This window comes from Hirundo rustica, chromosome 7, assembly GCF_015227805.2.
Source record: "Hirundo rustica isolate bHirRus1 chromosome 7, bHirRus1.pri.v3, whole genome shotgun sequence".
Lineage (NCBI taxonomy): Eukaryota > Metazoa > Chordata > Aves > Passeriformes > Hirundinidae > Hirundo > Hirundo rustica.
The window spans coordinates 17,885,411-17,999,650 of NC_053456.1; the positions used below are offsets into that span (position 1 = coordinate 17,885,411).

Below are 114,240 nucleotides of genomic sequence, written 5' to 3' on the forward strand. Positions count from 1 at the left end.
TAATTTCACTTGCATGTTGAAAGGAACAAGTTGACTTAATTCTCTTTTTCTATATCTCATAGTCTGTCCTAATGGTGCCTGCTGTCAGTGCTTTCACTGGGAATAGCATTGCATGAGGGAAAGTCAGTGGAATACTGAGGCACAGAAGGATCTATGTGATTGTTCCAGTGTAGCATTGGAAATGCTGCATGCATGAGAATGTGAAACTAAAGGTTCTCCTGCCTTAATGTCTCTCTTTGCAAACAACTGTAAGAATAAAAATTGTTTCCTGAGCCTGGCTAAAGAGAGCATTTGGCCTAGAATCTGCTCAGGTGTACCCTTTTTTAACTCCTTCTTTGAACAAGTACAAACACAGTAATCTCTGAACAGTTATTGAGGAAGCTTAAGCTGCCTAGTGTGGTTTTTGATAATTGCCATGCTTGCACAGTACAGTTGTTCTTGTTCTAAGATCTACCATTTTCCTAAAACTAAATTTCTGTGTATTCTTCAATACTCAACTCAGTCGGTTTTTTCATCTTCTTTTAATTTTGCCTTTCTTAATCATAATCAGGTCCAGGTGTTTCACAAGTAAAATTAAAATATATATTGAGAAAAATTGCAATGGATTCAAGCTATTCAGTATGCACCCCACTTCCAGAAAATCAAGCTCTCCAGTTCTCAAAAGCCTGTATGCTATTTAGAATCACAACACTTGATTAAAGTGACAAAATTATACCTGTAATTAGAGTAAACTCACAATTATTACTGACAAAGTGGAGGTTTAAAAAATCCAAAATATTTCTGATTATCTTTGAAAACTATAGAGGATTTTTGTTGGATTTTGTCACCCTTCCACCCATATCCCCTTGTTTTTATCAAAATACTAACAATGTATGTATAGTGGTTTTACCACGACAAGCTTCACTGCCCTAAGAGAACTAATACCTTTACACCATCTTTTGTCCTAGCTGCAATAGTAGAGAAAGGAATTATTTCTATTCAAGTGCTAGATTGAAGCCAGAGAGATAGCTACTTTTTCCAGTGCAAGGCTACAACCAGGCATGTCATCTTCCCATATGTTTTCTCCCAAAGTCCCCCAAAATAAATTGCATCAGCAGCAATGCTGAGAATCACCCTATGAAAAAAGTAATTTGTTCAGTAAAAAAGGCATGCCCCAATTTATGTGTATTTATCATCTCAATGGACTTAAAATGTGTTGAACAAATGGTACTCTACGATGAGTTGTGCATTCGTGCTCCTTCTGGAGCATTTCAAAAGCCCATTTATAACTTTCAAACTGGGCTCAAGTGCTTCACAAGAGCCAAATTTATCCAGTGACCACAAGCGGGGATACCACGAGCTAACTTCCTGGCAGTGGTAAGTCTTTGAAAAGTATCTGTGGTTGAATGTTTTGTGAAGAGTGTTTCCCTATTATTACAGCTTGCATTGACTATTAAGTTTACATTTATTGTTAAAATGTGTATCTTTTATTGCAGGTAAGGAAGACTTCCAAGGGATTAAGTCAGTACTACCAGTTTCAGTCATTTCCCAAGCTGCTTTTCAGCCTAATCTGAAATTCGGTGTACAGATTCACAAACCACAGCACAGTAACACTCCAGTCTTTCCCCTGACTACATTCTCTTTTTCTGCACTTACTATCAAGAAGCACATTTGCACTTGTTTTCTGATGTTGTTTGGTTTAGGACTTTTTTTTTTTTTTTTTTTTTTTTTTTTTTTTTCCCAGTTAAAAAGCATGAATACTTTAGCATACTTCTGTAAGAAACTTGAGTAGAGAGATGGATTTTATTGCCAGATTTGACAACAGTGTTTGCTATTTCAATAGCAAGTTCTGTGATTCCCTGTCAGAACATCCCCCTGATGGAATTATGCCTTGAACTGTAACACAAGATTGGAATGAAATCCTGTGCAGGTTTTTTAAGAATAAGAATGATACCCTTCAAATCAATCAAATTAAATCAAATCAAGATCTTGTGATTTCTGAAATGTTATTGTAGCCATGAGGAGATAATGAGGTTCAGCATAGGGTTGACTGAGTGGCATGTAGGGTTTGTGAGCTGCAGGTCAGATGTGTGTTGTGCTGGCTTCTGCTCCCTCGCACTAGGGCTGCATGAAATCAGTCACAGAACGTCTGTAATAAACGATGCATTAGGTGATGCAATCTGCGCTGGCCAACCTTGAACTGAGGCCTAAAGTTCCTTCCTAGAGAGAACTGTAATAGCCCAGGGTGAGTGTTACATACGTGGGGTTACAGTGGCTACATCTGCACCTAATGGCAGTTGGAGGCTGTGCGCTCGCTTCCAGAAATAACTGCAGCAGTATATTATGTGGTTCATTTGTCCATAACTACCCCTAGTGCCACAACAGCTACTGCACTAGATGTAATCTTCTGGAAGGGAATTGACAAGTGGATGACTTTAAACATCACATAAATTATTAACCATTTAGATAAATTAAACAGGTTATGTTTCACAACAGCAGAGTACTGCTGATACTTTTTACAGTGCTGTTTCTGGAACTCCACCTTACACAAAAAACCAGAATTTCTGACCTCATGTGTTTCAGAATACTGCACAAAACCGTGTAATTCTTATGGAAGGAAGGTTGCAGGTGACTGTGCTCTCTGGTACTCCATGTGTTTATCCGGCACCATAGAAGTTTAGTTTCCGTAACGTGAGTTGCTGGGAAATCAGATTCAAGATCCATTAGCACTAGTCATTTTGTGGAGTGGGAAACAAAATACAAGCATAAAAAGAAAAAAAACCAAAAAACCTAACCAAAAAAAACCCACAAAAAACCAAACTCAACCCCACAAACCAACCCAAACCAACCACAAAAAAAAAAAAAAACAAAACAAAAAAACCAAAACAAAAAAACCAAAACAAAACAAACCAAAACAAAACAAAAAAAAAAAAAAAAAAAAAAAAAAAAAAAAAAAACCACCCCAAAAAAACCAAAAAAAAACCCCACAAGAAATGTAGAGCTAAAATGACTTTTCACAAACAGCCACACCACTCCGAAGTCTCAGGCATTTCTGAGCTGCTGCCAGGGATACTGAAACAGTAGAACCAGACAAAGCACAGTAAGAGTCTCCAGATACACGCAAAAAGGAAGACAAATGAAAACTTTTGGACTTAAAGGAACAACATATCTGGTCAACCTCAAGACATGCAGCACTCCACTTTTGTTATCAGAGTAGAAGGCTGATGGATGCAACTGAAAGACAAAATGATTTCTGGTTTTGGAAGAATTGCTGTAAAAGAGATTTCTCTGCCTAAATGCAGACATACCATACCAATGTAAATCCCTATTCTACCATGCCCTAAAATGGCATACATTTCCTGTTCAGCCTGTGTCACACAGGTCTGTCCCGTGGGGTGTTTCAGATATCATTGAGTATTAAATATGTCACCAGTCACTTGTATTTAGGTGCCTAAGCTTCACTCATATTATTTCTTTTCTGCTTCTGTAATATGCAGCTTGCAAAAAACTAGCCACGACTTTAATAAACAAAGTTTAGGAACATCAGGCATACTGCAGTGTGAAACTGGATTTTGAAAGCTTTCATCAGATCTAAGGAGATTTTCTGTGATTCTGGGAAGAGTAAGAAATTGGAAATGTGTTCATATGCAAATCTGCATACATATGAGGGAAGGAGAAATTTTTCTCTTCCAAAATCACTGGAATAATCTAGCCCAGATTTGCACCCCCAAATTTGCACCAGCCCTGGTTGAGCAAAACAATTTCCAAATCAATCTACCTGTGCATGTGCAATTTAGAATGCCTTAAAATGGGCTCTGAAACAGAAAGCTCTGCTGAGCCCTGATGATGGAGTCATTACGTTTCTGCCAAATGACACAAACCAAACAAATGCTCATCAGTTGAGGTGGAATTCCGGAGGTAGTGCCACTGTATGATAACATACCTGCCACCATTTTAGCACATCACCTGGTAGGACATTTAGCACTCTTTGGAATGAATTAATCACACAGAGAAAGTCATTTGCTCTGTCTCAAGAGTTATTCCAAGAAATCTATATTCAGGAAATGAGATATTCAACAAACCTTTGAAAAACCAACATACCAATTCATATTTTAAAAGCAATGTGCTGACTACTTGGAAGTTATTATATTAAAAGGTTGTTAAAGCAAGTCTCTGTAATTCAGGAAACCTATCTAACAATACCAATCTCAGCACTTATTACAGACCTAATTATCATAACATCAGTGCACCTAACATTTTAATGTATTTCTTCCCTTCATACGGATGAGTAAATGTTTGCATCTTTATGTGCATAAACATGTTTAAAAAGTAACCCTAAGAGGATGTTCAGAGTACCTGACTTTAGACAGCTATACCATCTTAGCTTGGCCATCACAAAGGAGAGAAACAGAAGACTCCAGATGTCAGCTAAAAAACACAGGGGGCTGAGTGCTTAACAACCATCCCAGAACAACTTTTTGTTCCCTCTGAATACATAGAAAACCTTTGAAGAAAGGTTCAGACTTAAACATCTCTGTTTGATGTTGAAAATTAGACAATGCAATTAATTTGCTAAGTGATTTTCTCTAAATCTAATGGAACTGGTGGCTCAGTAAGAAATGCAGACTCTGAGTCCAAAATTAGTACTCTAACAATCAGGCTGTCCTTCTTTGTATAATGAAGGTTTCTTGTTTCTAAAAATAAAAAAGAGGTAAAATGCATTCATACTTTGCCACTTCAAACAATATATCAGCTTCAAATCTGGTGCAAAAGACATTTTTCCTTTGAGCTGGAGAAAAAAAGTACCTTTTCCTTTGATTTCATGTTTATTGAAGCTCTGCTTTGGAGTTGTTTAGTACCTACTAGAATTAAAAAACGGGGTTTTTTCTAATAGTCATAATTTTACCATGACAAATAGAACAATTTCATAATCCTAAATGTGAGAAACCATCTAGTATGCTTTTGTATATTTATGAAGGAGATACTCCACAATATATGAATAATAACATAGAAGATAATTCCAGACAATTATATTATACATAGTGACCTTATAAATTCTGCTTAACAGTCAAAAAGTCTTCAAAAATTTCCCTTGGGGTGGAGGGACAGGGGGAGAATGAGAAAAATGCTGGCTACTGAACAAGTTCATAAATAATTTGCACCCAACTTCAAAGAAATTTAACATTTGGTGTATCTGAAGTACTTGGGAAGGAGGAGTACAAACTGAGATCATATCTCAAATTAGGAATATTACTATAGCCACTCAGCCCCTTCAAATTAAACCTTTAGTGTTCTCCACTTCCATAAATTTATCCCAACTCATTATACTTGTTTCAGAATTATGAGAAAGCAGATTTTTTTTTCATTTTCTTCCTTTTTTACACAATTTGAACTCACTTTATAAGACAGTGACAGTGAAGTTTTCAGACTTTAAATCCACTTGAGCTTTCATCCTGTGCACCAAGAAGAACTGCTGGACTAATACATCCCCTTACTATAACGTCCAGGTCCTTATACATCCACACTAGACAGAAACTTGGTGTGCTTTCTTATGACTGGATTTCTGAGCTACTGGATCACTCAGGATGACATATCCATCCCACAGATGGACTAAGCACACAGGCACAGTTCTGTCAAATTTGCCACAGCACACAACAAAGAATTTGTAGTAGCTTTGTGGGTTTTGTGTTCTCGTTATGGTCTGTGGGAGGACAGACAGTAACTAATCTGGCAAAAAGCCTGCTGGTAAAAGTTCAAACCGTTGAACGGATCTTAAAGAATTGGAGCTAACAAAGTGCGTTTGAGGATTTTTCTTCCTGTGGCAGCTCTTCAAGGCTTCAAGCCTGTTTTAGCATTTTGTCAAGCCCGGGCCACAGAGCCAATACCACCTATTAATCATATTAAAGCCAGGACGTATTGCTGACACATGAAACTAACTAACTGATATACTGGACTTTGTGCAAGTCCCTTAACCAAATTCCAGTTAACATTCCCAGCCTGCGTGGTTTTATTTGAAGAAGGTATTTTGGAGTGTAGCTGGAGGAAGCCCATTGAATATTGCTTCGATCCAAATGTAATTGCAGTTCAGCAATGGATGAAGGGAGTTAATTTTTGCATGGGCTTAATTTTGCTTCATTGCAACTTGGATTCAGGCAAAAGCTGTTTGTATTTCCATGGGGAGTAAGAAAGGTATGTTTTAATATCTTTTATTACCACAGTTCCTTCAGAACATTTTTCCTTTTGTTTATTCGGAGAGAAAAATCTACCATTAAGTGATTTGTTAAAATATTAAAACCCCAGTTTGGCTGGCTCTCAAGCAAGAATGTAGGCTTCTATTATAACATATTGGGAGCTTTTAAACCAAAGCAATTCATAATAAATTTATTCAAATTGACACATTTCTGGTTATAATGTCTTCATTATTTCTTCAGAGTTATGAAACATGAATTATATCACTGTAACCACAACACTATTCAAGGAAATCTAATTTTCTGTGAAGTCTGTTTGAACAGTCATCATGTAGCTCAAGGCATACATTCAATTATTTTCTTCTACTGTTCCTTATATTGGTGTTATTCCAAAGGCTATAGTAATATTATAACCTCATTACATCTAGTTCTAAAAAATATTCTTACTTGGCAGGTTCTAAAAATATATAGCAACATAAAAAATTAAAAATAATTACATCATTAAAATCTATTAGGCATACATTGAAGAGAAGTGCATTTCAGATTATTTTGTATATTTCAAATACTTTCTCTTTAAGCAGTACATGCATTTTATCATCATAGCCAGCAAGCTAGCATATATTTTATTCAATTCAGAATAAAACTGAATTAAATTAACATGGCATAGAATTCCTGAATCATGAGAACAATCATTGAAATTATCAACGTAAACCAAAAAAGAATTTTTAAAAGCAAAATAAAAAGGTTGCCCATAAGTATCTTTTCTCTCTTATACTTCATTTATTAAATTCTTTTAACAAGAATGAAGTGAATTATAATTAAAAGAAAAAAATCCACAAAAAAACCAAACAAAACCTCTGATAGCCTCTTTTACAGTTTTTTGGATGGAAATAGTTTTTTTCTCTCACTTTGCTGTCAGAAATGAAAGCCCGAGCTGCAATTATTAAAGGTCTGAATTTGCATTTTTCAGCAATCCAGGGAAATGAGAGCAGGTATTGTTATCATCATTATCATTATAAAGTTCTTTATCTGTGGATATTCTAACAAAGTTGCTGGTCAGCTGTTTGTTAGATGCCTTGCCATTCATCAGATAATATTATAGCAGATTAAAAAGAACAGCAAATTAAAATGACAGCTTTGTGAACTCATAGCTGTTAAATCCTATATAAACTAAAGTAACTGGATGCAGTGCCTAGTGCTAGAACCTAACACAGAAAAACTTCTGAAGCTAAAAATAAATTAATGGATTTGCTTGTAGGATCTTGTCTCCTAATACAGTCCTCTTTCCCCCTAGTCTTTTTTCTTAAGACAGCTGGATTGGACAACCTCAGAGAACTAACACTCCTCTCAGCCAAGACATCTCAAGTTTACTGTATTTGGAACAGGGATTTGAGGATGAATATTAAAGTCAAAATGACCCTTGCTGGCCTGAACTACCAGTGAGAAGGATTGAAAGAACTGTCTTCAAGATCCCTTCTGGAATAGTGGAAGGCAGTGTCTTCTCTGCCACAAGTCAGTTTGGACGGCTCTTTGAGCTACTGAGCTGACAGAGTAAAAGAGGCAAACTCAGCTTTATTCTATGAATGAATCTTTACAGACCTGCTATGGAACCTGTCCAAAACCAGCTCAAGCAGATACCCCCGGAAACTGTGTCAATGTGTTATCTGCTGAAAGGTATCAGGAAAAGTGGAAGCCAAGAAGTGTACGGTTCCTAGGGAGGTTTGAAGTGTGGAGATTTTATTTCCATTTTCTCTTACAAAGCACTTTTATCTGCATTAGTTTTTGCTACGATCAGATATATGTGTCTCTAGTTTCCATGTGGAGTCAGTCTGGAAAGGCAGAGTCCAGCACAGCATCCTTTGCTAAGTCCCAGCCCTGTTTAAATACTGTTCCTGTAGTGGGTACTGTGGAAGGCTTCAGTGAAGGGCTGCCACCGGCAGCTTTTTCCAGCCTTCACCCCAGGGCCAACCAGCAGCCCCTGTTCAGTGTGCTACGATGTGGAACGGGGGAGATGAAGTGAAGCAGTAGATCCTCAGACCTGTGAGATGCTTTGGAAGTGAGGCAAAACTATATTCCTCTGCACAGACAATCAACACCACGTTTGCCTCCTGGTCCCGCACAAGGTGGGAGAAGAGCTGAAAGAGAGAGTCTGCTTTTGGTGTAGGTTCCCTCACCATCTCTTTGTCTACCTCTGGCAGATGATGGCATGGTCACTCTTCAAAAGCTCTTGCTACACCTTGCTGCATGGGAGTCATGGATGTGCCAGAAGGGCCTCCCAAACATGAGAGGCAGTGAAGTGCTAGTCAGGAATTGTGGAGAACATTCCTGAATCTGCTGTGTAGATTTGGGAAAGATACCCTGACCTGAAAAGGTCTTTTGAACGGCTTGGCAGCAGTCAAATAGGGCAGGTGAGGTATTGCCACTGTTTCCAGAGTTCAGGGGATTAATGCATTTCCATTGTCTGGTGGCTGCATAACTAAGGGAACAGAAACAATTTAACAGCTACTGCAATTTGTTTTCATACTAGGATTCCATTTTTCAGGGAGTAATAGTGAGAATATATCAAATTGTTGACCCTTTGTAAGTGGGCTTCAACATAAATTAATTGTGTTTAAAAATGAATTTTATGTTTACACTGCAATTTGTCCCTGAAATGGAGGCTCAATTAGAGTTTCAATGATTTACTAAAGACATTCTAAACATAATGTCCAAACAATGCTACATAAATTAAACATGATGTAATTGAGTGTAACACTAAGTGGCTCATCACTGTTGATTCATGTGGAAATCACTGAAATTCTACTGATCATTATGCATTCATTCAGTATTAATGCAGATACCATATGTGCTTCCATAGGGATTCTAGTGTTACTCAGCATTCATTAAGTTTTAATGTAATATTAAAAAGGCATCAAACAACCCATCTAAAAAACACTGCCACAAAGGTAGTTCATTTAAAGACAATTAAAGCACCATGTTTCACTTAAACATTGCAATACCAAGTAAGGTAACAATGAATCAGCAGAAACAGTTCAGGAAAAAATAGTGTTTGATTGCAAGCCAGACTAGAATGTTTGAATGTTGATAAAGGCAATACATTTGCCCTGCTCCAGATTTGTGAACTGCTACTTGTATTTGTAGACAAAAGTACTTACCATTATTTAAGTTGAAATTAATGAACAAGTATATATAATATTCTTAAGGTTTTAAATTCTTTTCTTCACTGGCCAGAGAACTGAAAATATCATCTGTGAATTGGGTGATCACATCTGTGAATAAATAGGGTTTCACAAGATTCTATTCAGCTCGATATTTAGTGCTTTAGAAGCACGACAGACAAACTTTTCTCAAACTTTGGTCTTGTACAGAACAGGTATATCCTGTAGGTGACTCACTATAGGGGAGAGCAAAAGTAGACAGATTAAAAAAAATAAATGTGTTTAAGAAAAAAAAATCATCCTCTTCCCAAGATATTGACAGAAATAAAGCACAGGCATACTCAGACCTACATATTTGTTTTGGCAAACCTTGATGATATATAATCGATAAAACGGCAAAAGTGTACAAGCCTCAAATGCCTATGGCACAACTCCTGATGTTATGTAAGGATGTAAGTGTCACAGAGTATGAAGGAGGATCGATGAGTTAATGTCTCTTTCAGGAAAAGCATTGGGAAGGATTAAATTTGGCTAGCAAGTAGTTCACAACAAACAAAAAGTCATTTTCAGACAGTGTATCATTAAGCCACAGAATTCCATGTCACACAGGAATGTATCACTATTCAAAATTTATGGGAGTGGAAAAAGTAAGTTGCCAAGCTCTTGAACAAGACTATTAAATACATAGAAATCATCTTCACTTTGGCATTCTCAGAGCTAAAAACAGCTGAAGGTTTAGCATACTTGGGGGTAAGTATTACTTTGTGTATTTTATAATCTTACGTTTTTCCCTAGACATATACTTTTGATCATTGTCAAAAGCCAGATATCCGGCTGAATAAACCTTCAGTTTGATCCAGCATTCTTCCTTTATGCTCTAAAGCTAGAGCAACCTATTGCTTGAAGATACAATGATTAATCACTTGCATTCATGTAGCAACTTCTGTGTTGAAACATGGTTATGTCATCCTAATCAGTTTTTTTTTTTTTTTTTTTTTTTTTTTTTTTTTTTTTTTTTACTAAAGCAACCCCATTCCTTTAATCTCTCTTGACATGGTTTCTAAAGGTTTTGTTTTATTCTCTCACCCAAATTGCCTTTCACTGTTAGATAAGCAATCTAAAGAGTCAGATTTCAATCTAAAATTCTGCTGCTTTTAACGTCTTTATTTTTCACTTGGAGATTTGTTTGATTCCTGCTTGTTGGTTTTCCCACTGATGATCAGGAAACTCACATTTCACATCATCTTCAAATTATGTTTTAAAAGTAATATAATAGTTAAACAAGACACACCTATTTTCTCCTCCTGACAATATGGTCTAGCAGACCCTTCCTTATACCTTCTCAGCCTTTTATCTTTAGTTGGCAGCAAAGACTATGTCTTTTATTTTTATTGAACTTCCAAGCACACCCAACAGTCTGTTTATTTGTTTGTTTTTTTTTAATTTCAGCAATTTTCTTTAAAAGAACACAACAGCAGACAAAGTTTGAATAAAATGGAAAAAAAATTAAAGGCACCGTTTACAGGTAGAACCTTGCAGCCCATGTCCCCCAGACCTCCCTCTCTCAGGGTTCCTCTTCCTGAGGGGCCAAGCCCTAGGTGAACTTGATACTGAGAGCTTGTGCCTGTGTCTCATGGTAGCTCCTGTTAAAGCTCTTAACAAACCTCAGAGTAGAGCTCAGGCAGAGGTTACACAGACGTGTAAGAGATGGTCAAAACATGCCTAAAGAGCTGGGGCCACCAGCAGCTCAGCTGTCTCCTGAGCATTCAAGAACCACCCTGGCACTAGCGCTGCTTTTGAGAAGGGTTAACGGTATGCTAATCCTTAACAGTGGGGCACCTACCTGTGCCTGGGTGCCCAGCTTGCTCCCAATTTAAGTCCTCTGCAATTCAAAAAGGAAGTTTTCTGCAATCCACTTCTTCAACCTTTGCTTCACCTCGTTTCACTTAGGTGCTGAAGTTTAGAATTGCAGCAGCTTGGCGTTCATAGCACAGGGATTTTCTTTTTGGTACATGCACTTTGAAACTGCAGGTGGCCAAATACGCTTCAGTTAGCAGAGTGCAAGTGTTTAATTAGCTTTTAGCAATTGAAGCAATGGAATAGTGTCGGCTGATCAGACCAATCATGCTGTTTAACCAAAGGTGACCAATTGCAGCTCCTTCTGCATTCCATCTCCCCATTTAATTCAAGTATTTAATTTAGAAAACTGCAGTCAGCTTAACTATTTAAAATATTATTTTTATTGCATTTGTTGATAAATCAAAGCTATATAAAGCCTTAAGCAAATGTGAAATAAATTAATTTTTTCTTGCTTTGCCACTTCAGATTAAGTGTGACTTTAGCCTGTTAGATTGTAGTCTTGCTCAGGATCACACAGGGGGGGAAAAAAAGAAAAAAGAGACAATAACAAACAGGCAGACAGACACACATAGCTATGGGGAAATTACGAAATTCTGAGTCCAGCTATCGTTTATTAAATATTTTTTAACTAGAAATATTGTAACCATTAGTAAGTGGTTAATGTACACCAGCACTAGCACACTGAGTACGCTAGCACTTGCAAATAGCCACTGTTGGATTTTTTTTTAACAGCTGTTACAGAAACTTAACTCTCCCTCAGCCCTGAACTGATTGTCTGCCTCAATTCCTTTATACTCCTTTGGATGTTCACCACCACATACACAAGCCTAGTTTTTAATATTCACTTCCCTTAAACTATTCTGTCACTTGTCATGATTTCCTCGCACGTCCGGTATTTTAGTGCGTTGCTCTGGCTGGGCTGACATCAAACGTAACAGGCAAAGCAAAGTCTGCCCTGCTTAGTCCTGAGAACAACTGGTAAAATAAATGAAGAGGCTAAAGAAAATTTATTCCATCAGTCTGGAAGACTAGAAATTTCTAAAGAATACATTCTAGTATTGTCTTAACAATGACAGCTTACATATCATGCTTGTTATTTGTATTAACAGTGACCCAACTCTCAGTAAAAAGTGTACCAGTTGTTCTAAGAGTATTGAAATTACTAAGGGTAAACTTAAGAATAAGCTTTCCACCCTACCCCTAAAACTCCTGTTACAAGCATTGTTTGGGAATGCCCAGACACTCATGGAAATTAATGCTTTAGAAACCAACAAGCAGGTATGTTGAAACAGCAGACAGTTGTTCTTCACCCAGAACAGCTGCTATAAACAAAACAGCTACTAAAAATACGCTCATTGTAGAGTCACAAACTGAAGCAAACATCACTGGCATTTGTGTATAATGAAACTGCCATGTCATGGGCACAAGACTGTTCTCGAAGTTTGGGACAAAGTTCACAGAGGAATTAACAACTTACATTCCAATTAAACTCTTTGGGATTCTTTTTGGCACTACAGTTCTATTTCAGTTGGGAATGATACAGCCCTTGTTATTTCCAGGTCCATACATGCACAATCATTCTGAAATAATACTACTACTAAGTTGAAATTTCCTAAAATTATTAGTGTCCTTTTTGGATACATTTCTTATTTCTTTTCCCAATGTTAAGATATTTTCTTTCATCACTATATGTGGAGCAAATGTGGAACACATTATTCAAGAAAAGTATCCAGATCAAAACCAGCAAATTTCCTTTTATCTCTACCTCATCCCCTTTTTTTTTTTTTTTTTTTTTTTTTTTTTTCCTTAACTATCTTTAATAATTTAGGAATAATTTAGTCCATTAACAGTTTTGGTGGTCTTTTCATGATGATGAGAAGACAAGTGTTCATCTCCTCTTTCACTTAAACAGTAGCTGTTGTACTACTAGTGAATGTGAGGTTTAATACAGCTAAAAATGAGAAAACTATACATCTCTTCCAAATATACTCCTTGAAGACATAAACCCACCAAAAAAAGTAAATTGCTTGTGTTAAAAAGTAGGAACAGATGACAAAACATAATGCAACTTTATGTAAACTATACTGCAATAGACTCTTGAAAAAGTTTCTTTGTTAGTTTCCATACCACATAGCTCTTTCAAGGCAGACAAAATTAAATTAAGTATTTAAGCTTTTAACAACCATAGTTTCCCGTACTTGCAAATTTCATGTTATTTTAATAAGGACACCTTCCGTCTCACAAAGCTACCTAATCAGAAATTTTAAAGAAAAAAATCTCCATCTTAGCTGCGATTTTCAATAGGGTTGTATAAAGAAATCCCCCATAGAAGGCATGATTTTCAATTAGAAGCTGTGAAACATTTCTATTGATATTGATACAGCTTTGCTTTATCACCATAATAGACTTCATAAGCAAATCTGTCTACAACAAGTGATATTTCAGCTGTGCCACCAGCAGCCAAGCACTAACAGAGCACCACAGCTCCAGAACCTCAGACCATTCACAGCATCAACAGTTTTGGGCCTGTCATTGCAACACACCATTTTGACTTCAGCCTCACAGTCAGTTAACTCAGACAGAAAAATTAAGACATGTTCCCTTCTGCAAAGAGCTCTATTTGTTTGGCTACCAACCCACCTGCTTAGTCGTTTACATTTTGTCTTTTATCTTGCTGTAGTTGTCCAACACCTCAAAGGATGCGGTCTGGCCAAGCATTCAAGGATGTACACCCTACTACTCTACAGCAGTTTTTCCTTGTTTCTATTCAACAGAAGTATCGCAAACATTTTGGCAACTTAAAATAGGATTCTAAGCAGCTCCAACTGAAAATGTTTACTTTGTCTGGTAACAGCTACCTGTAATAAAAAACAAAATTAAAAGTATTAGGTGCTGTTATGTGTGATACCATGCTTCTTGGTCCCTATCCACATAATTTTCATGTCTTCCTTGGAGATCATCATATTGTATCTTAAAATTACAAGTAGCTAGGAAAACTAGGGCACTGATTACTGAATGTACGTCCCAAAAATGGAGACACTGAGTAGTCTAACATCTTGAAGCTGCAAAGTATGAGAGCTTTACAACCTTTAGTCACAAGAATATTTCCAAAAATTAGCTGGTGACGCTGTCCCAGCAAAACTGCTCCCATCTCCAGGTGCATCTGTAGTCTTAATTTTATTCTTCTGTAGAATAAATTTTAAAATATATCTTTTATAATTGCTAACAAGATGATTTTTACTACCTAACTCTCTTTGCTTTGCTAGCCCTCCTTACCTTGAAAGCCCTGGAGTTTGAACTGTGCACTGTGCTATGTGGATACCTGCTATTACTTCAAAGAACTCCTACCCAGTAGGTCATAATGCACCTTCACTGGGGCTTGCTGTTTTGTCTGGACAATTACACTGACATTTCATTTACTTCAGTATCCTGACTTTCATTCTCAAACATTTTGACTGTCATGCAAAAGCAAGGGGATTATAAGAGATATGCCATAACTAGTTGCCTCCTATTGGAAGACATTCTGTGATACATGTTGTCCAAATTTTAAGTATTCTTGGGCTCAAAAAATAGTCTGTTTACCCTGCATATAAGGTATCTACAACAAAAATTAAATGCAGACTTGCTTGGGCTTGCAGTTACTAGAAACACTTACTTGTTACTTGAGCAGAAATGTTTTTATGGTTGAATAAGGAATAAACACGTCAAGTGCATCAACAAGAGTTTCTCTAGTAGACTTTAATAGAAGAGTTAAGAAAAAAGCATCTGTAGAAATACAATAGCAAGATTTAAAAATGTCTTACATACACATGTTGGAAGAAGAGGGAACAAAAGTTCTGCTAAACAAAATTGCCGGCTAGTAACAAAAAGTCTCATTGAAGAGTTTCACAGTACTACAGCATGTGTAGTACTAACATTTCAGTTAGTTATCAAGCAAATTCAGCAACACAAAGAAGAAACCCTAAAATTCAAGCAAGGTGGTTTTAATCTCTGTTACATAAGATATTGGCCTTCAGGAGTTTGCAGGAAAAGACAGTTTATTTTTAATATATGGGACTAAGAAACATACAGTAGTTACAGTTTTGCAGTCAAAACTAAAGAAAAGAACAAAGTATGGTTATTTGAACTTTCCCCAAAATAAGAAATTGGACTTTGTTGGTTTGTTTACAAAAGTGAAATATCATATATATTTGTATTAGCACAGATGGAGATTAAAATAATTTTATGAAATAACTTTGGTCACCTTGGCAGAGAACACCAACATTTGAAAAAAAAAAAAACTGTAACCCCCACACACCCAAAGTATAAGAGACTCTTTTCACAATGCAACCCCTTCTCTGGCAGTTACAGATCAGCATGGTGAATAGGAATGCCTAAAACACAGTCTTTACAATGAGCACAGACTAGAATCCAGGGAGCAAGTTACAATTTTCAAGTCTGTCCCTCAAGACACAGTGAAATCTAGAATGTCAGCCCCAGGTAGAAACTAGAAAAGCCCCTGTATCTTCTATTTCACAATTTTCAAGTGAAGGTTGAAACTTTCTTTTGCAGTCAGACACTGCAACAGATCTTTTGAACTACCATGTGAGTTTCCCTCACGCTCGGAATGAACTCATGATTGGAGGCAAGAACAAGGACGGGATGGAAGTGGTAACACACGCTGACAAGAGACTAAGATACAGGAGAGAAAACAGGAGAGAACAGCAATGAAAAAATGATCATCACATCTCTTGATGAATTTTTATTTCCTAAAACATTCCTTGAAGGGCTTCAGCATTAAGTTAACACCATAACTTGTAATCGATAATTGACTTGGTAACAGGAAAGGAATTAGACCTCTTTGAGATTATTGCACAAAAACCTGGCAGCAGACAATTTGAAAATGCACATCTAGATCGGTTTCTGAAACTGAGTTACATAATGTTTCTAAAGTACAAAATACATATATATAGTTAAAGAATAGAAACTAAATACATTTGCTTAATTTTAAATCAAGTTCAGCACAAAAATATTTTAATATGGCGAACACCCCAGGATGCTGCATGCATCCATAATGTAGCTATCTCATCAGGAATGTGATCATATTTCCACCCCCTCCCCAAAATGTATAATCTTGCCAAGAAACTCAAAATAGATAAAATATAATGTGAAACATTTTCTTTTAATATATATTCCTATTTTGGCATTTAATGCTTAATCTATAAATAGATGCTCTCTGACACAAGCATGACTTATGTGGTTTTGTGCTGTTTTAAGATTAAAATATTTTATATGAATAAGTCCAAAGCAATTTATTTTTAGTTATACTCCTAATGAAAAAATATTCTATTTCATTAAGTATCAAAACTGGAATTTGCTTTTTAGTAGTGTCTAGCAGTTGTTGACTACTTAAAGATATAATTAGTTCACAAAAAGTATTGCTTATCTGAGTGCTAGGTAAATACTATATAGAAATATTTAAAGAGTAGTTGAGAAACATCATGTAGTGCTACTGTTAAGAAAAGGTTTTGAGTAGTACAAAAGTTTCCAATAATTTATGTCCTGATTTTTTGTGTGTGTGTGCTACCAGGAAAAAAAAAAATTACAGAAGAGTTAAAAAAAAAAAAAAAATATCAAAATATATATCCCAATTACTGTCTGCTAAGGAATAAAAACATCTGTTTTTTTAGACAGAAACAAAGATTTCTACTAATTACAATTTTAATTTAATAATGTAATATGGAGGCAGCATGTGGTAGATTTAAGTTCATACAATCTGTTAAAGTAATACACAATCAAAAATTATTTGATCTAAAACTTTTAGGTTGCTTCCAATGTGTAATTTCAGCATAGTGCTACATATTGTTCAGTCTTGAAGGCTAAAAATCAAGAAACTTCATTTCTCATTCTGTCATAAGCAAAGCTCACCTACATCTCCTCTTAAAACTTTTTAGCAGCATAGTCAGCTTTATAAAGAGAAAAAGGCAAAATATAACTATAATTTACATATTCTAATAATCTTTTCAAGGCATCAAAAGACCCAGCTTGAAATTGGTATAACCGTTGACAAAAATATATTAACATATACTTGCATTTACACTTTCAAAAATTTGTAGTTAGTATTATGTTGGCCTATGAAGCAGTAGTAAAGTGCAAAATATTTGGTATAATATCTAGGGATTATCCTTAGCTTCTGTGGAATACAAAGGATTAAGCCTGGCTCTTCCATTGACAGCTATGGTGTTTGATGGAGGACCAACCTGGAGGCAGGGTGGGGAAAAAAAAAAAAAAAAAAAAAAGAAAGAGAAAGAAATATTAACAAAATGTTAAACTAAACATCCAGATTTTTATGTCTCTAATATGTTACTTAGTGTTACTTCATTTTGTGTTTTTCTCATTGCAATGGAAGACCTCCTATATGATTTCTTAACTAAGCATATATTCTACAGAAGTGGAAACAGGAGACATTATTTAAAAACGTATTTTATCCTGATTAAAAATTTCATGTATAACTATTCAAAAGATGCATATTTTTTAGCCCTTCTCGACACCTGGTTGCAAAGAAGTACTTGAAAAACATCACTAAGCCAAACATTTTTATTAAATATTCAATAGACCTGATTTCTTACTAAATCTTCTAACGCACCTTATGCCATGGTAATGTTTGTAAATTTATCAGAAGAAACCATAACTTTTTAGCACAGATAGCCAGAGCCTGATTTTCAGTGGTACTGCATAACCCAACAGCTCCAATTGGAGTTAATGGGAGCTGTAGATGCTCCACAGCCATGAGAACCACATAGCACGGCACACAATTTACTAGACACAATGAAAACATTCTCAAGAGAAAAATCATTTAAAAGAAACCTCACTTGACCCATTTTAGGTCAGTAATTACTGAGGGCCCTATTGAACAGGAAAGACCAGCAACACAAAAGGCCACAGATCTCAGCACCGCATATTCACAACATATTAAGTAAAACAGAGGGTGAAAAAAATTAAAGAACTTGGCAAGTGGTGCCAGGATTTTATTTTTTTAATGACTCTCAGAGCTGCAAGAAGAGAGAGTATGGTAAGAGGTAAAAAGAGAAGCCAGCACCTGATGGACGTCTCTCATTTTTCAAATGGATCAGATTATTACTCCTTTTCCTGACTGCAGCACGATACTGGAAGCATGAGGTGTATGAATTCTACAAGTCCTCTCAATTCTCAAAAGTACTTTTGGGTGGAAATAACTTACTTACAAATAACTGATACCAAATGCTTCATTTCCCTGTCCTACTACTGCCCGTTCTCCATGTTAAACATAAAATGAGACCATGTTTTTATTAAATTTGCTATAGGCCAAAAATATCTTTCTGCTGTCAGACTTACATACCTGTACCACAGCATATGCACTCAGAGTGAAAAGAACAGCATGTACAATTTTATACTTGGCAAAACTTCAGTGAGTTCTTCACTGCATTTTGTTTGTGTTCCAGGGGTTTTTTTAAGCTTGGTTCAGATTTCTGTGCTGCAGACTGCTCTTCTTTATGGTTACAGCATCTTCACTATTATAATTTCTTCTTAAAAAGTACAGCCCTTTCATCACCCCAGTCTCAACATGTAATTTACTGACAAAGAACATCTCCCACCCACAGAAGAGAAAGGGAGGGGAAAACCAATTTCAGTCATAATCTCTCTCCCCTTCCCCATGCCATTCTTGTACCTAGACTGATAAAGACTATATGGGTCAACTCTACACTAAGACCACTTCTATTAAAATGAATTTATAAATAAATGAAGTGTCATGTTATTCAGAATGTAATTATGCACTAGAAGAAAAAAAATCATAAAAATATATGCAAATAAAATCCAAACAGTATTTCTAGTAGAACAGATTTTACCTCTAATGGATTCTCAACAATACAGTGTTTTCTTAAAATTATCCTGTTTCTAATATGATTACTGACACGTAGTTAGAAGCAAGTGTACAGTGTGTTATATGCCATTTTTACTGACTAGAGATCAAACCATACTTGAGTATGCTTGCAACTTTTCCAGGAATCTCAATCTTCCTATTCCCTCTAGAAAGTATGGGAGGTTTACAAGCCTCAGAGAGGCAGCTGCAGTACTGCACTGAAACAAAAACCTACGAAATGGAATGTTCCACTATCTGACCATTCACTGCAAGATTTTGACCCGAGGGAATCAAAGACTTCCATATAACAAACAAACAACAACGTCCCTTGTATCCACCTACCACACATCATTAGTTTCTTTCAAGTGGAAAAGGGAAGAAAAACAAAAAACTACTGAATTTCTTTGACCTTCTGCAATGAAAAATTATCCCTCAAAACAGAATGAAAAATACTAATGTGAGGTCAAGAAAACTTTGTGAGGCTATGATTGTCTGGTTGCAAACTTAAAACAGCACAGATTTTAGAAATGTAGACTGTTTTACCCAATGACAGATATGTAGGTTAAATTTCGGAGAGAAAGTTTTTAACCAGAGGGGGTAGGGGAAGATGGTCCTTTCAGGACTGTTTACAAAACATTGAGAAATAGCTTAGTTATGATGCCTAACAGATTAAGGACCTGATAAAGTCTAATAAATAGAAAAACAGTCTTCACAACTGTGTGTTAACTGCCTGAAAAAGGTTGCAGCCCCTTCAGGTCTAGAACAAAGCTGCTCAGCAGGTTTCTAAAGTCATACCATTTCAAACCATGTAAACACAAACAAGTCAGATTTTATGGATGAGATATTTAAGTGACAACCTAGAGACTTCTATTTCATTTCAGGAAGATTTTGATTACATTTGTACTGTATGAAAATACAGACATTTGAAACTCTGTGGCTGCGTTCACCAGTTTATCACGAAAAACTGACCCTCTTCCCCACCTCCCGTCCCATTGTTAAGAGACCTCCTGGCAGCAGTTTGTGCCAAAACTAACTGCTTTTGGAATCAGGCATCAGTATGGTAATTTTGAAGGAAGTACCATGAGTTCCTTGTTTTGGATGCAATGATGAAAACTCACCCTTTTCAATTTGGCAGCAGCTTCTCCAGAGCGGATTGCAGCCAGCAAGCTCTGGTGGATCTGTTCGGGGTCAGCGCGCGGGAGCGTCAGCGCGGTTTGTCTCTTGGTGACAGGCCGTGGGTGGTCAGGGGAAGCACCTGACTGCGCCTGACTCTTCTGCTCGCTATGCACATGGCTGCCTTTCTATAAAGGGAGGAAGGGGAAGGAAAAGAAGCCAAAACTTTTAATCTGAATTAGTTATAAATGGAAATCCGAATCAACCTGGCACAAGGTTGCATAGCAAACTGCTGCCATTCTAGTGTTTGCTTGGTTCAAGATTTCTGAGATCAGCTGCATTTCCAGCATAGCACAGAGTTTCTCTCTCGAGTAATTGTGCCAGCAAAACTTTTTCTCTCCATTCAAGTGTGCTTGTGGCATGACCACTTGAAGCCAAATGGATAACACCGCTCAGAATTAAATTTAAGAAACCAACAGAGAGAACTATAAAGAACAAATCTTAAGCCCTCCAAACATAAAAATAAGTATTACACAGGATAAATGATTATTTAATTTACAGTTCTTTAAAGCAGGGAATGCTAATTATGGCAGGAAATAATTACTTCCAATCATCTGAATGATGTTGCTCTCATTTTTAACATTCCCTATATTCATGCACTTCATTATAATGCTGTGCTATTTGTGGACACCACAGGGTGTTTTCCCTGCACAAATACAGCGCTTTCTGACCAGGGAGTGATTCAGAGACAAGCCTTTACACCGGCTGCACTTGGTGGCACTGGATCCACAGTCAATTAGTACTAGAAATAAAGTTTACCTTATCCATTAGACTATTTTGTGACTCCACTGTTACGGTCTGTAAGGAAGGACTTTTCACTTCAGGCATAGAGGTAGCTGAGGAGAATCCAGCTGCCAAAGGGACAGAGGAGAGTTCCACTGGAAAGTCTTCTCTCGGTGCCTGGCTGGTGATTGTACGGGTCTTATTGAATGATTGTGACCTTTTGACTGCAGATGAGACAGCAAGAGCAAAAGGGGATGGTCTTGAACTAGAGTATGGCTTTGGAACTGCAAAAGTTCTGAGAGTTCTTAGATTCAATGGTGCTGGAGGACAGGAGGGAAAACTTAAAGGCTTATTGCTTTTAACAGGAGAAGTGGAAGATTCAGTGATTTTTCCATCATCAACTTTTTCTTGATCTGCAGGAGGAGAGGGAATACTTGTTTTCTGTAAAGCCAAAGAAGTCAAATCAGGTGATGAGCTTTTTTTATCCATCTCTGTGTTCTTAACTTCATTCTGAATTGAATTAGGAGCACAAACTGTGCTTCTGGCAACTGCAGATGTCACATAGTGACCTGAAGCTCTTCGTTGCATCTGCAGATAAAAAGAACTAGGCTTCATTGTAGGACTTAATGGACTTAATGCATTTGACTTGTCCTGAGTCTCAGAAGAAGCATTTGTATTTTCCAAGTTTAGCATCAGTGGGACACGCTGCTTGAAAGACTCTCTTTCGATCTGGTTGCTCTCGGTAGTAATCTCAGCTCCAGAGGTCAAAGCATGTTCGGAAATGCTGTTGGCTCTCTGCAGGAGACCATTTGCTGCTGCAGCTTCATTTTGTGAGCCAGCCTGTGAAGGACCCACACTTTTTGACAGATGGGGAGTCTCAGTTTGCACTATGAATTCTTTGGGGTCTTCCAAAGTAGATACCACTTGATCCTTATGATCTGATAGAACTTCTGATTCCCAGCTCTTCATCATTTCTAAGAATTTTGGAGGCACTATCTTATAAGTAGTCATCCCAATTTTTGGTATGTAATCCCTTGTAATTTCATTAGCAGGTTTGGGTTTAGGTTTAGTCTCCTGTCTATAGAAAGGGTGACCTTTTGCAGAAGAGTCGTCAGGAGTTTCAGCAGCTGTTTCCGGTGAAGCAAAATCACTGCCGTTTATACACATGTGACTCTGGTCTTTTATTGGAATTACTTTTTTATGAGTAACTTCTTGTGTCGCAAGATTTTGTTCTATTGAAGTCTCTTCACTCTCCTGATGCATTCCATGCATCACTTGAACAAGGGAGTTGTTCTTATCTCTATTGTGTAGAGGGACCAGTTCTCTAAATGTGGATGATTCAACACCCTGAGGAACAATAATTTCCTTCTGCACAGTCCTTCCCAAATTGCCATCCAAAGTCTGGATTCCAACATCCTGAGTTTTTACTGTGTCCAAGCCAGTTTGATTTGTTTTGTCATCTTCCTTTTCTGAAATCATTTGAGGATAATTCCTATGAGTTACAGAGATGTCATTTTTACATGCCTGGCAGTTTGATAGTCTGTCAACTTCAAGCTTGTCATTTTCTCTAAAATCTACTGTTTTAATTTCAGCTGTCTGAAGTTCTTTCCCTTCTTCTGTTGTTGGAATGAGTTTTGTCTCACTGTGATCTTTAAGTTAAAGAAAGATTCCAAAATTAATGCAAGTGCCAAAAAGATTCAGTTTTACTCATTACATCACGAAGCTCTGCATCCAGTGTATTTGATAACAATTATTAACTTCTCACTGATGCTAATATTTTCCCTAAGCCTTTTAAAGGCTATTTAAAGATATATTTCTATTTGACTAATATTGCCAAATAATTATATTCTAGCTCAGGTATTCTTCATTAATAAACAGATTACAGATGCCATGCATTGACTTAATAGAAAAAAACTGTTCTAGAACAATTTAAAAAGTGTCAATGAATTTCAGTTCATTATATAAGCATTAGTGACTCAAGAGCTCAAGGACTATTCAATATCGAGTTAGATGCAGTTCTTATTTAGTTCCATACATTTGTGACTTTTGTTCTTTAGTTTTAATGTTACAAATCTTGTCAACAACACCTTATGTATTTGAACAAGGAAACAATTGAAAAACATATGGACAAGAGTAATTTGCCAAACCTTTTTTTCCTACCCTTTAGTGGGTCTGATAATTCAGTTTTCTACCCCTGGACTAAACATGTGATCATCCCCCAAATACATAAATATTTTGGTCTAATTGCTTTAAACACAATACTGGGAAAAATTAAATTCTTCAGTAATAGTTATATGGAGTGGTAGATTTTGTGGGGAGGAAAAATACTTGTTCCATGTATGCTATAAAATGGCAGTTAAAATTTATATCACATATACACAGAACTTGTGTTGTTATGATTTATTGACAGAGGTGTATTGAGTATAAAAGACAATAGAAGGCCTAATATATAAATCTGAAAATCAGTGTCACAAAAGAGTAAAATAAATCAGTCAGGTCACTAAATCCACAAAGAAATTTATGACCTGTTAGATGCACAGGATGTCGTCAGTTTGCTTCAGATCAGTGTGTCACTTTAATTTGTGCTTAAAAATATTTGCGTTTTCATGCAGAAAACTCACCCCAATTTCATAAGCAAAGAACAACTGATGGCTTCTTCTTCCCCAGTGGGATGTGGCAGCCATGTCATCCCACATGGCAGGATTATCTTTGTGTCCAGCCTTCCCCCTCCTCAGCACTGTCCCACCCACACCATCCTATAACAGCACGATGCAGCTTTGACTACTGCTAAAACAAAAATATATTAAAAACAAACCCAAAGACCCCAAAACTGCAGCCAATTCTTGCCGCCTCATCTCAGAGAAAATACACTAGAGCTAGAGCAAGTGTAAAGAGAATAGTCTGATGATAACAATTCAAGACTTGACTATATAGCCATTTCTTCAAAGGAATAAAAAAGTTCAAACTTCAAATATTAACAAGTGGGACCTACTCACCATCAGTTTTATTTTGATCTAAAATTTTAAGCTTCCTGTCTGTTTGAAATCCAGCATCTCCACTGCTTATTTTAGTCTGTGGTCCTCTGCAAAGCACAACAGTACATTAAATATGCTGGTATCATTCATTTCAGTAAACACAAGGAATGATGCAAGAGAACTGGCAATATTCTCCAAACACAGATGGACAAAACAGAACTGCTCTGCCAAACGCTGGAATACTCAACTGAATTGATTAAAAAAACCACAAAAAAAACAAAAAAAAAAAAAACCAAAAAACACATGAAGGAAATGCTGCCATGATATTTTACCAAAATGACATGCAGCTCCACTTGCTTCTGTGTAAGCAGATGATCAGTCTTTCCTTCTCTTCTCCCCCTCCTTTCACACGTGCAGTTTGAACAAGCCACTTTCCAATCGCAACTCCATTCCAGTGAAGCCACAATGGTTTTCCACTCACATAAAATGTTCTGACACCCCCCAATGTAAAATGTGTCCCTGACTTTGGTCCCCACCACACTGCATGAGACACTGTGTATGAACACATGAACTGAGCAGCGCAGACTTCTCAAAGTAGTCCCTTTCAAGAAATACCTTGAGAACAGCAAAGAAACACACACAACATGTTACAGGCATACTAACCATCTTGGAAATGCATACAATATCTGTTCCCCTCATTTCATGGGGGACAAGAGAACTGCAAAAATTCTGAATAAACAACTCATCTTCATGGGGGTGAGGAGGACATATTACATCTTTGGCTTCAAAAGGTAAATGAAAAAGGTAAAAATACTTCAAATTTCTTAAAAAAAAGTTATTAAAACTTCAAACTTTGTTCATGATATTTTTATAATATGTAGTTAGAAATACTGGCATTATGAAGATTCCAAATTATTTGCCACATCAAATACATTAGTTGTCAGAAGCAGTGCCTTGAGCTGACACATCTGCTTTGAATCATTTAAAATGATATATTTCTCAAAAACCATCCATGCTCATGTTGCCTGTATAGTCGCAAACATACTGTAAGTGTCCCATAAAACTCTTAACAGGAGCTTATCCTCTCCAAATTATTGTTGGAAGAAAGTTAAAGCTCAGTCCTGCACTCTGTACCCTTGCTTAAGGTGAAGAGTTAAAACAATCAACAACAGGCTGAATTAGATTTTTAATAGGAATTAAAAAAAAAAAAAATCAAATTAAAACCCACCAAACCCAAAAGCCACAAAACACCACGGAGTATCATTATAGAAATTAGTGATTTTGACTGGAATATTTTGCATATATACCTGATTTGATTAAAAAAAAACAAACAAAAAACACAACACTTCTCAAAGTAACTAGATCTTAATATATAAGATCAAAATTATCTAAAAGAAATATTGTGCCAGAGAAACCCTACTCCTCATTTTGGAGTCCTCAAGATATTTCAGAAAGCAACTGCCAAACTCTAAAGCCAGAGTGCAGTACCTTCTACCTGATTGTCACCAGGAGTGTCAGACATGAAAGGTTACTACCAATTTATACGGAGGAAGGGAAAAAACATCCCCTGGACAATTAGACAAACTGGCCCAATAACACCGGCCTGATAAACTGCAAATTCAAGACAATTTATTAGATCCCCAAAGAGGAGAAACACCCAAGCAACTGGGACAATATTCACCAGGACCGAGTATCAAAGATTTTTGCAAAGCCACATTTGGCCTTGGACTGACAAAAAATGTCCCTTCAAATACAATTTAAACCTCTCTTTACTACCTTGAAAGTTCTTGGCTACTAGGGCAGTCACACGTTTTGGCTTCAGTACAATAATCGAAATAGTTCTTTCAATTTAATTTGGGAACAGTCGCCAGCCTAGCTGCCCCAGGGAACAGAGAAATAGTGAATTACATTAACACAATGGGACTTCTCTGGACAATCAACATTTATTTCAAGCAGGCACTAACTCATGTTGGAAACCTGCTGAGTCAGGTAGTTTAACAAACATGCTGAAGGGCAAAGGTACAGCATCACCAGAAGGGAAAAAGAGCGGTTAAGGAAACTAATGTGTTTATTCTTTAAAAAAGCTGAATTAACTTGTTTTCCTGAGAGCAAATGGATTGAGACAGGTCAAGACCACATATAAGGATAAGAAAAAATAAAAATTAAAGCAAAAACAAATATGCAAGCAGTAAGAATCATGCCCAAGAGAACAGAAATGGCTGATCTATCCATTTTCCCCCATCTGCAAGAATGAATTTGATATTTTTATTTAACTAATCAAATTTTTTTGCAGCATGCTGCTCTAGTAAGTGTACTGGGCATTTTAGAGCTGGGTTCAGCTTTTCTGGGCTCCAGCTGTTTGAGTAGTGAGGAAAGGGAAGATTAAACAGAATAGACTGCAGAACACTTCATTGTCATTTTTGTTGAAAAGCTTCATGAATTACTGTGCACAGAAGAGTGCTACAATGAAAGCTAAGCATATTAAAGCTCATTCCTCTCTCACAATTCTCTATTCTATGCTTCACAATGAAACAGCACTCTGCATTTTATTTGCCTCCCCCATTGTCCCCCCAATGCTCCTTTCTTTGTCACAAAACGTACTTACTTGCCATCTGTGCTCATATTTTCTTGTTTTTCTTCCTTGAAGCTTTGCGAGTTCTCTATGGGAACACTGCCAGGAACAGGAGCCGATGAAGCCGGATCGTTTTTGTCATTTTCCAGTGGTACCTCAGCAGAGCTGAAGGCTGCAGTAACCTCTCCCATCTCAGCAGAGGTATTGGTACTTCCACTGTCCTCTCCCTGTTGCACACGTATCTCTTCCCTTTCATCAATTTCTTCCAGATTGTATTCTGAGCTCCTTATATCTACACTCACAAAAGAAAGGAAAAGAAAGTAAAATTCTCCCAAGCCAAGAAAACCCAAACCAACCCACAGCTTTCAATGCAGGTTGTAGATTAAAAGGGACTATTATAGGTGGCCTAAATAGTTTGAAGAAGGAAAACTGATTTTTTTTCATAATTCAGGTAAATTAAAAAAAAAAAATTAAAAAAGAGATCCATTCAGACTTCACAGAATTCTCTGGTTCTTTTCAATTCTCTCTTGACACAAGAATATGCTGATCACCATGCTACTGTCCATCTGGTTCTGTATCTGCACCTACTGTAAAGCATTTTCCATATTTAACCCAAACACTGAATTAAGATTACTAAATATATTTTTACCTTATAACCCCAAATTTCATGGAGGTGGACAGTTGCTTTTACCCAGACTTCTTGTACTTCCATTAGCTCTCCAATGAGGTTTAAAATACACAGTTCCTCTAAATCAGAGTAGGAATGTCCGAGAACTAAAGAGTAATCCAAATATCAATTTTGCCCATGGTTTGAACAAGTTTCATCACCACTACCAAAAATTTCCCATAACCATCCTAAGTGTATTGAAGTGTCTTGTGCAGTGCTTAATGTTACAGTAGAAAAATAAAGTTCATAGTAAAGTGCTATTCCATAAAAATACTGACATTTGCAGCCAGAGCACAGTTAAACTAAAAGGCTGAATTTCTGGATTAGGACACAGATAAATCAGTGTACTCGAACTAATAAATACACCTGACCAGGGTACTCCCATCAGCTTTGGCTGCACTGATGCCTTTTAGAAACAAGCCTTGCACTTGGACAATTAGGTTTCAGTCTAAGTAGTATCAGTAAATTTCCAAGTGTAAACTGAAGTCAACAAAGAAAACAAAAAGGAATACTGGAAAGTCACAGATCCCAGAGAAAAAAAGAAGAAGAAAAAAAAAAAAAAAAAAAAAAAAGCAGCTGGTACCTCTAGAGAAGTACAGTGTTTTAGAAAAGTAATAAGAGGATGTAGGTACAGAACAGAAACTTGTTTACAACAGGGTCATTAGTTAAGGGTTCGATACTACCAAAGACACTCATTCAGAGTTACAGAAAAACTACAAAAGCCAAACATCTTACTATTTAATTCTTAGTTTTATATTGCAATCTTATTATAGTGTTTTGTAGTTACACATTAAGCAATGTAATCAACACATGCCATAGTGCTGAATTCAAAGGCAATTTAGATCTCCAAGGCAAAAAAGGCAAGACTGCAAAGTGCTGCAGGTGAGCTCCTTCCACGTGGTTTCACTACAGGTACATACAAATGCATCACATTGGTATTACAGAGAATCTACAGGTTTACTAGTCATAAGAGCCTTCTCTTCCTCTCATCATCCACCAACCCCTTTTCCGCCCAGGGAAAACTCATACCCAGCAGCCTGATACTTTGGGGGATCATCTTAGTGATGGCAGTATCATTTCATGTGTGACAGGTTAAATGTATGTGTCAAAATGAACAAACAAAACATAACAGAATGTGAGCAAACATTAAACCTGCTAAGATTATCCCACAGCCCATAACTGGCTCTCTAGAACATTGCCTCCTTCACTGGTGAGACCTATTATGCTATGGGCCTAAGCCATCACCAGCTACAGGAACAAAGACTGAGATTTTCAGTCTAAATACTCTATGGAAACCTGAATTATACAACAAAGAACAAAGGACTTCTGACAAGAGAAATGGAAGCGCTCTGGAGCTGCTCTGGCTTTGTGCCCAGGTACCGCTGTCATTTCTCTGCTGCTTTTCCTCTGGAGAGGAGTGCAACAAAGGCTGAGAGTCGTATTTATCCTCCTGGGATGGAAACTTAGCTTGGGTTGGTAGAAGACATTCCCGATGTTCCTACTATGTGAAAATCTGTTCTTTGCTGTGCTAGAAACACTTCCAAGTCTTGGGGTGGACTACCCTGACCTACAAATAGATAATACCAAACAAAAACAGTCCTCACACTTCTTCAAAAATGCTCTACCTCATTTGTCAGCATAAGATCAGTTTTGCTTGCTAGTGGATTTTCATCTGTTACTGGGTCTCATTCCAGACCTGGGCCATCAGTGCTGCAGCAGAATAAAATCTGAATACATTTGAACACAATATTTAACAACCATCCTTCACTAATGTCAAGCAGGTAACTCCCATGGGGAGCAGTTCACATTCTGATTTGTTTCCGAACCCCCAGTCTATAGCTTTTACATGCAACATATTGCTAGGAAGAACTGACAGCAATAACGGCTATGTACTGTTGCCTCATTGCTTATACACCCTATCTATAGTTCCACATGTAAGATAAATTACATTTCTACCTGCATATAGTTAGTCTTTTAGAACATTAGTCACTGAGTTTTAAGCAGCCCTAAACCAATCTAGTTAGAGTTCCACTGTGTCACTGTGAAGGCAGATATATAGATAAGTACACACACATACATATATATATATGTATATTTACACACACACATCTGATGACTGATATACCAACTGCAAGTCTCTTTGAGCAGTAAGAACACCCTTTGCCCAGCAGACAGAACAGGCTGGTGCTACTCTGTAAGCTCTCATGCTCATAAGCACCAGAGCTGGAAAGCCTGACTACATCATGCAAATCTGCTCTTGACTCCACAGTCCCCAACAAGGTGCTTAAGAAATACTGTAACCAATAGGATTATATCAAGGGATTTGTTTAATGGAAAGTTTTCTAAAAATCTCTGGTTTCAAATTTGTTTTGAATACTGTTTTACCATCTTCCCTAGAAAAAGAAAGACTAAGCATTAATTAAGCTTCAAGAAGGTGAACAAAACCCATAATTGATAAAGACAATAGTTATTTATAATCCCAAATGTTCATATTACTTCTCTGTCGATTATTCTAGTAGATGTGTGTCTTCAAACTACTTTTGTCAAGGTACATACTGTTTTTACACCATGGAAAAACTGTCATTTCACAAGAGCAATGTTGCCTATTCCATATTGCATAGCTTCACTTAATGTGGAGTATGTGTCTAAGTGGTGCATAGTTAAAAGACACCAAATTGAACATTTGCAGTGGTTCATTTTAGGGCAAAAGGTAACACTGTATTTGCAGCTTAGGGGTTTTTTTACTTATTTGCTGAAGTAGCACTGCATAACAGAACCACTCTGGAATGCCAGTCACAGCCGAAAAAAATCCCACCATGCTTCCCAGATGCCTGAAAATCAAAGCAGTATTAATCCAAAGGAAGGAACTCCTGTGTTTTTGTAAAGTTAATTAAGTCCAGCTTCGCAATTTAAGTGATACTGAACTCTTTTATCCATTTAAAACAATACCCAAACATGGATAATTTTCAGACTAGGAATAGGACAGGTGTACTGCATCTGATTTTGCTGCAGGTTAATAGCGGCTCTCACAGCATGAGGGTTTTTGCTAAAAAGGCCCTTTATACAGAGGCCTCACAACAGTTTCAGAGATGCCACCAGAGAGCAGCAGTATCCCATGAGAAAAAAAAGAGGCAATGAAGCTGTGCTATGTGACTTATATGTACATTTTAAAAAACTGCACTACATTAAGTCTTCAGCAAAGGACACTGCATGAAGACACGAGGAAAACTAGAGACTGAAGACTGTCCCTAACTGCAGAGGTAAATCCAAGGGCTCAACACAGACTGCCCTAAGCCCAGTAAAGGTGATTACCTTTTTCTATTTCTTCCCATTACAGCTTAAATTAAAACACATAATTACAGAACTCAAACGCCTCAAGCAGAAGTTTCTAAATCTATGGAAAAATAAACAAGCCATTTCTTTGAAGTTCAGGGTTGTTTATCTACACAGCACTTGGACATTACAGTGATGGGAAAGGCAAAATTTCTAGCACAGATCAACAATCTTAATAAAGAAACAAGTACAAGAAAACAAAACACCCTCAATTTAATATCATAGTATAATAAACTTGCTCATCTTAGACCCACTACATGTAGACAGACAGTTTCCAACACACAAAATTCAGTACTAATAAACAAACCAGTCACTCAGAATTATTCTCTTCCATCTTCTACAACAGCTACGACAAGGAAAGGTTACAACTTCATTAGATATTCAACCCCAGACTCCACAGTATAGGTTCATACTCCCATTTATTACGCTACATGTTGTTTCTATTAATGTCTTTTCCAATAATTTACATAATTTTCCCTAAACACAAACCAAACCCCAGTTTACTGATTAAGGATTTTTATTTTTCCCCCTTTGCCGGAGATCTAGCATCCTAGCAGATGACTTTTTCAGCTCTTGTGGTACATTTTTGTTTTACCACTCCAAACAATTTGACTGGCATCCAGAATAAAACAGCTGGAAAACGACTTAAAAATTCCTGTCTAACACAGGAATTCCTAACTAACGCAGTAACTGAGTAACTTAGCCTCATATAATGACAGTAGCACTCCACAGGCTTAGCATTTATATTCTTCATTCTTATTAAATGCATTGAAGAGTTATTCTTTCAAATTGCACTGGCACTGATTAGTCTAAAAGCTTTTGCAAATTTTGTAAGACTTCTAAATGTTGTATCTTGTAGCTGAACCCTACAGTCTGGTGCTTACAAACAGCAGTAATTCACAGTACAAACTGCATAAATTTAAAAGAAGCATTACATTCAGCAGCTAAATAGTTGTATTTTAAGAGGCTATACTTTCATATATCACATTTTTTCCCATAACACCCAACAAATTGTTTAATGTATAAACAACTATTTATGCATTCAGTTTAGATTTACAACTTATGTTTTCAAAGGCTGTTCAGATGCCAACCAAAAGCCAGGCACAGATTTGCTCCTGCCCCTGCGTTATGCAGGTCAAGGGCAGCACAAGGCAGGGTTCTAAAAACAACACTGGGCTTTAGCTTTTGAAAAGCTTGTTATGAGGTACCAAAAAAAAAAAAAAAAATCACAGAAATTCTGGATAGTTCTCTGTAACTAGAAAAGAGAAAGGAGAGAAAACAGGGATAATATCTAGTTTATTAAATGTAAAGCATAGATACCAATACAAAATATATTGTATTTGTTTCTGTAGACAACAAAGGTAAAATATCCTTATTTCATAAAGCCATATTTTTACTTCAAAGGAAAAGTAATTGATCTGAAGCATTAAAATTAGTTCTACACTTAGGACACATCTATAGTATAGTAATTTATTGCAATGAATTATCATAACTTGCTATGAAGTAAATTTTATCAGTACTTTTGTAGAAAGAACCAACCTGTTTCAGGCTGCATTTCAGTGGCTCTTCCTTCCACTTTAGTGGTGGCTGATTCTGTTGACTCTGTTACTGCAAAAAGTGAAGCAACAACCTTTACCACCTCAGACTCGGCACCAACAAAAGTTCTAGATGAAATGTTTGATTGTGATCATACAGACTAGTGATTTCTTCAAGAAACTCCTCTGAACAACTAGTGCTTACTGTCACACTTTCCAGATATATTAATTTCAACTCTTAGGTATTTTTGAACCAAAAAACTGAATTTTTGATCAGATGGAAGAATTACAAAAAAAACAAGTGGACTTTCTCTAACATTCTTCTAGCCAGTCCATTTGCTATTACACACTCTGACATCTAGAGAAGCTAATCTTTCCTCCCCACCCCAAGCAGTCCTCCTGAGTAACATAAACGCAATTCTATACTTAACCTAACTATAATTAATTTGGTATTGTCTGGGGTTTTTTTCTGATCTGCATGCTCTAAATACTTCTCTTTCTCACACTTGTGGGAAAACAACAAGATTGGTGAGGACGGTTGTAAACACACTCAAGTGACTCGCAGCAGAGGTGCAAAACCCCACATATATGATATTAATTGCTGTTTGATCTTGTGTGTTTGACAAGTGGAACACCTGTGTTCAGATAATATAGGCCTGTGATAGACTTACAAGGCAGCTTACGGGACATGCTGGAGATTCCTGCCCTGCTGTGGGAAAGATCAAAGCACCGCGGTAAACACACCTGTGTGAATCCCTGACACAGAGGGAAGGGAGCAGGTTTGGCAGTTGTCTGGCATGCACCAAGCTCCTGCCGTGCCCGTGCTCCCACTGGGGTGTCTCTGCTGCTTCGAGGCTTCCCCGGTCGGTGAGGCAACAAAAATAAATGCAGTCTTTGCATCGGCAGTTTTGTGGTTGCTCGCTTGAGGTTCTATCTCATAAGGTGGTGCTACTCTAATGTTTGGCCAGCTGTACTTTCTGTTGCCTTCCAATTAAACAGCATAAAAAGCTTACCAGGCTCATTACTGCCTTGGCTTTGATCTTCTGGCGCTCTGGAGGGCGGTGAGGGCGCCTTGCGCTTCATCCTGCGCAGGGAGGAGTTCACGGAAGCAGTGTCACTGAGCGGCAGGGAACCTTTCCGCACCAGTCCCAGAGGGGCCTGGGGAGGGAGACGGGGCAGGAGGATTATGAGCAATCAGTGAAAAACAGCAAAAGAGCTCTAGTGAGTATTCTCCGAAAGTATTTATAATATACATTTGGGAAAGAGAGAATATATTACCGAACGTATTGTGTTTTTCATCTCAATTCCTCCAAGGAGTTGTTTTTTTAAAAAAGGATTTTCTCGAGTAATTGAATATATTCACAGAGGTGCAACGTAGAGCAATAAAAGAAAATCCGTTGTTACATAGTGTATAAGATAATTTGAATTCTTTCATGCCCAAAGGCTATTCTACAAACCCAGAATAAATCTCTTCTAAAAGTAGCTAAAATCCTTGTGGAAAGAAGTTTCAACCACACCCCACCACAATAACCCAGTGTTTTCTTCTCCATTCTTTCAACAGCAGTCCTAATTGGCCCATATACATAATTATTACAAATTTCTTCTTTCCCTCGTTGAAATACCTGAACTTTCATAAAAAATTTTGGAATGCCTGATTTCAGAACTTATCACATACAACCATCTCATAATACTTAACAAAGTTAAATTTAGGAAGTTGCAAAAAAAAAAAACAAGTTTAGTACCTACTGATGTTACAGCATAGTAATGTCCTCATTATTGTAGCAAAAGTAAAAAAATCTTAATTCAAAAATAATCAAAACAATTAAGAAATAGACAAAGGATACCTGCTGAAGACCTAATATTTTTATGATCTAGCAGTCCAATTGCACTTTAAGCTGTTTTAGAAACACATTCTCCGTCTCAGAAAGACAATGGTTGTGAATTTGCCTGCCATTCTTAACTACAGTTTGCCTTATGCTGAAGAAAATTATATACAAATCTACTAAATGGACAGTGTTCAGGATCCCAGCAATAAAGGAATGCATTTTTGAACTGGACACAGCTGCCTGTTTCTGTAGTAGTTCTGATTCCTATCAGTTGTCTACTCAACAGCATAATAAAATCCTGCAGTGACATTCATTTCTGTCTAGAAGGATCTACACAGCAGTTGGGTGTGGGGTCATCTCCGGAGAACTCCTCTGTGCTTCAGTTAACCAGCCCACTTCACAAAGCACAATATCAAGGAACAGAAAAGGCATAAAGACAGCAACATATTCTTGTTTCACTGACAATCCTTTCAAAAACACCAGACAATAGAATTTTTGACCATGCCAATTTCCATGGAAAAAGATGCTTATCATTTAGAAAGCTACCACTGAACAAATATGCAAAGATTCCACAGTAAGTGGGATATTAAAGACCAAAAGCTAGATTATTTGGTTGTATACAATCAAATCTATAAAGAAAATTACAAGAGAAAAGATACTGGCACAAGGTGTCTGTCAGGCAGTGTTTGGCAGCTCCCGTGAGACTGCAGCACAATGCCTGAATGAATGAGCAGGGCTTTGAATGAAAAACTATCCTCTGAGCCACCCTGGGCACCCTCAGTCATCTGCTTTGTCCCACCCTGATACCAGGTACAACAGATCAACAGACACTGCCCAAAAATGCACACACAGTTCTACCCATCACTCTAATGCTAAAGCAAGCAACTCAAACCTTTTATAGCAAAGCAAGAGTCACAGTTTAAGAGAGAAAACACAAAGCACAAGGTGAAATGTTCTTTTAAGAACACCAGAGGATAGGAACACAGCACTCCTAATTAAAAATACTTGTATGCTTGAGTACGCTTTAAACAAGTCAGTTTCTAGATTAAAATGTCACCCAACGAAACACACTTTACTTTTATAATTTCTTATTCACAGTTCCAAAATAGTTCTTAAAAGTAAAAATAATTAGTAGTATTATTCAGCCTTTGCACTTATTCAGGAGGGGATATCCAATGCAATATTATTTCCCCAAATGAGGCTTTTTTTGCTGCTGCAGTCTTTCCTCCTCACAGTTGGGCAGCTGTGTTTGTCTCCTCTCTGGCAGCTGCAGCCCCTCTGCCCTGCACAAAGCCGCATTTCGCCGTTCCAAGGGCTGCACCTCTTGTGCTTCGCACAGGCTCCCTGCGAGACTCGGCTGGCACGCAGCTCCGCGCACGCTCGCTCGGCTGAACAGATGTCACCAGAGTTCCCTTCTGCACACAACAAGTGCGTGTGTAGGGGGGGAATAATGTTCTCAGCACAAGAGCACAAATGTGACAAGAAGATTTTTATAAGCCTTTCTACTGCCCTTTGCATCCAAAGAAACAAACAATTTGCAAAGAGAGATTTCAAGAAAGTACTAAATGTTCCAGTAAAGGTTCAAGTGTTGAACAGATTTTCTCAGGAATTATTCAACATATGAATATTAAGAGCTTTCAAATCCTAACAAAGGCTGTAATGTTAAAATAGTACTTTAAGCAGATGGAAAAAAAATTAATGTTATTAAGACATATCTGACAAAGCTTTGGAATATACATCTGAGTGTTCATGTGTCATACCAACTGCCTATGATAACCGGTGCTATATCAGTTATATTTAAATTAAAATTCTTGTTAGGATCACTAAAGTAATTAACTGTGTTTATGCAGAAACACCAGTGAACTCTGTCATAACTTCTACAACACATGCAAGAGTTCTCCTTTTAACACCACACACCCTTCCTAATCCTGCAACAAGCAAGGGTGGATATGAAAACTTTTTAGTCTCAAATTTGGCACCAAATCCCACCCAAAGCAAACACTAGTAGATGCCAGTGCAGACTTATAATTTCAAAAAAGCAAATAAAGGTAATTAAGGCACAGTAATTTTGAAGCTGCAATGGAAGCAAAAAACCAAAAAGCATTTGGGAAAGAATATCACGGTAGTGGAGCACTTCAGTATGCTGGAAAGTCTACCTCACACCAAGGATCTCAAGACAAATTTTCATATCACCACATCCTACTTCTTTTGCTCCATATACATCTATGTTTAACGGAGATATATAGTGACTGTATAATGTAGGGATAGCAAAGCACATTGTTACTAATATTGCCAATATTTCTTTCTTCCCTTTGTGTATGCAGGCAAACGTATGTCCAACAGCAAAACATATGTATTTGCACCTACAATAACTCATGCATTCAATTCCTATTACATGGCTTAAGCTTCCCAAAATACTTAAATTTACCCAAAGTACTACAAAGGAAGTAATATACCTTTGATCCATTGGAAAGAAAAGACATACAGAATATATTTGGAGAAACTCAGCTGGTGTTATTCTGTCCAACCAACCAATATGACTATTTTCTCCTAGGATTTATTTTGCTGGTACAGAAGCAAATACAATAAAGGAGTAACGTTATGCACTTGATATACTGAAAAGTGGACGCAAGCAACATTCACCACTAGTTCTGAAATATCTCAGAATAATACCAGATTATCTTCATGCAAACTTCAGGCAGGTCCTGAGCACTCTCTTCTCCCTGGTAACCCTGACTCCACCCAAAACTTCCCTGCTGTCCACAGTGCTCAATGCATCATTGCCCAACTTCTCCTTTAAAGAGCTGACCATCAAGTCACAGGCAAGCAAGCCTCTGGTGTAATTTCTTCATCATGGAACTCACCCATCACAGAAATCCTAACTAAGCTGACCTGTGACAATGGCTAAAAAAAAAATCTTTTCGGAATTACTTTATGGTTTAGTTGCTTAAACCCTTCCCCCATTCTCCCATCTTCTTTTTCCCTTTCTTTTTTAAGAAAAGCCTGGAGATTTGGATTTATTTAGGAGCTATGGTTGTGTAAGTAACAGCAATTTGTATTTCTACAGTTGAGAAGTTCTATCCACTATTATAAAATCTAAGTGTTTTAAGTAAAAATCTTCACTTAATTGTTCCTACCCAAGCATAGTTTACGCGTGCTCCTTTCAATAGCTGTAAACAGGGTAAGGAGGGAAACATTAATGGGATAAGATGCAGATGTATCAGTCTAGCTTTTATAAACAAAGCAGTAGGAAGAAAATCAGCCATGGTCTTTTGGGCATAATCAAATGCTTTTCTTTTAAAGAAGTGTTATTACGAGAAAATTGGAACCACTTTTATGAAAACTGAAGATACACACATGAAATTATACAGCACTTTACAAAAACCCTTAAGAGTCCTCTCTATTTGCAAGTGTATTCAAACTTGCTAGTTCTAAACATACTTCTGACAAGACTCATCTTGCCCAGAACTAGAACTGACAAATAAGTGAGGGATTTCAATATTAGAGACTCGCATGCTCATTTTCCACCTGATTGAACATAGAAATTTGCTGGACAAACATTAACCATTTAAGCTTACTAGGCATCTTCAAGGTCTCATGTAGAAAAATAAGAAAATCATGCTATGTAATAACTTGTAAAAGGTACCCTGACATCCACTGTACTATTTTCCTCCTCTAAAAATAGGACCACGTCCCTAAAAACTAATTCTATGATCAGCTTGAAAGGAAGGCAGAAAAAACCCCAACCCTCATATCAGAATGTAACTACTCACATAAAGAGAAAGCAGTATCTCTAATGGAAAAGTAGTGGAGAAGCTGTAGAAGGTAAACATTAAAACCCTTTTTCATACTGTGAGAAACTGGACTACAATATGTTGAGGATTTGAAGAAAGACAACAGTGGGAACTCTGTTCCCTTAAAGTTGGCTCATTTCACTCTTGTGAAATGTGATGTCACTACTTTGACACATTTCTGTCAAAACTAGGCAGACAGTTCATCCAGGCAAAACTGACATTTCACTTTGTGTCTTCCTCGTGGATGTTACAAAGAATATTTGTCCGTAACAAGGCCCATGCAGAAGGTCATCCTGGTCCATAGAAGAAATAAAGCATGTACCCAGTTTGCCAAGTAAACTGAAGGACAAGCTACGGAACTTAGGTGTTGTTAAAAATAGTATGATTTGCATTGAAATGCTTCTTGTAAGGCAAAAGGAGATAAAAAGTAAACCTTAAGGGAAAAAAGGTATATCTTCACTTCTGTAAATTAACTTCATTGGACACTGAAGTTGCAGTGAAATTCCCAGACATCCTAAATAGCCCAGTGAACACACCAATCAGCCTGGTGAGCAACCTGAGAGAGACTAAGTCCTACCAGCAGGACATACATTTTCAACAGCAGAGAATATGGTAGACCTAAATCTTATACTGTTTATAACTAAATACTTGTGATTTAGTGTGACCATTGTACTGGCCTCATTTACTGAGAGCTGACCTGGATTAAGCAAGACATTTTGAGATAATTTGGCCCAACCTTCTGTTGAAAACAAGTTCTTACAGTTTATTATTGCTTATTGCTAGAGCCTGTCAAGGAGCATCTCAAACATTTCCAGCAAAGAAGCTTCTGCCATTTCTTATGAATGACCGATTCCAATGGTCAGCTCTCACATATTGTTCTTCACTCTGAGTGGAATTTCCTCTGAAGACACTAATGCCCATTGGTTCTCATCCTGTCACATGCACCCTTGTGAAGAATATACCTAGGATTTCCCTGTAACACCATCCAGATATCAGAAGAATATGATTAGATGCTATCTGAGCCTTCTTTCCACTAAAACGTTTACTTTCTCCAAACCTTTAAATATCATGGTGGTCTGTTTGCAGTCTCTGTCTTGAACTACAGGAAAAAAATCTGGACACCGTAGTGCAGGTGTAGCATAAAATTACTGAGTACACTGGATTCAAGGTGGATGGCAGGACCAGACCCCAGCCTGTCCTGGTGCCTGGATTACTTCACTCCACACAGAGAATTTCATATGCATCCTTTTTAAGTCTCATTCAGCCTGTCACTGCCTTCCTGAGTGGTGGATGGAGTCCCTGCCTCTCTGCTCACTTTGGTGCCAAATTCAAGTTTGTTGAAGGTGAATTCATTTCTATGATGTAGATTGCTTATAAAGATATTTAACAGTACTGGCCATACTTCTAACTTCTTGGGAACTCCACATTACAACCAGTCTGACTTGGAGCCATTACCCCTGACTGTTTTACCTGCAGCCACTTTTTTGTCCTATCTTATGTTTCGTCTGTCCGATTTGTATCTCACTTTTTCAACAAAAAGTTTGAGGTAGACTGTGAAAAACACCTTGCTAAAATAAAAGGTAGATGACCTAATCTTTTATCTTTGGATTTCTGCTTGCCAGTAATTTACAAATTTCTTGCTCTTCACATCTTCTGCCACTTGGACCACCAGGCTTACTTCTGCATTCCTAGGAGAACCTCTGCATGTCCAAGAAGTACCTATGTATTTCTTTCCGGGAATTGTTCTGCCCCCTTTTATTTTTCGCACTTGACTTCTTTCAGTAGCACATTTAAATAAGACTGTTTAAAAACATTAAAGTGTTTGTTTTTATGTCTATTCCTATTCCCACTTAGGAGAACAGACTACTCTTGTACTGCATTGTCTCTGAAAATGTCTCCGTAGTCTTCCAAGCAGCAAATTTATTCTCCCAAGGAAGTCTCCCACAGGATCCTTATCAGGAGTTCCCTGATCAAGTTAAACAATATGTACTATGCCAAATTCATTCTTTAGATGATAGGAAGGTAGATACCAAAACACAAAATATTTTACTTGGGTTAATAAAATTCAAAGGAAAGAGTAAATATTTGTCTTCATTTAAGACCCAAACGCTACATTTTCTGATAAATCACTGTGCAATCAAATCCCAATGAGAGAGAAGTCACCTTAAAAAAAGCATGCCAAAAGCCTCTAAGTTTTAAGTGAGTTGTTCAAAGTAGTACAAAATAGAAAATATACGCAAAAATATAACTTGATCTGGATGTCCTCTCTTCGTAAACTATTCAACTTCAGTCAGATCACTTTAGAACAGTAAGAAATGTCAGTACAAAATAATAAATCTAAGCAATTGCTTGAGTGACAGCCAAGCAGTCACACATTACTTTTAGACATAATAGGATATTAATCATTGAAAGCATGTTAATATTAATAAGCCATTTTTAAGAAATTTAATCAATTAAAAGAGAAACACGGTGAAGTAAAAAAAAAAAAAAAAATCATGATTTTCTAACTCTCCCCAAAGGTTCCTTTTACTAAAATTCAGAAAGAAACCTTTGTCTTCTTCAAATGACAAAGCTTTTCAGCAGGACACAATACACAAAGGCAGAACTTCTGTTAAACAGTGCTCTCTTGTGGTTCTGTGCATCAGTGAAAGACTAAATCATTGTATATTGATAAAGGTAGCCACAGTATGAAATTTCTTGTTGCCAAGCCTAACTCAAAATTAATCCCTCAGACTTGGATTTCATTTAGTTTTGCATTTAATTTTTCCAGCATGTCAATAACCTCATATCTAAAGACCACTTTTAGATACTGTATTCAAAGCAAAGTATGAAAAAAATTTAAAAATGTATATATAACAAAATTTTTAACCTTGATCTTTAATTGGAATGCACAATTGACAATATGTGCAATACCAGGATAGCAGTTAACGCACCAATTCTCACAAATTCTATTGGCAGAATTTCTGCATGTCATGGGATATGATAAATACTTAACCCAGATCTCATAGCTTCAATAAAATACAGCCCAATTTTTGAAATAAAAATCTTACTTTAACTTGCTGGGGACAATGTTTAGACTGCTCCCCATGTCCACTTTTTTCCTACAGTATAATGTAAAGAACAAACTACTCATTACCCCATGTAACTAAAACATTCAAAATTCACAGGAATAATTAACCAAATTACTAGTTATAATAAAGTGAGACCACATTCTCATATTTAAATATATAAAGTATTCATCCAAAAGAATAAAAAGGTGCTTACAAGACCAATTTATATAAGAAGTTGGTTTTACCTTTTCAAAATACAGCAGCTGTTTTGGTTATAAAGTTTAAAAGGAATGCATAATTCAATTCCTATAGTTGTTTTCTAGCTAAATTTTTTTTAATGCAATTACTTCACTTTTATTTTCCATTTATTTCAAGCCTCATCATATACTAACAACGGGGTTATCAGGGTTATGATGTCTGTACTTTCTAAGGGAAGGGAAACAAACGTAACTGACCTGTTCATTCCTATCAAAGCTGTTGGACTTCACGATATCAGACGTAGGTCTGACTTGGGCTCGTGCGAGCTCCTGGGGAGCGCTCTGAGAGCTCGGCATGGGCGGCAGAGGAGCTCTCCGCTTCTTCGGCATTTCAGCTGGCAGGGTGTTAGAGTCGTACTGCTTGCTGACAGTGTTAGATCTCGTCATAAATGTTGGCCTTGGCTTGCTCATCAATGGAGTTGCTGGGGCACTGGCAGCCTTGAGGTGTGGGAAATAAAAAGAAACCCAAGTTGCATATATTTTCTGGAAAATAATCAACAGTGTTGATTGCTCAATCTGAATATGTTTCTAGAAGTTTTCTTCATAGAAAGTTAACACCTTACTTGTTCTCTTTTCTTCTTGTTTCGTTGAAAAAAGCTGAAAAATCCTTTGTTTTCTTTCTCCTTCAGAACATCTATGTTTTCAGATTGGTAGGAGCCTAAAATAGAAAACAATAGTTCTAGATGTTATTTTGTGCAGAGATTATTTCTCCTGCATTCTTACTATTTCACCATGTCATAAACCTCCTGCAATGATACACAAAACACACCATAAATCACCTATGTTAATGATTTTTCTAGGTGCTGCAAAATGAACAGTTTGCCTATCATCCCTGTTCCTCCTCTCCATCTCAGAACTCACGGCAGATGAGTTTCAGCTGCTCTAAATACCAGCACTTAATCCAGCCCACCCCACTTGTCATATGCTATGGTTCATATCACAAAGGTAAAAAGGGAGAAAGAGCATCGGACTTTTTAGATCTCCATTCATACTGGCTTAAATTTATGGCAGAGTGTGAAGTGGGACAAGCCAGGCCCCAGCCTGCACATGGTGTAACATGGAGAAAGATCACCCAAACACTCAATCAGTGCACACATAACTGCGTGGCACTCATAGTAACGGCACTCAAATCTATTCTCGTTATCTTGCAGGATTTATCTCCCTTAAATTGCTTTATTTATGCAGAGGATTTGTAAATCTCATTACTGACTTTTTTTTTTTTAATTTTACTAGAATGAACTCTCTCAAAGAAATCCTCCCGTTGAATGCACGTGTAATGAGCAACAGAAATCAGCAAGTCTGGTAAAAGTATCAATATAAACATGACCCTAAATTGAATAAATTGATCTAGGATAAAACCACATTAAAATGCTTTCTATATAGCTGTGTATATCCAATTCTGCATTATCATTTTCAATCTGCATTTAAGATAGGACAGAGATATTACTCATGCCACAGTTAAGCCAGGTGCTAGTGTCCCGTAAGTGCTAAGTCTCACGGCCTATTTCAGTAAATCATACCTTGAAAAGATGGTAAATTTAAATCAACAGGTGATGCGGCTACAGAAAGACAAAAAGAAAGGCAGACAATGTGAATATGAATCAAGGACATAGTGACAACAGACAAACACAGAAAGCCAAGCTGGATCTTCAACATTAGGGAAAAGTTAACTGGGTATTTTGCAGAAGTAAAAGGATGTGCATCTTTACAGCCTAATACTTAAATCATTAAAGAAGCTGAGCTGGAACACATGCAACACAGACTGCAACTGTGTACATAAGTAGGGAGGCTCCATTTATATTTCTGAAACAAAGAGAAATATCAGTATCTAGAACAGTTTGCTCTGGTTTGGTTGGTTAGGCAGTCCAAACTTGGAAAACAAAGAAGAATGTAAAAATAAAATATAATATTAATAAAATAAAAATTGGATTTAAATTTAAATTCTATTAGGTAAAAGATAGACCTCACCATTTACTTTCAAAAAGATAATGGAAAATTCAGAGCTTTTAACCTGCCTGCAAAATTGAAGTGCTGAACTACTTCATAATAAGAGAACTGAAGAACATCTAAATTTCCTAGCAGGGCACTGCTGTACAGAAAGCATATACACCCTGGTATGCCCTCCTAAGGAGTTCTGGCTGCTGCTTCAAGTGAAACACAAAACATATTGTGCAAAAAGCAGCTTTTCCAGTCTGTAGACAAAAGCAGGAAATAACCAGACAAAAAAACCCAAATAACGCACATTTGAGCACACGTAGTCAAAGTAACACATTTAGGCAAGTTAAAATATGTTGGTTTCCAGTGTGAAAGAGAAAGATATTTCATTTTTGATTTCTCTGTGGAAAATGAAACACTGTCCAAATGTGTCATTCTGACCTTTACCAAGTAAACTGAGAGAACTCTTAAAACTGCAGCCACCAAACAGTAAGGTTCCCATATTTAGGTAGAAAGAAGGGCAAAGACAAACAAAGCTCCAATAAGTTTTAAGCAGAATTAAAATCAAGCAAATAAAACACTGGTCAGTAACAGGAGAGAATCAATCAATATTAATGCTTTCTACCTTGAAGTAAAATTTCCTGTGAGAAATGCCTGAAGTGGAACAAACCACACTGTACAAAATTTTTAATTATAGTATAGAAAACCTGTCACCAGTCCAGATGAAGTTAAAATCTGGCCTAGGAATATCAGTACAAATATTAGAAAGTTAGTACATTGTGTCCCTGTTGGACCAGAATTAAGAAGACTATTATTATTCCTTCACAATCTATAGAGTTAGCAAGCAGCACTCAGAAATATTCTTAAAGAGCATCAGAGTACTCAAATGCTTTTAAAATTTTAAATTATTTTAAAGAAAACTAATTTTCTCTAACATTTCTGTTCTTTTCAGGTCATCATGATGTTGTGTAGGAGCTAAGGGAAAAAAGGGTGTTGTTGGAGTTTGTGGAAAAGGTGTGAGGGAAGGAAAAGAAGGCTTTACGTTTAACTGAGGATTTGGACTCAGCTACCTCTGCTGGTAGTGAACACTTGGTTAGAAAATAAAACTCTTATACAGCACTTCTGAAAACAGAAGTCCACATACACACGAGTCAGTTTTAATTTTGTGGAAGACCAATTAAAAATATATATTAAATTTCTAGAAAATACTTTCATAAGTAAAAATCCCATCAACATGTATACAATTATTAAGCAATTGTCTTTTATATAACAGCAATCTATGAAAGTTATCTTACCTTGACTGACATCCATGGCATATAGCTCTCTTAGTCCGAGGTCATTAAGGGATTTTGTCATATCAAGGGGTTCTTGAGACTGGTAACTCTTCAGCAGTAGAGTGTGCGAAGGATCAAACTCACATTTGCTACAGATAATTGGTATGAGTTCTTGAAGGGGTGAATGTGGACTAACTCTTACTACTGTTTTCTGTGTCTTCTTGTAGTTTATCACTACTCTTACTGTTTGCTAAAGAGAAGAAAATTCCAATAAATACCGGCACAAATTCTGAAAGAAATGGTATTTTTACAACAGCCTCACAGTAACCACCGGAATTCCACTTATGGCCAATTTGACCAGTGCTGCAGGTTCAGAAACATTACATAAGAAACTAAGAACTATTTTTCTATTCCCTTCCACGCAAGAAAAGGACACGTGAAGCAGACTGCTTTCTCCTTCAGCAGTGCCATTTGCCTGGAGGGCTGTACTGGGCAGCGGTGGAAGTCAGGTGATGGGCCATAAGGAGTGCCTGTGAACACGTGTAGGAGGGAAGCAGAAGGGCAGCAGGAGAGCTCTCCTGGCCCTCGGTATGTGCTTTGGATAAATTAAAAGTCAGTATTCTTCCACATAGCAGAACGACAAAGGTGGAAGGAAAGATTTAGGCAACAACCAGAAATTGGTTTAGCGCTTCTTAAAGCTCCTGCTCTCTTGAGGGTATATAAAAAAAGCCAAGAGAGAACAGTATGTATTGAAGGAAAATGAACATACAGTCAGGAGGGTACATATATCACAGCATGACAGATGGTACAAGATGTTGATTTTCAGTTTGTTCAAGGCTGTACTCAGCCACACTTCATCTGCAGAATTTTTCAAAAGGCCAATGAAGCATGGGATTTCAAATAATATTGTAATATTTCCTTCTTTCAGCAGCAAAGATATTTGCTGCAACAAATTGAGATGTATTTTACCTAAGAGGAGCTTATCAAAAATGGACTAGAGCATTTCACAGAGCTTCAAGGTGAGAGGATGAAAGACAACAAGAAACACTGAAACAAGAAGATCAGCTACCAGCTCAATTTGTTGAATAGAGCAGCAATACTATTTTCTCAATATGCTTAATTTTACTTCTCACCTCTGGTATAACTGGAGCAGGTTTCTTCTTATCCATTTGTTTCGCCTTTACAATCACCTTTTCCACTTCAAGCATTCCCACTGGTGTGTTGGGTTTGAATTTAATCTGGCTATTTTCTGCTGATACCAACTCTATGGTATAACTTGATGGATTTAAATGATACTGTGCACAGAGAAAGATCAGCAAGTCCATCATGGGCTTCCTGTAAAAGACAAATGGAACTGTCACAACAGCTGACAATTAAGCAGTTTATAACAAGACGTGCTGCTAAACATTTAATTCAAGTCATCCTTTCCCTTCCAGGACTAAATAATTACTGCTAGACACCAACTTTAAATATATTTGAGCTTTAAAAAACATAATTTAAAAAAAAAAAAAGTCAACCCTCCAAAAATGAAAAAGAAAATGAAACCAGTTTGCACAAAAGTGTGACAAGTACTTGAAAAGAGTGGGAACTTCTTGTTGTGTGAAGCTTTTCCTGAGATCAGCAGGGACATGTGGATTAGTTACCTCATTTCACATTTAGTGGGAGCTTTGACAGTGGTGATAAATACTCTGTTCTTCATTAAGAACAGTTCTTTTGCAAAGCTTGGTGTTTTTATACCCATTTTGAGTGACATGGGAGTTGCATTATTTTCAGAAAGTCTGTGCACAAGACACTTGGAAGATGCAGGAGAAATGAAGTTTGAGAAAGTCACATTTCAAGCAGGTCTTGCATTAGGGATTCCAGAATTAACTAAGTGCTTAATACCAACAGCAAGAAATAAGCTAAATGACAATATAGTAGGCAAATGCCATTTCTGGAGGAGCTCTGTGTGATGTAAGATGTCCTTCCCACAGCGAAGAATGGCCAACAGTATTTGTCAGTACCTGTCCTTGTACCCTCAGTGCTTAATGAAGAACAGAGCATTAAAGCAGGCTGAGTATTTCCAGTTGCCACTGAAATACATTTAATAAAGTTGTACTATAAACAGAAATGTCATAGATGTTTAAATACACCAAAAGTAAGGAGAATGTCTTAACTCTGCATGTTATGGAACTGAATTAGGTTACAGCACTATCAGATCGTTCAGCAATAATTTTTTTTGAGTTGGGTAACAACAATTTCATTGTGGCACCCTCTGCATCTTTCAGCTACAACTATGAACAAGGAAATCCCTCACCTCCTCTGTCTCACAGGGATATTATGAAAATGAAAGCCTGTGAAGCAATCAAATGGTATGTTGAAAAAAATGCTGAAGTGTCTCTGAGAAAATTAATACAGGGTTTGGCCGGTATGGCTTTATCACAAATCTTAAATTCTAGATGTAATCTCAGAGGCAAGTATTCTGGTAGCACAGCCAAATGTGGAAATAGCTTCTACAAAGAACCATCAGATTAAGCAGAATTCTAGATAACAAAGATCATGAATATATTTATTAAGCAGATAGTTAAAGCAGACTTTTCATATGATACGGTTCTGTAAAAATAATTAAAAATGACTCAGTGTTAGAAGTTATTATGAACACTGAATTTTCCCCTTTAATTTGCTGTCCATTCATAGACTATCATTCCCATTTCCCTTCATCTTAAAAGGACAAATGTTCCATAAGCAATCTGTCTTCTGATTTCTAGCAGCAGGGCTGGACTCTCTGGTGCACGTGCTGCAGTTCCAGAAGACGATAACTGTTTGAAAGCTGACAGATATTTCTTTTCCAGAGGAAAGCGTCTGCCTGCTTGAGTGGCAGAACACTTGCCTCAGGAGACAAAGGCAGAAGGAACAATAAAACAAAAAAACATACAGAAATGGTACTCCAGTGTGTGAAAAAGCAGTTATCAGATGGTCTGTAGAGGTACAGGAGAATATAATATACTCCCATGCTCTCATCTAGATGATATAAAACAGCCTGAGGAATACCATGCCAAATGCAGGATTCTGCTCTTCCCTCTTCCCATTGCTAAAGCATAAAGTTTATTTCAATGTATCTCCTGTATATAGCACAACCTGCTTCAGTTACAAGACAGAAAGAGGGAACACTTCATTTCTGGTACTTCTAACCCCTAATGAAACAAGTACATCCATCCCACCGTAAGAAGAAAAGGGCTGCAAACGCCAATCTCGTCATTCCCCCATCTGACTGGGGGCAGAGCAGGGCAGGGCCAGGGAGGAGGGAGCCAGAGGAGGCTGCAGACAGCTTCTGGAGTGACCTTTCTAGTTCCCCATGTATCCAGTAAGTTACTGGTTACCTTTTTCCTGGCGAATTTTTATACAGTGACTGTCCATAAAAGCTGTCCTTCAGTCATTGGAGAGGAGTAATAATACCAATGACGACCAGGGCAAGAATTGACAAGCAAGGACCCCAGAAAGCCATCCTACAGAAATGCACCACAGTGACAGGGGCACACCCTCACATTAGCCAGACTCACAGTGACTGATAAGTGAGAAACAGCTGCTCACAAGCAACAGGTACGTGCAAATTAGTACATGAGAACAGTGATTCAGTGCAAATTTGCTTTCCAGTGGTACTTCCTCCTCCACTGGAGGCAAGAAATCTTCAACAACTGCTTTAGAAAGATATTTCTGGAGTAATAAAACAAAACAAAACAAAACAAAACAAAACAAAACAAGCTTTTCTTGTAACCATGTCCTCCAAAACTTGTAAAACTCTTTTTTTCCTGAAGCCTTCAAGGATTATAGGTAGAAGAATACATATATCACAGTACACTTAACAGCTTCCATAATTAGTATTTAGCAAAGCACCAAGAAGAGGCCATCAGCTACCTCATCATCTGCTTGTCTTCCTTTATTTAACTTCAGTAAAATATTTATTTGCAACTTAACTTCATCAGATTACTCTAGGTTTTCTGGAAAGTGTAGATGTATTTACATACTCCAACTTCTACATACTTAGGATTTTTATCTCACTAACACCTCGCTTTGTGCTATATAGCTCTTGCTACCCACTATGGCAAAGCAGGGAGCAAACCAACCCAACTTAATCTGAAAAAGAGAAGTTTCTTCTAGTGGACTATGGAATTTGAGCACACAGCTGTTAAAACTCACCATGCTGCTTTTTTAACTGAGATTTAAAAGATTTTCTCTCCTTGGGACCTTCAGAGCTGCTCACCCCCAATTATAAATGAGGAAAGAAGCAAAGTAACAACTTCTCTGTTTATGTCATTTCTAGAGGGATTATGCCCATTCATTCACAATATATGTCTATAAAAACAGAGCAAAGCTAGAACAAATGACAGCTTGAAATATATTTCACAATGGACTGCAGGTCCTGCACATCTCCCCTCATTCTGAGATGAGCCTAGCAGTGCTAATACTGGTTCTTATTTGCAAGACAGTCACTTATTAAATCAATCACATACAATATCTCGATCGAAAAATCCTGTAACTGTGGGATAATAAAACTGATTGGGAAACGAGTGCAATTCCTGATAAGCCTGTAAGGCCTGTCCTGAACACTGAGTAATTATACACAATGTAATCTGACCAAGTGAAAATAGATACAACATTCCTTTCTGGCATTTTGTTTCTGAGCAGAGCACGAGAGAGGGCCCATGGTACTCATCAGTGTGGACAAAGGGAGCAAAAAGAACAAGAAGCTCCTGACGGTGTACACGTGGAGCCTCATGTCAACCTCCTTTCAGGGAGCTGCAGGGAGCAGTAAGGTCCCTCCTGAGCCTTTTCTCCAGGCTACACAGCCCCAGCTCCCTCGGTAACCCCAGCCTTCCTAAGGCTTGGGATCTTGGCACTTCACTGCTCCTCTTTGGACACATTTTATGTTCCGGCTTACACAACTCATGCATTTTACCAAAAGATCATAATCTGGATGAAGATTGAAGTAAACTTGAGCAAAAAAGTAAAATTAAACAAAAATATCATTCTGTGTAACATACCTCCCATTAACTGTAGTGTACTTGATCACATCTCCTGGCAGGACCACTGATAATTCAATATCTTTATCGATTACATTCTCTTTCTGTTCCATGATGAGATTGGTTAGGTCTGTGTTATCAAATGGAGAAGTAGCAATGGATTTTGTTTCAGATGGAGGAGGTGGTGCTTTAGATTTTCTTCTGAAATAAATCGATAAAAATTAAAAATCAAATATGCCTTTATACATATGATTCCACACTGGCATACTAACAAGTCTCAAAACAGAAATGAATGACACTTTATACTTTTCTGAAGTAATACGTGCAACAAAGGGATAAGAGAATACCTTAAACACACAATCAGTGGTGACAGAAGACAAAACAGGCTAAGGTATCCATCACAAAAAAAACCCAAAAAGAACACCCAAATAAACATCAAGCCAAAAAGAGTTCTTTAATGTACCCTAAAAGAGTAAATTAGTTAGTTGTTCTTTTCTCCCTTGGGTTATGCAAAGATCCTATTTGTGCACTCTCCAAAGAGATTTACTGGATTAGTATAAACAGAAATATTGTACTATGAAGTATGAAGCCAATTGTACTACCAGTGTGACAGATACTGGAGCAAATAGTAACACTTTTTCTCTCCAAATTTTTGTTTTGGTAATTAAAATTATTCAAAGAAATCCTAGCAGCTCTACATTACATAACTTCTCTACAATAATAAAATAACAGTATAACCAATTCTACTGTGCTGTAATATTTCCTGACATTTCACTCACAAAATGCTTTCATATATTCCCCGCACCTATGCTGATCTATTTCAATTTTCTTGATACCCTGTCCCATGCCAGTGACCAGTTTACTCTTGAATATAAGGACTGATCACTAAATAAGTTGCACTTATTTTGCGAAAAAAAATTCTAAACCAGCATAAACCCCTCTATATCTCTTAATATATGTATGCTACAGTAAATTCTGAATGTAGGACTCTAATGACCTACAACATATCTAGTCCAATATCTCTATTTAAATAACTCTCCATAATCAACCAATATATTCAGAAGAAAAAGATATTATTAAGAATTTTATCATTAGAAACAAAACCAAAACACAGTCAAGATGCATGACCTCCTGAGAGCTTTTGAATTTCTTATAAACATTCTTGAATGGAGCCACATTACCAGAAAGTTAAAAAACATTTCAACATAATGCACAAAGGTTCCAAAAATATGCTCGTCATTTAGATGGAGCTGTATCAAAGTTTGTTTACTTTAAACCTAAGGAAAGAAATTAACCCCTATAGTCGTTCTACAGAATTAAAACAAACAAAAAAGCCTAGCATACAACTAGAAACACACACCTTTCTTGAGAAAACAAAGTTTAAATCACTCACAATGAAGAACAAGCAAGTTCCAGAGCAGCATTGCAAAAAACAACTGTAACGAGGCTTCACATGACTGATCTGTTGCTGAAAGTGCTTAGAGTTTTGAACTTCAGAACTCTGTGCTGAATAATTAACTATTCACAGCCCCTCCAAGCTAATTAGGAGTACTCACAGGCCCCCAAAAACACTGAATGAGGATCCACATTTAAAATTTGTACCTCCTCTTTCAATGTTTTAAATTAGTTTGGTGTGCTCTATATGCAATTCATGATGTGCAACATGAGCTGAAAATCTGACTTTGGTCTCTACTGCAGCTTGCCTGGGTTGCTTCAGGGTTACATGAACATTGCAAAATGTATAAACCAAACTTCTTTGTATTCCTCCCCAGTTTCTTTGGGGTTTTCTTGCAAGATTTTTAGCATTCATATAACTGCCAAATATAAATTATTAGCTAGTACAGAGCATCAATACAACTATTAGAAATAAATAAAATCCCCAAACCATAAAAACTTATCCTATGACATTAACACCAAAAACCCCGAAGTGAATTACTACTGCTTGTCCTCCCTTCTTTACTCTTTCTTACGTCTTTAACTTCAAATGACTGTTAAAAGCCATTTATCACAGAATTTTATATTTGAAGAAGGGTCACAGAAAGATTTCTTTTCAAACGCAAGTGGACTATTTTCCATTAAGCAGACAAATGCAATTTTATCACTAGAACTCTACTATCACCAGAGTGCTTAATGACACACAGCAATAAATGTCGTTTATTCATACAGTGTCTAACTGAAACTGTAGAGAGCCTCATCAAAACATGTGTGCAAGTTGAAGTTCCACGTATTTCTAAAGAACACACCCCTGGAGTCAGGCGGTCTTACAAGGTCACTGAAGCCTCGCGTTCGCCGGTGCAGAGCCATGTAGCCCACCCCTCTCTAGAAAATCAGAATGTGCTTTATATGTTTAGCTAGGCTTACCTGTCCCACCCCACACAAAAGAGCAAAAATCCCAAGTGTACTTTCTCAGAAGTCATGCCAAGTCTTTGGCAACCTCTTACTAAACAGCAGGAATCTCCATGCTTTCATTTTCTGTTTCCAGATGCCATGGCTTTTTTCTTCAGCTCTCACTGGTTCTCTCATCTCTCCTTCTCAGCCCATAGTATTTGCACTTGGTCTCCTGGCTTTTCATTATTTCAGCTTCTGTGTCTACCATTTTAGGGGAGCAGCTGCCTGACGGACAGGCTGGGCTGCACTCCCAGCCCAGAACTGGTAGTGCACAGTAAGAACAACTCAGGTGACCATGATTACATAAAGAGGTGATGGTGGGAATCCATTGCAGAGGAAGTTTTTACCTACAAACCCTCCTCTCCCTACTCTGCAATTCATTAAGCCGATGAAAGTTATTTTCTCACCAAGGCATCCTCCAGACATCATTTTATCCTAATAACAAAAGTAACTCCAAGTCTACACCATCAATTCAAATACCTCTCCATCACAAAGAACAAGCAACAGCCTGGTTCTCTCTTGCCTCTTAACCTCTACCAGGTACTTAGCAAACCAGGAGAGCTGTTGATTTGTAATGATTTTGCTAAAAAGACAGAGAAAGATGTTAAAAATAAGACTAAGTAAATGTTTCTTCTCTGATTCTTCCTAGCCCTGGACAAGGCTGTCAGAGGGACACCCCCAAGGCTCTCACAGGGACCCACAAACACAAGGTGGTGCAGCCTGGGCAGAGTTTCTATTTCCCTTGTTACCAGAGCACCTGGAACCCACTGCTTATGCCAAGGCATCCAGCTGGTTCTTATCTAGTAGAGATTATACTGTTCCCCAGAGAAACGATTTCTATCTCTTGGAAATTTAAATTTCTGAAGTCCCACCTGCAATTCCTGCCAGTCTGTGTGACAATACAATTGCTGTATTAAAGAATACTTTCAGCCAAATGCAAATAAAAGGCTAACATTTTATTTAAGAAAAACAGGGCATCTTTAAATCAAATTCAAGACCATAAGATCAACATTTTATGTGCTTCAGATCCCACTTCAATAGAATAAAATGTCATTGCTGTATCTCAACAACTTTCCTGTTTGCAAAGAAAAAAAAAAACAGTGTCAGTGATCTGGATGCATAGGAGCCTTTTCAAAATAAAGGTCCGACACAGTAAATAAATAACACATCTATTTATTTGATTTTCAAAAAATCCTGTTAGGAAGTTACAAGTAGTATATTTTTAACTATCAAGTTAAAATACAAGCAGTATATTTTTAACTAGAGAAAGGCACTATAAAAGAATAAGAAATACTCAAATGTACAGTAACCTGGGTATTCCAGTTTTCACCAACACTCCCTTCCAAGAATCACTTCCCCCCATCCCCAAAAAAAAAAAAAGTGAAATCTACCTGCTAGATTAATTTACAATCAAAGGCTACAGCATTAAGGAATACTACTGTTTACAGCACTTCCTATTTGGAACACAATTACATGAGAGTATACAAAGACAGCTTGATAGCACCCTCACTAAAATTATTTTCAATCTAACCTCCAACAACAGAACCTTTTCTCAAATTTTCTATAGCATTCACCTAGGACAGGAAAGGTCATAAGGATCTCGCAATTCAGTCATCTCTCAGGTACTGGAACAGTTCATTAAACATAGCACATTAAAAGCTTCCTAAGCACAACAGATACACTTCAGTTAGTTAATTTGACTTAGGGCACTATGAAGAGCACTGGCTTATTGAAAAAGCAACCAGTTTGTTGGCTTTTTTTGAATCAAACTTTACAGAATTATATTTGCCAAAATTACAAGCAGCACTGCTTTCAGAGTCAGAAAAGGATTTAACTCTACCAAAATCACATCATGAGAGGAAAACATCCATGGTAACAAAGCTTCTTCTAGAGCTTTTCTTGTTTTCACCCTCTCATCCCAAGCAATTATTATAATACTCTCCTGACTATTACAATAATGCTGTTTCGCTGCCATGTCGTAGAAGCAGACCTCACACTTAATACTCTCAAACAAGGAACAGCTGAACAAGACTTCAGGCCCATATTAAAAACACTGATTTGGGTTTTTTAACAATGATACATCAATTTTGGCCAACAGGTATACAAAATATTTAGGCTCCTAGTTTCACCTATAAGCATCCCCAGCCCAATACTCATCTTAAACACTCACAGAACAAATTTGTCTTCTAGATTGAGTATATTCTGTTCCCTCTTTGTGGATAATGGTTTCACAGCATCACCACTGCAAGTCTTAAAGATCAAACATTACTTGCTAGGAAAAAGCTTGGAGACAACTGCAGCACTACTATCTAATCTGCACCCCATAGTCCAGCACATGACTGAAGTTGTCAAGGCAGGTCACTCAAAAAAATCACTCATACATTTCAGGCAGAAGTGTAGATGAAAAAATACTTTAAAAATAAATTCTATTCATCTTCACTAAATTATTGGCAGGCACATAGGTTGCTATACAAAATTTGGGGTGCCACTAAGTGGTACAAAAAAGGTTACTTTTAAGTTAGACATACGGTAGCATTCTAATATTTTTCCTTAACATTAAGCAGCCCAAATATTTGCTGTGCCAGCCCCAGAGTCTCTATGTAAGATGACTATCAGCCTTGATACTGGGCTTTCATCTCAACATCAATATCACTGTTTGATATACAATCTCTCGCTTTATTTCTGCTATAAAAGCACCAGTTAGATGTTAAGATCAAGGTGTGGATCAATGAGAGTCAAACAATGTCCATTCTTAGGTTATCCCTTCAAGCTAGGCTTATGATACATGTAGGATGATATAAAGGAAAAATATTTGCTGTATCTGCTCCAGAGAGAAATATGATCTTTCAGATTCTACACTCATCCGTTTAGTTATCTGGGGAAGGATGTCAGGTCATATTGTACAGACATTGAATCTAGCAGTGGCTCAATGGGTACCAAAAAGAAAAAAGAAAAACAAACCAAGTTCAGAAACACACTTTAATTTCAATTTCCAGGTAGAGGAACAAACATGAACAATTTGTAAACCTTTTGTGATAATAGGTTATTTTACACAGCACGTCTCTATACAGATTCTCAAGACTGAAAGGATACAAATATTGTAAATAATACTGGTATTTTAAAAATAATAGAGAAAAATAATATGGCATAAAATAAGGCACTGGGTATATAGCTCTGCCAACATGATAATTCATAGTACAACTGATATATCAACTGACATGGCAGTAGTAATGCTGTGGGTGATAATATTACAAATTAAGTGATCTTTGAAGATTATCTCTATGGATTTACTCAGTGAAGTTCCAGCAAACAACAAATCATCTGCAGACATTGTCTCTCTCATGCCTTTATTCTGCTATAAGGAAAGCAACAAAAAAACATAAAATGCAATTCCACTCTTTTTCAATAAATAAAGTAGATCAAGAAAAGGAGGCATCCCTGGAATCATGACATGTTTTTAAAGATATTGTGAGAGAAAAAGTTTCCCCAGTCAATGGGATGTGTGGATTTACCCCCTAGCTAGCCTCATTGCTCTGAAGATTTTTTTTTTTTTTTTTTTTTTTTTTTTTTTTTTTTTTAAGTCTTATCCTAGAGAGAAATAAATCACAGAACTGGAGAACTGGGACAGTAACCATGACAGTAAGGTGAAAGCTTAATGGAATCTCTGGATGTCTGGTTCACACTAAAAGCAAGAAAACAGCAAATGAATCCTTCAGTTCCCTCCAGACCATTTGGAACAGACACTTGCCCCCTCTGATTATCTATCCCCATGGCAGTGACAGTCTTGAAAACAGAAGCTACTGTATTTGGCCATAATTCATTAAATGTTTTCTATCATTACAAGGAAAAAGAGGCAATTCTGAGACAACATAAACACTATTCTGTATTATGGACATGTTTTTAACTGTGCCCCTCTTAGCATTAAAGGGACACTAACTCTGGTATTAACACATAATTTAATTAATTAAAGTACAAATATAAAACTTTTCCAGAAAAAAATATTATTTCATTTCCCTTCAAAGGTGAATCATAACTAATATCTCAATGATCTATTCAAGCTCACTTAAAACATATAAAAGACCTAAATCCTGAGAACAGAAAGCTGCTGACTTAGTGCTGTCTTGTACCATCCAACAAAACACAGTTAGCTTCCCTCTAGGCATAAGAAACACTTTGCTCTTAGGAAGAGAGCCAAAAGCTCAGAATCCCAGCAGACAAGAGAGGATTAAAAAAAAAGAAAAAATACTTTCTCTTCTAAATTAGTATAAAGTTTATTATTATTATTGAGGTATTATAGAAATGTGTTCTGATACAAAAGTTTTGTTACATACAACACATTCCATTGTGCCAAGAGAAGTACTTATTTTATTCCAAGAAAAACAACACCACCACACAAATAAAAAAAAAAAAACCCAACAAAATAAACAACAACAAAAAAACAACAACAAAAAAAAAACCAACAAAAAAAACCAAAAAAAAAAAACAAAAAACAAAAACAAAAAAAACAAACCCCACCCCCCAAAAAAAACTAACAAATAAAATGAAGTGAAAAATTAGTTCCAATGACATTATTTTTAAATATGTTGAGAACTTAGACTTCTGAAGTAAATAGGGCTACAGGGCTAACACAAAATACAAACACAAACTTGGCACATCCATGTGTGACACACCTCTGCAGAAAGCGTATACTTATATCTATTTTTGCAACCATTTCTCAAAGTAAAAAATGCAAAAAAGTGACCTAGATTTGCCACCAGAAGAAAGAACAAAAAATCTGAATGGCGTTCAAAACTATTAAAACCTTGTATGGCTCAGTTAGCCTTTATTATATTACAGTTCCGAAAACAACCTTACAGAAAAGAAGGAGAGCAGGGAAGAGAAAGCAGTAAATCTGTAACAGTAATTGAGTAATATATAACTGGCTGAATAAACAGGAAAAGAAAACAAAGAGCAGCTTGATCTGAAAGGGGGAGCTTAACCTTTGATACACTAATAAATCTAACAAATACTTAAAACTCAAGCAAACTATGTTACCTCCACTAAAAATAAACCCTCAAATCTTTATCAAGAACTGCTAAAAAGGTTGCTCGTACAGATGTTTTTCTTCCATGACTAGTAAGAAAGTTCAATTAAGGGCTCTTAAACAGAACAAAACCTGAATCTGTCCTTCTGGTTATTACCCCCAGTCATGAAAGCAGGTAAGGCACTGTCTTTTCAAAGCCTGCAGATGAAGCGCCTAGCTCTGCTCGTGCCTTTTCCAGCTGCTCTTCTGAACATCAGTAGAAGTAAGAATTGTAAATTATTCGAGCTTTGCTGCTGTTGCTTTTTTCTCCTGTTCAAAATCGTGTTTTAGAAGTAACACTGGAGGCAGAGACTGGGCAGTTTTAGAGGCTGGGAAAGGTAAGGAAAAGCAGAGCAGAGCCACTCAGCATCACAGCAGCCCAGAAAGAGGCCAATACACACCCTTCCCTCCTCCCTCACATACACAGGGGTGCAGATGTAGGTGGGTAACAGATAAAGTGCTGCAGGACAGCAGCTAAGAAGCTCTATACCAACAGGGAAGACAAAATCCAACCCCTCTCTTTTTACCTGCTGTAGAAGGCTGGGTCCAACTACAACAGTAGCACTTCCTGGCTGAAAATTCAGATACAGGAAGAATAACTGAGAAAGCATAGCAATGCAACTTTAGAGAGCACTGTGATTTATTTTCATTTTTCCTGCAGGTGTTTTTAATAGAACAAGCTTTCTCCCTTTTAGAAGGTTCTTCATTCACCAGAAACTTTCTCTTAGTAGTTATATCCTTCATCTGCCTAGGGTTTGGTAACACTTAAAATCTTTTGTACATTCACATAACCCAGAAATAGGAGAATTGATTAAAATGAAGAACAGAGATGACATTAAGTATTGGAAGGGAATGGGATGCAGAAAAAGTTTCCTACTCCGAACAAGGTAAAATATAAATATCCTTGTGTATATCTATATGCATTTATACACAGAAACCATGAGACACCTGATTAATCTATAGAGAGTTCCTACACAAAAAACCAGGTCAGCAAATAAGGCATCCTTGCTCATTACAGGAAAGAAAGAGAAGAAAAAAGAGTTGTGAGCATTTTCTTTACTAGATTTCAAGAAGAGCATGTCGGCAGTTAGTATCTGGAAAAGTCTGATGCAATAAAGAGGTTTAAATAATAAGGTAATAAAAAGGTTTCTCCCAATATATGAGGACTGTAGCTACAGTTCCCCAAACAGAAACACCGAGCATCTTGGGCTAACACTGCTTGCAAAGCTAAGAAATGCTTTGAGTACTCACCTGCCACCAGATTCTCCTGCTCATCCTTTACAGCTGCCTCCCCAACACTCACTCTCCTGCCTGCATCTTCCTCAGAAAGCAAAGGGGAAAAACCTTTTACCTTCAGGAACAGGGTCACAGTTACTACCTCCTCAAATGCCAGTGCTGCTGCTGGAGCCCCAGCCTCATCTCAGGCACTCTGTGAGGGGCAAGGGGCGGTATGAAGCAGAGCCACAGGTCCCATCCCAGCTCTCTGCACAGCATAAACCTGACCAGCAGTTTGCAAGGCCACCTCTGCAGCCACTGACAGCAGGAGCTCCCTCCCCTTTGTCCTACTTTAACTTTACCTCGCTCATTGGTTGGCAGCTCAGGGCCCCAAATGAATGCTCTTATTTTGCCTCCAAACTCATCCCCATCTGCACACAAGAGCTGTCATTATGCCCTTTCTCTGCTTATATCTGCACACTCAAAATCCCCTGGATCCACTCCTCACTGGATTCTTGCAATGGGCAAGAGGCAAGGAAGAAAGATTTCTCTGAAGAAAAAAAGGTATTTCTTTGAAGAAAGCTGGCTCCCTGCATGAAGGTAAGTCCAAAGCTATTTTGGATGACCAACTACTTCCATTAGAAAGCCTCTGCACTTTCTGTAAAAAAGTACAGGACTTCAACATTAAGTATCAAGTAGGAAAAATTCTTATTTATATAATAATGATTATAATCATCAGCAGACTGCTCTGGGGAATGTAAAGAAACTTTCCTAATGAAAGCTCTGCTCTAACTACTATACTTCACTTCTATGTTCACCGCTGCATCCTTTCCATCTTTCTCTACCACGGCCAGTTTACAGCCAATATACTTCACTGCTGAGTTTTTAACATGCTAACAGATGATACAGCACCAGAAGAATACTGACTTCTACAAGAACTTCAACTGAACACTTTCTTAAATTCTTTCTTTGCTGCTGGAAGCGAAGTCCACCTTGGCATTGCGCAGTTATTTGGGAATTTAGTCTATTTAAGTACTACAAAATATTTTATTGCTTCCCATGATAAATGAAACCAGTATACAACATACAAGGAACACCCAGCAGGGACTCTACCATATTAAACACTAAAAGAATCAACTTTTACAAGGTATTACAAGAAACTAGTGGGGCTTCTTTCCCCAACAAAAATTTAGATCAAAATCTGATGAATGCAAATCAAAGAAATCAGAAAAGCCTTACAGTCTGCATGAAATAACAGCATTCCTTATTTAAAATAATCTCAAAAACCTGATTTGAGCTTCTAAGCATTAAATATCAACTTAAAATAAAATAGGCAACAGCTTCTATACCCAGGAATATACCACTGGAAATTCAGCAGTCTATCAACATGGATAAATGTCTTTAGACACCCTCATCTCTTAGGCTTTTAAAATCCCATCTCTGACTTTTGAAGAATTATTACATATGTTGTCTGAGGAAAAAAAAAAAACCACCACCAAAAAACATTAGTTCTTCTTTCTTCATAAGGGCCTATATTTAAGTTCTGGCAATTTTTGTACTGCTCTACACCTGAATTCTTTGTTCCCCACAAGAGCAAGGACTTATATGCTACTGCAGGTATATAATTATTAGTAAATATTTTTGTCCTCAGGTGTTAGGCCAACACAAGTATTACTTTGAAGCCATTCGACTCAGCCTCTAAACAGGGAGAAGGAAGAATAATAGCTAAAATTGATTACACTACTTTTCTGCTTACCTCCAAGATAGCACAGGTGGTTGTTCTCCATGAATATCAGGTGAGTTTCCTTCAGCAGCATATGGAGATAGGAGGGAGGCTGTGTGTGTGTGCATGGCAAGCTCACTGTTGCTCCCTCCCGCTACTGCTGACATCAGTAAGCCTACCTATTTATAATCCCACCACCTGACCAAACAGCCTACAGAGTACATCTAGAGATTTGTACAGCCTGTAATCCTGACATATCTACTTCAGCCAATTCAAAAGAGAGTATTAAGTAGCTTTGTTATGTCTTCTGTGGCTTTATACCATAAAAAGAATCCAATCCTGTTTTCCGCACCCCTTTCATTTGCACAGAACAAGTTTAATGGGAATTTTTAGAATTAGGACTAGTCCTTCCATCCATGCTTTTCAGTCTTTCCCCATTTCTCTGCCTGTGAGATATCCAACTAAACACCTCAGGTGAGCATTTTCTAGAGATTAATGGAATAGACAACAGAGGCAAACACCCATTTACATCCAGTTAATTTGATCATCAGTGCTGCCTACAAAATTATTGAAATTTAGGATTCTCATAAATCAATTTCTCAAGCCAAGTAGAATATTTATGATATCACAAAACCAAAAGCAACTCAGAAGTGTTTAAAGTAGGATAATTTACAGAAGCTTGACCTCATTGTCAATTAAAATCAGAAGCTGCTTAAAAGCAGCTTAAAAGCAATTCTTGATTCAGTTACCCATTCCCAAAGTCAGCCCTAATGCATTCCGCCATGGGAGGGCTGCTTGCGCTGAGTCTGCCCATGGACTCGGAAGGAATGCTGTCAACAAACTCTTGGGGCAAGTGCTGTCATCAGTGGCAACATCCTGCAGGTTTCTATCATTGGTAAATGTTGCTTCTAGATCTCTATCAGGCCACAGTGTGTTTCAAAGCAGCTTGAGTACTGCTTCAGTGAGAGGAAAACATCTGTGTGAGTGCCTGTGTGCTGAGTAACCAACATTACTGACAGTTCCTTATCGAACCTTTCCTACCTGAGAAGTCCTGTCACCAGCATCCATCCCTCACTAATGCCAGACAAAACAGAAATCTAAGTCAGGTTTGCCTAAACGTGTGTAAAGTTGAATGAAACCGTTAGATGAATCAGTTGTGTTCCAAGTCAAATGCATTCTGGAACCAAACTTCAACAGTTAACAATAAAAGAATAAAAATCCTTTCATTTAATTGATAAGCTGGAGAGGGCAATAGTGCAGATGCAGCCAGGCTTGCAGGACAAGACTGCCCCTAGGAAAAGTTTGGTGCATACAGCTATCAATGTTGGCTAAAACACCAACATATTGCCTGCAGCTGGCATGTCCCACACGGGACACCATATCTGAGAAGTTCACTTGGAGGCAGTAATTATTATCTGGGTTTAAGGGCTACAGCTAGAAATATACAATTAATACTCACAGTAACGAAACATCTGATTTTTTTTAGTCCTGCTGTTATCTTGTGGTTGTTTTACATATAGTTTATCTAGTTACCAATATCCTCATTATGGTTTTCATAGATTAAGCAGTAAATTTATCACTGTTGAAAAATCACAGGGCTTTCATTCAGGGAGTGACCAACGGAATTTAATACTACTGACAACAAGCAAGTGTCCAACATTTCAGATAATCTGAAAGGACAAAGGTTTTCCATTTCTACAAGTATGTAGCTGGCCATTTTTCCTCATCTGACAAAGGTTACTTTTACTTTTTTCCCCAGTATCACTCAGCATAGATTACTTGCTTTTTGGGGGTTTGGCTTTTTGTGATTTTGTCTTCTAAGTTCCCAGAATACTTGTGGAAGGTAAAATTATAAGAGTTTTAAAAGATGAGATATACACAGGGTATTGGGGGAAAAAAAAAAAAAAAAAAAAAAAAAAAAAAAAAAAAAAAAAAAAAAAAAAAAAAAGAGGCATATAAAGGAATGGAATTTTAAAATTTTATTAGCATTTGGTTCAGAATTTTAAAGTGTTTCTCATTCTTTCATAAAGACTCTACTTAAGTTACAAATCCTGGCATTATTGTGTAGCAACACTTCCTAAAACTGAAACATCACCTGAGGAGTATCAGCAATGAAAGGCAACGTATGTGAATGCACCATAAACTGCAATTTATTTTATAATTTCTAGTGTGTATATTTAAAAGAAGCAAAAGAATTATATTTTTCTAAATACAAAGACATTATAGGAATAAATACAAAACACTTCCCAAAGAGGTGCCTGTACAGGTCACATCTGAGTACAGATCTTTCATGCACTTTAATCCATAGAATTGCTTCAAAGACCAAAAAGTTAAGACCGGTATGTACTAATGAGGAAAATAAACCAAAACTTTCCCAGTATTCATTTTTAGATCTGTAATACTTTCATATTAATTTTTCTGTAATTACTCAGTGCATTTAGTACCTTTGCAATGGGGAGGGATAAAAAACCCCAAACCCAAATCACAACTCCAAAAGCCCAATGCATTGCTAGAACTCAATGGATGTGTATCAATAATGTGCATATGGAAAAGCTTCTCAGAATTATCTGGTTTTAAAAATCCCCAATAGGGACATATCTTTGAAGCTGGGAACTCTTTGAACCTATTGTCTCTATTTGTATAAACAAAAGACCATTTTTTAAAAAACTATCTGATATTTCATCTAACCCTGAAATAGTAATGATTATTTGTTTAAAATATCCATGAGAAACTAAAGTCTGAAAGCAGCAAGAATAGCATGAAATACAGATTACCAGGGTAAGGATGGCATTCTTCCAGATTAAATTCTTGCTTTATTAAACACTCTGTTTCTTCAGTTGCTTTGTACCCACTGAGCTGACATCTCATCTGTCATGGACCAACACAGTCGAGTCTCCAAGGAAAGCCAAACAGTTTTGTTAAATCAAAAAGAATTGGAGAAGAGAGCATAGACAAGAGGCTTTCAAATAGCTTGGAAGGAGACCAAGAATGTCTTTTTCTTATGCAAGTCACACATCAATGAGGAAAGTTGATTTTAGATTGTATCACCACTCAACAGTAAGTGGGACTTAATTATTTTACCATTAGTTAACATTTGGTTTAAGGATTTCATGTATCATCATCAGACAATTCTATTGAATGTTCTTTTCACTTACTTGGAACAGTTAGAACATGACAAATTGGCACATGATTAAAAGGTAAATGTAAAAACACAGTGTCATGGCCTCAGCTCTCATGTCCCTTAAGCCATATCTCACCTTTGACCACCTGTCTTGATCCTCTCTGAACCTTCTTCTGTTTACTACATCCCAGAATGCAGTGCATCATGCACTGAATTGTCATTAGAGAGTCATACATTGGTGAAATCCTGGTTTCCCTTTTGTTCTCTATTCCTTTGCTACTGCACATGACAAACTGATTTGTAGTAAGTCTGTCTCAAGAATTTAATCTCATTTTATTATCCCCTTTGGAAAAATCTTTCTGCAAGTCTTCAGAGTCATATCTCCTCTTATTGCAATGAATAATTTTTACTGTCAGCAGTGTTACCTTACTACTTAGGTGCTTTCCTAGATTGTTACATGTTGAACTAGGAGTTCCAGCAGAAATCCCCATGGAACTCTGAGGTGGCATGCCCTCACCTTCACAGCAGAACCTTTCCCAAATCACTGTTCTTATTATAGGGCAAATTATATAAGCATGCAAGGGTTGCTGTCTTATGCCATGTTTGTTTAGTTTCCTAAAAAGCTTTGGGTTAGAGATCAGGAGAAGCCTTTTGTAGGACAAGCACGACTGTGCCAGCGGGCTTTTCCTCATACATTTGGTCACCACAGACCTTAGACTGTTTTCTCTTTCTGCAGCCTGAAGACACTTACATTGTAGATACACTGCTACATCAAAGAGTTCCTCATTTTATTCTAACTGCACTTGTTGCATGAGTCTGGAGAGAAGCAGATTTTTATTGTGAAATTCAGCCACCAAATTTGACCTGAATAAGGTAGTACTTAAGAGGCCTCAACAAAGCCGTCCTTGCTGCTCCGCAAATTTGGAACAAAGAAGAGAGTGCCAACTCAGAAAAACACCTGTGGACCAAAGGACAAGCCTGTATTTTGGGCTGCTTGTTGACAGCACGAGTTTGATAAATTGATGCCTAACCCTTTCACTTCTCTACCTCAATTACAACCTTTTATCCTCATTTTAACATGATAGATCCAACTACGCAAAAGGTAATACGCAAACACTAGCACATTTTTTAACCTTACTGAGTCATTATTTCGTCACAGCTGCAAAAGATCTGCCTCACTATTCCAAAACTGTTTCAGTATTTTCTTCTGTGCCAATTCTCTGTCCCACCCCTCCAAGAGCAAGTTCTGTAACTTTTTCCATGGGACCACCACCTTCTTCTAACTATGGCTCCACTGGCATTACACCTACAAACATCTGACAATCAAGAATCCATAACATTTCTTGGTAAGTGCAAGATAATACATGACAAATTCCTTCACTGTTAAGGTCAAAGAGAATCAGAAATCAAGGGACTTGGGATAGTTTGTGACTAATAAGCTCTAAAGAGGAACACAAGGGTTAAGCTAAAGTGGCAAAACCCCCAGTGTCTGATGAGCAAAATCCTTCAATTCATGCTCACTAGGTCAGAGAATAAGTTTTGTTCACTTAAAACTAAAAAGAACTGCAAATTGCAAGACAATCTCCAACTTCTGAGTTTTGGTGATTCAGACATACTTTAGAGAACATGACACTAAAATTAAGGGGACATTAATAACCTAGAAATTATCATTTTGGGAATTCAGCATCTCCTCTCTCCCAGGTGCACAAGTTACAGAAATGTCTAAGTGAACCAAATACATCATGTAAGGAGTAAATGACATGTTGCTACACATTGGTAGGTATTACTGACATAGGATTAATGGTTGACAGGAATAAAAGATAAGAAATAAGAGACAACCAGGATTGTAAACTGGGAGATTTTTTTTTCCAATATTTTTCATGTCAATTTGATATAGCTAGGTAACAGATGGTATATTATGTTTTTCCTGCCTTGACACAATTTAAAAACAAGTTACAGATGGCTATAATGAAATCCTCATTAACACACTTATATTTTCACAGTTCAGTATAGCAATAATGAAACTTTCAGGTCTGGAATTTCCTGTTGGTTAATTAGTGGTTAGGTTAATAGCCTGAGGAAGTGCACAACCCAAAAAGTTTCCTTATTTTTTAATCATATAATTACTATATTCATATTTCTGGGAAAGTTCTCAAGACAAATTTAAAGTCACAGTAAAGCTACCTTTATAGCTCTCTCTCCCTTGTTTTGTGAAACAACTGTATTATTTTATTTAGCAGAGCACATGAACAGGCCTAATTCAGCTGCCTCTGGGAAGTTTCAGCTTGCTTTTATTTTGAGGATACCAACTTAGAGAATCCTGCCAATACACATTACACTGAACACCCTCTACAGAAAAGCCAGGATCAACAACTGTGAGTCTATTGCTACAATGTTATCATGAGATCATTGATTTAATTCTTAAATAGTTACTTTTTTAAAATCCCAGTTTGTAATCATCTACGCAAGCTCGACATATGACCAATAGTTAACAGCATACTGCAATATCCCAAAATCTCTGATCCAGAAAGAGGAAAAGAAAAATAAAACCGCCACAAACCTTGCACTCAGGTTATTTCCACAAGTTAAACAGCTGCTAGCTGTAAGTTGTGTTACTAAACAGCATGGTTAAAATAGTAGTGAAAGATGTGGAATTCAGCACAAGAACCCCTCTGGATTTTAGTAACCACATACCAGTTACTGACTGAGAACACTGTGCCCTCATCCTGTGCTCCTTACACGGTAAGGCTAAGGCTGCAGCCGAGCCATGCCCTGGCCCCGGCGCGCCTTCGCCAGGTGGTTCAGCCACACCTCTGGGAACCCACACACCGGGCTAGAGAAGGAGGAAGATGGTGGCTAAGTCACAAAATGTTACTGAGTGCTGTTGCTGGGTTTTTTTTTCCTTTTTTAACACTGAGAAATTGTGACACCCAAGCACAAATGGAAACAACCATACAGCTCTTTGAAGTGTTGGAGCTTCAAAAGAGGATAGCCACTGCCAAACCATCATGAAAACAACGTAATGTGGAAGCCCTGACTTGTAACTGAAGTTATATAGCTAAAAAGAGACAATATCTGAATATTTAAGAGTTGTAATGCTAAAAATATCTTTTAAGCCAAGCAAGTTCACTTATGACAAAAAAATGGCAAGGGAAGAGAATTTGGATTTTCTAGCAAACACATTATTATTATTATTACTACTACTACTACAATTCTGTAAGATTTTGCAGCCCTCCCACTTCTTCACAATCTGTTGTGACATTCGAGGAGAATTGCAGCAGTATTATCTTCCTTAGCCAGCAGAAGTGAGAGCCAGGTGCTGCAGAAGCTTTCTGGAACACCTAATGTCACCACTGGGTTCCAAAGTCAAGTACACCCAGAAAACTGAAAAAGCCCACAGTGCTTTTACAGACCTGAGGACTACAGCTCCAAACAGTTACGTTGCTTACTTAAATCATTCTCAGAGGCCAAAAAGCCAATTAAAACAAATCAAAACAAACAAACAAACAAACAAAAACACAGACAAAATAAACCTCCTGCAATGATTTTCTTCTGGAAGAATCCTGTACTTTAATTCACACACAAGTTTCCATAATCATATCCATTCCTTGACAGAACAGTCTGTACAGATCATTCTGTGGCAGTGTTGCAGCAAGAAATTTAGATGTGGCTTGAGTAAAAAGTTAAACAAGTAACTTGTTCTGAATATTTACACACAGTATAATGCAGTTTTTATAAACTTGTACCTCTGGTCAAGTTCAGTAACACTCGCTTGTCTCCTTCCAAAACAAAAAGTTAAAAATAATTGCAGTGTTTCAATGCTAAACAGCAGTTCGTGAAGCAAGGACACTTTGTGTTTGCTTCACCCAGCACTCCCTCACTTCATTCTTCAGAACAGTGCATCTGGTGCAACAGTTCTCTTAATGCTATGAGTTTCTGTGCTTATCAGATGACAAAAAGAAAAAAAAAAAATTATTATATTACAGTTATAAACATTGTCATGCAAGTTTCAGGTACTTCTTCAAAGTGAACTAAACACAAGACAATGGAAAAATTAATATAGTTAATTGTACTACAGGGATAAATACTAAAATCTGTATAGAAATTCCTCCCCTTTTTAACAATTATGTCAAACAATTCAGGTAAGAGTTTTGTTTTACAGAAACTGAAACTGATTTAAGAGAGAGTCTACATTCCAGAGGGGTAAGAAGTTGTCTAGGGAGCAAAAATCCACGGCTATAAAGATGGCATGTGGGAAGGAACATGCCCCAGGTTCCCTGCTACCCACAAGACAGGAATGAGGAAGAACAATACAGTGTTCTTTCTTAATACACACACATGACCTCCTTAATTCAGATAAGCCTCTATCTTTGGAATCAGTATCACAGACAACTAAACTGGGAGTGTATCACACCAGCTTCTGGAAGGAGCAGCTAGTCATGTTTGGGGATTCTCTCTATCACTCTGTAGAAGAAAGCTCAAATCAACAAAGCCAAAAGAATAAAAGCTAAGGAAATATGCCTTCCAATATACAGAATTCATTCTAGATAAAGCAGAGATTATATGGTACCATTACAAAACAGCTTAAAATATCTCAAAGAAGGTCAATCATAACAGGTCAGCGTGATTAAAATGTTATTTGTACCAAAAAAATGTTTAAAAGGCTCATTTAGTTTTCCCTGCTTCAAACCCTAATTCTAGATTAATATTCAGATGTGCAAGGGCATTCAGTCTCTCTTACATGTGGTTTTGACCCAGCACAGAGTGCTCCCATCCAAGCCACGAGCAGCCACAGATTCTCCAGTGGAATGCTGTGGGAAATGGTATCAGAAGCTTTCCTAAGGCCCAGGTAAGCAACATCCACTAGACCTCATCATAGGAGTACAATATGTTGGTCAAGCAGAAGCTACCTTTACCAAAACCATGCTGGCTGGGTCAGATCTCCCGGCTGTCCTGCACACAGAATCACTCCAGATAATCTGCTCCGTAACCTTCCCTCATTGCATGGGGCGTTCAGCTCACCCCACAGTGCCATACTGCCTGCTCTGTGTAATGGCACAGAAATGCTGAACAAAATCTTCTATGCTAAAAAATTCCAAGTTCTTAAAAAGCTCTTCACATAATTGGACAATGTTCTTGATTTTCTACCTACTCAGAAAAGACTAAAAGAGGAGGTGATACAAATATTCAAACACTGAAATTCTACCAAATGCCAAATAATTAAAAAAAAAAAAAAAAAAAAAAAAAGAAAGAAAGAAAGAGAGAGAGAGAGAAAGAGAGAGAGGAAGAAAGAGGAATATATTTACTCATGAAGTAATAGGTCTCTTATACCATAACAAGCTCACAAATGTTTCTAGGAGCCTTGACTTGATGTGCTGTTAGAAAAACATTACATTATTATGGTTATAGTCACAGAACATTTGGTCTGCTTTATCTGCATTATCTAGTTTCAAACTTAAGAATACAACATACCAAGTTTTTATGACTCGGTGTTTTACTGTAACCCTGTAAACATTGCAAGCCTTCAACAGAAAGGCAAACAGTTACACTGACTATTTCTGGCAATCTTTTTTCCTATAAAACATCAAACAGTCCAAGTTAGAGACAGCATATCCCAGAAATCAAGGAACAGAATGTATCAGAAATGGTTTTTTCCTTGGGATTTTTGCTGTTTTCCTCCCCCCTTGTTGGCTGTTTGTACAATCCAAAACCGTGTCTTTTCATAAAGGTTCCTAGAGACAGAAAGTTTCAGAGGTGAGTGGCAAATTTCTAAATTTTACTTTAAAGAAAGACGCAAACAAAAGTACCTATCAAAAGTACCTATGGCAGGGCTTACAGCACAGTTGTGAATTTCACTTTCTCAACAATGAGCAGTGATTTTCTTTCCCAGTGAAAAGCCAAGGCTTGAATTAAACAAGCTGAAGACTAATGAGAATTCGATACACAGTATACAAGTTTTGAAACACATTTTGTTAAGATACTACTGCAGTCCTTTTGTCATCTATGGTATTGAAGGAAACACTGTGCCAGGCAAAAGTCTAATACAGGAAGGACTCAAGTCAGGACGTGTGGTACAAAAGAACGTACATTTATGTGTACATTTCCATATTCTGTCTTCTGTTTTAAGATGGAGTAATCAGAATTGTCCGTGACTTATACTTGAGTCATTTTAAAAACAAACCCCAAAATCTATACTACAATTAACTTGTTCATTCCATTGCAATTTATAGCAGCCTGAAGGACTTCTGCAATAACCAGTTTAAATCACAGTCACTTAAGTTTACACACCCTCCCTACCTCAGAAGCCTGATGTGCAGTAGAAAGACCAAACAAGCTTCCTAAATAAAACAAATAATCAGAAGTTTCTCTACCCTTGTTCCTCACATCCACTTCTACCTTTGGCTGTTCCTATGTGGAAATCCAGACTCACCAAAATGTGTATTTAACTGCAAGTATTATAGAACTCAAAACTGTTTGACAAAAACAAAGTACGGTTTTGACTGGTTTTTTGTAAGCTTTTTGTTCATCATTTTGCTTAGATACACACTGCATTTATAAGAAAAATAATAAATAAAATAGCACAAGCCTGGTTGACAAAGCATGGAATCATCCTGACAACACTAGAAGAAGAAAACCGCATCTCTCTCCAATTTTTACTACAAAACTTTCCAACAAACAATACAACTGCAAGTATGGACTGGAGCATCAGATATTTCCACAGCCGGTTTTAAGATTCTGCAAGAACTCAGATACCACATTCATACAGCTCTACTTACGATTTACACACAAAATATGTTAATTTGGAAAAAGAAGCATCCACTTTCCAAAAAAGACCAAGTATAACTTTTGTAATTAGGAGACAAATGTAAATGTAAGCACTCGCTTATCAGAAAAGCCTAGACGCATTAAGTATACAGCTTGATACTCACCGTGCTCTCACATTTTTTGGTTCTGTTACTGAAAAATACAAAGCCCTCAGTGAGGAGGCTGAAGCCCAGAGGTGTCTCAGTAAGGCATGCTGAGGCTTTGCTAGCCCAGGCTTGATCTGTCCCCTTAGTCACTGGCCCTGCCTCCGCACAGCGTGAGCGGCTCTGGGGCCGGCGCTGAAACCCAGGCCGCGCCGTCGGCCCAACGGCAGAGCACGCGTGGGAAGGGCCTTTCATTAAAATAAATACTTCTGCGGCGAGAAAATACTGAGAGCACGTTCAAAGCACTGCAACGAAAACTCTTAGGGCACGCAGAGCGCTGGCTCAAGTACGCTAGCACCTGGGGAGCGGCAGGCCAGCCTTTGGGGCAGGGGGAGAGGTGGTGCCGTGGGCCCAGGGAATGCTGCTGAGGCACCGTGAGCAGGGATGGCACTGCTCCCACCTGGGCTGTTCTGCTGCTCCCTGCCAGAACCATAGTAAGAAAATACAGACAGGTAAAACCTTGGCTGCTTTCAGAGATGTTACTAAACCTAAGCTGGTTTTGAGGAAGGAAAGCTTTTTCTCTCCAAGATGTGCCGAGCAAGGGTAGTGCTGAAAAGTTGCTTCCTCTGTGGTTGCTTGGTGTGAAATACCTTCCACATTATATTACTTCCTATATATGAAAACCAGTCTTAAACATTCAGGTACTTATCCCACCAAGATTTGAGCAACTCTGTAATGGTGCAAGGCAAAGCACTACCACTTCAAAGCATAATGCTGCTTTTAAAAACAAAGTCTCTCTGATATCCTTCAGTTTAAGTCAACAAAAATGCAGACATCCTGAATACAAAACAAAATCAACTACCTGCACTGTGTCTACCTAGACAATCTAATTTTAAAGTTAAACCATCTGCCTAGAAAACTGACTACCTGGAAATAAAATATTTGCATATGTAACATTGCTGGAACTGATGAGACCAATTATCATAGTCCTTCAGGTTACTGCTGGGAAGTGACACATTTTGCTTTCCAGCTCCAGGGTGATCTTTCCTTTTCAATGACCAAACCAGGCACCGCTTAGTGATTTGACACAGCAGGTGAATGAACTGGTATTGCTCAGAAATTCTCTTTCTGGTTCTTCATCTAAACAGGTTTCAGCAAGGAGAAATAATGCTAAAGACAGGCAAAAAAAAATGTGTTGTACTATCCCGGTTAGACCAGGTCTGCAGCTAGGAGCACAGACATTTTTTAAGTTCACAAGTAACTTTCCCGCTGGGGACGAGGCAACAGAAACTGGTTGCTTTAACAGAAGCCATGCAAAAAGAAAGCCACACGGTGGCACTGCAAGTAGGCTGCATTTTGAAACGACTTGGCTGTTTCTTTTTTTCCAGACAAATCAGAGCATATCTAATCCCATCTGTACAAAACAGAAGAGTGGTTCAGTAGTTTTTCTTCAAATGTATTTTCCAGCAACAAATACCCCATGAATATAAATCACATCATAAAAGGGGCACATACTTTAGAACTGTCAGGGTATTTTATAAATTCGTAAAATGTTATTTAAGAGCATTAACACAAGAACGCTATTGTAAAGACTGGCTAGGAATTACTACCTATTTTGTGTTTGTCAGTTCCTTCTGAAACAATTCAAGAAAAAAAACCTTCCCAAAGCATGTGCATTTTCATACAAAAGCTAAAAAATTTTCTTCATACCATGACTTTTTATCAATGTTGACATGACAAAAATCTCAAACAAATCTCTCTTTCTCTGAAAGGAAGGACAGTATTAACTGGAAAAGAAGTATATGAAGAAGTCTTAACACAGCACTCATTACTATCATGCTTTAAAAACGCTTTCCTTCTCAAAGAATCATACTTAATTTCATCCCAACTAGATTACTTAGGACAGCAGTATTTAATAGCTAAACTTAGAAGTCTATTTAATCTGCTTCCTTGGCTTCTTCTCTCCCAAATTTCAAATCCCTGCCATTTGAGTTAAAGCAGAAACATTTGCAAAAAGTGCTATTCCTATTCATTTTGTGAACTAACCAATTTTCAAAGGAGAGTTGGAGGTCATCCAGGATTGCAAGTTACTTTCTACTTTAAAAAACAAAAAGTCCCTTCAAGGTATAAATTTGATATTTCAGTATCAGTAGATTCTGAACTAACAGACACTATATGATTATGCACAACTATTTTAGTTGCTGAAGTCCTAGATCAATTTAAGTTTTCAGTTTGAAAGTATGATCAGTAACAAATGGAAATAAACAGAAAGTTGTATTTTAGTTTGGTTGCACCATAATATAAATTAGAACAACAATTCATCTCCTATAATTTTTATTACTCCAAAGGGCAAGAAACCTAAAAAATAGGAAGCTTTAATTTTTCCATTCAGACAGAAGTTCAACAGTGGACCGGCAATTATTCCAACAGCCAAGTTGGAATAATAATAATATAAGCCATTCTTTCTGCTAGAAGATTGCTCCCTGTATTTTTAAGACTGTTTGTATAGGGAGATTATTTTGCTATTAGATAGCACAACATTAATATATGGGCAAAGAAACAGCCAATATAGCTGTCACTTTAACATTAGATAAGGCAGATGATTATGTAATAGTATTGATTGCCAAAGCCATATAAATGTGATTTGAGCACATATTTACCTACTTTGCAGACTCATACTAAAGCACTCTGTTTGGTAATAAAGGGTTTCTGTATTACAAAGACTAAATTTAAAAGTTAGTGACCTGGTTAATTTTGCTACCAAAAAACCAGTGCCGGGTGTGGAATACTGCTTAAAAATCATGTGTTTAATAGAAATGTAATTAAGGCACCTCCCTCTCAAAAACAAAACAAACCACCAGGCAACCAACCACAAAACTCAAAGGAAAATTCTTACTACTATCAAGATTTCTCTGTTATTATTTTCTCTACTGGAATGGGAGAGCAAGGGCCTCTATTGAATTGTTGGTGTGTAGACACTGAGAAAGTGTACTTCCAACACTTCATACAACAACTTCCCAGTTCATCAGTTCAACATCAACTATGATACTGTTTACATATAACACTGCAAGGTCATGTGCTGAATGCAACCAATGGAAGTGAACTCCATCAATTCTAAATAAAATTCAAGCAAAATTCAAGCAAAAAACAGACATACTGGATGCACTCCAATATGCTTCCAATAGACTACTCTGTGCCCCTCTATTGACACCTAGGCCATTATTAGTAGAAAGCTAAATGAAAGTGGACAAATTTGGGAAGTAGGTACATTGTTCATCAAGGCTACATCCCCAAAATAAAGACTTTGAGGAAGTTGTATCTAAGAAGACATATGGAGGTAACCAGCATGTCTTTTGTTTGAATTACATTTTCTTCTGCTTTTTAATTTCCTTATTTAAGGCATATTAGTGCTCATAGTTAATTTGTACATATTTTTCACAGCTTTGGGATAACGTTTCTGGACAGCAGAAACTAGTCAATGCATTAAGCTTTCCTAGTTGGACATTAATAACTGGAACGGCACTTGGTCTCTGAAATGCTATTACAGAATTTTCAGTTGTAGATAAGAGGTCACACACACATACAATGCCACCAAGGGGAAAAAAAAATTAAATAGCCAAGTTTTGACTCATAAAATCAAACACCAAAGAAAGGATTCTACCAATCCTAGTCCTGTCTCACCCAATGTGGAACAAAAAGCCAAACAAATACAATCTATGTTTTCACACCATGGGTATCTGAGAACTTCAAAGTTATTTACTTATGCAGATGACTAAATACTTCCCTTCATTCTTCAAGTATCATTGAACAGAAGTATTTGTTCAAAAACATAAAGGACAGAAAATAAATGGCTGCATAGCTCCTGTCAATGCAATGCAAAACATTTATGTCCAGGTCTTAAAAACTGCAAAATCACACAAATTAACACTATTTCTCAACCAAAATTTAGTCCAAATTTCTGCACAACCCACATGAATTTAGACATAAAAAATTTTAAAAAGTGAAACAAAACCCTGCACACAACTATTCCTAGCCAGTACTGTGAGGCACATTCTTACATTCCCACGGGAAGTTAACAGGATGAGGAGCATGGCTGCATGTTCCCTTGAGGCCAGGCACAACTGAACTACTGGACAAAGAACAAGTTCTGGTCCCCATCACTTGCACATACACATAGATCATGGGAACTCATTTTCTCTGGGTCACTTGGCCACATAGCTGTGAGTGTGTCATTTGTTTTTAGAACACAAGTATTTTCTATTAAATGAACAACCAAGTACTGCATGATCCAAAAAAAACCCAGAAGAGACAAAAATATCTGTCTGTATGGCTGTATGGCATGCTTTACAGCATAAGCTAAACACACATGTAAGCCAGTTTTGTAAAGTTCAGTGAAACAGTCTAATGAGCACAAATTCTGCTGAATTAAAAACTTAAAGACAGTTGACTCTCATCCATCATACTCCTCCCAGGAGGAGTCCAAAACCTGTAATGCAGAAGTCCCATCACACTCGGACAATCTTGTCCCTGTCCCAGTTTCTATTCACAAGTCATGAAGACTAGCAATTTCAGTAGGATGGAGAAGTGAAAGTGGATGGAAAACTGATGTTATCATGCTACTGTCACTACCATAATACCTAAGTGGTTCTGTGCTGAAAGTTCTGGGACAGCCACAAATTAAGTTTTTTGGACAAAGCTGGTTTAGTATTGACTCAGACATATTGATAGGGAACAGAAAAATACGATACAGCTTTGTCACTTCATTTACGTAAAGAGCCTCAAACAAGGTGACTTGCTGCTAAGAGATATCAGAATTCACCTGTCAAATTAGGAGTTACAGTAGGTAAAACAGAGGAAACTGAGTGATTCTGGATGCCTCTTTGTAAGGTCCAGCCTCTCACCATGTTCTCGATCTAAGGACCACTACACAACCTCACTGAATTCCACTGCTAATGATGCCAATCATGAGACCACACCTTCTGAATACTCACCTGCAGCCCAGCTGAATCTCTTTGCTAAACAAAAAATCCTAACCTGGCTAAAACATGGATGTTTATAAAAGACTTCACACCAGGGTACTTTCTGTGCATAAGGTCACATGAGCTTTCTCAAGCTCGTCGTCACTTATAGTCCCATACTTCCCTCTTTTGCATATTTGCCAGTGCCAAACAGGGTTGAATGGGGGATACCTCTGCCACAGTAATATTGCAGACTGTGTGAAACATTTCTTCAGACTGCAAATATGACATAGCAGCCTTTAAAATTATTCTATACCATTAGTTTTCTGGTGTCCAAGGTGGCTAATAAGGATGTCAGGTGACTGTCAAAAGCAAAGAGTAGTAACAATGACAAAAACTTCTGGGAAAATTGCAAGAAAAATTTTATTGCTAGGCCAAACTATCATTTCTCTCTGTCTTTTTACAATGACATGACTGCATAACTTTATCACAACTGATGTTAAGTGATGAAGGTAAGTGACTGGGTGAAGAAAACAACAGAAGCATAGAATAACTTAGGTTGGAGGAGACCCTTAAGATCAGGAAGTCCAACCATAAACTTAACACTGCCAGGTTCTTATCTTCTTCACTGGAGGGATGAAACCGCCTTTCCAGGTTGTCCACTCCTGTTCATATTCTTTTATTTTTATTTTTTTTTTTTTAATAATAAAAAGACAAAAGGCAAAAGTACATACAAGCTTAGTTGCCAAGGCATTCAGTTGTAGGCCTTGGTACCCCACCTTCTTTTATCATGTAGCTCTATTTGAAAAATCTCAATACTTTATTGCCAAATTAAAATCTGAAACTCCCACTTATGGAAGCTTAAGGGACGTAAATCATCTGCTTCCTTTCTTGGCATCCTGTGTCTCCAAACATGACACTGTTATGTTCAAATCAGACTAAATTAGCAAGCCTAGACATTTAAAGTGACATTAAGCAGACAACACTGTGGTCAACCCTTTCAATTCTTTGATATGACAGCTTTATCTCTCACCAGTCTTGCCTATTTCCAACAAAATTATAACATAACACTATTTATATAAACCAACAAAGGAGAACTCTCACTGTTATTTCACTGGATTTGCTGTATATCATTAAGCTTAAAAGCAAACGGAATGATTTCTGATACTTACTATTATTTCAGTAATGCACTAACTGCAGCAGGAGTCCTTACATCCACTGACCAAAGTAAAACAGAAGTTGGGGTACATCAGCTTGGACTATGAAATGTTATGGTGCAATGCAACTATTCTACCTAAAAGTCAGTTAGTCAGAACAGCTCAGATCAGTAAGAATTGATTCAGGCCAGGTTAGAGTACCTTCCAGAAAATACTGACATTTTCTGATGACAAAGCCAACATTTAACAATAGAAACCGGCGATATCCCTGACTCCTGTAGTTTAAAGCCTTAAGTGAAACATCAGAGGTTCTATGAAAAACATTCCCCTTACGGGCTTTTTGAATCTTTTTCTTTATTTTTACTAATGAGTATCTTAGCATGTCAAGAGAGATGTTCGATCAGTGAAAGAATCTACCAGAATGTACCAGCTCCTTGTACTTGATTTCTTTTTGATTTAATTCCCAGGATATCAGTTATTTTTCTGTTAATTGTAAGGTCAAAGAGGACCCCAGGGAAGCAATAAGCAGCAGAAACTAAATAAACAGAAGACCGGATCTTTAATGCAAATGTGTTTCCTGGAGGAAAGGAGTAAATCGGTGCAGATAATGTAGCACAGAAGCAGGAAAAAAAGTTTAAAAAAAAATAAAAATCACATGTTCTGAAACAATCTGTTGAAAAGTCTTCCCCTGGAACATAAGCAGCTCCTCAAAACCAGTGCCCTGCTGAGGAATTTACGTACTTGCCAAGGTTTAAGTTACTAATCAAAAGCAACAGCTATCTGCTTTGTGGATGAAAAGTTGGAGTGCTTGCTCAAAATTAAAATAAACCAAACAAGCAAACAAATCACAATTATTTTAAGGTGCAGTACAAGTGCAGAGTGAGAGCTGCCTGTGTGGGTGCGTAACGGAGACAAGCACTCCAGAATACATCCTCCTTAATTACAAGTTTTAGGAAAAAGAATACTGGCAGTACAATTAAGAGGCCTTCAGAGTACTGAACCACTTCAAATAATGCTTAATGCTTTTCAAATCCATCAGTTACAAGGTCACACCAGGGTAATTCCACAGCATGTCTCCTGATAACCATGCTTCTGGCCTGTTAAAGAACCACACGTTTTTATGAACAGCTGGAATTTAAAGTTTATCTTAAATAACCAGAGAGCATGACTATTTAGACATTATATGCATTTTCCAAAATCACTGTTTAGCCCTAAAACATTATCATTATTTAATAAACCACAGATACAGACACTAGGGCATCTAATAACTGACAAATGTGTTTTCAAAAATTAACTTCTGGCCCCAGAAAATGTTCCCTTTCACAGAAGTTTTTTATCTCTGTATGTAATACTGTATCCTCCCAAGTACACCCAATATAACTTGATCTATATTACAGAAACTCCGTGTGTTTCAAAAAAAGATTTCACATCTGATTAATTCCTTTACAAGCAGTAAAGAAATGAAACACATTTAAGATTTTAAGACTTCTTCCTCCCCTGTGAAAAAGTAGAAACAAATAGATTAGAGAGGCTTTACTTCTTCAAAAAGACATCATTACTTGTTATTGGAATACAGTCAAGTCCTAGTTTTAAATATGAAGTTATTTTATCAACATTTTTGATTTAAAAAAAAAAAAACACCAAACCTGAGAAGTGGGTAGCATAAGGAATCAGGAATTATGAAAATGAGATGCCAATAGGTATCTTGAGAGCCTAAACACAGCTGCCCACAAAGTTCCTGCAATATCCTTCCCTCATGGAACTTCATGTCAAATGTAGACAAGTGATGGTAAATAATGGAATAGTCATTATGAGCACCAAACTTCATGAAAACTATGCATTTGAAAGATGAATTTATGTCTCAGTACAAAGCACAATTGATATTAAGTTTGTGCTGTGTGTGTGTGTTCAGGAGTGAATTATATCTGCTTTCCCTTACAGTACTGCACACCAGGTTCACCTTTGCTGTCCTTTCCCTTCCTTTCTCTGTTCCTCTGCTTCCATCAGCAGCATGGTTTCCCCATCTGATTCATGGTCAGGATTCTCACTGCAGCAAGGTTAACTCTGCTCCTGAATATAAACGCTAGGAGGAAGACAACACTCTGCTAATCAGTGTAAACTGTTATACTAAAATCACTCTACCAAAATAGTTTCAGCTTTGAGGACTTAGACAAAAAAAATCCTATAAAAACATATACATATTACAGGAATGCCAGTTCAACCTTTATCCAGGTACTTATTGTTGTTCCAGATTCAGCTACTTCTGCCTAAGAAAAACTTACTTACATTTCCTAAATAACCACCTGGGCCATCCTACGGTGCACTACAGATCTGCTATGGAGGTTGGAACAGAAGATCTTCAAAGGTTGCTTCTAAGCTAAAGAGTTCTACCATTTCCCTGAAGACAAAAAAAAAAAAAAAAAAAAAAAAAAAAAAAAAAAAAAAAGTGACAATCAAAGGCAGAAAAGTATTTCAAAGGGGGAGAGAAAGTAGACGTGGATGTAGTGCTCAGAAGCATAAAAATTATTCATTTTAAAAACAAAGGCAACACCATTCTAGCTGGCATTAAGGAATAGTAGAACAGTTACAAACAAGGCAAAGAGGTCCTTTAAAAGAGAATATGAGAACAAATACAAAATGGCTTAGGCCATCAAGCAAAAATTTAAAGAGGCTACAAGTTAATTAAAAAAAAAAAAAAAAAAAGCAAGAACACAGGGGCACTGGCATGGGGAGAAAACCACCTGGCCATTTCCAGAGGCCACGACTAACTGGACACAGCTTGAACCAACAAAGTTTAACAGGCACTGGGAAAATACTTCACATCCTCCTCAGTAAAATCACCTTTGACTTAAATATAGAAAACGGATTTTCTACTTGTTCTAAGCAATCATAAAATCATAAAGAGACAAAAATAACCCCATTCTGTTTGTCCTATTGAATAGGGGATTAAAATAACTGGCAAGGCTTTAAGTCATGAGCTTGAGGTGGATTCACCAGGTCACAATTGGAAAAGGAGAACTGCCAGGCCTTGATAAGCACAGCAATTACCATTCTTTTATACACAGACCCACTCTAACTGAGTACAGCTTCCTTAAACAGCAATAACAGCATATCCTTTGATTTATACAGCAGTTCTGCAGAAATACAACCAACATCCTGTTTTCATCTTAAAGTACAGCTGGGCACTTTGTCTACAGGCTTTATTTATCAGAGTCCCCATAACTAAGTGCCTTGTCATTGTAAGAAACAGCACCCTTCAACTTAGCAGCATTTTATCTTCCCGGTTCTTTCCTTATGAAAATTGTTACATGGTACCCACCTGACCAACGGAGCACATAGACCTTTACTGCACACTTTGACACAAGGTGACTTAAGTTTATAAATGTTAACTAAATACAGTAACACACTTCTCCCACCCAGGAAGCATGTAAAAAAACACCAAAGAAAATTCAGACAAAAAATGTTTTCTTACTTCATGGATTTCAAAGGAAAGGACAAAAATATCTAAGCTGCCAGATCTCCTAAAGCCTGTAAAACATGCAAATTCCTGATATCTGAAACCAACTCTGTAAGTTTCCCCTGGAATTAGAAGCTGTCTCTGAATATAACAGAAAATCTCTGTAAAATGCCTAAATGAATATATGTCTAAAACATTTGATCAGACATAACATGGATTATTTAATAATTTTGTATCCTGTGTTATCACAACCATCGGAATCCTGTCAGAAATGCAGTAATTTCCACATTCTTACCCATAAAAGTAACCAGCCAAATAGCATTTTGAATTATTTACATGCTCATACTCTGTAACCATGCAGTAATTCATGAACATGCCATTCACATGTTGTCACACTTCAGAAATAGAAAGACCAAGAGTGTTTAACTCTTTACCACTTTATTTGTTCGAAAGTTTCAGAAGAAGTTGTTGTTTATTTAATATATTAAATCACTCAAAATGTATAAAATGAGGAAACTTTTGCTAGCTATAAGACATACACATTTTTTACCCATTTATCCTCAAGCAAGTGGTAAGCTGCATGTCAGTACAATCTCAGTGAAAACAAAAGGGCAATTAATAATACCAATACAGAGCAAACTTCTTTAGAACTTAATGGCCCTGATTCAAGAGCAAGAGAGAACCTTGGATTTGTCTGACCAGAAAACAACCTGGAGTGGGGGAAAAGAAAAGGGAAAATTACTGCCAACACTGTACAGCAGAAGAAGCCAAAGTGACAAGGATGCAGATCAGTTCACCTTGACCAGTGTCTACTCCTGTCCTCAGTGGTAGGAGATAGGTCAGGGACAAACTGCAGATAGTTCATTTGCTGAAATCTCCAAAATTTGTCATGATTTCCCCAAATTTAACTGCAGCAGATCAGTGCTTCACTTGTCATAAAACTGAAGTTAATAAGTGGAAAACCAGAGCAGTTAAATTGGATAAAAAGTTCTTGAGCAGCTATCTATATAAAAGCAAAACAAGACATAAACAAGGGAGCTCTAAAACTCAGCTGCAAATCTATGAACTTTTCCAAAGCTCACCCTCACCCTGCTGAGTAAAACTAAGCGTCAATAACGTAAAGCCCATCAGCCTCCCGCAGGTACCGCATTTTCTCTCTCCCAGTAAGGATGGGTTGGGTTTCATATGCCTCCCAACAGAGCAAACTCATGAGAAGAACTCTGGCTTCATATCAGAGACTGAAATTGTGGCTAGTGGCCATCTCACTGTTCTTTTGACACACATAAAGTGACATTGATCAGAATTTTAGACATTTTTATTGCATGGATATAAAGTCACTAGCATAATGCTGTTAGCTTAAAGCTGAAAGGCTCTTTGGATACAGAAATTCAGAGCTGACACTTCAAAAACATCACAAACTACAATATTCTAAGATGAATACAGACAAAGAAACAGAAGTGTTGTCTAACATTAAGAACAGAAAAAGGAACTACCCCACACTTCCATGATTTGATTACCAGCAACTTATTACTGGCTTCTTCTGACTGAAGAAGAGAACATGAAGTTGCAGCAAACTGAATCCATCAGCTCAACAGCAGCAGCAAACCTGCTCAGTTGAGAATAAGACACACAAACTTCTATCTAGAGAGTCCACAAGGGAGGGAGAGAGGCATGCAACCTCTGTCAATTATTCAATGAATATCAAAATCCAAGCAAAGAAACAAAAAAATAGAGAGAAGAGGAAGAACTAATCTCCACATCTAGTGTCAGATCTTTGAATCAATCAACCTTTGTCACAGACCAAGGGATCAAGTCATTTCTTTCTTGCTGTCACTTAAATATTTAAGTTAAAATATTTGTTACTCAAAGTCACTGGTAATCACAATGGTACACAACAGCGGTACAGCTACGTCAGTTTGAGAATGTGAGTCACATTTTCTGATGGATCTCATTTTAACAAGAGAAGCCAAGTTTTTTAAGTTTAATGAATTCCAACCAGTGCAATGCCAAGTTTAGCTATGCCCTTTTGTCTTTGATAGAGGATCACATGGTCTTTTACAGACAGATGGGAGATCTTTCGACCATGTTGAGCATTTATTCACATGATACTACAAACTGACTCAAGGAAACAGTCAGGGTATGACTGAGATGTGAAATATGATGTGACAGGATGTGGGAAAGACCAATAACTGTAGATACCGTTTTCCAGATCTCATTAGGCTTTTATAATTATTTTTAAATTAAAGTTAAAACATTATAAAGTACTTCTAATCTTGTAGTTTTGTTTTCTTGTAACAGAAGGACTCTGAATACTTATCCATTTTTCCTTACCGAGAGTATGTTGTTGGCAAATTAATTGCGCACTTCTCAATGAAACAGGGTAGAATTTTGCAAGGGCGTTTCTACATTAAAGTTGTTAAAGCTCTTCCAAGTGGCCCTAACAAACATTTTTACAAAATAAACAATTCACTGGACACGTAATTTCCTACTGTCCATCTCCACCATGAGCAGGAAGAGACAGCATCAGCCTGTCAGAGAATACACAGATTTCATTCAGGAAATGTGAAGGAATATCCAGCTGTTCCTCTCTAGTGCGGACAGAATGCAGGACAGCTGCTTCTTATGCAGAGTGGTGACCAACACGACAGAGATCTTTCACCAGGACCACTCAGACAGGGTACCAAGTCATTCCAAAGACTCCATCTATAGGAGCAGTACAGTATAGGATGAAATCTCAGCGTTTATGCTACGTGTCATTATTTCCAAACAGTCTCAGTTCTAACATTCTGGATTAAGTACTGCCAAGCAGTCTTAAAAAAAACCAAAAACATTCCTGTAAACCTGTTAGCTGGCAGGCTTTACATACTATAACTACAAACTCCAGGAAAATTTGGGGCAAGTAAAAGCAGCAAGAAAACCTAACAACCAGAGCCCATAAGAAGTATCTTAAAAAACACTATGAAAAAAACAAACAAACAATTTATTTGAATATTTCTAAAACTGTCATAGTACCACATCCCATTTTTTTTTTTTTTAATAAATCATTGTATACTTTTAAAGTTTCATCCAACATTTACAATTCATTGCATTTCTCTCCTCCTTTATTAATTTAAGATTTATGGATAAGGATGCACTACAGCAGTGTATTTTGGTAGAAAGACTGGAAAGTTTGTAAGAATGTTTGGGCGGTGGAAATATAAGAACAGTCAAAGAAAGATACTTAGAAATCAGACAGAGATTCCAACAGTGCAGACAGTGATGTCAGATCCTTATTACTTTTCCAAAATAAGCCTCTTCAGATTCTCTCTTATACCCCTCACTATTAAGAACCAGCTCTGTAGAAGTGCTTATAAAATGCTTTGGTTTTCCCTATCTTCTATATTTTCACCTTGCTTTTCTACAAAAGTGAACAAGCATCACCCGGTGTATTGAGAATATCTCAACAATACCTAGGATGGGGCAGGGGGGGATTTTGTGGCCTGTACTGCAAAAGAACCATCAAAACAAATCATAAATATTATCTAGATTCCAAAATCCTCTGATCCCTGCATATACCACTTTGCAGAAAAACAGAGCCCTCTCTCTACTGCTACAAAAAAAACCCCTCAATCAACCGTCAGGAAACAAGAGAGAAGCATGAAGAAGCTGAAGGACTAAAGACATATCTGACCCAGTTCCATCAGTTCATTTCTACAACAAATTCCTGATAATCTATCATGCAGATGTCAAGTTATATATATATGTATATAAAATTCTGAGAAAGGACAGCATGAAAAAAATTACCGTTACTGGCCCAACAAAGTCGTAAACTCTGACTTGCTTGAAATAAAGAAAAAAAAAAAAAAAATCCTATTTCATGTCTGTAGCTATCACTGCCTGCCTTAAGACCTCAGCTTCAAGTCCTGCAATGTCCAAGGCATTACTCAACTATAGATAAGGGAGCAGATGAGATCAGCAACTGCAAAGACAGTCAATGACCGCACTTTAAAATGCCACTTAAAAGGGCCTGGGAAACCCTTCTCATCTTCAACAGTGTAGTGAAAAATATTCTCAATGCCCATATAAGTACAAGGGAATCAGATGCATTGAGCTAGGTAAAACAGAATACACCATTCTTAAACACAAAATCATATTTATAAAAAGAAGAATTTATAGTTTTAGAGTGAAGTTGGGGAAGAGGTATTTAGATCCAGGCAGAATGGGATGGGGGGGTGGGGGGAAGGAAAAAAAAATAGGAAAGACCAAGCTGAAGGGCAAGGCTCTTTTTCTAAATCTGAAGATTTAAAAGAATGCACAAAGCCAGAATGCTAAAAGATCCACCCAACTTGCTGGGTTCTTACCCCTTCAGGCAAAAATGAAATATATCTTTCTTTACTAGTAGCTGCAGATTTACAAACATTTAAGACTGAGCAAAAAGGAACTTCCTCCAAGCAGTGAGTACTTTAAAAAGTGAATGAAGTAAATACAGCTCAAGGAGGGTGCCAAGGATGGAATTAGTGAGGCTGATTTGTAATGTGGGTGGAAGGAGAGGATCAAAATTGCAGGCAAGAGGAAGTAAGAAACCATGAATCAGAGACCAGCAGAGGATACAGAAAAGTTTATGTCTGGAGACTTCAGAGGGTAAATGGAAAAAGCAGTAACTCCTCAGAAATAAAAGTTGGGAACCTGGGAACAACTTTCAACATATAATAATACCTGATTTATGAGAAATTAAATATTCTGAATATAAAATTCTTTTTAAAATTAAAAATTTTAAAAATCAAAGCCCAAATTTATGGCATGGGTTGAATTTCAGATTTTACACAAATGCCTGAAAAATATCAGAAATTCCACCTACTAGACCACTGTCATCAACTAGCACACACCTTGTTTGTCTTATTAATTAAAGAAGTAAAAAACCCATTCATCCATGCAAATAATTTCTATGCTCTCAGATTCAGAATGGCTACATTTTAAATTCTGCACAACATTATTTCTTAATGAGAGGGCCAGAATGTTGACATCCCTAGCTACGAGTAAAGGAAGTAGTACTTCATCTTTGTCTCAAAGGGTTACATCCAGTATGATAAGTTGTAAATATTTGTTTTTTCAACTTTGTTACTAACAGATGCTTTGGCTCCTCTTTTTTTTTTAGTAGATCAGAGACAAAGCATTAATTCTGCCACATAAAAAGAGCTTTCAACATTGCTCTCACAAGAACAGTTAAACAATAACCAGCCCAGTAGATTATCCTATACCTGCAATATTATGCCCAGTTGTTCTGTCAGTCTAGTTTGACAGTACAGAAGGCCTGAGCTAAGTTTTACAGAAGACAAGAGCACTACAACGATACTTAAATGGCAAAGGAGTGAATGACCAAAAAACGACAAACCAAACTTGGCACATCATATTCTTGCCTAATGCCCTTCAAATTACTTTGACACATACATACAACAAGTTTCTGAGCGATAGTAACCCTACGCTTACTGATGGTCCCATTTCCTTGAACATTCTTATTTAACTCATCTTAGCAAAGATCCCAGCACATCAAACAGGGAAGAGGGGGGAGAGGAGGAGGCAGGCAAGGAGGAGACACAGATGGACAAAAAACCCAAACAAAACAAGCAAATATTCAAACTGAGTGAAACAAAAAAATATAATTCATTTTGGAGGGAAAAAATAGAAGAAGCAGTTGCTCCGGAAAACTTTGTCAATTGTAAGTCTGTATTAAGGACAGAGATGAAAAGGCTTATGCTCTTCCCACTGAACATTTAAAAATTACTTGTCATGCCCCATGTATAGAAAAGCTTCAGTCTTTGTAAGAAAATCCAGCTGAAGGTCTGACATTAAAGTAAAATAAAACACCAAAAGGGAAAACTAATTCTCAACAGAAAACCAAGGCCCACAAAAACAGAACAAAAAAAAAATTGTTAAATCAATATATCAATAACTCAGGAATATTAGATTGAAAATTGATTTGATTTTAAAGAAAAATACACGTATTTCTAATGCTGTTCTTTCGAGATAGGGCGGTATTTTCCTTGTTGGAGGTTCTCACTTTCTGTTGGAGGAAAATTCAAGCTCACAACATTTCTTGTTTAACACAGAGCAACAGTTTGCATTGTTTGGGAAGTTTGTTTGTCTATTATTAAGATTCTAAACCAAGAAGCTCTATTTCCAGAATAAGAATGAAAATTAAATAAACGTGCAGAAAGTATAGTTAAAACACAGCTAAGAAAGCTTCCAAGGTGTACTTTCTCTTCAGTGAGAACCTCTGTAGAGCTAAAGCCTACAACAAAACCAGTGCTTTCTCACAGAAGAAAGCTTAAGCCCAGCTAAAAATATTCATACACTCTATTTCTTTAACTGAAAATAGTAATCCTGAGAACCATAGACATGGAGCAGAGTTGACATTAATACAAGTTCCCAAGGGAGATATTTCATAGATAGATTAAGGACTCATCCTTTAACCACCAACGGCACTCTGATCATTTACAACTACCAAACAAATGCACATACCCCTTCTGAACTGGATAACCTTGCAGCAAATAAAAACAAATGCAGGAGCTCTAAATTCTGTAAGAATTCCCATGGTATTCCATTTCTGCATAACAAAAAATATTTCTTAAGCCATGAAAAAAATGCAGTTATATCCATCAGTCTATCACATTAAGATTTTAAGTCAGAACACGTCTACTGAAACTCCAGTTAGTAAGTGTTTAAATTTACTTCATAAAGAGCTTCACTTTTAACTGTGGGACCTTACCTCAGGAGAGAATTCAGGTGAAGCATCAAGTTTTTAATTGGTTGCTACAGCTCAGAACAGCAGGGGCGGCTTTCCTCCCTGAGCCCTCCATTGTTGCAAGCTGCACAGTCAGAGTTTCCTCTTCATTGTGCTAAAGCTGGGCACAGCCACAGAACCCTACAGGAATCTAGGAGCCAACATCTCAGCTTCTTGTCATCCTCTAATGCCCTGACATCAGCTCTTTTAGAGCTGTACACAGTGATACAGTGAAGAGCAACTTTCTCAAACTGCAGACAGCTAAGTGAACTTAAGTTCGAGTAGCAGAGCAGCTGCTGGGGAAGCAAGTGAGCCAGGTGAGAAAAAAAGAAAGTGCACAATCAGATCTGGTTTAACGTGCAGGCAGCCATAAAAGAGAGCACCTGGCATTCATTGTATCCACTTCATTAACATAGCAACTCATTACACTAACTTCTTAATTTCTAGGGAAAAAAAAAAAAATATATATATATATATATATATATATATATATATATATATATATATATAGTTGAGCATGCTAACCTTGTTACAACTCCAAGGGCTGGCTGGATAATCTGGCATCTGCTGTTCCCCAGCACACATAAAACTACAACAGCAGCAGCTCAGAACAGCAGTCAGGCTAGAAAAACCAGCAGGCTCCAAAATTTTTTTTCCAAGCTACGGTCAAGATAATCAGAAATAGTACTGCACTTTATGAAGGGAGAGCTATTTAGGTATTGCCAGATTACAGAAGAAACAATTTGTTTGTGACTTTAAAATATTCCTACTCAATTATTTTGCCTGTCAGATGACAGAAGTCCTGTAAAGACCTCCAGTTCCCTCTGGAATCTAAGGTTTTGGTCCCCTACAATGGACTCTTTTCTTCTTCCACCCAACACAGATGGGCCTACTCAAAACAAATAGTAATCTTCAAGTTTATGTAAACACTGTGGTCCCATTTAAAGTACATTAAGAAAAGATCCAGTAACTGCAGAAAGAAAAGAACTTACCCTAAGGTAACACCAAAACCCACCTTCCAGTCTCAAGAGCTTTTTCCCCTTGAATGCTTTTGATACCTCACTATCTAGCTCTCACTTTTATTTTTCACAGGATACCAACACACTTGGACAGAGCTTGGAAATAACTCTGCTGATCTCTATTTGTGTATTACCCTCCTACACATTTTTTCACCCTAGTATCTACATTCCACCCCCTAATGTTTTCTTGATCTCATTCCCACAGCAACACACTCCAACAGGGAACATTACCAGTAACTATTCCATAGGCACCCTGCTATGACTTCAGACTTGACAAAGATTGAGTGAACAGCTTTTAAATACAACATTCAGTTAACGGCCACTATTTCAGTTTGCCTTCCTTAAGGCAGGTACATTAAGAAGAACAGCATAATCACCTCAAGAAGTGTTGTGTACGTTTGGAACTCGCCTGGCAAATTGGCCCCTGGAATGATTAGCATCCAAGTGGCTCCTGATGGGCATCCACCCACAAAGCAGCTAACTCCCTGCTTCAAACATGCAGCAAGCTCTACAGTCCCAGATTCTCAAAATTCTTTCCATTTTGTTATTGCTCATTTACTTGTTCTTCATCAGGGTCATGGGGTGAGAAGAACATGTTAAGTATTATCTTGAAAGTCCTCGGTCTAAGAAACAAAGCATATCTAAGATGGGACTACACGTTAGACCCATAATGGCCTAACCTCTGATCCTAGAGAGCGCTACCACTTAGCACGAGTACAAAAGGTCTTGCACTTAATGATAAACACGTGCACACAATATACAGGGCAATGGAAACAGCTAATTCATTGCAAGAGAAAAATGTAGTTTCACCCTTATGTAAATTTCACCAAACTGAGCAAATTCAGACACACACCCAAGCCCCCACTCCCACTCTGGGCCTGGGGCATAGAATGCTTGGTTTGAAGCTATTGCTACACTTTGCAGTCCCTTCTCACACTCTGCAACAGAAGGACTTTCATTTATGCTTGAACAAACCTGTGGCTATGTTGTGAGCTGACTCAAATGAACACTTGAAAGAGAAGGAAGAGAGCTCAAATCAGTATTCCACACTTGACACCAGACATTTGCCAACACTGTGCCACAGCTGATGCCTCCGTAATGTGACTGAAGCGATTTGATAAAAACTCAGCTACATGCAAGAGAAACGGTAAATCTCTTGGGTTTTCTGAAAACATCTCTTACTTCCCAAGACCGCCCTGGAAATCATGTGAAAAAGACTTTTCTCCTGTTCTCCTTAAATTTTTCAAACACATCCACTATGCCAAGCAACAGTGAATGAGAACCTGAAGACACACACAAGAAATTTCTGGCACTAAGCTAATCAAAGCTATTTGGCCCTGCCCCTTCCCCCACACAAGCAGCTCTATCTTCAGCCCCTGGAGAGTAGCTCCATCTCCTAAGCATGTTTTTGTTACACACAATGAAAACAATAAAAACAAAAGGGGTTTGTTTGGGTAAAGCAGGCCAGAAGCTGTTATTCTGTACTTAAACATATCGCTTTAAATATGGTTTACAGGAACAAGTGAAATAACACAAAATTCTCAGAAACATTACAATGGAATTAAAGGTGGATCTCAACATGAAGGGAGGTATTTCAAAGGACATCAATATTACATTTACTAAAATCCACATTTGCTCTAATATGCTAATGGCATATTAAGCCATAATACAGTCCTTCATGGTAAAATCTTGTGTCAACTACTGACATCTACTGTAACGTAAAACAGCTCCAGCTTTATGGGATTGCTGTCCAGCAACAGCAGGAATATTGTGTTCAGAAGGTAGCATACCAACTACAGCCACTTCTTTTTTTATTTATAAGTATTAAATCGCACTTTTTCCTATCATTTCATAAAGCAAATTCAGCTCTGTGATGAACAGGAGCAGACTTTGGCAACTGGCCTGGTGGGGGCTCTATGCCTTGAGTTCTGCTCACACTCAGGGTAAAATGGATGAGCTATAAAACTGCCTAAACGTCCAGCCAAGTTTCTCCTGCCAGGAGAAGAAACTATGTGTCATGGCCAGCCAGTTAGCGGGCACACCTCCTATTCATCATATTCCAAAATATTTCAGCCAGTTGCTGGGATCACTCTCTAGTCACCATATTATAAACAGAAAAAAAAAAAAAAAAAAAATCCAGCAGAGGGCATTTTTTAAAAAAATCTTTTCTTATTTACCTTGAATGTACAAAGAGAACAACAAGGGCATGTTTCTCACCAAATTCAGACAAATATTTTTATCCACGACCGGTTTTAATAAACAATTTTTCAATAGAAGAGCGTAATCCTGCATGCAAAAATGAAGATATGGCAGGATCCTTTCCCAAAGCTTTCCCCCATAGATCTGATAATAGAATTCTGCATTAAAGAGCCACGAGTGATCAAGTTATATAGGCGTTCCAAGCTTTAACTAACATCAGTGCTCAAAAATTTACAAAACACCTACCTTCTTAGCAGTTAGCATAAACAAACTTCCTCAGCTGTTAAGAGTTACCAGCAATTACTCCACAGAACTTCAAACAGTGATTTAAGAACACATTGGCTGGTAAACAGTTTTCAGCTGCAGATTAACAACACTTTCAACCTGGCTAGACAAGCTAAGAAGAGCTGTACATTACATCATTTGGTAATACATTTAAAGACAAATGCCATTTCAACTGAAATTCTTCCCAAATTGCACAAATTTTCCTATCATCTCAGAGAGGGAACAGTAACTGCATACTATTCAAAAATGCATCTGTGGACCATTTTCAGTAAAACTGGGAGTTGTCTTCTTTTCTGCTATATCCACACTTTTTTCCTCAAATACAGCGTTTCATGAGCAAATGAGACCATCTTAAGGAAACAGCTAAGACTGTCAATAAAGAACTTTTGTAACAAGAAAGGTGTGGCAACTTGATTTTCTAAGTACGAAATTATATGCGAACAGCTGATAAAAGGCCTGAAAATCTCTCTGCAGGGCTAATGCAATGAGCACTACTTGTGCTACATGTTTCTCGAAACTGAGAAGTGGATGCTGGCAGATGCTTGAAGTCACATAAAAGGATCTTAGACATCAAGCAGCAGCCAAAATTCACTATACCAAACGGCTTTATGGCAGGCAACAGGCCTAGAGGAACTGTCAGAACAGCCAAAGTTTTAATTCTGTCTTTTTGCTTGTTTTTATGTTCCTGCTCACAAGTAAGACCAAAGACTTTCAAGACATATTGGTTTTGCCACTCCCTAACATGGAAAATAACACTATTATCCTACACTCAGTCTTTCCAACTCTGTTTAAGTACACAGTGTCTCAAAAATGCAGTAATTATACCTTCTACATTGATTAACAATATTAATTTCTCAACAGCTACATATAAATGTGGAACGGTGACAAAGCCTTAAGTGAATAAATACCCCTCCCTTTATGAGTCTTCCATATTCACTACAGCCGTGACTTCAAACTGATTTGCTTACTGCTGTAAATACTACAGTTGCCGTCATCTGCACCTGTTTATCCTGTAGCCACTTGGTCAGCAATCCAAATAACACATTTTTTCAAACAGTATGGAAACTTCAGAAAAATGTTCATGTTAAAAAATACACCCACCATGTATTCTGTCCATTCTATTTATACATAACTTCAGCAGTCTGACCAGTGTTCTTCGAACGTACCTGATTAGTTAAGGAAAAATCTTCCTCCTGTTCTATAACTTGGGGAGTTTTACTTAGGATTTTAAAAAGATACTCTTTAACGTTAAATTCTCTGCTATAAGCAAAATAAAAACAGAGGGGCCTAACACGTAGAAAGAAACAAGCCAGCCCTTTTACTACTCCAAACAGATGCTGCTTGTTTGTTTTCTCTTCCCCAGCGCCGGCAGTTCCCAGAGCACCGAGGAGGGCGCAGCTCTTCCAAACCGCCGCCGCTCTCACCCAGAGAGCTGGAAGTTGACCCCGCTCACCTAAGGATGCTCCGACCGGCAAGCGCTGACCTGCAAGGATTTGCCAGAGGCGCCGATCCCGGCAGTGCCGCGCACCCGGCAGGTCCCGGCAGCGGCACCGGGACGGCAACGCCAGCGGGCGGGTTTCGGCTCGTCCCTGCCGGAGTCGCCCACGGCGCGGGGCCGGCGCTGCAGCCGCTGCTCGGTCGGGCACGGCCGAGGAGGGCGGCGGCCGACGGGCCGGTCCCGCAGCCCCGGCCAGGAGAACCGGCCGAGGTGCCGTCGAGGCGGCGCGGCCGCTCCCGCAGCCGTTTAACGGCGGCACCGCTCCATCTGCCCGCGGTCCCGCCCGGGGCTTCCGCCTCCCCCCGGCGCAGGAGCCCCGGGAAGGGCACAGGGAGCGCGCCCGCCCCCGGCGCTGGGGAGCCGCCTCTCGCCGCTGGCTGCCTGCCGAGCGCCGCACCTCACCGCCGGACGCGCGGCACCGGCCTCCCCGACCCGAGCTGCCCCCTCGCTCTCACCTCACCTCACCCAGCCCCGGCACGACCCCGGCTCCCGCCGGCCGTCCCTCCGGAGCCGCGGGCGGCCGCGCTCCCGCCCGCGCCCTGAGCTGCGCTTACCCGGAGGGTGGCGGGGCGGCCGCCGGCCGAGCGCGGCCGTCCATGCCGGCGGCCAAGGGAGCGCAGGGCGGGCGCAAGCCGGGGACCCGCCCGCACGGCCCGGCTCCCCGCCTCACCTGCTTGGGGCGGGCTGAGGAGGGCGGCCCCGCTCCGCAGCCCCCGGCGCCGCCTCGCCTCCGAGCCCGGGCATTCCCCGCTGTTTGCGGGGCGGACGCTGGGCGCCTGCCCGGGGCGGCGGCTGAGGTCGCGGGCTGCGCCAGGCTCCTGCCGCTCGCGGAACCACACCTTGGGCGTAGAGGAAAAAAAACACAGAAGCAAGAGAAAGGGAAAAAAAAAAAAAAAAAAGGCAAAACCGAACTTCTCGGCGAGAAACTTGAAACACGGAACCTTCCCCGCTGCGGCTCGCACGGAGACACAGAGACTCCCTGTTCCCATCCCAGCGCCTCCCTCCCTCCCGCCCCCACACACCCGGCTGTCCCTCCAGCTGCGGCCGGAGTGGGGACTCCGCTCGGCCCCGGCCGCGGGCTGTCAGCGGCCAGCGGGGGCAGGGCCGCTCCTCTGGGTTGGAATTTTCCTCTCCCCGAGGGAAGCGTCCCGGCGGCCGCCTCGGGCTCAGCCCTTTCCCATTCCAGCCACCAGGGCGCGAGGCGAAATCCCACAGGTGGGGAGAGCCAGGCGCGGAGCCCGGGGCCGGGATGCGGTCGAACCCCGCGGTGGGGTCCGGCATGCTCATGCAAACTGTTGTGCCCGGGCATCGGGGCCGGGCCGCCCTGTGCCCGCTGCCCAGCGCGCCCGGGACTCGGCTGAGCCCCACCGTGTCACGGGTGACGAGCTCCCGCAGTCAGGAGCGGATTCGGGCTGATCTGAAGTTTGCTCGCTGGGCATGACGGCACCTCAGCATTTCTATGCGGTAGCTACTGAGCAGATTGGGCACTAACGCGCTGCATACCTGTGTCAGCACAGAGCGCCGTTCCTGCTGTGCTGTGGGACCAGATGATCCGGCCCAGTACATACGACTCCTTATACAGCTAATATTTTGCCCGGTGTTTAACAAAAGTTGAAAAATAGCCAACATCAATGCATTTATACCTTTCTCTTTTTTTCTACCTACGAAAAAAGTAGAATGTTGCATTCAAGTATAAAAGTCCTTTTTCTGACTAATTCTAAGATTATATATATCTGGAAAAAAATAATGTAATTGACCATTCAATGTTAATATTCTTCATATCCAGTGCAATACTGTATGTAACATTGTAGAGATACTGTACTTTAATAACATTTTGCTTCTCCCTGTATATGCCCTTCTCGTCTGCAGGGTACTTCTTCAATAAAGGTTTTTTTCTGCTTTTCTGCTTTTTCACTGGAGAATAACCCTGAAGCCACCTGTTTTGACAGACCCTAGTGGTTGTTCGCACCCTGAATAACCACATGCCATTATCAGGCACACCCCATTAATCTGTGTATGTTTCTTAAACCAAAAAATTAATCACTGGTGAGTCAGACACATTTTCCATGGTCCAGTCTTCAGAGAGGCAGTGTTCAATGAATTGATCAATTAAGAATCTCAGGAACAATGTCATTGAGGACCTTATATAAGTTTTGGGTCCTATTCTCTTTTGACATTCCACTTTCTATTCTTGCACTCCTTAATTGTTTGGCCATTCCGAGGTTAGGGATGAAGGCTGATGAATTATTTTGTATGTTGACTGTTCCTGCAATTAGGGCATGGTAACTTTCTGCATCCAGTTTGTAGCATTAGTTTAAGTACAAAAGAATTCTCTGCTTCCAACCAGCTACTTCCTGAGCAAAACCATTATGTGACAGCACCTTCTAAACTCTAATGAAACTCCCTTGCTGCAAAGGTGTGAGATGATTCAACAGTATAATGATGTAATTGGTGTCATGTTGTCATCCCTTCTAAAAAACTGTGCTTCACCACAAATAGATAAGGAGCTGTTGTACCACTACCTTTATAATCTCATTTGAAAACCAATATATGCTATAGTCTAATTCTTTTGGCAAGTATTAATCCCACAAAGATTGAAATCTATTGAATAGCTCACATGGGCTCATAATAGAAACTCAGCAGTGCCAGGCAGAAAAGTTAGGGAAATAACCTTAAAAAAATTATTAGTGGTGACAATTTCCAATAGAGCATGGGGGATTATCTAAAAATGCAGTTCACTGAATAATGCCCATCTCACTTTAAGAGGGGAGAGGTTATGCTTATTGTCTTGCACTACCACATGTCTTACTCTTATCTCAGTTGTTAACTAAACACATCTGAAATTGCGATCACTAGAAACACTGTAGGCTCTAAACTTGAGTGCCTGCAGGCCATGTTCTGCAGTGGCACTTTTACAATAACTAGACTTAAAATAGGTGAGTTTATGAGGTACTGGAGATACCATTTCTCTTTGGGGTCTCAGTTTTGACAGACAGATTCTGGACTCCTATGGCACTTTGTTTCTTTATCAATAGAAAATCAGTTCTGTGTTTGAATTTCAAAAGATGTTGACAGAATCAAATGCTCTTTTAAAAATTTTCCTATTTTTATAAAGTTTGCAACTTTGTCCTGAGCTCAAGACATTGTTCATACAAATCAAACATAACTCTCATACACAATAAACAGAAGGCTGCATCAGAGAATACCAAGTTAACACACTATTCATGGTCTCTTCTACTGAAAAGCCAAAGGAAAAAACAAAAACAAACAAAAACAAAAAAACACCAAACCACTAAACCACTAAACACAACAAAACATTTAAAGTTCCTTAGATTTTTCAAGCTGATCCATGAAGATATCATTGTAACAACTAATGAAGTGGTAGGTTATTAATTGCACCATTGCAATAATGTCATCTTTTGTCCATGGTTTGAGGTAAAACAATCATTTATCTATAGGCATTAATCCATGTGGCAAGCTGCCATCCACTGCACTTGGTGAATGTACTTGGTGCTATTGTATATCTAGTATAAATGTTTGCAGATTAATACCCAGTTCTGATTACTGTAGCATAACCTTCAAATTATGATGGTAGTGAGAAGCACTAATTCCAACTGATATCTGAAGGAGAACTTCTGTCTTAGGTAGAGACATGAAGTTCCAAGGATATTACTAACTATGGGATTTTATACAAGTTACATTACTAAAAACAAGTCTTGCCTGTTCTAAAAAAGCAGCAATATCCCATGGCATTTTTCATAACAGTCAGAAGTTGTCCTAGGTGGCTTCAGTACTTCTGCTTGCCTTTCTCTGTTCAAGAGGTTGCCAGAAATGTGAATATATGTCCGGTTGTGTCCCCGCTCCGGGTGGGAGCTAACCCCCAGCTAGCTCGGGTCAACACAGACACAAAGTTTCCAGTTCGTTTTGGCTTCTCGGCTTGGCAGCTGGACTCAAAGGTGACAGTCAATAGCAGCAGAAGAGAAAAGGCTGGCTCTCAGCTTAGCAGGTTAAAGGATGTTTATTAGCAGAGATCTCCAAGCTCCGAGGCGAGCGGCTCGGAGCTTCCAGGCTGAGAACCCCGCGGCTGAGAGCCCCGCGGCTGAGAGCTTCTAGGTGGAGAACCCAGCGGCTGAGAGAGTTTGCTCCTCCCTCCCACCCCCTATAAGCGGGGGAGGGTCCCAGGGAGGATACAAAAAAGACCACAAATCAGGGGTTTCAGGGGGTAACAAGGTGTGCCCACCCCCAAGCTTCAGACCACTAAAATCCAGAGCCAAAGGAATTTCCCCCAGGCTACCTATCACCTGAAGCCCTCTGCCGGAGATTTCACAATCTGGGAGGGACCCCGGGAGTGATAGGCAAACTGCCCCAGAGAGGGGGGTTGGGGCAGAGGGGATGTTACATGTCATGTGAGGTATGGGATGATTGACACAAAACACCTTATTATACAGACAACACAAAAGGGATACAGAATTGGGGATACAGTGAAACGAACCATAACATAAACTTCTTACAAAAATCTAATAAAACAGTTCTGCACCACCACATGAATACAAATATTTTTGTATGAAAAGTACTCTAGAAATGTAGTGGACAGTATGATTTTCAAAGAGACATGCCCATTATGGCATAAGGTGAAAGCTTTTTGGAGTGTTAAATAGACAACAAGAGCCTTAAAATATTTTTTACTATTGTAAAGGTCTCCTTACAAAGTATTTTTAAATTTCTTAATATATAACAGTTTATAGTGACATTTTGTGATTTAAGGATGTAATCTGAATGCATTCCTGTTGTGATTTTGTTCATTGAAAATCCTACTGTGTCACACTATAGTTGTTTTGAATATTATTTTGCAAAGTAGGTGTCAAATAGGTTATGGAATTGAAAGGTGGTTTGCGTTTTAAATTACTTTTCTGATGCATAATTAAATACATTAAAGCTGAGCTGTTTATTCTATACTTTTCATTGTGTATAAGAGACATGATAAAAATCAGGTTTTTACCCTTATACTACAAAGATAAAGCAAGGAAACATTATATGATTCTTCATTCTGTTTAAATGAAAACTAAATCCATATGTAATTCTTTTTCTATGGAGTAGTCAATGAGCTTATGCTGCATCCTGTTGAACAGTTGCTGTTTCTGTGTTTGCATTCCAGAATGCGGGTTAGGTTTTGGGAGCGTGCACACACATGTACATCGCTACTGAAAGCATTGCTGTAGGCACAGGGACAGGTTTGGGAGCCCATTTAAAATGTGCACTTAACTGAAGAGCACTGTCCCCTGTACACAGCACTGCTGAGGGAACACCTCGAATCCTGTGTTCTGTTCTGAACTGCAAGAAAGACATTGAGGTGCTGGGACATATCCAGCTTTGGCCTGATAGGCCAAAGAAATAAGGCTACAAAAAACCTACTCCATATACTTTCAGATATAGGACTAAGTAATTTCTGCTTTTTGTATAAGGTTTTCCCAATAGTCAATACTGCCCCAAATAGTTTTTGCTCCTAATGTGCATTGGGACATTACAGGCATTTACTTTATTAGAGATGCATTGTCCTTTTAGGTCATATTTAAGACCTGCATAAGGATACTATGATGTACTCTCATTACTACCAGTGTTTTCACTCTGATAGTATTTTATTTTTGCCTTTGGATCATGAAAGCAAATGTTTTACTGCTTACAAGTCATGATTTCTAAGTTATTTTGTTGCTGAGCAGTATTTTTGGGGATGCATTAATTAACAGTTACGAGGTATTCATGTGGATTAACATTGCAATTGAGTAACACTAGAAAGCTCGATGCTGAGTAGTGAGGGATATAAGGTGTAGAATCACATATGCTGTGAAGTACCCTTGCAAAGTTAATTATTTCTTAAAACAGTTTCATCTAATTATTTCAAATCATATTAGCCACAGTAGATGCAACAAAAGATAGATGAGAATTAATTTAAATGTGAATTTTAGCTGATGTTTACAAGTTCACTAAATTGCTCTCATGCAATAAATTTCCACATTTTGAATACACATAGTGTGCAAAATCTTCAACACTGAAGTCTGCAAAGTTTAAACAGTAAAAAATATTTCTGAAGAAAATCACCTCTGAAAAGAAATGCATTAGTAATTTCTATTCAGTTGATTAGCAATTCATTAGCTTATGGCTTATTGTATCATGTACCATAACACTATAAGAAACATAATCTCCTTTTTCTATTAGAAAAATACACTTAGATACAAAGGGAATAGGGGATTTCTTCTACAGAGAGAGAAAATGTAGCAATGGCTAAGCTTTAAGCAGATAAGTTACCTTACATTTTGAAATCTATATTGCTATGGTTGTACTCTGGCATGAAAAAAAATGTATTAGCCAAGGAGAAGCCTTATGCTGCACAAATTTATATCTCTTGGTACTTAGCCAGCTTGCTCAGAACTAGCCTGGGTAGCTTTACAGTCCTCTTGCTTTCTGGACAGCCCCAGAGGTGCTACATACATATAGTAGAATCTAATGCCGTATGTTAAGATGCTTTGGAAGCATGGAAAGGGAGTTAAATGCTTCACTTGGATGATACGAACTGTGTACTTTGATCAGACAACTGAATAAATGGGGAGGAGAGAGGAAAGAGATGCTCTTGCTCTTCTTCTGGAATGCTAACAAGAAAGTGAAGCTGTTCTGTGTGCACTCTGCTTATTCAGGTGTGCTTTAGGGACCTACAGCTGGAACGGGACCCACAAAGCTCCAAAGGGACACATCACGTCTGTTTTAAACACAGGATGATACTGAGATGTTCAGCACAGACAAATCAAAGATAGTTTTCATCACATATGAGCACACAATGAATTCTAAGGACCTGGAGAAATGCATTTTTTTGGGAAAAAAGCTCATCCCACCTTCATAGGCTGGTAGTTTCAAGAATACAACTGCACCAAGTTATATTTAAGTCACATTGTAGGCACATATTCTGCTTCATAGATCCAGAAATCATTAGTGTTCTAAGCTAATAGAAAGCTGGGGGTTTTTTCCGCAATAAACATTTGCATAAAAGTCATTAATATATACTCACACAAAGCTTTCAGTCAGAGTACCTGGCAGAGTTCACCAGCCTTTTCAAACACACTGGACAGGAGCCCAAGGCTGTGTATTACAACTGAATGTGGCTTCAAGTCTAGTGTAAGCTTAATCACGGGGAGATGAAACATCAGTTACAGAAATTCTTTGAGGTTTTAATCTGAAAATTATTACTGCTCTGAGTTTAAGAGCTTGCATAAATAATTTCAAGTAATTTCAAAGCCCAGCTTTGACTGCTTCTTTTCTGCAGTTTGCCATTGTCTCCTCGTAGAATTACCTTTTTAGTGAGCATCTATGTGTAGTCAACAGAGCTTGTGCAGACATGTCAAAGACAATTTTAAATTAGCATATGCGTGAAGCTTAGCTCAGGCTAACAGTTCAGTTTCAGAGCCACGTTTCTGGAGAATGTAGAAGTGAAATAATTTCTCTCCTTGGCTATGCTTAGCAGCAGTACACAGGATAGAATAGCTCAAGGTATATTCTCTGGTAAAAATCCACCAGTATCTATATCATTATATCTGCCCTGTGAACAAAAAATGGTAATTAAGCAGCAAAGTCTCGCATTTAACAATAAGCCCCTGGCAACACAGACTGAGAAAGCTGTCTTGCCTTTGTGAGACGTTGTATAAAGATGTAACTTGTATCAATACCTATTTTCTATTGAGGTACGAAACTGGAGTTTATATATTCAGCATCAGTAAATGCTTCTAATCTAAGCAGCTAAGTTTTAGGTAAGTTTAATTTTATCTAAGAAATGTTTGAAACATTTTCTGGCATTAGTTTTCCCACTTGTTTTTAGTGGAGGGACTGTGTCTATACACCATAGGGTACACTCTTCCTGGCACCAGAGATGTGGTGTTCTTTCAAATTTCCTGCCTTCCAAATTGCTGCGTTAAAATCACTGCTTGCTATCCACTGAGTAAGGCACAGTTTGGAAAGTTTAATTTGTATCTTGCCACAATCAGGAGGGGAAAAAAAGGCTTAACAATCTGGTTTGGATTTGTTCTGCTCACTATGGCATAAAAATGAATATAATGATGCTTAGAATTCTCACACGCTAATTCCTATGTATACAGGCAGCAATTTACACTGCTTTTTACTGTACATTAACATCTACCAATTCACTCTAGTTAAGTACTGTGTACTAATCAGAAACAAAAGTTGCATGAAATTGTCCAAATAATTTCATTTAAAAATAAAGTAAAAATATAAACAAGCTAGGATAGGGCTTTAAATGCTCCATATGGAACCTGCAAAAGAAATGACCTTAGCTCACCCAATCTGACTCCGGCATTAGACCAGATTTAGAAGACTGTGTAATGCTCTATTCATAGCAGTATGACTGCACAATTGAAACATCTGAAGATTCAGCTTTTAAGTAGCTCATTAAAGGTATTTTTAAGCTTTTCCTTTGAAAGAAAAACCCCAACAAAATACAGCAAAAAGATTTTAAATGCATCAGTCAGTCCCACTCCATGACCAATGTGTAGCTCCAGTGTCATGCATTTGTGCCAGGAGATGTGAAATTGCCATTATTATTCTAACTGGAGCTATAGGCCACTGAGCTGCTCTAACAGCACTATAGCTATTTCTGACTTTGTGGAATAGGGCCAATGTTTTTCTCAGAAATAAAGGTTAGAAAATGAAAAGAATACTAATTTTTATCTCCCCTGTCTCTTCCTGGAGAAAACTGGGAAAGTTAACTGTAAAGAAATTCATCAAGAGTTCTTAAATACAAAGCACCCTCTCTGGCTCAGGAAGTTCCTGAACCACAGAGTAGTTGATGATAGGAATATTTATCAAGAGTATATATGTTTTCCTCTCCTTTTTTAGTGTCCCCTCAACATCCATTTTTGGACATTGCCTGAGAAAGGATATCAGGTTAGGTAAGACATTCAGTCTGACACTGAGAGCCATTCTCACGTTTTTTGGTTCGTTAGATATATTTGAAAGTCTATCTTTAAAACAGCAAGACGTCATTTTTTAATAAAGGTAAAGGAGTCCTATAGATGTATGTGGTTTCTTTGAACCTACTGTAATTATTATTTCAAGATTTTGCCTTCGGTCTTATTTTTTACATTGTAATGCACCACACCTTTCAAGCACTTAAGCATTCAAAGAGTTGGTGAAGGCAGTTCGGTGGTGTTAGAAGGTAAATTACAGCTCTGCTGAATACTTGGGTATTGGCTTTAGATGCTGTGTAAAGTGGCGATGCTGAATGGCTTCATTAACAACTCTGAGGCCAGTGTGCCTGAGAGATGGCATCAGGACAAGGAGATGTTTTATCTCTCTCTAGCAGTGTATGAAATGCTTATTGACTGAGCTGAACCTTAAAAGTCAGGCCATTATAGGCAAATACGAGTTCATGGGATTCATTCCAAAGTCACATTCACAAAGATAAACATGTATATGCTAATTAATGCTTCAGAGTGTATTTAGGCCAAACAGTTAAAGAGAAAAGACTGAAACAGGTCTACAGATGTAGAATTAGGAGAATGGAAGGGGAAAGAAAGGGTAAATAGTCACCCTAAATAGTTTGTATATATATATTTATTTTTTTTTTAATTTTACCACTTATGAAACTGCATTTGAGAAATATGGAATTGTAGACTCTGATCAAAAATATATCCATTTGAGCTGAGTTACACAACCACATTTTAAATGAACTCTTGTCTCCTGGTTTTATAGACAGAACCCTGCTGCATAACCCGTTTTAAGTAATTCAAGATGCACCTTAGAAAATCCTTGGCCCAAGGGCAGAAAATTTTTGAAACATTTAAAGGGAATGAAAAAGAATGGGAAGATAAAGCTGCACAGTGGCTCAGAAGCTAGATTTCTGTGAGGGTAGAAGGAAATTGTTTTAAAACAGACTGTGCTTATCAAGGTTAAAAGGAAACATGACATTTTCCAGCATAAAATATGAAGACTGAGATAAGAGAGAGAGAATCAATAGGTAAAAATGTCTGGTAAGGCCAGACTGCATGTTTAAGGAATACAAAGGTATAGGAACAAATTCATGGCACAACTAAAAGTAATGTCCTTGAGCTTCGACACATAGTTAACTTTGCTTCCTGAGGCTTTAGTCTCCAAGTCACTCTGTCCTCTTTAGATCAGAGCGACTCTTAGGATAGATTTTATAACTATCATAGTATTTATATAAGAAACAACAACAGCAGCAATAACAACTATAATACTACTAATACTAATAGCTGTTCCTTTTCTAAACTTTTCCAAATCACCTTTTTTTCCACTTCACGTGCCACTGAGAAAAACTGCTGAGTGCATAAAGAAAATTGCAATTGAATTTTGCCACAACTTCATCTTTTGTCAAGACTAAAAGTGCTTACTCTTCAAGATCTCTGCTCCAAGGACTTTGATCAAGTCTTCAGCAAATCAGATTTGTAACTGTCTCAATGTATGAAAAAAACAGAAGCAAAGTGATGCAGCTGTATCAAGCAGCAATCATTTCTATGTAAACTTGAAAGGTATTGAATATGAATCTGAATAATGTATTTCAAACTGAAACAGCAGAAACAACTGAATTTCTAATATACAGACAACTAATTTCTGCTTGGAATTACTGAATATAAAATTAATACTTTTTTCCCATAACTTTCAATAAAATAACAGATTTTTACTCCTTCTTATGACAAAAATTGTATCTGTTACAAAAAAAGTAAGACAAAAAGTACACTCCAGGTAATGAAGACTTAAACCAGTGATAGTTGACCTGGACACTATTTATACAGTTATTATGAAGCTCCTGAATTTCGAGTCAAACTAAATATGTGTCCTGTTGAAAGCAAAGCAAACAACAAAAGTGAATCTGCTCTATCCTAAGTCTTGTCACAGAAACATGAATTGCTTCTCCAGTTAAACATAATAGAAATCACTCTTGTAAAAAAACAGAATCCCTTCTGTGCTATTCTACTGACTCACCAATTAAGAACAAGCACACACCGTGAGTGAACTCCAGCCTACTGGTTTCAAGGGCAAGATTAAGATCCTCTGTTGATTCCTAAGGGTGCAAATTTACCTGGTGTTTTAAGGTGCATGCAGAAGTGTTTTCAAGGTTGCTGAAAGTCTGTTTTTTCAAAGGTTGCAGATATTAAAATCTCCATTTCCCTTTAAATTACACAAAAGCAGGTAAAAGACTGGACTTAGGGAATAATGAGGAAGAGGGAATTATCTTAAAACTACTTTAAATTTATAAGTAAGCTTTTAATTTTTTCTTTATTTTTCCTAATAGGTTTTATTACTGTGGACAACGTGTACCCTCCTTTATATATGACATAATAGTATCTTGCATACCTTTTATTAAGAATTTATGTCCTAATGCTAAAACATACAGCAAGTTTTCTCATGCATAGTTTGTGACTGAGACTATAACCAGAAAATTGTACTTGTTCACCTGCACAAGACAGACAGCTGGAAAATGCTGTCCTATCTTCTGAGTGAACTTGCACCAGGATATCCATTTGTGTTATACATGTGCCTGGAAAGCTACTGATAAAAAATACTGATGATTGCAAAGATCCCTCCTTACTGATGGCTTTTTCAATGTAATTTTTGAACCAATTCCACAGTTTACTCCAATTTCAGAGAAAGATTTGAATCACAATGCTGAAAGAGAAAAAAGCCAGTAGGTAGATGTTGGAGCAACAGTTTTGTAATGTATTGAAGTTGTACTGTTACAGATGTCCATTTTTCTAGTTTTAACTGTCTCTTTCTTAAGTCTAAATTAAATCATGAGATATTTACTGAAAGTTACTTCTGTTTAAGAGCCAGAGACATCTGGTTTATGATAAGAAAAGAAGCCCTTTACAATCTTCAGCAAAACAAAACAGGTAAGATAGTGAGGGCAGCATTCAGAATTCATTATCACAGTCACTGTGAAGAAAATCCTCTCTTAAGAGCTGTGGCAATTTTGTGTAGCTAAAAGACTAAAACCGGGAAGCTCACTCTGATCACAGACAGATGACTGTGAAATCAAATACCATCCAAGTAAAACCAAGAGTACAGCACAGAAAAGGTATCAAAAGGTATCCAAACTGATTATGACAGAGAACACTAGGAATCTGTAATATGCTTAAGCCATAAGAACTTTAACCTGATGCTGGAAAGAAGAAAGTGAAGTAATACTTCTTAAATCCTTCTATGCAACACAGCTTATTTCTCGTGTTTTTCCAGCAAGCTGGCCTTTCCAGAGATCTCTCCCGGTTGCACCAGATAGCAGCCAGTATCGCACATAGCAAAATGCCATAGCAGACTGCCATCTGATTAGAACTGTACCATTTCATTTGCAAAATCTACTTCAGTTACAGATTAACAGAAAGGATTTAAATTATTGAAGGACAAAATTAGTAGCTGGCAAAAGAAAGGTAAGAAAAAAGCACATTGGAAATTATAGGGAAACCTCAGGACTTGATTATACTATATGTTTTAGCTTTTGCATACAGTTTATCATTTCTGTGTGAGAAGTCTCATCAAGACCAAATATACTTTCCAGAGATTATTAATTTGTCCAATGAAAAAACACAGATATTTAACTGAATCGTAAGTCAGCTCAAAGCCTCTGAAGGCAAGTCTCAAATTTACACAGTAAGCATGATGAAAAATGTGACCTATTTGGAACAGTGGAATTACAATCTAATCTATTTAATTTTTATGGTTGCCACCACAGGACTGGTAGTAAAGGCATGGGAACTCATAGTAGTCATGGGGGGGTAATGTCTTTTCCCTTTTTTGCTAGAAATCTCACTCCTCATCTGCTTCAAGATCTACTTTACCTTCCTGAATAGTACCCATGTTTAATCTGCAATACATGAAACTGAAAAGATTGGTAGAATCCTTTGCCAAATTTAGAACAAACAGCAACTTCCAACAGCTCCTCCAGTCACTCCTCCTTTTATTATCCAAAGGCCTACAAAAGTCAGGTAACTGTTGCAATTTAATTTCTTTAGCAACATTTGATCCAGCAGGCCTAAGATTATCTTTGTATTCCTATAACCAAATACATGCATTAGGCACCATAAACCCAATATTTTTACAGCCCATTGTAAGGATGGGTAAATTCTACAGAAAAAAGATCTGTGTCAGTCAGCAATAAAAGCTTTCCTGAATTTCCTCCACCTGGCATTCACTGTAACCCTAGTAATTTATCAAATAAGGCTCATAAACCCTTTTACTGGAAGTATGAATAAGCAGAAAGGTTTCAGTATTAAAAATATAAGAGCAGTAAGTCTTAGCACACCATCTGCAGTGATCGTACTCAAATATTTAAGATCTACTAAGGAATAGTCAGTGAGGTTTGTCAGAGAGCTGAGGAGAGTTCAGAGGAGAAAGCTGTGGCAAGCAGCTTGTGACAGTATAAAGAAACTACAGAAATATATTCATCCAAGGAGAGAGCTTTCAGGCAGTGGAAGTTGAAATATAGCATTCAGTCACTCAGTTCCATGAATACACACTGCATTATTACATGAAAGGAAACTGCAGTTTTAGCAGTTCTGTGTACTGTAATCCAGGTGAGTTCTCTGCAAAGGATGACTTCCTGACAAACACCTTATTTTCATCTCAATGCCCTGGATTCTCCATTATATACTTCATAATCACTTTGACATCATGAATACAGATTTCCTAGAATATTGTTTGATAGTTTGTGCTAATCCCCAAAAATAGAATGCCTGGTATCTAAAAGAGGCAGAAACTGGTCTTGTTCCTTTTCCTCTGTTTCTTAAAGGTCTGCTCTCAACTGTTAGACTGCTAACTTTATAACAGACATCTTCACTTCCAGAGGCAACAGCTATAGCATGAATAGGTTCTCAAGTGTTCTGTGCTTCAGCTTGTCTCTTGTGCAGACTAATACTGCTCTGCCAGTGTTTATTCAGCAGTTGCCATTGTCTGCTGCAATGGGCCCGGGTTACCATTTATCAGACTTGTTCTTCCAGCTAGTCTACATTCCTTGTCCTTGCCACTTCCAGGATCAGGACATACTTTATGAAAATACTTCCTGAGCCTGCCAAAGGGGCATGCTCCCCTCTTCAAAAACAATAATCACTTTCATAATCAATTCAAAACTGAAACAAATGCTCTGAAAAAAATATTGGATTAATAGCCGGTATATAATTATCTTTTTCTTCTAACACTTCTTGGTTCCAAGAAAATAAAGCATCACCTCTCTACATTCTAGCTTGATTTAATTGTGTCTTTTCCAAAATTTTCATATTTGTAATTTTTGCCACTCTTTGCCAGTTCAGTACAAGCTTTGTGGAGTAGCTTTATTAAGAACGAGTTTAAGCATTCTTCACTGTGCACAAACTATGTGTAAAAATAATTAAAATGCAAAGGGTTAGAAATTAACAACAATAATTTATAAGACTTTATAACTAAAATGAAAAAGTAGTTCAGCTAGCAAAATGTATTTTTGCTTAGGAAAATCTCTGACCAGCTTTTACAACCCTTCTCACAACCACATTTTTCATCTGTTTCATATGCACTCAGCTAGAGGTTCTCAGAATCTTCACAGAAGACAGGTACGCTCAATAAACCAATTACCATAAAGCTCGTGATTCATGCACCCTTAACTGAGATAACCATAAATAATCCTTTCACTATCAACTGGAGAGTAATGATGTACTGAACAGTATGAATGCCCTCTGCAGGTAGAACACAAACCCACTGTAATTCTGGACTATGATGACTGTTTAAGAGGGAGCTACATAAACAGATCTATGCTAGTCCTTGTCAGCCTGCTCTGACATTGTCTGATAATTTTAAATGGCACAGTAGCATCTCCAGATACTGTTGATAGGCAGTTTTTAATCTATCACACATTTCTCACCAGTCACCAAGGCAGCCTGTGTGTATACTGCTTAATTAGACAGAAACACAGAGCCAGATCAAGCCTTGGTGTGGTTTGACGGTACCAGCTACTATTCTTTCCCATACTTTCTGTATAATGCTACCTGTAAGTCTTTAGCAGTCACAGGAGGTGTTGTGCATCCTTCCCTTATAATATTTGCACACGTAAATTATGCCTAAAGCCAGAGCAGTGCTCTATTTTGTCCAGGGGACATCATGGGCCAACTGATGCATGTCATGGATATAAGCAATTCTGTGCCATTTGGCCTCTGATCTAGAGACCAGTCGCCCCTCTCTAAAGCCTCAAAAACCTACTGCAAGAGCCAGGTTTTGAAAAAGTCAATACTGCATTTTCCTGAAAGGCCAATTTAGTGTGGGGGACAGCATATGTTAGGTAGCACACATGCAACAGCTGAAAAGAGCTTCCTCTTCAAGCTGTTATCAAATCACCAGGCTTGTATAGGCCTGCTCTGAGCCTACTGCTGCCTTTGTCCACTACATGTTGCCAGAGGTTTCAGAGCCTGTGTCACAGCAATCTCCTATTCTTTACAGAAAAACAGCAGTCAGCAACAATTGCACGCCTGAACTCCATGACCCTCAGCCCTATGATCTCCATCTCAGCATATTCATGCTGGCTTTCTGACTGGCCTAGTCTACTGCGGATGACATAAACAAAAATGTAAATATATGCACTCTGTTTAAGAAAAGGATGATCTCATCCCTTAGGCAAAGATGAATGTGAATAAAACTGTTTGAAGACAATTATGAAGTCAGAGCAGGAAACAAGGCTTTAAACACAGTCTACTGGAATAAGGAGACTGATGGACATCATGTGGAGTGCAGTAAATGTCATATGCAACATAACAATCAAAACCAGAAAATGATGACAGTGTGACAGAGAGAGATCTATGGCCATGCTTAACTTAGTCACCATCATTTTTGTTATTTTCACAGGAGTTTCCAACCTCTTTCATAAGAACATGCCCTAAACATCTTGCCTTGGGGTAGATTGACTCTGATAGATGGCCTTGACTTCCAGCTGCACATGAGCTGCAGCTCTAATATCATGTGCAGTACAGAGCATTAGGTGTATTCAAAGACTCCAGATGTACAGACAAATTACTTGCTTGTACTTGTTACTAACTCTGCCTCGGAAGTTCAGGTAATTCATACAGTCCACAAAATAAATACACATAACTATAATGCCTGTTTACTAAAAACATGAATAAATTACTTAATTCCTGTATTTGAGAAAGCAAAGAGTGGTATTCTACATACAGGAGCCTCAGCTACCACCAGAAAAAGAACTGAGGATTGAAAACTGTTTGATCAGCTTTGAGTTCAAAGACATGTCATAGCATATGTAAGTTCCAAACTGGATTATTGCAACATGGCAGTTAAAAAATACTTTTCTTTTTCTGTCTATACCTACAGCTTACCAGTCAGGTCCATGAACATTGCTTTGGCCTTTCTGGGTAGTCTGATTCATTCTCAGTTTACCAAAGGTCTTGAGTCATACATTTAATTTCCATGAAAATCACATTGTATGTATGTGTACATAGTTCTGAACTGAATCCTGATTTACACTTCAGCAATTTATATTTTTCAGCTCAAAATTCAGCAGTCTCAGTAGCTGACATCAGAAGACCAAACAGGGACATGGTTCTCATGGATGTTGCAGGTGTGCCAAGAACTAACGAAGGCAAGCACAGATCAACTATGAGAGCTGTGATTACCTGAAAATGCTTTTCTGAAGGTCCTGTAATAAGATCCCTCCTTTTATGTGGAATCTAACAGAGAACAGATAAATCCTTACTTTTTCTCCCCTGACACATTTGGTTGAAACACTAAAGGAAAGATTATTTTTAAGATTAAGTCTATGACAATATGCTTAGCAGCAAGAGACAAAGACCAGTACCTTGTTTTATTTGCATGTTGTTTTGCAAGTTTTTCTTGTTCTAAGCTGCATATTCAGCTTTCCAAAGAATGCAAAGGTGGTTTTGATTTTGTGTGTATGCATATATAGAACTTCTACTTCCCAAACTCCAGTCTAGTGCACACTACTTGCATTTTCCTGGAAATTATGGAGCCTAAACTTTGTTACTTGTCATAGACCTCTTACACTAATTGTGAATTCTGTAGCTCTCTCCACTGATATGAAAGTTAGCACTGTACACAACATGCCTGTCCTGCCAAAGACCAACCTAATTCATCCCTCCTGCACAAAATGCCACCACCACTATACCACTTGTCACTTTTTCTATTTTTCATCAAACCCCTCTCTCCCTTCCACTACAGCTACCTCAAGGCAGTTATTGCCAATGTTAAGCTTTTACTATTCAAACAAAACATCATTAACTTGCCAATATGTTTAATTAAAAATAGACTATATGCCTTGGGTGCGGCTTACACAGCTCCCAAGTTAGGTTCATCTTCACACTCTGTAACATAAACTCAAGTGGGAATTTATCAAGGTGTCTGCACATGAAATATCCAAGAAAACAGAGACTGTAAAGGTGCCAAGTTTCAAAGCACCTGGGCATACCATTCACAGAATCTGCAGTACAGCATGTCAACAGGTTGTCACAGCCATGGACTGAGAGCTAGCAGAATGGCAAAGTATGTTGAATTTACCGCATTTTAACACAGGCCAATGCTTATCTTCTGAATACAATATTAACACTGGATTTTCTGATTTGCAGAAAGTTTTATATCTAATGGACTGTGTGTAAAATTCCCAAGGCTCTTAAAATTACTATGCATCATTTCAGCTAAACTTCAGTTCAAGGAGAGAATTTTTCTGTTTTTTTAAAAGAAGTTAATAACCATCATCTGCATCTACTATCACCCCTCCAAATATTATTACATTTATGCTTAAATCTACAAGACAAAGCATCTCAGTCTGATTATGAAAAAAGCCAGAGCTTAAAGATGAAGCTGTTAGCATTTCAACTGAAGTCAAGTAATATAAAAAGATAAAAAAATAAACCCAAAAATTATTGCCATAAAAAAAAAACCAGTAAGGATTCAGAGACAGAATTCCACAGATTGCTGGGTATCCTATTCTTCCATCCTTATTCATAGTTTCATTTAATGAAGAAATGTGGGTAATAGCAGATTTGTAAACAACAAAAACAAACCCAAACAAATAAAAACATACAAAAATTAACTGAAAATACACCGCTCAGTTCTGATGCAACTGATTTTCGAGCACCATCTGCTGGTCTACTTCTAATACAACAACCAGATTTCCCAACTGCTGGTAACACTTGGATAATCATCAGGTCTGTATTGATTTATCTGCTACATATTTATTAAAAGCTCCCACAAGCCATGCATTAGCATCATACTAGAAGAAATAACAGAACTCATGTAATAATGAATGGCTATAGAGGGGATGTGTTGAGTAGTTTAAAATGCCTGAAGTTAAAAACACATTCTGAATTCCCAGTTTACATCTACCTAAAGAAAAACAAGAATAATGTTGGGGTTTGGGTTTTGCTCTTGTTTTGAAAGCCTTATCCATCAGTTAAGAGTACTTGCAAATTTTCAACGAAGTTCCTTACTCAGTTCCAGGAGTCTCCTCTTTTGGTACCATACTAAAATTTCAAGATGTTTTTCTTGTTGTATTCTTCTTTAGTTCCAAAATACAAGCCCTTTTGGAGGCACCCTACCAGTTTCACAATCTTCCAAATGAAAAAAAATGGCAATGGAATATCCATCTAAGGAAGAACTGCACTCTGATAAAAGAATGTGAAACAGACTACCAGTAACTAATAATAGGAAGTACCATGCAACAGAACTCAGAAAATCTTTTAGAATAAATTGTGCTCCAAGATGTCCAGACTTCTTTACTTTTATAGATTGAGTTACGTGTGTATTAGAGAAAATAGTATTCCTATATGTTATTCCTGTCTATTTTCTATTGCATTTTGAATGCTCATATTGATTTCCTGGTTCAGCTAGTGTTTAATAGCAGCAAAAGCTGCCAAAGCATAAGATTTGTTTCAAGTTTCCTTACATCTTTCTGCATTTCCCTGCCCTTTAAGGCAATAGTCACAGTGAACTTCAGAATAGACAGAGGTGACTAAATCAATCCCAGATGCTTGAATTTGTTTACAGCAAGCAGAATTATTAATATCTTTCTGTTGTTATTCTTAGGCAATACAAGACTGGATACTCAGAGCAAGTAGATAAAAATATTACCCTTTTATCTAAAATAGCAAGCTTTCTCTGCCATGCTTTTTATTTTTCATGTGCATGAAATTAAATGCGTTCCCTTGTTCAGGTTCACAATGAGTAACTTCTCCCTAAGTACAATAACATGGGCCTTCAGAGCACCTGCAGATCCACAGCTACACCATTCCCTCTGTTCAAACTTCTCACTCTCTTCTCTACCTACAAAGTCCCAATACTGATCCATGTTACTCACTCTCATGGTCCTTTCCTACTGCAGTGCCCTGTAAACCACTTCATGCAATAGACTAGAAACACAGGGCTCAAGGGAGAGACTGTGAGGAAGAAATGTATATTTTGCCAGGGATTTCCACTGCTTTTGTAGCTGAGCCTATGATAACTGACAGTGCTACATATCTCTGTGATCTAGATCCCCTTTCTTTCTCCTCATGGGCTGGTTTAAGACTGTTGCATCCACAAGCTTTTCCCACAGCTGGGGCTAGTACCACAGAACCCACCAGCAACAATTTGATATACTATCAATTCTGCATTTGTATTTCACCATCGAGGCCTACTCTTCTTTTATAAAATCTGGATTAAATTACATCTGATTTCTGAAAGACTGAAAATGTCAATTATCCTGTGATAACAGGGTAACTACAATTGTCCCACCTTTCCAGGAAGTTTCCATGGTGGTTATGAAGTCCCTGGAAGGACCATCACACTACAGATTGTTCTTGGAGAAGAAGGCTTCTGCATAAAATGAGCTATAAAATAATCTTTTTGTATATATTAAGAATTACTGTCCACTTAGGGTAACAGTTCATTCCACTGTCAGGTGATTAAATGGGAACATATTTAATATATACTGTTAAATAAATGAATGGGAGTCTGAGAAGACCTCTTGTTTCACACTGCAGGCCTACTAGCCTTGTTGCAAAATTTTGGTGCCAACATACAGCATGCCACTAATTTAAAGCGCTGGAAATCACTGTGTTATGGTATTGCCTTATATGTCACCTCCTTCAGAATTTAATTTTAGGGAACAATTTCTTTAGGGATTTATATCTTGTCTGGAAGACAGCTGACTACATAGTTCAGGAAAGATAATAATCCTTTTGTGAAAACCATTATTTTAAGATGTCTATTATTCGATAGTAGGCTGATGGTAAGAATATTAATGTAAAAAAATAGAAAATACTTTGCACTTCACAGATCAGAACATTGAGCTGTGATATAAAAGGACCTGATTCAAAAGACAGATAATCCTTTCTGTGAAAAAATAAACCACAGAAAAAAACTAGAAAGAGAAGGAGCAAATAAGCAGAAGTCAATTTATGTGACCAGAACTTTGTTTGCATGTGATCATGTGGGGTTTTTTTTGTTTTGTTTTGTTTTTGTTTTTGTTTTTTTTTTTTTTAATGTGAGTGCTTAGTCAAATGACTTCTTCAGTCAAACAGCATGGGAAAATATTTGTATGTTACTTCTCAGTGATGTAACTCTTGCAATATGATAGAAAAGAGCCTGCAACTTACTTGCTGAAGTTCATTAGAAACATTCCTTTGTAACAAAGGTATGCTGAAAGAAAAAAAGTTAGTGCTCAGTATAAGGGAGTTTTAAATACACATCCCTCTAATCATGTAATTTTGTTGCCTGGTAAGGCACATCCCATTTTTTTCCAATCAGTTTAAGCTTTAAAATATTTGTATTTTGTCCTCAAAGTTGTCTTTCCAAATGGGTTGATATGAGGGATGGCCAAAATTAGGCAGCTGTTACTCCATCAAATGTCACAAAACCCCAGGTATGCCACCTTTGACAAGTTAATCTGTGTTCCACAAAGGCCAGAACTGCCCTGTGTTTGAGTATGCTCTGATAAATAAGGTACTGCTTTTTCACAATAGTTTTCACATAGCACTGCAAAAACTAGAGTAACTACTAACCACTTTGGCTACTAATAAGGCAGGTGACATCCATGTCCTTTTCTGAAGAGCCACAAAATGTAATGGACCAAACACTGAAAAGGTATCATATAAAGATTTTTTTCCCCCAAATATAACCAAAAATAGAAGCAAAGGGACCCTCTGTCATCCAGTGATGTATTTATGTTATCTATAGATGACTGCAACAAGACATAGCAGAAAAACAGCAAAATATGGCCACAGTATAGTAATACTGCTTATGTTACTGGCACCTAGGAGGCCCTGTCATCAATCAGTAGCCCCTGTGCTAAGCAGTTTATGAATACAAAGAAAAAAAAAAAGAGACAGCCCCTGCCTCTAGAAACAAAAGTCCCAAGAGGTGGTTACAACATCCTGCCATGCAATCTCAGGCAGGCGCTCTTTGCAAGACAGCAAATCACTGTCAGCTTTCCTGCCTCCAGCAAGATAAAGGACACTGCTGAAGAGCCTGCCAAGTGTGCTGCTTGTGGCGGACATAAGCTGCTCGCTGAAAGATAATTTACATGGCTCCATCTCAATGCAGGTTTTACAGAGTGACATCTGTCATTTACTCCTACAGTGTCTAATAGTAATTTTTATTTGTTTCTAACTTTTTGTCTTCAGTTCATTACTTCTGTATTTGTATTAATACAGTAAGTCCATGAATCTTGCTGGGAATCTCCAGTGTTTAGTGGATACTGCCTCTTTTAGCAAACCACATGTGAAAATTCATGCCTTCCTGAACTTTTCTTGAATGCCATTTTGGAATTCCATACAGCAACTATAGCTTTTCCATACAGTATTGTCTTATGAAGCAATTAGAATCAACATTGAGCTAGGAGAGAACAGAAAGATAAGCAGAAAGAGAAATAACCATATAGTCTACTTTCTCTCCATAAAGTTTTGAGTCATGTACTAAGCATGCACCTGAATTTCAGCTTCTCCAATAGCACTGAATGACAGCAACTGGAAAGCTTCTATTTATTTTCTTCACTGGCATGAATTCAAATCTTGAATGTTTTAGAATTTACGTAAAATCTTAAAAAAAAATTCCAAAATTCAGGAATTGCTTTTAAAATTAGACCTCCATATAACAGAACTACTAAAAAAGTATAACTCTTCTGTGCATTGTGTTTGAATTGTTCAATCTCATGCTCTGCACTTCCAATATATTTGTTTACGCTGCCACTTTTATTACTTTCTCCCTTTTACCCCATGTTCCCACTAGACTCCAAATAAGTCCTCATAATACTCGAAAGAGTTTTGTTCTCCAGTGAGTCACAAATACTAAATAGTTTATTTGGTAAATAAATATCCTTCCCCTATTGTATGCAAAAAATATACATAATGTATGTATGTTATATGAGATATAAAGATTTTGCATGTGAAAAATATATAGAAATATGTCCATTTAGCAAACCTGAGCCAATTTGCTCCCCCCTCCAGAGAGAAACTTGAGGAGGAAGGATAATTCTCTAGGAAGTTTCAGGTAGTACATGGGGTTTGGTCATCTGACAAACTTTCAGGAGGAAATATTTTGTGAATGCTCAGAATTCTGTGATTGGTAAGAAGCACTCTGCCCTAGAAAGTCATAAACTGTCTGCTTAGCTCCTGTGAGAATGGTAATTGTACATCTGGTGTCCTGAAATGCCTTCTCAGCTGGAGAAAGGAAGTTGGAGAAATAGTGAGTCACACTACCAGCTTTTGATGTGAAAATCCTGCCAGCAAGTGCTTGTGGAACATTCTTCTCCCTCCATGCACTCTGTGAAATTCTGTCACCACTAAGCATTTGGAGCTGGGGATATCGCTACTCCTAGCACACCTCTGCTTGAGATACTAAGATTGTGGTGAGATCCTGCACATGCTGAGGCCAGTGAGAGGTTCCCAATAGATTTTACGATTTTATTTTGCAGAGTCTTAACTGTATGCAAAAAACTATGGTTATTACAATTTTTATTACTATGTATTATCTTTGTGTATTTGAACCCCCTTGGTTTTAAGAAAGGATTTACCGGATTGCTATTATTTGTCATTTCAATAAAGGAAAGTTGGCACTATGTAATATTGGAAAGGAAGGGACCATAGGTTTTATAAAGCCATTAGGCAAATAACAGTTAACTTTAAATTCTGGCATCTGTGACACCCAACTTCCCATTTTCAATATACTTATGGCTGGGAGAGCCCCATCATCACCTGAAATTTATGAATGAAAACCGCTGAGCATATTGCTAAATGAATTCCATTAGTTTTGGCAAATGAAACTTCTAAGAGCAAAAG

At 37.8% G+C, this 114,240-nt stretch overlaps 1 protein-coding gene across 5 annotated transcripts; it reads right to left on the reverse strand.

Moving 5' to 3' along the window:
* Positions 1-14,894: 14,894 nt before the first annotated feature.
* Positions 14,895-91,545, reverse strand: COBLL1 (cordon-bleu WH2 repeat protein like 1). Of its 5 annotated transcripts, none has more exons than XM_040069554.1 (14): positions 91,483-91,545; positions 49,200-49,379; positions 45,312-45,513; positions 44,200-44,428; positions 42,490-42,528; positions 41,533-41,627; positions 41,168-41,407; positions 33,056-33,200; positions 32,047-32,115; positions 26,541-26,799; positions 23,957-24,042; positions 20,997-22,609; positions 20,183-20,365; positions 14,895-17,424 (listed from the first exon to the last, which is right to left on the reverse strand). In XM_040069554.1, the coding sequence occupies exons 1-14, from the start codon at positions 91,524-91,526 to the stop codon at positions 17,338-17,340; spliced, it is 3,471 nt and encodes a 1,156-aa protein (XP_039925488.1). In that variant the 5' UTR covers positions 91,527-91,545; the 3' UTR covers positions 14,895-17,337. The 5 variants fall into 5 exon arrangements, with proteins under 5 accessions (XP_039925488.1, XP_039925492.1, XP_039925491.1 ...); XM_040069558.1 differs by having other exon boundaries at positions 20,997-22,429; positions 91,483-91,542; XM_040069557.2 differs by lacking the exon at positions 91,483-91,545 and adding an exon at positions 57,880-58,127 and having other exon boundaries at positions 49,200-49,376.
* Positions 91,546-114,240: the final 22,695 nt, after the last annotated feature.

Coding starts and splice junctions, on each gene's coding strand:
- COBLL1 (XM_040069554.1), bottom strand. CDS start 91,526: ATGGACGGCCGCGCTCGGCCGGCGGCCGCCCCGCCACCCTCCGG. Junction 41,628..42,489: donor AAATTTACCATCTTTTCAAG/GTATGATTTACT, acceptor TTTCTATTTTAG/GCTCCTACCAATCTGAAAAC. Junction 41,408..41,532: donor ACAAGAAGAAAAGAGAACAA/GTAAGGTGTTAA, acceptor CCACACCTCAAG/GCTGCCAGTGCCCCAGCAAC.